General features: G+C 44.5%; 2 protein-coding genes across 2 annotated transcripts; both read left to right on the plus strand.

Annotated features, from left to right (window-relative positions):
• Positions 1 to 1,396: 1,396 nt before the first annotated feature.
• On the plus strand, positions 1,397 to 72,725 carry RASGEF1C (RasGEF domain family member 1C). Its single transcript, XM_052689970.1, has 14 exons — positions 1,397 to 1,577; positions 40,974 to 41,156; positions 42,654 to 42,776; positions 45,320 to 45,457; positions 50,492 to 50,704; positions 53,593 to 53,667; positions 56,736 to 56,828; positions 57,508 to 57,610; positions 57,717 to 57,796; positions 58,253 to 58,348; positions 61,384 to 61,479; positions 62,756 to 62,879; positions 64,927 to 64,999; positions 65,414 to 72,725. Exons 2-14 carry the CDS (start codon positions 40,980 to 40,982, stop codon positions 65,436 to 65,438), a joined length of 1,416 nt encoding a protein of 471 aa, XP_052545930.1. The 5' UTR covers positions 1,397 to 1,577; positions 40,974 to 40,979; the 3' UTR covers positions 65,439 to 72,725.
• A 4,221-nt stretch (positions 72,726 to 76,946) lies between these two features.
• CLK4 (CDC like kinase 4) lies at positions 76,947 to 85,776 on the plus strand. Its single transcript, XM_052689962.1, has 14 exons — positions 76,947 to 77,054; positions 78,583 to 78,642; positions 79,290 to 79,447; positions 80,481 to 80,706; positions 81,901 to 81,991; positions 82,402 to 82,468; positions 83,480 to 83,596; positions 83,685 to 83,851; positions 83,956 to 84,050; positions 84,224 to 84,353; positions 84,670 to 84,752; positions 84,946 to 85,025; positions 85,214 to 85,301; positions 85,420 to 85,776. The coding sequence occupies exons 2-14, from the start codon at positions 78,589 to 78,591 to the stop codon at positions 85,555 to 85,557; spliced, it is 1,494 nt and encodes a 497-aa protein (XP_052545922.1). The 5' UTR covers positions 76,947 to 77,054; positions 78,583 to 78,588; the 3' UTR covers positions 85,558 to 85,776.
• Positions 85,777 to 142,774: the final 56,998 nt, after the last annotated feature.

Consider the following 142,774-nt stretch of genomic DNA (forward strand, 5'->3'; position numbering starts at 1 on the left):
CATCTGGAAAGATGTTAGAAAATGAGTCAGTGGGAGACAGATGAAAAATACTGATGTGTAGAACTGCAGGGAGAAGGTCTTCATGCTTCTGCTGGAAGGTCCATGAAGTGTAAGAAAAACAAGGACATTGTCAGTAAGGTAAGCATGCTAATCTATTCATACGATTCTGTGAAAGTCATTTGCGGTCCACAGTTGTCATGCTGGTGCTGCCGGTGAATATAACATGGGAGAGTGACTTACTGAAGGCCTGGGCTGGGAAGCTGGCCTTTGCTCACAGGACTGTAGCCACCCTGGGCTAAGAGAGTTCCCTAATCCCGCTTATCTGTAGTATTTACACTCCTCACAGCACCCAAGTGTCAGCAGGTATAAGGGCAGCCACGTTTCAGCTTTGAGTCATCAGGGGAAGCAGTCAGGTCCAGGGCCTGTAGGGACTGGAAATCGTAACCTGGGGTTGGCTGCGTGTGCTCTGCAGGATGATTTGGTGGGCTTGATCCATTTTCCTCACACACACACATAAAACACCCACACATCTGGCTTGTATTAGCGTGCCCTCATTGGCAATTGCTCTAAAGACAAACTCATCTGGGAAGAACTGGAGTGTCTGAACCAGCTGCAGCTTACCCAGCCTGTGTAGAGCACAGGTAGAGCAAAGGAGCAGCAGAGGACCTGTGCTGTCATGCTCAGCCAGCTCTGGGCATCCTAGCGGCCAACCTGACAAGGTGCCATGCTTCCAGAGAATAGCATTTCCTGAGCATCTGCAATAACCTTTTGTTTGTAAATCTGAAATGCCATGCCCTCTTTTCCTACGCCTAAGCCCAGTCATTTTGCTTTTCCGAGGACGTATACTTTCAGAAATAAATAAATTAACACCATCCTTTATTTTCACTATTTGGGAGCCAAAGGCATCCATCAAAGTCACAGCTCTCTAATCGTGGGGTTCGGGGAGCTGGAAACACAGGGCCTTTCCCATACACCGTGGGTCTGCAGGGAGGCGAGGACAGGGTTTGGCTGCAGTCTCTGCCTCGAGCAAGGAGGGACTGCGCGAGACGTTTCTTTCGGAGGAGAGGATTCTGATCAGCACAACTGCCAAAGCCAATTACCAAGAGGAGGACGCTATAATTATATCAGGGAACAGCTGTACTTCATTAGGAGCCCTCGCGGGGCGGCTCGATGCTCGGCCACGTACGCACGGCCGCTTTACGCCTTTCCTCGCCTTCCTTCTCTGCCCGAGCTCTGGCACGGCCCCGGGGCGCTGCAGCTGCCGGCTCTGTGCCGTGTCCCTGCAGCTGCACCTGCCCCGCGCGCCGCGCTCGCTGTCTCGCTGCCGGTCCCGTGCCGGACGCGGCGGGCAGGCGGCGCTCTGCGGCCCGGCTGCGCTGGGGCTCGGGGCGGTGCGGCGCGGGCTGCTCTTCCTCCTCCTCCTCCTTCTCCTCCTCCTCCTCCTCTTCTACCGCCGCCGCCGCCTCCTCCTCCGCGGATGCGGCGGATCGCGGGGCGGCTCTCGCCCGCAGCGGGCTCCCGTCGCCCCACCGCCCCCATGGACAGCAGCGGGGGCAGCAGCGGCCGCGCGTAGCTCGGTGAGTAGCCCCGCTCCCCGCCCCCCAGTACTGCGCTGCCGCAGCTCCGCGTCCCCCTCCCGCGCTCCTCTCGCCTTTCCTTCCCACCTAAAAACCCGGCGGTTCTCCGTGGGTGCTGGCGTGGGGACCCGCCCGCTTCTGCCACCTGCTCCCGGCTCCCTCCGGGCACTGCGGAAGCGATTCCCCGCTGGCTGCTCCCGTACGGCTCTGGCGGCTCGCACCGTCCTGCCTCCCTCTGCTCAGAGTCCTGGGTTGGGCTCCCCGGCAGCTGTTCCAGGCTGGGACTTCAGCGCTGTCGGTCCGAGAGTTATTTGCTTTCGGCTAAATTTAATTTAAACTGACTCCGCGGTCGTAAGGGAAGCTCAGGGAAAAATGTCAGTTTGTGAATTGTTTTGCTTAGCTCGGATTTAAAGATCTCTTCCCGTATATCTGGTAAGGATTTATTTTCATAAAATGATTTTGCGGTGTTTTATTTGCTCTTGGAATTTAACAGTCTTCCTAGGCAAGCCAGGTTTGGTGGAAGCTGAATTCATCAGCTCCGAGGCACCAGCAGTGCCCTTGGCCGTAACAGGTGCAGTGTGCATATTCTTATGAACAATGAAATGGTTTCAGCATTCAGGTTTATTTGTATGCAGTGCATTTCTGTGGCTCTGAAGAAATTGTCATGCTATGTTATGTCAAAGATGTGCTTACAGCAGGAGCGCGTCCGTAGCACCTAATTACCAGGGCATGAGGGCAGCTGCACTGCCCATCAGCACGGGCTTTGATAGCCAGGGTATTCCTGGGTGACACAGCGTAGCTTGGGGGATTTGGTGCTCTGTGTTGGTGCTGGCTCTCTGGGATGACCTGGTACAATGTGAAACACTAAGAGGTTAGGGGGAACAGAGAAGGGTGGAGGAGGAGCTGTGCCCAGGTTGTATTCTCTGGACCTGATGGTCCTCTAAGGCATTTTCCTGCCCCTGAGATTTCCAGGCAGGAGGGTTGGTACACCTTGTGTTGTTGCTAAAACCTAAAATACTGATGTGTGTATTGCACAGAAGACATTTCCTGGACAGGTATTTCCTAGTTCAAAAGAATGTATTAGAGTAGATGTAACAGAGCCTGTATTTCAGAAGCTCTATTTGAGACCACAATCCAGAGTGACACCATGTCAGTAATTGATTTAATGGGAGTCATTCTGGACTTAGATCAGAAGGAAATTAGACTGGAAGTTTAATTGCTTTTTCTAAGCCAACAGGTCTATTCCAGCAAGCCTTGCCAGGCTCAGCCCCTGCTTTAACTGCTCTGTGGTGCAGCATCTCCTCTTTTGCAGAGAGCGATGCTCCTTGCCACTGCTTTTCAGGAGTGCATTGTCCTTGCTTAGTTTATTATGGATGAGAGGAGTGGACTGCTTGGGATAAAGAAGGGTTGGGTAAAGGGGTGATATGGGGAGTGATTCACTTTTTTATCCTCAAGTTCTTTCTAAATTCCATGGAAGACATGATAGAGCGAAGTATGAGTCAAAATCCTAGCCGGAGAAACATTGCTAGCAATGAAGGATCTGTTAGAGGAGTCCTCCTGGGTGATGCTACAGAACAAAGAGAAGGCACTGGAGATGTCAGAGTGGTTTTAGCTTGTTGTCAGAGATGTTCTGACACTGCACAAGCTTGAAGCTGTGCCTTGCTACTTACCATCCATCATGAGAAGTGATGCTGCTGCTTTTGGGAGTCACGGTGGTGTCTTCTGGGTCCCTCTCCCAGGGATTTCCCCCCTGCTGGGCAATAAGTGTATTTTGTGGTGTTCTGTAGTACCTACAAGCCTTGGGATGGCGAAGTGTCTTGCAATGGGAGACAAAACCAGCATTTCTACTGCTGTGCTGACTTCGCCTGGACATCTTGCAGCCTCACCCAGCAATGTAATTTCATCCCCTGTCAGTTTTGGGTTATGGGAGGTGAGGGTAGGAGTAAACTTCTGTCTGCTCTGAGGCACAGCATTTTGTATAGTTCTAATTTGGTCAGCCAAGGAAGATAATTACCTTGTTAACCCTTTGGAAATGACTGCTATAGCTCCCCCTGGTTTATTAAGTTAAAAGTGGTGAGTGCTGTTGCAACACAGTGCACCTTGCAAGAAGTCATTAGTTGAGAAAACATTTCTACTATACCATAAATCACTTCACCTAGGATGCTCAGTTGAAAGAACTTAGTGTTATTTAATAAATTTGGGGGTAATAATCTTAAAACACTTTTCAAAAATCCCTTGAGATAGTCAAGAGCCTTATTTAGTGAGCATGTTGTGTGATTTTGGGCTGGGCACAGAGTGGTTTGTCCTTCTCACATTGCTGGCGAAGCATGATGCTGCTGTGAGTAAGCTGGGTAATGTTTACAGATCTGCTGGAGCAATCAAGCACTGGATAGTCGTCCTTTAATTGCCTGAGGCTTTTCTTGCTATGTGTGCTTGTTGAACAGAGTTTTGAAAATCATCTCTGGAAGTCAGTTATTTGTTTATGCTGCTGACACTGATCTGGAGAGGGATACATCTGTGCTGTAGTTAGGAACGCAGCTTGAAGCGCTTTTTGTTCTCCAGCAGTGCGTCTGTGACCACGTGCAGCTCAGCTCAGCTCACCTGATGCTGTGAGAACCTTCAGTTGTGCTGGGTTCAGCTGTGCCAAAGTGCTGCCGTGTCCTTGCTGGAGTGATTGAGGCACCTGCAGGGAACCAGGAGACCCTTCTGCACCTCCTGACCAGCCAGTGTAGGAGGTTGCATAGCCCCAGGCCGTTATCTTGGCCAGGAGTTCAGCACGATTTAAGAATGAGTCAGATATTTCACAGAAACAAGGCAAGAGAGATGAGTGTGTGCTTTAAACAAACAAGGCTTTAAGGGGAAAGAGAGTCAAAAGCTTTTTGCTTAGCGTTTATGTCCTCTCTGATGTAGAAGGCTGAGGAAATGATGCTGCCCATGCCTGCTGCAAGGCTTTTGCAGCGCTTGTGAGCTCCTGCTGGCAGTGCCTGTCTGCTGGGAGAACCTATTCTCTCACTGCATGCAGTAATTAATAGGCTTAGGAAATTGATTCATAATCATAAGTTTAAATGTACGTGAAGGGTTTCCTAGAAAATCTCGTTTGTTTATTGTTCCACTTTTCCTTGCTCAAGGATGTTTTCTGCTTGAGCATACTGCTTGCATGCTCTAGGGTGCTTCTTTCCAACAGCATTGTGTTGGTTATGTTAGAAAGGGTTTGTCTCAACTAACTCACCCAGATGCTTTTCCCACCTGTGTGTTTCTTCAGTGATGCAGACATCCAGCAGGTGCATAGCAGAGGCCTTTCCCCTGCTGGTTGAATGTTTACTTGGGTCCTAAGTATATCTTTGGGCAATTTGTTTTGGAGCTGGGGAGCACTTCTCTCTTTTACTCTCTATAAATCCAGAGAATTTGAGCATATGATTAACATTAACCATGCAAATATTCTCCCTGGACTCATTTTTTGGATCGAAGGCAGTGCTCAGTATGTTGAGAGGATGAAGCCCACAACCACTAAATACAGGGAACTGATCTGCTGCTGTGCTTGTCTGCAAGCATATATGACGTGAGTGCCTGGGTTTATGTCTGTCTGCCTGCCCAAAATCCTTCTGCCAACTGCAGTCTTGATGTTCGTTATCTACAAAGTGCTTGCAAGCATTAGGAAGCCTTTGTGATGCCGCTGGGATGTGTTGTTATTCCCATTTCTCAGACAGATGCTGAGAGAACTTGGTGATCTGCTGAGGCTGCTGTGTATCACTCAGAGCTGGGCATGGAATCTGCAGCTTTGCATACCTGCCCTGTAGGACAGGGAAAGCAGCAGAGTTCTGTGGCAGCACTTGGTTGAACACTGCCAGCTTTTAGCTGTAAGCACGCTCCCCAAATTTCCATCCCACAGCCTCCGAAGTTAACACAAGGGTTTGTCATATCATCTACTGGACCAGATTCCAATCCAAAATACAGTCCGTATGCAGGAGCTCACAATGGCCTGTTGAGGAAAAGAATGTCAAATATAATTTTTCTTTTATCTGCTCTGTCTTGCTATAAGGAGAGCTGCAGACTGGAGGTTCCTTTAACCTGAATGGTCACATCTTAGACTGGGGGGATCGTTTCCATCTTCTCTCCTGTAGGTGCAGTGATGGTTGAGTTCTTGCTGATTTAAAAAAATATTCAGAATACCTCTATGGAGTGGAGAGCCTGAGTTCTAGTATGTAAGTATAGGTACACTAGGTGTGTATGCCTGTGAGCTGGCAAATGAATCCATTTCCAAATCTCAAGTTTGCTTAGTGTTATGATGTGGAATATTGAAAACCAAAAAACATAAAACCATGACACGCTTCTGGCTTCTTCTTTTTCTCCACGGCGTTGTTTTGCTTCGTTTCCTGAAGTTCAAGGGATTTCTCAGAAGCAAATGGGTGAATGTCAGCTGCAGAGGGCTGTGCTTTGTGCTGATGCTGTGTGGCGGTGCAGAGATGAGGGGCTGGGGCCTCTATGCTGCTCTGCCCTTGGTCAACAGATCCCTCCTGTGATGGGGAATGTCAGAGTCCTGGGGAGCTGTGGTGGCTGGGCACGCTCACACTGCATTCAATAACCATGATGAAGGCGAAGCTCTCTGTTTTGAAGCTTTCCTTTGGGAAATGTGATTCATGAAAACATAATATTTTGTGACTGGATTGACTAGAAGTGCCGTATAAGCCAGGTGATGCATCTGAAACAATTCTTCAGTCTCCTGCAGGACAGACATCTTGTATACCTGTGCATGCACAGAGGTGGGAAGGAGAGACGAGCACTGATGGGGAGTTTTCTGCTGTTCCATGCTTTGTGAGAGACCCACGGTCATCCTGGGCTTCCTGTGTCTGTAATGGCATCTTTTCCTTTATCCTTCATAGGGAACCTGTGTTCTTCTCAACTAACACTATGGAATCATAAATGACCCAATCAGCCTTCATCACTGCTCATTAGGTTGGAAACTTGATTAGTTAATAGCAGACCTGTTCTTCCTTTCTGTCCCTACTGCCGCTAAGCTCATGGCATTTACGGGCAGACTTCTTAGTCATTAATATTCTTTGTATTCTTCATCTTTGGCTTCAGAAAAGAGAGCCTTTCATCTTTTGCCTTGCTTTGTTTTTCAGAAGGAGCCAATTTTGACTGGAGGAAAAAAGAAACCAAAAAAACATTTATCTGTAGCTTTCTTAGAAGCTTCCAAGCAGTCTCCCCTGCTGACTTTGTACTTTCACAGTAGACAAACATTGACTTTGTTTCCTCAGTTTGACACAAAATATAGCTGATTTTTTTTTTTTTTTTTTTCCTCTTGGTTTAGCTTTTTGGTTACATCTCAGCAGCTTGGCAGGACAGTATTAATTAGCAGCTATGGTGTATTTCCCTGGAATTCTCAGTCTTTCCACAATGTTTCCATTAGGTTTATAGTCCATACAAGCCCGATTGGTGTAAAGAGAGCATAGGCATCTGAACTTAGAGGTACTGCCCTGATTTGGAACCTAAATGATTATTCTGATTGCTCTGCGGGTTCTTGTTTGGTTCATTAAAAATTGCTGATGTATGCCAGGGTGAAATGTGTGAGGACAAGTCCAATAATAAAGCGTGTTCCTTGGGTAGGGAGTGCTTTCTCTTCATCACTACGTGCTCTCCAGTTATAAGGGGTCAAACCTGGAGTCTGCTAATCTGCAGAGCTGGCAAAAAGGAAGCGGCAGAGGCACAGCAGTTAACTTCTGATCATGTGGAGTCTTGCAGCCCAGTTCTGACATGCAGGACCAAAAGGAAAAAGCTTCTGGCCTGGGCTGTGTTTGGTTTTGGTACAAAAATCGCTTGAGGTTTGCTACATGCTTTTTTTGGCTGTGCCAGCATTCGTATCCATTCTGCTCAGGTTTCCCCACTCCTAGTTCTGATGCAGTGCATGTGAATGCGATCATTAAGTGTGATTATCACATTTTTTGACCTATTTAAAAGTCTCTGGCTGTGAAATTCCAAAAATTCTAATTTAAGCTATAAAAAAAAAAATAAATTAATGTGCCATCACTTACACATTTCATGGCTCATTTCCTGATTACAGCAACTTTGAATATGTACATACAGTCTGTTCCAGTGCATGTGCATAAACATCATACTGCATGTAGGGTCTGGTCATTGAGGCTTGGATCTCTCGTTCCAGAGAATTTATTGTCTACAAATCAGAGCAGACAGAAGAGAAAGCCACAGGTGCAGGAAGCTGCAACTTTCCGTGCTGGTGCAGGCAAAAGGCAAGTTGTTCTGTGGGTCTGTGCTCAGCAAGTCTGGGAAGAGCAAAGACAACTACAGAGGTCTTCTGATATTTCCCATCACTTCATTCAATTCTGTCATCTTATTCAGACAGAAACTCTGCAGACCTTTATCTGCATGCAGAGAAGAGTTTGAGATAGCAGCTACGTGGGTCACTTGATTTTGCTGTTAGGGTGGTACAGTATAAAATAATTCACCAAGGTTAGGGATGCAGCTGCAAACAGTGGATCCAGCAGAACTTACTGGGTTGGAAGTACGAAGCTTTAAGATGGGTTGGTTGGGTGCCTTTTACTTGGGTAATATTTTTCCTATTTTCCATCCAGCTGTCTAACAGCAGGAGCTGCCACAAGTGGCTTTGATTTTTGGAGATGTTTGGGCATTTCTGACTTGACCCTTCCCCTCCACGCTGTCACCTGGGTCACAGACACAGTGGGATTGTGTGTGTTTTTTTCTCAAAGGTCAAGGGTAAGCAACAATACCTATTAGCAGGAAAAAAGCACAGTGAAAGACAGATGAAGTAGTTAATTTCTCTTATTGACACTTTTGGGTCATGGCAAGTGACCACAAAGACCTGATCTGACAGAGTCAAGTAGTTCTATGCTGGAATGTTTTTAGTGATTGCTTCAGTTTTGTGTGGGGCTTTTGTGTGTGTTTTGTTTTGGAACTCAGTTTGTTCCCTCAATAATGCTTGCTGCATCAAAAGTGCCCAATGCAACCAAGGCAGGAAGCCAAGCAAGGTTTGGAAGATCACAGCTTAGAATGCTCTTTATTTTCTCCTCTTCAAAATACATCATTATGATAGTGTTAAGTATGCTAAACCTGTGGCCTTGCAGATACTTCAAAACTGGCTGAAGAATTTGGGGCATGTGAGCGGTTCTTCAGAAGTCAGGGGCAGTCTCTGAGCCTGGGTATTTGCAAATTAAGCATGAGGGCTGCTGGCTACTAGGGGAAAAGACTTTTTTTTTCTTACCACCCTGTGTACCTGGCTCTTTAGCCCTGTGTGAGCTGTCAGATATGAATGTTTGCTTCTGTGAGGTGAACAGACTTTGTACGAATTTAGGATGGGTGCTGAAAGCAAGGTCTGGAGTATAGCAAGGAGGGATGTGAGCCTGGGGAGAGCTTTCTGATCCTTACTGCCTCCATGGAGGCTGCCAGCAGCACAAGCCTCCTGTGCACGTCAGGGATGGGATTTGTGCTTTCGTTCAGTGTGTGCATATGTTATACGTGTAACAACCATTTAAAATGCTAATTTCAATTGCTTTAAAACACCCTTGATAAAACTTTATAAAAGGCAGAGTAGCTGCAGTTTATTACTCGGGTGCTAGATGTGGCTTGGTTCCTTTGGATCCTTCTGTTTGTCTCCAATGAGAAGCTGTTCAGGAGGTGATAGCAAAGCCCTGGTAACACATATTACGTAGTGTACACAGTTGGAAGAGCATCAGCTTGTCATTTGCAGTCTTATTTCTTAATGTGGTGTAGTAAATAATAAATGTACACAAACTCCTATGGAGCATTTCATTCATAAGCTGCCAGGCTGTGGTATGTGTTTTGAAATGCTGTTTTGGGAGCTGTGTTTTCTGGGGTAATTTCATTAACTGATACTAAATGTTTCTCAAATCCGTACAGATCTGATGAGGAGCAGCTATTAGTGATCCTGCTAATAAAAAGCATTTGTGGTTTGTTTTTTTTTTTTTTGTCATTTTGTAGAAGATCTTTTGTGCAAAACCCTTTTGTTTTTTTATTGCATAGCGATTAGCTGTTATTAATTCATGTCAGGAAGATCATTATTGACAAATTGGTGTGCTGAGTGGCTTGGAAGCAGATGCCACCACATCATCTAGGCTAACAAACATTCGAGGAGAATGTGCAAGAGGTCCTTATGAACAGGGGCGGTGACAATAACGCCCTTCTCTTGGCCTTTCTTGTGCCATTCTCTTCTGGGCTACAGCAGTGTTAACAGCTGTGCAGTTTGTGTGTTAGAGCAAGTATCTTGCAAAGGGGAACCACAAATGACAGCAGTATTATGATTAAAGGGCAGTCAGTACTGATGGTGAGCCCAGCATAAAATACAAATCTGGCTGCGTTTAAGAGAGAATGTGCCCAACTAATAAGCAGCTTAACTTGGTGTATTATTGTGAAATAGAAAGAAGCATGAAATATGTGATGTGAATAGTAGGCTGGCTTTCCTTGTCACTTCATATTTATGTTCCTGGAGCTCTCCTGGCTTCACCAGGGTTACAGCTCAATGACACCCGACTGAGTGAGAGCTGGAGTTCCACTTCTCAACACTTTTTTTTTAATAGCACAGCAGTATAGCTGGCGTTCTCTGTTACAGCTTAGATTTGGAGATTTCTTAACAGACAAAATGCAGTCAGTAAGAACTAGTTGGTTCACAAAATGTTTTTTCCAGATCAGATGCTAACGCTGCCACTTGATGCAGCTCTGCTAAAGTGACCTAATGTTCTCTTGGTAATGGGAGATGGATTGGACCATTAAAGTCTGCTTTCAGCCAGATATATTAGCAAATACTAAGACTTGATCCACAGCTCTTTGCTGTCAATAAATGAGCAATTGCTGTCTACATAACATAAGATCTGGTAGAGTTTTGAGCTTTCAAGAGATGGAGAGTGCTTGTCAGTTAAACTGAGATAAACCCAGAGTCTAGTTCTGATCCATTGGAATTGTTCAAAGTTTGTTCTTCGTGGAAAACAGACTCCTGCCTTCTGTGTTTGGCAGGATGAAACGAGCTTTTCCACATCAGCATTGATTGCCTGACAAATGTTTGTGTTTGATAGATAGATTTGCACAACCACTGAACAAATACTACTGAACTACTTTAAGTCACTTCCTTGTTGTTTCTGTTACAGGTAGACAGGTTTTCCTCCTGTGCATGGAGTTGTCATAAGGTTGTTGTCTCTCCTCCCCACCTGGCATGCTTCTTTTTGAGCCACATCCCGGGGTCTCAAAAAGAAAAGCCCATTGTACAAGGCTGTGTGTCTTACGGCTGTTTCTGTAAGCAGCACGAGAAATCTGAGGGTCTGTCTTGAACACCTTCTATTTCGATGTTTTGACAAGGACCGTTTAAAGCTCTTATGGCAAATGATTTTTATGAGCATGTGTGGAGTGGAATGTGTAGTGCTTGAAGTGGTGGGGACTGGGAAGACGTGTGACAACTGCTTTGTGTAAGATGATCGGTGTTTGGAGGAACAAATGGTGCATTGAGATGACAAATGGAGCAGCGGAGGTGCAGCTGGGCTGGCCGGGCTGCTGCTGTGGAAGCGCTGCTGAGCAGTTTCATGGCAGTTTCTGCTGTGCTAAGAATAATAAAAATGCGTTTGCTCTCAGTGTATGGAAGGATTTTGAATGCTGGTCAGTATAAACTGTTTCCTGTTAGATCTGAGTTTTGTTGTAAATTAGTGCTGTAAATCCAATTGATTTAATTAAACCAAGTTCCAGGTCCCTGATGTGCGGGCTTCTCAAGTAGTAATTTTATAATTGCAAGATTTTTAGGCAAATAGATGGCCTCTCTTTTCTTGCCTGCTGGGTGGGGTGTCTGGTGATAATTAGTACATTTATCAAGGCGTCCTCCCCTGCTAGAGACGGGCTGTTATCCACTTTTGATGGCCGGAAACAGTGGGGCAGTGAGATTATGGGACTTATCTAAGGGTGCTGTGTGATGTAGCAAAGAACAAGAGTGTAGCGGTGGCTCCCTGGAGCCATCCTGCTCCCCTGAGTCTTGCATCACTCTTCCTTTGGCCTGTCTTGAGCCTTTGCTGTCCCTCAGGAGGGTGGACAAACACCACACACGCCTGGCACTGTGCCCTGCACCAGGCTCCTGAATGCAGCCGGAGGAGGGGTGTGCTGCCCCGTCCCATCAGTAACTTGGTCTGCTCCCCATGTTTCACTGAGGTTGCTGTGGAAAGTTGTTTTTATTGGAGAGCCTCCTCTGTAGCTTGAAGATGGATCATGATTTTCCATTGGAAAAGAATGAGACTCAGCAAACATGGGTGTGCAAATGGTCTTCCAGCATCTGAGTGACGATGGGAACTTGGTGCTTATTCTCCTCCAGGTGCAGTTGTGCAGTTCGCAGACAGCCTGGGGGACCTGCTGTCTTGCACTGATGTCACTGAGAAAAATGCATCTGGTCCAAAGGGAGGAGAAGCCAGCAGCTTCCCACAGGGGTGGTGGGGAGGGGAGCTGAACAACTGTAGGGAAAGTAGTGAATACTGCTGTTTCAGTAAACAAGTCTTGTTCTTATGCTGCCTCCAAGGGATAAGGTGTTTGGGAGAGCATCACTTGGGCCTTTCATTTGGTTTTGGCCAGAGTCCCCAAGGTGACTAGAACCTAGAGCAGAGAAGGGGAATGAGTTTCCCCACTTTCTTTCCCATTTACTTCAGATAATTCCTAGTTTAAAATATTGAAAAGTTGTTTTTTTTTCTGGCAGAACAGAAAGGGGTTGGTTTCAGTATTAACAGTAGAAGAGATGTTTTTGCAAGGATGTGAGCTAATGTGAAATATCTGAATAAATGCCAATGGAATTTTTTTCTAAAATACTATTTAAAAAAAAAAAAAAGTAAGAAAACAAGGGGAAAAAAAAGTAACCTGATAAAGAGTTGCCTTAGTCTGGCCCTGAATGGGTATTATTGCTGTCAGTGAGCAATGTGCAAGCATGAAGAATTGAGGTTTTGGTATCTCACCTGCTTGGGCTGGGAGCCTTGCAGCGATCTCCTGCTGTTGGCACGCTGGGGAACGGGTGCTGGTTTCTTGGCTTCCTCCTCATGAGATGTTGCACACTGGTATCACACTGCTCTGCTTGGGCTTGGGTTCTTTCACTTGATTTTGAACATGTTGGCCTCCCTCAGTAGTTAGGTTGAACGCAGCATTAATTCCTTCTCTAATTGTTCATCAACAGCTAACATCACGACAAAACCACTCTACGTCAATTAGCTACACACCAATTAAGAACATTTAATTGGACAGGCATCTGAAAGGTTACTGCTTCCTCAGTCTGGGAGTGTGTTAGCAGATCAGCCCGTGCAGCTAACCTTGCTTAGTCCCAGCCTTGCACTAATAAGCAAAATCACTCATTTCCTCACTTACAAATATTTGACCTTTAGCCACAAAAGTATATTGAGGAGGTGACTTAGATCATGGCAGGTTGTGTTTAAAGGCTCACTTAGTCAATATATAGATCTTATTTATATGCATCTTTAACTCATTCATATTACTACTAATTATTGTGCTTGAAAGATGAATGACAGTAAAATCTTTGGAAGAAGAGAAGTTTGTTTGCTGTTATTCTGACGAGACCAGAGAAATCTGTACCCCTGAATCAACTTCAAAAGCTACCTCAATTGGTATTTTTTTCCTAAAAACAAAGATGCTGTCAGCACAAGTCACCGTTTCACCAAAAGGGTCATTTAGCTTTCATAGAAAATAATAAAGAGCTGCATAAATATTCTTCATAAGTTGCTTCTGGATTGTATTAGTGAAATATGTCAGTGTTTGTGGTGTGTGCAGCCCCATGTTTTATGACACCGCTTGAAAAATGCAAGACATTCATATGAGTTATTTGGAGCATGGTGACAAGGCTGACATAGCTGGGTATGGAAGAGCTTTTCCAGGCTTACAGAGAAGAGAGGAAACACAAGTCATCAAACATTGCCAGTGCTGGGAGAAAGCAGACATCAGCCCTGGTGTTGTTAGGAAGATGTCTGCAGAGTACTGCAGGTCTGAGGGTTTGTTTTCCAGCATGACCTGTGCCTCTGGTGGGACTGTTTGCTCACAGGGATGGATGGTTATGAAAATCTCTTCTGTGTGATGACTTCTAGAGGCTTGGCAGTAGGTTTTTTTGATTGCTGTGTGATACTGGGGCTCCACTATAACTATCTCCCATCTGTGGCTTGGCTGAGCTCCCTGGGCAACTGGGTGTGTTACCAAGACGCCATGCTGAGCAGAGCACTAGAAAGGTAGACAGAGACACATCTAAGAAAGGTTGTCTTTGTGTCTTTGACCTCTTGAGAAATCTAAGCTTCCACCTGACGATGCTTACTAGTGAATCTCTGTGCATCCGATGCCTTGCACGCCAGAATGCAACTCCGAGAAGAATGAAGGAATCAGTGGGCAAGCTGAGCTTGACTTTGGGTCGTGAGAAGCAGCATGCCTTGGGCAGCTGAGGAGGTACCCCAGCATCCCTGTCATCTGAAGCAATCGTGCTGTGCCTTTCCTATCTGCCGTAACAATGGGGAGAGTAAAGAGCAAGGAAGGAGTGGCTCCTGCCTGCATCTCTGTGTGATTACATCAAATCCCTGTGCCTTCGCAGTATTATCTCCTTAAAATATGTGTGCCTGACGCTTTTGCTTTAGCACAGTTGAATGCATTACCATCCTGAGTTGCAAAAGAAAAAGCAGGCACTCGCCAGCCTGCTGCAGAGCTATCTGGGAGGATCCAGAGCCAATCTCCCAACGGACAACTGCCGGTTTCAGTCCTCTCCTTTCATGTAGCTCACCTGAAAAAGAGCAAACTGTTGTGCAAAGGAGTTGCTGTATGTGAATTTGAGATACGACCTTTTGTCTTTCCAGCATTTTCTGTCTGCATCACTCCAAAAAGCGGTTGCGGTTTCCCAGCTTTGGACTCTGCCTCTGAAAACGCCCCAGCTGAGGGCTGGCAGTATTGATGCAGTGCGTGGTGTCTTTAGGTGCAGCGCTCACAGAACAGCGGGTGACGGGATTGACAAAACCCACAGGCGGATGATTTGTACTGCAGACAGCAGCACAAAGTGGGGGCTCTTTTGGTTAATGAATATTGAACTTCTCCTGTCTAGCAGCAAGTTGTATCCTGCTCTGCCAATGTGCCTCGTTGTGAGAGGCTGGGCTGCAGACGTGTTGCTTGTGAACCCATTAATTCCTGTCTGGTGGACGAGCGTTCTCCCAACAGGGCTCTGCTGGTCACCTAACGGTTGGTATCATGCAATCTGCTTATTTCTTTTAGTTTCACAGTCTTATTTGTTTTTCTCCTGAAAGCTAAGAGTCTTTACTAGATGCTGGATGCTTTTTTGTAGCTGCCCGCATGGCATTTTATACACAACAATATTCTGCTTTGGAAAGAATTGATGTCATAAATTTGTGCACACAGCAGTCCTTAAATTCAGTTCTATTTGTGGCATGGCTTCCAAAGGGCACATATGTCTCAGAAACATTGTGACTATTGCATGAAATGGTAATTTTAGTGCATGGAAGATCAGCTTCTGATTTATTTTTATTAGTGCAGATGAAAATTACTGTGATATTTCAAGTAGAGCGTAAAATAAATATCTCTAATCTCATTCCATGAGGAATGTTAACTTCCAATTTTATATTCCTTTCCTTTCCCAAGCCACTGTAAAATGCTTGGTATGTGACTTCAGTGTCTATTCTCTCGTGTTTATGTAGGAAGGTTTCTGTCTTTTCATTCTCATGTAGGAAATTTATTTTCATTTCTGTAGTGGTTTATGTATGCAACATGAAATTTCCAGTTCCTTTGATAGTGGAAAATGTCTCATTTTTGACCGAAGCACAGAAACATGCATTTATCCCAATGAACAAAGGCGTGTTAGGAAATGCTGGACACTGCAGGTGAATTAAAAGAATGCTGAAAGTGAGAAAGCAAAGATTTGCTATTAGCAAAAATAGGGGAGCAGCCAGGACTTATGCAAAGGACTGCTTTTCATCTTCCTTGTATCACCCACAAGTGATGGGCGGCGTGGTCCTGATCAGCATCCAGGTAGCCTCCCAGAAGGCTGACTGTAAACTGGGGTGTGGGAATCATCTGGGGGCTCTAGCCTCTGCTTTGGCTCCCTGGTTATTTTGGTGTGAGCTGAGGGGAGGAAAAGCCCTTTGCAGACTTTGGGCTGTGTCCTGTCTGCAGCAGTTTCATCTGCTGCCCTTGTCCATGCCGTGGGGTGGCTGACAGCACGAAGCCTGGTCTGCAAGTGGTGCTTCCATCTGCTGCCATCTCAGGGGTGGCATGCTGTGGGAGATCAGAGTAAGGTATATCCCAGCTGCTACAACAGTGCTTATCTGCTCTCCTGGGGCTGTTCCATTTTCCTTAATGTGCCAAATCTGTGTTACCTGGCATTGCTGATCAGATCACTGAAGATACAGTGATGATTCTCAGGGCGTGGCTCAGTGATGCTGCTCTGAACCAAAGAAATAAGTGTGGATAAGAGGATAAGTTGTATATAAGTCATAGTGTACATTGTCATAGTGTTTCCATCCCTAAGTTAGCAAAAAAGCACAGTTATAGCCCAGCCAGGGCTCTGTATCTGCATATGGGGAGATCAACGCATGGTTCTGTGATGTAGTCCTGTCTGACTGTTGTGTAGAGAGAAAAGCTTCTACGAATGTTGGACAAAGTGATGTTGCAGAAGGGTTAATTGGTAATCTAACAGCATTGTGGGAATATAATAAAAGGTTTTGGAAAGAATCTTAAAGGATTCAAGTGTCTCTTAGAATATTAATGGAGATGTACACACGGGTATCTGCTTGCATGTGTGTAATTGTCAATGCAAAGCCTTTAAATTGGAAATCATTGGTACAGAAGCGAAGTTAAGGTTTAGAATGGATTTAGTTCAAACAGCCATAGGGAAAAGTCAGAGTATTAAAGCACTGAAAAGATGTCCTGCAGGGCATTCGCTTCTGTATCAATATATTGATTATTCTGAAGATGGAGTGGGCACATACTTGGGCCTTCTGATAAGAGGAGACAATTTGGAGGAATAGGAAAAAGAACTGTTCAGTAGGAAATCGATATTAATGTTTCTGCTGAAGATTTTGAGAGAGCTCTTTTTTTCTGTGTCTTCCTGTAGGGTAGGGACCAAGCGAAGCCTAAAGGTGAGGAGACCAGTGTGGTCTAAGACACCACAAGTATAAGGAAAGCAAAGTCATGATTTGAAAATATTTATAATGGTAGGGAATCTACGCTGCTGAAATGACACTTCTGCTGTGAATAATTTAGTGGAATGAAAGTCAAGAGTCTGGTGTCCTGGTGAGTTGACATTGGCTGTTCATGGTGAGAGAGCACAGAGATGTTCTTGAAGATGTAGGGTTGTTGCTTATTGTTCCAGGGCATAGCCTGAATGGTATTTCTGTGTTGGTAGCACATAGGCCAGCAACCGATACCCCTTGGCAGACTAAGGAAGGTGTGAGGACACTGTCAGTCCCAAAGTCTTTTCTCACCTGGGAGCCCACCACGTGGACTGCCCCCTCAGGCTGTGACCTGTGCTAGTGTAAAGGGTTTGGCTGATCTTGCTTCTTCTGTGTCAGTGTTCTTAGTGGTGCCTATGCCATGAGGGTTAAGGGTGTCAGGCACTGGGGACCACCAAGAAAACTGCTGTCAGTGTTGGAGGGGGAGCCAGTGCATGTTTGTGCTCCCCACTGCTGTATCGTCCACATTCTTGGGATGATAATGCCCAAATCAATGGACTTCCTTGCAGTGCTGGGGATGCTTGTCCCCTCCTGCCTGTACACTGCAGTGCAGCACAGTGCCCAAATGCTTGAGCTAACTCAGACAGCACATAGTGCAGTTTGCTGTTTACTGAGTGCGCTGTGGTTTTGAGGAGCTGAGAGGGATAGAGAGACGTGCTGTCTGCATGGACTGGTGCAGAGTACAGAGCCAGTCCATGCCTCTGTGCTGCAGAGCATGCATGTGCCCTGAGGCTCCTATGTTCACAGCAGGCAACTCATCCCTGTCTCTCGAGATTTTGTGTAAAACTTCAGGCACAGCTACAGTGTTTTCTTTGGCTGCTTGGGCTTCATCTTTGACTGTATGGATTCCTCTAGGAGAAATCATTGTATTTAAGGATTGCGTGGTGTCTGCTCACAAATAAACTGCTTGTATTCCAGGATGAAAGTATTCTTGGAATACTTATTTTAGTGCACTCTCCAGTGGGCAGTCTTTTATTCCAGAATAATGGGCTGTTCTCCAATTTAACATAATGTACTTTGTAAGGGTAAGTCTGTAGTTAGTACTGCAGGAAATACACTCATTTACCAAATCTCATTAGTTAAATAGAAACTGGCTTCTCTCTTGCAGTGCATAAAACATCATCCATCATGAAAAGTAGCTCCTTAGTTTTAGGATTGATCTTTGATTTTTATGAGTGATTCCTTCTGGATATTAAAAGTGATTTTTTTTTTTTTTTTTTTTCTGCTACTTTTTTTTTTTTTTTAGCAGAAAAAGGGACCTCAGCTTTAGGAATTATGGCTTAAGATGCTAAGAATTGTCTGGCAACTCTGTGCTTGCTGCCAGGAAGCTGTTACTGTGTTCAGGACAGTGCGTCTCTTCCATTTGATGTAATATTCTACGTGATGAAAAAATAAAGTAGCTTTTTTTTCCTTCCATGTGTAGCCTCCCCCCCTTCCACTTCTGGGCAGCGTGAGATTAATCTTCTGGCTGCCAATCTACAGAGCTTTTGCCCAAGCCAGAGACACTTAGCAATGCCTGCATTGCACCAGCTGTATCAGACAAAACCCATCACCTTTGCTTGGCGGTCTTTATCAATATAACCGTGCAGATGCTTTTCCTCTGCTGCTTCGTCTTTGCTCCTAGCCTCGCTTCACTTTGTCATTTCCAGGTCACTTCCCTTGCCTTTGTCAGCATGTTTAGCATTGCTTCACTTACACGCTGCCCTCCAGAGCACTGTCATGCATATTAAACACATGTCTGGGACCATGGCTTGAAGTGGCCCATCCACTTGGGAGCATTGAGAAGAACAGATGAGCTGCAGACCTTTGGGAGGTTGGTTCTCTGCAGCCCCACAAGCACGTCCTGCTGAAGCCAGGCTGCTCGTGTGGCCCTCATGCAGGTGGGCACGCTGCTTCTGCCATCCCACGCTGCTCTGACTTGTCTTTGGTACTGTCTGCGCCAGCTTATTTTTGTAATGTAATTATTCACGTTGAGCATAATCAATGAGCCACAGAGCAATCAACTGGCGACTCCAATCAGCGGAATTACTTGGGTGGATCAGAGCGAGTTCCTTTTTCTGAAAATGATGTTGTCATTCACACAGAAGTGAGTTCAGGGAAACCTGGTTCTTTATGCAGCATGTGCTGTGATTCTTGGTACTTGTCACATCAGTCTTGTACTGGGAAGATGTAGATCACGAAGGTCTTTAAGTGCAGAAGTGCCACGGTAAAAACCATATGCAGGAAATACTGTAGCTTTTCCTTGCTTCTGGAGTCACTAGTGGGAAGAATATGAAAGTGTTGCAGTTAGTTTTAGCTGGATGTCTGTAGGACCATGTGGACGCAGCTCAGGCCACACCAGAAAGATGGAAGTTCATGCAGTTGTCCAGCAGTGAGTAGCTGAGGCTGATAGCTGCCAGCCCACGTGGTACCACCAGTGTAAATGGGCCATGTACCTTTGGCACCTATGACCTGGGTAGGTGAGTCTTTCTGCCTCTTTCATGTGTGTCCTTTCTTCCAAATCACAGAAATAGTGTGTTTCAGGGAGGGAGGAGAGGTTTGGTATGAAAAATGGCACTCCTTGCTTGGCAGGACTTGGGCCAAGCTTACAGCTGTATGGAGCAGAGGACAAATGTGTGCCCTCCCTTTGCATTTGCCTCAGCACAGCTGTGAGAGTATAATGCAGATTGCCAGCCACGTGCTGTGGGTTTTTTTTTTACGTGCTCATCTCTGCATGTACTGGTTATGTATTATTCTGCAAACCTGCCTCTGTCTCTTGGCTAGCTCCAAAAAGCCATGCACTTGTTTTCTCTCCCACATGTGCTGGACACCACTTGTTTACTGAGAGCAGGGTTTGAAGATTTTACCCTAACTGGGAACTGATGCCAAAATGGATGGTCCCTCTCCTTTTTTGCAGTTGTGCATCTCCTCCCTTGCCTCAGGTTTGCAGGTTGTGTGGCCAACAGCAGCTGACTCATCGGGCTCGTTTTGTGAGTCATTTGATTTTGATAAGGGGCAAAAGAATCGTTGGAGGGTTCCTTCCCCCTCTTGGTGTGTTAATTTTCTGCTAGCTCAGCAGACAGCAGACTTGCCTCGCTTGTCTGCCAGTTGCTCCCTTGCTGGGGAAGCAACAGGCAGCGTGGGAGAGTGGGATGGCTCCTTCATGTTGCGCATGGTCACACCACATTATGTTTAACATCAAACTGCTGTCTTACCTACTTATTGCTTACCTTGGATGCATCTGCAAATGGAAACTGCTGAGCTTTTACGTGGCTGGTGTCGAGTTCTGAGTTTTAAAATAAAGCCACAAATAACTATTTGGCTTTAAAAAGCTAAAATGTTGTGTGCGTGGACTCATTAATTTATTGTCAGACTCATGTTGATTGGGGTAAACAAGAATCTGATGATGACATCTAAATACTTCTACGTTTGTGGGGAACTCTGTTCCCAAGTCTGAGATTGTGTCCACATGGTGGTGGTGATGTTTCCCAAAATGCCTGATCCTCAAGGGGGTGACTCCCCGCCTGTCCTTGGGCACTGAGCGCAAATCCCAGAGTTCCACTCATCATGTCCTGGGCTGTCTTGCAGGACTAAGGGAAGCCAAGGTTGAAGGTATTTTGAATTGCCAAAGCCTTTTCCATTTTGTGTATTTGAAATCCAGCTGAGGAGCTGGATTTGTTTTACACCACTTTACTGTTATTTTAAGAGTTTTGTGTTTCGAATTGGAAGGTTTTCTTGCTTTGTTTCTTAATCTTCATAATAGCTGTTAAAGCAATATGGAAAACCTAAACTAGACTCTTGCTGCCCAGAAAAAAACAAGGATGTTTGAAAACTGTTCAGTTGGGCCTGATTCTTCAACTCAATTCTAATCCGTGGTTTGGAAGCCTAAAATATATAGGAGAAAGCCAAGGTGCACAAGCAACTGTTGCCTCAAAGATACGAGTGTGTCTTGAAGTTTGTCTCCAAGATTGCCTTTGTCTATAAGAACAGGCATGGCATTTGTTGGCAAAGTACTAACTTTCTTATGGCAGCCTTTCTGCAGATTTTAGGCACTAGTTCAGCAAAGCAGAACCATGTGAACAGCTCTTCTGGATGGGATGTTTGTATATTTACTTAATACTGAGCACATGAATAGCCTGTTGGCTGATGCATGTTCAAGCACACATTTAAATGATTTGCTGACCTCAGGCCAACATGCAGATGTGAATATTAAAATGAAAATGTAGGCATCCAACCCAGACTGTGAAGTTGAAATACTTACTTTTCAAAGCAGTCTTGGGGATTTCAACAAACATTTTCCATTAAGATTAATGGAAGATACATGTCTTAATTCCTGGAGTCTGCTTTGAAAACATCAATCAAGCGTTACACTATGAAGCCTTTAAATGCTTGATGTTTTGGCACTGCAGTCTGCATTCTCAGCTCTGTGGCCTTATAACATCTTCTGGTCACTGTTCTGTATTGGGATATAACTGTCCTCACTGCACAGTATTTCCAGTCCCTATGATTTTATCTTTTGCCTCATTATACTTCAAGATTTATCTTAAAATAGCAGTTTCTGCTCCTTGATCATAATGGTACTGTTGATTTCCATTATTCTTTTTATTTAGTATGTGTTATGGGAGGAGATGAACGTTTACAACCTTTCTGTTCATGAAAGAAGGACTTGCAGCACTTGACAGCCTTAACCACAAGTGCTCATGATCCCAGAGGGAATATAAAATTGAGAGGCTTGTGTGTTTTTTGGTGTGTGTGTTTTTTTTGATTTTTTTTTTTGTTTTTTTTGTTGTTGTTGTTTAAGTCTGAAGGTTTTGAAAACAGCTTCCTGGTGGGTGGGAAGCCGTTGTGCTGCTGAGGAACATTCAGAGGCAATGTGGCACTGCAGCCTTACGACCTCCTGTGCACACAGGAACTGGGCACGAGTGTTGGGAGATGGGTTGGCCCTGTTGTGTGCCAGATGTACCTCAGTCAAACCAATCTTTTCCCTGCTTTTCTGGAAAGTACTTAAATTTTTGCCTCCTTGCTGTATCCTCTCCTTAGTGGTGCTCCAGGCATCCCAGCAGGGCATAGCAAGTGTAATTTCCACGTGCTATCCACAGAAATGCTTTTGCTTTTGGAGGCAAAACCTTGTTTTCCTTCAACTCTGCCTTTTGTGTGTAGGCATCGGTGCTTGAGGCAGAGCATTTCATTAAAGATTTATGTAAAACAGGGGCTGGTCTCTGAGGCAGGAGAATAAAGTTGTGCTCCAGAATGCTAATGTGGAGCCGGAGCAGTTTCAGTTTTGCATAACGCAGCACCGGCTGGCACAGCACAAGGATCCATCCAGGGGAGGAACCTTGTGCCATCCTTACCTTTGCCACCCTGCAACTTCATTCATGTTTTGGGGTATGTGAGGGCGATGTGAGCTGTGGGCAGGCTGTGTTGAGCGTGTGCAAGGAACTGCTGATGGCAGCCCAGCATGGAGCAGGGCAGTATGCTGAGGGAACCTTGGTTGGTAGGAGAGAACTGGAACCGTGTGGCTTTGTTCCCTCTTTGCCCTGTCATTCTTCTGCAGCTGGCATGTGCAGGTGAAGCTCAGCTGGTTTCCTCTGCAGAAAACCCTGATGTGTTTAAGTTTTCCAGTGCTTTCTTGTAGGATATTTGGTAACCCTAAGAGTCTGCTGGTTGTGGAAACCCACAAGTGACTCCGTGAGCGTGAGTGAAGCATTGCTACAGAACTGGCAGTCCTTGCAGTTGCAGTGCTCTGGAAATCTGATATACAGAAGAGTGCCAGGCTTCCTGCAGAGCCATGAACAGGGCCAGGCCCAGCCCCAGCTCCATGCAGAGCAACTCATGCAGAGCCCAGGGAGCCCCTGTCTGATAGCAGTAAGGAGAAACCTAGCAGCATATGGAGCTCCCCTTGGGCTTTGCAGCTGCACACTGGCACCCATGGTGTTTTTTCAAGACTGTGTTGTTTACTTTTTGGTGACAGGTGTAGCTCCTGTTCTCTGCTTCACAGGCAAAGATTCTTCTGTAAAGATGTCCCCAGAGCTCCCTGGGATTGCCATCCTTCAGATGTGCATTTGAGTATTGCTGAGCTGCTGATTTGAATGTAAAGGCATGACAGGAAATGGGTTTTGTATTAATGGAAATGTAATTATGTGTGTTTAGTAAACTAGTAGAAGTAATTCTAGAACACAAAACAAAGCAAGATTTGAATACTTATTAACCAAAAACAATGGTGGTTGCTGCACACCTTGCAGTAAACACCTGTCTCCTATGGGATGGGCTGTAGGTGTTGTCACACTTGCTCAGAAGCAGCAGATGACCACCATGTAGGCACAGCGTTGGAGGTTTTGGCCGACGTGGCCTTGAATTCTCTGCTATATGAAGATCCTCTAAGATGCAGGATGAAGGACTGGACCAAGTCTGCGCAGGTAGTGCTGTCCCAGCTATCCTGGAGATAGGATCTCTGCGTTCCTTTGAAGTTGTTTGTGGAAGGCCATGATAATGTGGAGATTTCTTGGGCTCTTTCCCTCTGTGCAGCAGCTCCTGCTGGAGTCAGAGGCCAAAGAGCCACGCTGTGTGTATATGAGAGGGAAATGCTGCTATAGAACTCTATGGACGTGCAGAGGATGGTGGGTGGCAAATGGTCTTGTGCAGGGACACACGGGGTTGGGACTGAGATATCAGCTGCTGCACTGTAACTGAGAGTGGGAAACAGCTTTGAGTGGGAAAACCCAAAGGTAGGTGTGCACTGTTCTGGTGGTGTGAGCTACCAGCTTCCATCAGCTGGAGAAAAGGAAGGTGTAGAATCCCAGAACAGAAATGGTTTTGCTGCTTTCACTGTTCAGCTGAGCTAACTGCAACCTCTGACCATCTTGTCTGCAGTGTGCATCAAGTTAAGGCTGTGTGAGTTGGGAAGTGCATGTTCCAGTGCTTTTAACATCAGTCATCTGTGTGGAGGAGGCCTACAGTATGTATGCTTTAACAAGCATACACCTGGAGGAACACCTTCAGCTAGATTTTGTTGTGTTTGCCAGAGGCATGTAATGTTAAGCCGATGATTTTTGCAAGACGGAGTTCTGAATGACTTTGAATTCTTTTGGCTAAGTCAACTGGGTTGCTGGGGGAGTAGAGCTGTAAGAGAGGATGGGCTAATGTTCTTATCCTAAGCAAGGAATATTTCTCTAGTTCTCCTAAACTGTGGAGTATGAATTGAAAAAATCCAAATCTGTTTCCTCATTTTGATGCAGGCTCCATTTTTGGCAATGCAAGAGACACAGGACACCAAAACGCCACTCAGTCTGTCTGCTGCCTCCCCAGCCACCAGAGCCAGCAGCTGTCAGCTCCCAGTTGCTTTTAGCAACTCTGCATGTGAGCTCTGGAAATGGCTTTGCAGACATTACAATGTAGGGTCCAAAACCATCAGGCTGGCAGTGACAAGTTGTTGTTTCCCAGCAGCTTTGGAGGACAGGGTATACTTGAAATAAATCCATCAAGTAGGGTTTCACATTGGTCAGGGCTTTAAGCAGCAGTTTACTGAGCTTATTTATGATGTCGCACCCAGGAAATGAAATGGAGAAATGTCAAATGCTTTCAACAAACACCAGCACAATTTAATGCCCCCTCTGCCTTGCTTGGATTTGTGCCTAATGCTTATTATTGCAATAAACCGCATTCGCATTCTAGGTGGTAAATGGAATTCACCCAATAATTAAAGCTACGAATAAAATACATTTATTCATCATCTTCATTCCCAGCATAGTTTGCATTCTTAGCGCTAGATATGGTACAAAAATGTGCACCTGCACATTTTAGCTGTTTGTAAGGCGTAAGGACCAAACCTGTCTGTGAGAGCCTTGGGAATCTTAAGCTGAAGGAAAACCACACAAAAGCTCGAGCCAAGCAGTTCTCTTACAGGATGTTTCCAGTCTCTTCCTCTGCGTTTGGGCCCTGGCCTGGTCTGAAGCACATCTTTTCAGACTGCCTATTGTTTCCATTATATGGAGACAGCCTCGAGTTCCTCTGTTGAGTAACCATCAGTCTGCCCTCCCACGCAGACACCTGAAGATGAGTTAATGTTGAAAAGAAAACATTTAATTGATTCTCAAGCCTCCAATGTGTCTTTCTGCAGTCCTGAAAGTTTCCATGATTTTTTTGTTATTGTTGTTAATAGGATGGATACATTCTTAGGAATGAAACTTGCTTGTAATGTTAAAATGACAGCGTTCACTTTGGTAGGGTTGTTTTGTATTTGTGCAAAGGGTGTTATTGCAGAACCAGAGGGATTGGAAGGGATCATTGAGTCCAACCCCCTGAATTCTCAGTGCCTCTGCTGTGACACATGCACTGAACGTGAGTCACTTTGACGCACGTGGATGAATGGTTGTTGGATCCGGTCCTGAGGGCCGGGGACCCTTCTGCCAACCTGGGGCACAGACAAGTGACATGGGAGCTGTGGTCTGGTTTGCAAATCACGTCTCTGTGCAGTCCTGCTGAATAAAGCCTTTGTAAGCAGTCCCGTAATGAAGTGCAAGTGGCACAATTGAGCACAGCAGTTTCTTTTCAGAGAAGTGCTTCCCAATATTAGGATAAACTTGCGCAAAATAGAAAAATTGAAGACAATTCTGAAATAAATCCTGAAATGCAGCTAGAGGGATCTTGGATTAAAAACCTCTTGCGTGCTGTTTTATGAACAAACAACTTCATCCATGATAGATTGTATGCCCCAAGCGTACAAAACAAGGCAATTAAGAGAAAGCACAGTCAATGAAATAATATTGTTATCTTTTTGTTTCACGTAAGTACTGTATCTCCTTTCCACTGTCAGTTTGCTGTAAATTGCACCTTGTCATTAATAGGATTATCGATAACTCTGCCAAGCAGAGCTTCTGCACAGTTTACTGTTTACTGAAATGCCTCTCTCATCATTAAAAAGTGTTACTAATATGCTTTAAATGTAAATCTTTTACAGCACTAATGCTCGAGGTCGCAGCCAGCAGCAAGTAAAGCTCTATAGACTGCTGAAGCTGGAAAGCAGGGATGCTCACCTGCTGATGCTCACCTGTAAACTCTTAGAAGTGAATTTGTTCTTCCTTCTAGGCAGATTGAGGGATGAATTCCCCACTAGATAAATCAGCATGAGCATCTGATTGTGGCTAATCAGCAAACTCTTATTTCCACAGTGAAGGTAGGCAACCAAAAGCTGTTTGTAGCCTACCAGCAAGGTGGTCAGCAGTGTGGGGCTGACATGTCACGTGCTGACCCTCACCTTGGATCCAGGAGGGACAACTGCAGCGTATGGGCATGTTTGGGGCTAAAAGAGACTGAACTGGGGCTAGAACTTTGTTCAATACTGCTTTTTCTGAAGTTTGGGTTCAGTTTCTGCCAGCTGCTTCCCAGCCTTTTGCTGTTCCCCCCCATGCCACGTGTTATCCTAGTATCTACAGCATGGTTGTGCAGAGTGAGGGACGAGTAGTGCTCTATGTCTTCCTTTCCCTTTGATGGCTTCTCAAATCCTCCCGTGCATCCCTTCACATTGTGGTCCTGGAGGAGCTGAGTCAGATCCCAGGATTGAGAGTGGAGGTGCCATTCGGACATCATTCCTGTTTAATTTGGTGGAACCATGCTGCGGTGTTTATCTGGGACTGTTCTGCTTGTGCCAAGTGTGTGATTGTTGATGGGGCTGAAAGCTGCGGGGCGGCCTGAAGGAATGAAAACAGGTGTTTCTTTCATCTCTGCCAAGATCACCCATCACTGCTTTTTCAATCTTGCATCCAGCCTGAATCCAGATCAGTGCCTAGAGCATCAGCTCTGCTCCTTGGGTGCCCAATCTCTGCATAATATCCCCTAGCGCTCAGTCCAGCTCAGACTTCAGTAACACAATGGGATTTAATTGTATCTGGGAGACATGATTTATTTGTGTTTGATGGAGCCCTGCGGTAGCAGTCTGGAGTTGGATCAAGGCATGAGCAGCCTCACACCGGTGCCATCCTGACGTTTCAGCACAGCGGCTGAATTCAGGCCAACTAAGGACAGTGCAATTTTGCAGGATTTCCCTTAGCACTGTGGTGACGTGCAGGTGGCTTTGAAGCCTGGGACCCACATGGGCTCAGAGCAGTGACCGCTTCATGTTCTTGCAGCCCTTTCTCTGCTCATGTAAAGCAGCGATTTGGAACAGCCTGCCCAGTCATTTAAGATGATCGCTCTCTCTAAGCAGCAGTTTGTCAGGCTGCAATTTTAAAATTACATTGTGCTCTGCTAGGACTTGGCAGAACTTTCCCTAAGCCCAAACTTTTAAAATAGTAGCCCAAAAAGGCACAGTTAAAAACACCAGGAAGAAGGAGGAGCGATTTGAAGCAGTTGGAGCGTTTTGAAGAGAATGCCCTGTGCTTCTGAGGCTGTATTCCCATGCTGAGTCACATCCAAGGTTCATCCGGAGGATCTGGGCTGCTGTTTAGGAGGTCGATGTTTGTTGACTGCTTTAGAGGCTTTTAAAGACATCGCCAGTGCACAGCAGCAGCGTCTTGCAGAGCAGGTTAGAGGCATGCCTTAGGAGAAATCGATTTGGAAGGTAGGCGCTGCCTCTCTCCTGCTTTAATTTTCCTCCCCGTGGTTTCACTGTGCTGCTGTGATTACAGCACGCTGGGCTGGGGTTACCACCTTCTGCTGGGTGACAAGGACAAATATTTTTTGCCTTCAGAGCAACTGAAGGTTTCTCTATTGTATGCCGCTGCTGTCTGGGGAGTGTGTAACTTCATGTCACCTGTGACAAATACGGCATTAGAAATAAGCCTGCTATGGGTTAAGAGCCTCTATCTTGAGGTTATGTGGCTGTTATGCTACTAAATGTCATTTTAACTTACAGAGTCTGTCTCCAGCCTTATTGCTCAATGCTTCACTTTGTGAGTGCCCAGTTTTGTTCCTGCTACTCTCGGAGCGCATAACTCAGCGTGAGTAAAGACGCCCATTTGAAATCATAATGTACAACTGCATCAAGCCCCATTAGTTAAGGATTGGCTTGGTTACAAATGAGGGCAAAATGCATGCTCTATTACTGCATCTGTCTCTTCTCTGTGTGTGTTTAATTTTCTGAACAAAGGGTGGGGAATTCAGAGACACCTCTTTGATACATTTGCAGCTGTTTTGAGCCAGTACAGATCTGAGAGAGCAATTGTATTTTAATCAGCTCTGTGAGTCATCACAAAAAACGCCAGCTCAGGTTTGATTGCCGAGTTCACATTGTTGCTGATGTGCAAGACATGAAGTAGAAGGAGCACAACTTGGTATTCAGCTGCAAGACTGAACTCAAGATGCTGACAATTTGAAAAAGCTTGGTTTTGACTTGTGTGCCAACCAGATTTTACTGTCGGAAGAACAAGTTTGTCACACCATGACGTCATTTTCATAGAGGCACTTTACAGACAGTGCCCACAGCTCAGCAGAAGGTTTGGGTTGAGTACAAAGACCTCTTCAGGGTTCTTCTATGTCTCCTGGCTGGAAGAAAGCCAGTACAAATGTGAGAGTGAGATGTGTGCAGAGATAGCAAAACTGCTCATCGGATAAAATACTTGCAAATCAAAAGTGTCATTGGACTGCCTAGAAAAGGAGAAAATTCTCAAAACTTTGCAAATGCAATGGCAAGAAATATTCTAGAGAGGATGGAGACGTGGTGCTGGGACGAGCCCTTTTCTTGTGGGAGGGTCATTTGGGAATTGCTGTAGGAGTGGGCATTGAATAACAAATGAGTTCCAGAGTAACTTTCCAACTCCAGCTTCTGCTGGCTTGTGTGTGTCAATGGAGTGGAGTGAAGAACAGTTGTAACGTAAAAAGGGATGTTTTAAAAGTGGCGAATTTGGGAACTTCTGAATTGAGTTCCTGCTGAGAAGTGACTCAGATGGTAAAACGGGCTACAGTCCTGTAACATGGTGGTGAATTGGCACCATGGCTATGAGGAAGATTTTTCCCCCCCTGAATAATTGTGTGGTAGCCATCTAAATATTCAGTATGTTAATGAAAATTATAAACAAGAAAGCAATCATGTATTTGTGCGTGATGGGCACATGTTAAAAATGCCCTGGCAGTAATGAAGGGCGTTGGTCATTTGCGCAGTAAAAGAGCCATAATGGGATAAATAACTTAATTTCCCACACATTTCTGGATTTGGCCAACACGAAAGATTTCACTGAAATGATCACAAAACAGATTGAGATAATCTTGGCCAATATCCTGCTTTTTGACAAAACGTTCTAATAATAAAATCCTGTGTTTGAGCACTTAGCCCAGTGAAAGGCTTTCAGTAATCCTTCCTTCTCATACGTTTAATAGTGTATCGTGACACTGCCAGCCAGTCGGAGCAGGAAGAGGAGGGGAGTTTTGTGCTGGACTTGGCAGGGAGGTCAGGGCACAGAGCTGGCCGACACGTGGTGGCACTCATGTAAACCAGCTGGGAATGGAGGGGGATTAGAGCCATGGCATGAAGATGGGATCTTCAGATAGCTTCACTTAGAAAACAATCTTTAATCTGTTATAAAACTCATTGGAGAACTGAAACAGCTGAAGCTCTGTCTAAAGCTGAATCCAGTCCTGACGTAGTATAGCTTGATGCTTGTGAGCAATCTCCAAATTCTAGGTTGTTTTAAAGCCCAAGTATTTCATTTTCATGGATATTTCAAGCATGGATCCTTGAAATCCATTAAAAAAATTATTTAAAAAGTAGAGAAAATCACCCAGCTTATTTCCCTGAGTCCCAGGCGTATCTGCAGAAAGCAGTATAAATTTCATAAGTGATTTCACTGTGCAGGCTGCCCCAAACAGGCATATTGATGTTACTTAGCCTCAGTTGCCAAGCTGAATGCTAGGACTGTGTTTTCATGTGCAAAGAAACTATCAGCTTTACAGATAGCCATATTTTCATAAGCTGCATTTGGCTGTCACACCTTTTCCTGTAGTCTCTTGATATGCAAACAAGTCTCGGGTTGTATATGTGCTCCTGGCCTGTAAGCTAATATCCCTGAAGAGTTCCTGATTATCTTTCCATTAACTCTTACCCTCCCCCACATCCCTCAGGATGGTAACAAGCAAGCTTTCCTTCATTATGGGTTTCCAGCTGGTTACTTCCCTAGTTCCATCCTAAATGGATTCCCTTGGTGTTGCGTGTTACCAAAGAAATACCAACTGCAATTTCTGTGCTGTCTGAAAGTACTTCAGGGAAAGGTGAAATGGACTTCAAGAATTTGAAGTGTGGGGAAAGCACCCTGGATCTTAAGGCACCACATCAAGGAACTCAATAACCACATGCTATGTCCAAAGCCTAATCATAGCATCACCAAGGTTGGGAGAGGCCTCAAGATCATCCAGTCCAACCATTAACAGTGTCACAGTACACCACGAGAAGGTGCACTGCTGCTTGTATATGGCATTTCATCTCCTTCATTGTACTGACAAAAGCTTGCTGAACTTATCTGACTGCCATTCTTACATTTTCTCATCTAGTTCATGTTGTTTACAAACCAACACTCAAACCCAAGGCTTCGTGGCCTTGAATGCAGCACTTCATTACATCTGTCACTTCCAGTCTCTTTTCCTTATGGAGTTCAGATGACTTCTTAATCAGCCTGTCATATGCTGTGTCCATCCTGTCTGCACTCAGCAATGAAATCACCTGTCCCGTGTCCATCCTTCTGCAAACTCCTGCCACAGCTGATGTTTGTGTGAGTGCAACCGGTGCTGTATTCCAACTTTTGGATCCATGTGGTGTATTTGGCAGGGAAGCAGAGAAGATCCAGCCATGGAAGTTGTGGACATGCTGCTACCATCTTGATCACTGGTCTGTAATTATTGTTTAAATTCTAAGTAGTACAGAATAGCTTTTGAGACCTGTCTTTCTACCACGTGCGCTTGTTTGTTTTACGTCCACTTAACAACATGCTGTATGTTTCTTCTGGTTACTGCCTTAAACTGATCGTAAACCTGTGCTTGCAAATTCCTATCAATATTCATTGTTTGAAACAGGCTGCTGGCTCAGCTCCTTTAGAATTATTCAAATTGAAGTGATTGTATAGCTGGATAAACATTTCAAGACAAGAAGCACGCTCCTGGTTTTGGTATTAGCACTCCTGGAAAATTTGCAAATACCAGAAGCTGAATTTTTAAAGGCAAAAGCCCATGTTGGTACTGTCAACATTTACATGAGCAATTGGCTTTATTTGGGGAGCGGGGGCTGACTGTCCTTATCCACAGGCAGCAGAAGCATACTTTTTGAGTGGTCAAACTGATTTGAAGTTCTTGATGCCTTTTGTGACCACTGAACAGAAATCAGGTGGCTTGAATTTGGCTCCTGCTGTGTGTCAGTGCCTGACCTAATCTGAGCCTGTGATTCATGCAATTTCTCATGCAGGTGTGGGAAGACAAGGGTTTTTTCAATTGTGTGTATAAATCTCTGTGCTCAAGAGATTACAGGTGACATTAGACTCTTCCTTTTGCAAATCTGACATATATTTGCATATCTGTGTATGCATGATTTTTTACCAGAAATTCCCCTGCAGTGTTTAAAGTCCTGTTGTGAATGTCTCTGTCTGTGCAGGTCTGGAGTCTTAGAAGATTAAGTAAGGGTGAGACATTTAGCCAAAGGGTAACAACTCTGGTGTTCTTTCAAATGTTATATCAAGTGGTTTGTCATATTATTAAAATAGCACGATTTCGTAACAATTGTGGTTGCTGCTTTAAAAAACATCCTGTTGCTCAAGAGAGATGCTGAGTGAACAAATGAGTACAGGTTTTTATGTCAGACCCTGTCCATAGATGAATGCAGGGGCTTTCCCCATGTCTGTACAGCACGTTTTGGCTCTGGTCTGGAGGGGCGTTTGCCTACCATGCATGTGGTCTATAAGCTAAGCAAGCTGTTCCCACAGCCTTGGAAAGTGAGGGGGGAGAAAAAGCGTGGCGTTTGGGGCTCCTCAAAGTGCTGGAGTAATGAGTTAAATCAGCTGTGTCCTTTTTTGTGGGTCATATATCTTAGTGATCTACAGGATTTGCACCCTTGACACAGTCTTTAGAGGAGAACTTCCAAAAAGTATGGAATGAATGTAGATTATGTGGGAAATTACCAGCTGGTTTGCTCACACAGCTCGAGTCAGCACAGTCTCCCACTGTTAACTGAACGTGTCCTTTATAGAAATTGGCTTTGTAACCCACATTTCAACTGCTAAGGAGTTATGAGGTCAGTAAGTGCAGTTCAGATTTTAGCTCATTTTGTGTATGTCTTGGACTGTACTCACCCCTGGGCTTCATACCACCAAAATCGATGAAAGGATGCCAAGAAAAAATCCATCCCCTTATAAGTAGTCTCCTGTGCACACGTGTATTTCACCAAGCTGCCCAGCCCAGCTCTACCAGGGCTTCTGCTTGCTGGCTCCTGCAGGCTGTAATTTTTAGGTGGGCACTGAGAATAATGAACTGTGGCAAATCTTGGATGGACTTTAAATCCTGTGCTGTAGGGGAAGACCTTGTTCTACCTACAAAAGAGCAAACCGTTGTATTTCAGCCCCCTGCAGCACTATTACTCCTTTCATGCAATGCATCTGCTGCTGGCCCATGGAAGAGGTGAGCTGGGATGGGGCAGCTCAGTGCAGGCAGTTCCCTGCTTCCTCCAAAGAGGCAGATCGCCAATCCAAAGCTGGCGTCACGTAACTGGGGCTCTGATGGAGACAAAGAACTGATGTCTGCAGTCCCTTTTAATGACAGACTTTTAGCAGCGACCACAGAAGTGTCTTGCAGAGTTAATTTCTGCTAATGAGCAATTAGCCAGCTCAGCGGCTGACTGCTCCTGTCCCTTTGCTTGGGTGGTCGGGGCTGAGCACAGCACTTCCCAAGGCATGGGAGCACCCTCACCTGAGGTGTGTGGGTTAAAGCTAAAATGCCCTTTCTCTGAAGCTGAGGGGTTTATTTTCCGGCTACAGTCTTGCTGTGTTATCCTAAATATCAGTGCAGCCTTTGGTTTGTTTTTTTTTTTAATACTTAATCCAACCTGAGAAGATCTGTGGGTAGAAGGCTTTTTGGCTGCCGAAATGGAGGCTGAATTTGCGTGGGCTGAGCGTATCCAGTGTGAAGATGCTTAGATCTGGGGACAGCTGCAGAGCGTGTTGCTGCTTCCTCGGGCGCTGGCGGGTGCCAGAACTGGCATGTGCCTGGCTGCCCTGGTCGTGCCATGGCAGCGGGTGCAGATGGTGCTCCAGAAGGGGATATCTAGAAGCTCACAAGCTCGTTTCTTTTAGGGAGACGCGTCCATATGCTGCTCGTACAGTACGAGAGCCAGCTGATCAGTCTGCAGTTCTCTGGGGCTACTGGAATGATAAAAGCAAATTCTATAGCTGGTGCTGGCTGTGCTGTGCAGCCTTTGCACTCAGTGTCTCTTCCCAGGCGGTAGGTGAAATCCTGTATTCATGTGTCATCAGAGCTGCTGGCAGGCCTTACATGGCTTTTCATGAAGCACCAGCATTGTGAAGAAGTTTGGACCCTCTTCCATGTTTTAGCAGATCTGGGAGGAAATAAAAAGTCACAGCCCTACCCAAACTAGAGCTGTGATGGGGAAGGTCTGGAATTGCTGTAGTTATGTACTGTGGTGGAGTGTGCTTATATAAAAGTGTATATGCTTTTATATGTGTGGTGTGTATATATATTTTTATATGTATATATACTTGTGCATATGTAATGCCCAAAGTGCATCATTATGCATTCATGTATGCATGCGGAGTCTGTCTGAGGAGGTACGTGTATAGAAAAAAAAAAAAACTGATTTATAGGTTTTTAAGCCTTCCTGACAGGCTCCAGGAGACCAATTTCTAAATGTATGCAAAGATTTTTGACTGGGAGACAGGTAGCAGTAGGTGCTAATAAATGAAAGAACTGCGAGTGAGATGTTGTGACATGCACCTCTCTGAACAACCTGCGGAGCGCTGGCAGAATCATCAAACCGAGCCGAGAGCAATCAGCAGGGACTGATAAAGCTGCTCTTGTAATTATTTGTTTGATATACAGCTTTCCTTCTTCCTTCTGCATAAAGAACAGAATCGCTTTGCTTAGTGTGGGAGGGTTTTTATTCCTGTCAAGGCTTGTTCTCACCAAGATGTCATGAGAGGAGGACTTAAGTCTGCATATTTGTTTTATTTACGGGCTTTCTATTGTAATTCTGACAGTGTGCCATGGAGACGGTGTTCATTTAGATGGGGAGAGGCATCCTTGCTCATGCAAAGCTATCAGTGCTGCAGGAGCTGGACTCACCACGCTGCTTTTTTAAGCCTTTGATTCTTCCAGGTTTGGAGTGGTAGTAGCTGTCCTTAAGAGGAGATCTGAAGTCCTCCCAATGGTACACCTGCATGTTTATGTCTTACAACTCACACAGCTGCCTTCTCTTTTCTAAGTGTGAATTTTGATGATGTCACAGCCCGGGCTGCCCTACAAGACCATAGGTTGCCCTCAGGTTAACAACTCTGGTTATCCCTAGATAACCCCCTCACCTCTCCTACTGTTTGAGCAAGGAGATCCATGTGCGGGCTGATCTGCAGGCACTCACAGCGGTGGCCCATCAGCAAGGACTGAAGTGAGCCAGAAGGCTCCTGTTGATGTCAGTGGTTTCTGGGAACTGCTGCCTGCATGGTTTTGTTCCGGGATTCCCCTCTCTGTCCGTGCCTGATTGAGCTCAGGCTTCACTCTGGGCAAATTTTCCAATTCTCCTTATAACAAAAAGTAGAGTGACTCAGTCCCGCTCTGAGCGCTCGCATTTTCCTTGCTCCATTTAAGTTCATTATCCTTTTCTTAGTCTTTGTATCTAAGGGTTTTGCCTGGAACTCAGGAGGCACGAGGGGAGAGACAGCAGGTTGGAGCAGAGAATGGATTGCCTTGCCTAAAGGGAGAGAAATCCAGACTGTCGCCTTCAACATGCATTTGAATACTGTCAAGGGCATCTGGAATACATTGATGGGGTTCTCCTTTGCTGAGAATCTGATAGTAATGAGGCACAGATATGCCACAGGCCCTGCACTTCAGTCATAATATTGGGAAAGTGTCTGAGCCGCGTGGGCGTCCTGAGAGATCAGAGCCGGTGTTCCGTCTCGTGCCAGGGTTGGTGCCAAGTCGCTCTTACTCAGGAGAAATACTTCAGATTTGAACCAATTTAATGAAAAGAGAAATTGTTCCGAGACTAAGAAAAAAGCTTTACATCAGTGGTTTTATGGGGGGTTGTTCCTGAGTGATTACAGTGCGTGCTTTCAGTGCTTTCTGATTCCAGGCAATGATGGCATTTTAAGATAAATAACGCGTTTGCTGCTCGGCTTGTTATTGAAGGGCTTTTATTATTGCTGATGTTACATGAAAAAGAAAGGTATTAAAAAAAAATGTGGCACTAACAAATTGAAGCCCCCAGGGAACTGTTGCCTGAATGAGATTTTGATTGGAGTTCAATTTAATTGGCCATAAATCTTCTCGTTTCTGATTTACATTCTGTTTCAGTCCAGTCTACCAAATTCATGATAATCAGGTTTTCATTTTTCTCTATTGAACAAAGTACTTGGACATGAGCATAAACAGAAACATTCCTTTAGCAAGGTGACCTTGTTCTTCCTTGCGGTGTACTGGTAATTGATTTAATGTCTCCTCCTTACCTGTAAACTGGGTCTCTTTCTGAGCCACGTCTGTCAGATTTTCAGGTAATGGGTTACAGTTGTTGTTTTCCTGCTGTAGTATTTTGACTGCAAGATATTGCTTTTAAGCCTCTATTGCAGGAGTCACTATGATTGTTTTCAGTGACACGATGGAAAAAATGGAGCTGGAAGATGTGTGTGCGCCTCTCCTGTTGGCTGCTCTGAAAGCAGTGGTGTGCCTATTTCAGAAAATAAAAGCTCTTGTTCCAGCTTAGAGCAAATAAGGAAGATGCAGTGATTTCTGTGGGTTTTTGTATCTTTTTTTCTGTCGCATTGCGATGTCCTTCAGGGAATGAAATTAGGCCCAGCTCTAGCGGTGCTGGCAGTGTTTCTGTTTTGGAGCATTGCTGCAGAGGATGGAGCCGGGCTGCTTCCTGTGCCTGCCCCGGGGCCTTTGCTCCCTGACTTGTCCAGGTGCCAGCAGGGAGAGGATGGAGCCCCAAAAGCTTTGTCTGTGTGCCCTGATCACTGCTGGGCCACGTCTGCTGGGCTGAATTGTGGAATCTTTGCGTCTTTCTGCTTAGAGCACTTTGCTATGGGGAAACTGGAAAGTTTGTGTCTGCATGTTACAGCAGAGGTCATTTTGGTGCGAGTCTTCCCTTGAAAGTAGGATTAGGAGGATTTGTGCTTTATGTGCTTCCTTAGTGCCCTATGGAAGCTGCGGCTCGGTTGGAGCTGCCCCACACACCTCTGTGTGTTGCGTCTCATTAGATGCCCAGAAACCAAAGCTCGTAAGTTCACTTGCTGCTCTTGCAATCTCATTGATGTGAATCTCAGTGAAGTGCTTCAGTGATGCAAGGAATAAATAGGAAAGGAGAGGGAGCCAGCCTGTGCCTAAATGTAATCATTGTTATTGAGTTTGGAGAATATTGCAGTTAAGTGTTTTTTTCCCCACCTTTCCCATCCCACGGTTCTTTCCTTTGCTGATTCTTTTGTGTTTGTAAGTTGCGTGGCTTCAATTTATTGCTCGTTTAACCATTTCCAATGGTATTGGGATTGACAGGTTGAGTTTTCTGCAATCTAACAAATTCATGGGCTGTAAATTGAATGTTTTATGAACTGTTGAGAAGGTAAAGTTACATCTCCTATCAGTTTTTTAATTACATCAGCACCAAGTACATTATGAGTTTGTTAATGCCAGGTACTCTAGCTGAAAAAAACGTTTATAACCACAGTCTTGACAACTGGAAGCAATTACTGTGCAATGGTTTTCTTTTTGTAACATCAGAGTTCTCTCTCTCCTCTTTCTTCTACTTCCCTCTCCATGCCTTCCCTTACCATCCTTTCCAACTCCTGTATAATTCTGGTGATCTTCAGAAGCTTGTGCCTTTCATCCCTGTATTGGGAACAGCTTTATGTATTTTAGGTAATAAATTATTAAATGATGATTTTTTAAATAATAAAATCCCTAACTTAGGGATATTCAAGTCTGTGCCTTGCCAGGTTATTCATGGGTCCCCCGCACTCTGGGTGAGCTCCTTGCCTGTGCTCACAGAGCAGTGAATTGTGTCCAGAGCTTCTGCTCCGTTATGGTCTGAAGCTTCCATGATGGCACAGGTGGGCACCCCAACTCCACACCTTCCCTTACCAACCTCTCCAACTCCTGTAATTCTGGTGAGGGATCTTCAGAAGCTCGTGCCTTTCATCCTTGGAGTGGGAAGAGTTTTATTTATTTTGTTAATCTGGAAGTTAAGCGGGTGGGAAGATGCATCCGCAGCCCCACTCTGTTTGTCACATGGCACCAGCTCTTGTTTCCCTTGAGAGAAGCAGAGCAGATGGAAGGCAGAGATGAAATGTAGATCAAAAGTAAACACTGTGATTAAGTTTTTGATAAAAGGATGAAACACTTATCACATCAAAGCCACTAAAAAACACATTAAATATTTCCGGGACGTTTTGTGTCCACGTAAGCATTAACTGTACTTGCTGCAGGGGTGGTGTAACAGCAGGCAGGGCAGTGCTGGTGGGATGCTTTCATCTCAGCTCCTTTAGCACGTTGGACCACTTGCTGCAGCCTACGTTTGAGCCTGGAGAAACATCAGTGGGAGAGGAGACAGGCTGCCAGCAGGCTGGTGGGCCCCGCTGCCGTGTGGTTAGCAGCCCTTTCTCTGAGCCATGTCCTCTTCAGTTTCCCAGGTTTGGGCACTGGCTTTCCAGAGATTTAAGGCACTTGCAGATGTAGATGAGTGCAGGGTTTGTGGGTGGCTTCTGTCCCAAATATTGGTGATTGTTTGGTTCTGTGTTCTGGCTCAGTGAATCAAGTCCATAAAGGTTTTGTAAGATTTGCAGTGAGAAGTGTCTATTAATTACTTGTTTTCATCACTGAGCTGTCCTGGACAGTGAAGGAAAGACTATAAAGCATTGTATTATCATTATTTCTTAATTTTTTTTTTCAATCTTAAGAAAGTGTGGAATATATTAATAAGAACGTATAGAAAAAGCACTCTGTAATAGCCAGTAAAAGCTAAGGATAATGAAAGGCGAGAAAGAAGAACAGCAGAAAGAGCAGAGGGCAAGAAAAATGCAAAGGAAGATTCCCCATTTCAGTTATTATCGTGACACCACAGCCGTGCATTTCCTTTGCAGCGGGTAGGATCGCTGCCAACAAACCCAACTTCTGTTATCCAAATCAGCCACAGCTGAACAAGTTATGCCTGAGCTGCAGCATTTCCTGACCAGAGTCTCCTGGCCAAACAAAGCCCCAGCATCAGGGACAGTGACCAGGGCGCTTTGTTGCAAAGTGACCCAGCAGGCAACCAGGGTATTTGTGTGCTGGTTCTTGCTCAGCACTGCCTGCATGGAGCTGGGGTTACGCTGTGCCACTGCAGGTGGCCATTGCCTTTTTGGTAAAATAAATGCAAAATCAGTTCTGCCTATTTTGTTGCCTCTTTGTAGGGTCCAGCCTGCTTTTTTCCATGTTACAGTCTTGCTTTTCTGTAGGCGAGGAAAGAGCTACACATCCTGCCTCCTCCCAGCTGGGGGCACCTGTAGAATGGAGACTCATCCCAGAAGCAGGTTCCATTCCTTTTTTAGGAGGTATTGCTTGGGTTGGTTTGTTTTTTTTTACCTGTTCTTTAAAGCAGTTTGGAGGTGGTTTTCACAGCTCCAGGTGTCAGTCTTGTAGAGCACAGGGTTGGTTTGAATGCTGTGAGTGTGCAACCACCTGGGCCATCCGTCATTTTGCAAGGCAGGGCATGGAGCTCTGCCCTTCTCTAAGACCCCTCCAACAGTGCTCCCTGCAAAGCACCATTTATCAGACTGGTCCTCCAAGGTACACATGGTGTTTCACTGCCATTGTCACTGCCAGTGGAGCCTGTGTGCTGTTGGCAGAGCATCTCTGCTCCTTCCAAACCCCCCAGTGAGCAAAATGACGTGACATTAAAACCTTCAGGTCTGCAACAAATGCACATCATTGATGGCAGAAGCATTATTCCCTGCAGTGGCAAGTGAGGTGGCAGCCAGGCAACAGCTCAGATCAAAACAGATCTGATGCTGGCCTGCTGGCCTTGCCTGAAAACTGTACATCAGATCAGGAACTTGATGGTAAAAAGTCGAACTTAATTTCTTGACAGTACCCAAGGAGGATGTCTCAGCACTGTGTGTACAGCTGGTTTTATTCAGTTTGTTTAAAAACAAACAAACAAACAAACTTTTAAGAAGTATTACCATGTATTTCAGCAAGATTTCTCGTGTAATGAGATGTAAAAGTTCAGGCAATATCCTGTTTAGACACGTTTTGATTTGATAATACAAAATGGTGCTGACAGTGAGGGATTGCACAGAATAAATCACTGAGTTCTGTTTTACACCAAAGCCTGCATGTGTCCTGTAAGTTCACAGCTGTTCTAACTTTTGCTTTCCCTCATCTAGACAGCAATATGTCTGTGAGATTTATTTCTTGATCTATATGGACTAGTAATCTTTGTTGGGATTATTGCCATAGAAACAAGATGCATATAGTGCATGTTAGAAGTAACAAATGGGATTTGGCAGTCTTTGCCATTTACTACACAAAGTCTGAGATGTGTACAAAAAGCAGCAATTGCTTATTCTTAAAGCCTTATTTACTGGCACATCTGCATGTTTATTAAAACTAAACACTTTGACTTCCGGTCTAGCTGGAACGCCATTTAGATATTCTGATCTTTCAACTAAAATCCCTGAGATCTATTTTGCCTTTCAGTCGAGGCAGGAATTGGTTGGGTTTGACTCTTTTGGCTCCTGTTTGCACAGTTGCAAAGCCTGGAGGCAGCCCGTGCTCCCAGCCTGCAGAGGATGCTCCCTGGGAGGATGAAGTCGTGAGTTTTGCCCATACAGCCCAGCTTCCCACAGCACTGTGAAGCTCCCAGTATCTCCCAGAGTTTCTCACCCTGCCTGGCTTGCAGCCCATTCTCCTCAAGGCTCAAGCAAATTGTCAGGCTTCAGAGGCCGTGTGTGTTAAAGACCCTTGTTTGAGATGATGCATTTGCTGACCTGGGAGTGTGTATCCTTTTCCCAGTCCCTATCCTGTCCCATACCCAGCCTCTAGTTGAGAGCAGAGCTGTTTCTTAGGGGGCATTTTGGAGACAACTGGAGATGCTTTCAAACCCTCAGGGTAAGATCTGCCTGCTTCACCATCTCAAAAAAAAAAAAAAGCAAACCAAAACCCAGCTTTGCTCAACGGAGGAAACACCTGAAGCTGATTGTAAGCTACAGAACTGAAATACAGCCTAGAATACAAGCTGAGGAACTGAAATATAGCAAGCTTGAAGTGGGCTGCATGCTCAGAGCTTGCTCAGCCTCCTTTCCAAAGGTACTGAGGACTCTGCAGCTCTTGTGAAGTCGGTGAGTGCTCAGGATCTTTCTGAAGTATATTTAGTACCTAAGTGTAGATCTAGGGCTGACTAAATTCAGGCTCCAAAAACAGTGTAGGTGTCTGCCTTCTCCCTTTTCCTCATTTCTCTTTCCTTTGCTCTTTAAACTCTTGATCAGATCGCGCGTTCTCTGCGCCCTCCAACTCTTCCCATTTTTCCATCCTCCTCCATTTGACATCTGCTCCTGCTGCTGCCCTTCACCCACTCTGATGGCTCTCCTGGGGTGGCAACCCTCTTCCCTCCCTCTCTCACCCTAAGTCCTCCCTGCCTCATTCTCAGAAGGGTGGAGGATAGAAGCAGCAGCTCAGCTCTGTTCTCCTTGAGAACTCCCAAGTCCAAGTCTCAAGTGCCCCATCTCTCTTGTGTGGGGCTGGTGGCAGAAAGAGGAGTTGGCATAGAGCCCTTGACTGGAGTGGGAGCCCAGAGCAGCCACCATCATCATCAAAGATACAAACCAAAATGGCCCATTTTCCTCTGTATTTCCCACCGCAGGTGTAATCCACTAATGACAAGTCTAAAAGAAGATGCAATGAAGGGATAGCGTTAACTTTGCAAACTCTCATTAGTGGCTTCTGATTTTCCAAACAACCAGACTACAGATGTGGCTATGAATCTGATGGATCTTTGCCTGACGTGAGCTTCTCTGTGTTGCAGGAAGGTATGCCCCAAACGCTGAGTTCTACCAGTATGTTTACCCCATGTAGCTTCAGCCCTCATCTACATACTTCTAAAGAAGATGAACAAGGAGGGCTTATCTTCCAGGATGGAAACCTTACCTCAGCATCTCTGGATGCTCTAATCCAGCATCTCATACCTACAACTGATTACTACCCTGAGGTAAGCAATTCAAAGTATAATAAACAGTTAAATTTTGATGAATTGAGATAGTGCTTTATGCAAAAGTGCCGATGTGTTTGATTTTGAATTAAGAGGTGTAATTTAAAAGCTGGGTAAATTAATGCACTGCTTTGAATGCTGTTTCACCATTCTGGGTTTGTTTCCTTGAAAAAGTAGATCCCAGATTTTGATGCTACCTTTAAATAAGAAAACAAAGTAGAGAAAAAAAATGCACGGTGACGATGAAATAGCGATTTGTCAAGAGAGCTTCAAAAGTGCATCCCAGGGAGGGTTAGATGAAGCAAAAAAAGAAATCAAGTCTGAATGGGCATTCAGTTGAATTTCAGTAGCTGTTCAAGTTGTCCAGGTGTCACTGCAGATACAAAGCATTTCCTCAGTAACAACAGAAACGCTGCTTCTGATGGCCTCACAACAAACGAAGGGTTACGCTCATGCTCACAGTGACTTTGCAGTCGCTGGACAACAGGACGCAGATCCTGATCCTCACTCCGTCAGTGAATACTCAGTGTTTCTTCACCACTAATGTGAGGATCTGTAGTGGAAGCAGGTTTATGGTCCTGAAAGCCATTGACTTCTCCGGATTCTGCACGTACTCAGTGGAATAGAACAGAGTTTCACTGCAAGACTTTCAAGTGCTAATATGTCTCCGTGGAAAGGCTTGTATCTCAAAGCAGCAGAGTAGCATTGACTTCTAGGCAGTTTAGAGGTCTACTAAAGTTATCAATGCAGAGCAGACAGCATGTTTTAAATTACCCACAGCTCAATTTCTGATCAGCTAAAAATAAGTAATAAAGGAGCATGTTAATTATAAGAGAACAGAAAGGCAATAAAATAGGTAATGGGCAGATTAGGCTGTGAGATTTTCATTAAGCAGTGTGTGATATGAAATATTACACCCGCTGCTCAGGAGCATGGCTGGGTCTGGGGGAAAGAAGATAATCCAGGCACCAGGAGGGGATGGGAAGCAGATTTCTGAAGATTCATGCATGTATTTTAATTTCACTGCAGGAATACTTTAAATAGTCCAAGGATTTATCCAACAGGCTTGCTCCCCTCAGCTTTCAGATGGAAGGCTGCATATGGCATAGTTAGACTGGTAGAAATGTGGAGTAGCAGCCGAATAAATTCAGTGTTCCCTTATGGAGGCAGGGTGAGACTCCAGGGCAGAAACGAGATGTGACTGACCCCAGGGTTTCTGAGCTCACATTCCAGTACAGCAAAGGGATGCCTGAGTCTACACACTGAGTATTCACTGCTCTCTGTGCATTCCTGGTGGTGCTGTCTCCAGTACCTGGGCCATCTTTGCCATGGAGGTAGGAGATGCTGCTGCTTCCTGCACTCGTTGTAACCAGTTCCATTTTAAGGGCCAGGAATCCTCCTGCCTTTTGGACATTCAGCTGTGTCCTATCAGTTCCAGTGGAAATACAACCACAGAACGTATGGTTTATAGTAGGTCTTCTTGTTTCTCTCCCACAGAAAGCCTATATCTTTACATTCCTGCTGAGTTCCAGACTCTTCATTGAACCCCACGAGCTTTTGTCCCGAGTTTGTCACAAGTGCATTGAGCAGCAGCGGCTGGACGACCCTGTGCTGGACAAGGTTAGTTCATCATTTTCAACAGGCAGAGTCTGGTGATCCGGTGTGTGGCTTTGCCTTCTTTTGAATTGAATGAGACTTTCTTATAATGATGGTTGTTGCTGAGATCTTGACATTGAGGCATCTTAGTATCCATGTCCAAGAGCAGTGCTCCAGGCACCAGTCACTTCAGATCTTCTTCTGATTTCCCTTTTCCCCATTTCAGTCTTCCCAGGTGACTTTCCTTCTTAACTTCTTTAAGGCTTTGATGAAGCCTGCGGGTTGCAAGGAGGTAGGATGTAAACCTCACACGCTGTCAATTGCAGATGTCAGCACACTGCTGTCTCCCCCATTTTACTTACTGCATCTGCCCTTTCTCTTTCTTACTTCTGGTACAGAACGTAGCAGTTCCCCTTGGCCTTACCTGTCACAGTGAACACCACGTAACAGCATGCAGCTTCCCACTAATCCCTCACTGCCAGCACTGACAGATTGTCTGCACAGCCGTGCTGCAGAGCGGCACTCTCTGGCACACCAGGAACGAGTTGAAGCAGTGGTGAGGCTATGACGAGCTAACAGAATGAGCAAATCCAAGCTGTTAGTGTGTCACAGTCCTCCTGTTTTGCCCAAGTGACTGTGCAGACTGGTACTGTGTACGACAGCAGACGTGTATCCTCTGGCAGTCCTGCAGGCGCTGCGGTGCACATGGATGCCACTGGATCCCATTCAGCAGCAGATTCCATCTGAGCTCTCCTCAGTGCATTGATGGAGACCTCTCCAGTACAATACCTGGAACGGGAGCTGCATCTTGAGTGCACTGGAAGGGAGAAGAATGTGCATTGGTTGCAATTTTCCAAAAAAGAACCTAGAATTCTGGAATGATTTTCAGGATCAGCCTTCCCAGTACTGAAACACAATGACATCAGAATGCCCCTTTACTGATATCTGAATGTGTGCTTGTTTCACCCAGGGAACTGTTGGCATGAGTAACAGGATCTCTGCCTTCACTACATGGTACAACCAGCCAGACGACATGGAAGTCTAGCATGTAGGCTGCACATACAGTGCAAGTTAGAACTATCTGTGTGACAAGACAATTTTTTTTTGAGGCGTGATTGATTCTGTTCTGTGATGACACTCTGAGATACAAATTTAGGAGGATGAAAATGTGAGTATTCCAGAGTTTTGCTGCTCATTTCAAGAAATCAGAAGTATTACGAAGAACTCCCAGTCTGCCTGAAGTGAATCTGCATTTTGGAATCCCTGCAGTAATGTGCAGGTGGTGGGACACAGCTGATTTTATGTCACTGGGAGTGGGCCTGACCTCGAAACTTTGCACACTAGTGACCTCCCATCCCCTGAGCCATGTCCTGTGACTTGCACAACGTCCTCTCCTTCAGTTCAGAATAGCAGTTTGTACAGCTGGAGCAAATGTCTCCCCAGATCTTTGCAGTTTCCAATAAAGCTTTCCCTTTAGCAGCCACCTGCTGGTCTGTGAGAGTGAGCTTAATGCTAGCTGACAGCAGTTATATTTAGAGATGTGGTTCATTGAAACCTGTTGTTGGTGGAAAGCTGAAATACGCATTTCAACCACCTTGGTTGAAAAGCAGAGACTCAAGAGTATAATTTTCACTGATTATAGGGTATACTTTAGCTACAGTACGTAGGATGCAGAAGAAGGCTGTTTGTTTTGCTCTGTGTTTTCTGTAAATAAAAGTGCAGTTTCTTGTTTAATGCAGTTTCCTTTTCCCTTCTTCTGGGATAACAGAGGATGAAAGCTTTGGAAGCAGCTGCACTGGCTGTCTGTTGAGATAATATTAAGGCACCAGTTGTGCTGTGCCCCACATTTCCCTCCTTGCCCTGTATCATCCTAACTATTCTTGCTGCTGCATCCTCAGATAAAACACACCAAAAGCAAAGTGGGCACCAGCTGTGTGTTATGTGAGTGAGTGTCCTTGTCTTATCACGACCTTAAGCTTGTGTTGGAGAAGAGCAGTGTTATCACCAGTTCAGGTAAAGCTGATGAAATGCTGGTGTGTCCATCAGTTCTTCCTCATGTTTTGTCTGCCACCCCTGGTCACTGAGGTGTTTTTTTTTCATCCAGACAGAAAAGAAACAAGATTCACCACTTTGTTGGTCAAGAGATAAACTACGGTCAGGGTTTTTGTTTTGTTTTGTTTTGTTTTACAAGTGGATGAAAGCACAGGAGGGTTGTGATCAAGGAAGAACACATGGTTCAAACCATCAGAAGAGCCTGTTGTTTTTAAAAAAGGTACAAAGGTTGCACCAACAAAATGTCCAGCCAGGCACCAACAGACCAATTGCATGTGCAGAATACTTCAATCTGCATATAAAACAGACAGCTGTGTATGCATCTACGTGCTGGTATTTTTGCATGCCAAAATGTGTCATTTGTGCACTACACTATTTGTTTGCATGTGTGCAGATTTTGTAGGTGCAACTGTAAGTGCCTTCTTTGAAAATCTGGCCCCACATTCAGAAAAATGCTGGACTTCAATGAGTAAACACGTTTCAATCCCTGTGCTTTATTCTGGGTTTCACTTCAGGCACGGATCAGAAAATTTGGACCCAAAATCTTGCAGTTGCTGACGGAGTGGACAGAAACATTCCCGTATGACTTTCAGGAAGAGCGGATGATCGGCCATCTGAAAGACATGATTCACAGGATAGCCCCGTGTGATGAGGTGAGGATGTCTGACGGGGGGCATTGTGTGAAAGTGTTAACTGCAATTTCCCACTTGGTTCTTTCTTTTCCTCCTGATGTTTTCCACTTTCTCTGGAAAATCCGTTTTGTTCTCCCCTAATGGTTAAAACCTCTAGTAGCTTTGCTGAAAACCACGTCTCTCTTGTGGCAGTGACTTGGGGATACATCACAGTGATCAGCAGAACCCATCTTCTGCACCTTTGTTTCTAAAAGAAAACTATTCCCATCTCAATGATAGAAGATCTGAGACATAGCATGCACCGAAAGTGTGGTTAGAGTTCAAACAGCAAGAGTGGTGTGATCTCCCAAGTTACAATCTATAAGAAGAATGAAGTATCATGACTCGAGAGCAACCACCCTGCACAAGCAATGGCTTAGGGAGCACTTCAGGGTGTTTGAGGTAGTGTGTGAGAGAGGAAGAAACAGGCAGTCATCAAGTGATGTTGTGGGGCTAAAAAAATACTATTATTGGCTTGAAGGAACCTGATAAAGGCTTTCTATCTCTAAGAAAATGAGTGGTTGTAAAAGTGGAATCACCACGGGGTGTTTTTGTCCTTTTTGTTACCTTTCGTGTCTTCAGTCTGGTAACTTGTAAAACAATCTTTGCATTTTGCCATCTTTTTCATTAGTGAATCAAACGGGTTTGGTTTACACATTCCTGCCTTTTGTGAGAGAGTTCACAGATGCTGTTGCTTGAGCTGGTTGATGCTGTAGAGCTGGCACCCAGACAAAAGGCAGGTAGACACAGAATGGCAGTCTGGTGCCACTGGGATCCCCATCAAAGTCCATGTGATCTATGGGCCAAGACAGCTTCTGTTGAATCCAGTCTGTTTTGCTGATATTGTGAGATAGTGAGGGAGCGCTCTTACCTTTAAAAAAAAAAAGCATATTTATGGACATGTAACTTCTCTGGGAGCATAGAAGTGGCAGAAGACAGCAGTGTGTGGCCCTATGGGCAGAAACTCAGTTTAGATGGTAGGTCCTGTTAGTCAAATGAACGAGCTGTGTGTGTGGCAGAGCAGGACACGTGGAACAGAACATCTGGGAGACCTGCTTGTAAACTCAGGTGGGTGAAACCCATAGGTTAATTCAGAAACATTAAAAGTACCACAAAGTCTGTGAAAATAACAAGGATAAGAGCAAATAGCATATAGAGCTCTAATTACGTCTGGGTTAACCATGGGAACTCAGTTCCATGGGCTGCCCCAAGGCCTGGTTTCAGGACACAGATGTATGCACTTCAGTATGACAAAAAGCACAGCACCCGTAGAGTCAAAAAAAAGGAATTAGCAGAGTTGCAGTGTAAGGAAAAGGAAGTTGGAGCCTCCTACCCACATGAAACATGAGAGCAATGGAAACAGCTGCTTTTGGGCTGGGCTGGCAGCTCTGGGTGGCTGTAGGCTGGCACGGCTCTGCTGACTGGCTGCAAGGATGGAGGATGGGAAGGGGAAGTTGTGTGGTGCTTCACTGGAGGTGGAGGAAACAAAAAAGGCTGCCAGAAGAGGCAATGGTGACCTCGGCTTCATTGATTAGAGCAGTTGAAACTCTCCCTGGCAATGAACTTGTTTCAGCCAGCCACCACAAAAAAGGGCATCAGCATCTGAAGTGAGAGAAACCTGTACAGACCTGCCCAAGTTCTGTATGCTGAAAAGAGGGAAGCAGCCCATAGGGCAGTCAGCAGGGCCTTTAAGGGAACAGAGAAAACCCTTTTAAAGGCAACTGCTTCATGTTAAGTTGCTGCTCTGGAAAAGAGCCGCCTTTTCCAGGGTAAGATCAGCCTTCTGTGTACAAAGCAGGCTTTTATTTGCCTAACTTGGACCAACGCTGCACACCTTTGCTCTGGAAGGTGCGTAGCTACACGCTGATGTTCGTGGGTGCTTTGGTGGACCTCTGACTGGACTGGCTTCAGATCACTGTTTTACAAATACTACTAGACCCATAATTACAAGTGATTATGCCTGAGCAAAATCAATAATTAATTTAAGGAACAGCTCATATCCTGCAGATAGAAATTTCTTTTCTTTTTTTTAAGGAGCAGCATGAAAGAGTGCTTGTGCCCATCAGATGTTTGCAAAAAGTTGTTCCCATTGTGGACCACAGAAATTAAAGCTTGAAAGATTTGTGAGGTCATCTAGTCCATGTAGGTTAATGCAGGATTTTCCCCTGCAGTGTATGCTTCTGTCCTTTGTAGAGTCCACTTTCCAAAGGCTCTGTGATGTGCTTATAAAGGTGTCCATGCTGAGAAGCATTTCTTGGTAAGTGCTGTGATTTGCATTTAGAGTTAGAAATTTTAATTAAAATTTGAGCTCCTAAGCCACCTGCTGATGCCTGCCTTCTTCAGAGAAACTTTCCCAGTTAAGAATGAAACATTTGCTTTTAATATTAAACAGAAGTATGCTTCTTTTGACTGTTAATGTGGCAACGCAGTGAAATAGATGATAAGAGTCCAGCATGCAGCTCCTGTACAATGGGGGGTCACTTTGTGGCAAGGTAATTATCAGCACACTGAAGGTAATGAACAATATTGTTTTCAATTAGTGAACATAATTTAAAGAAAGCAGGAAATGCTTTTAAAGCAACAAAAACAGGCTTAATTTTTCTCTCCTCCAACCTACAGTAAGGTTTCTAGGTGAGTCTCCTCAAGAACTTTATTCTATGAATTATTTTTATCTGTCTCTCATTTCATTCTGCTATCTGTTTGTGTTTCTCAGTCCTTTGGTTACTGTTGTCTGTCTGTATCTATCTTTTTGTGCCATATTCCCTATGAAATTAGATGGAAATAGATCTTTTGATGACTGTTTGTTGAGAGATCCACTAAACATCAATGCATTTCAAACTATTCTGCTTTTTAGCTTTTCACCCAACAGTGAAGAATTCAGTGGGCAAAGATTCCTTATCCGGTCTCATTTCTGAAAGAGAACTGGGTTTTCTGCTGAAAGTTCTGTAGCCAAATGCTTTATATGTCACAGAAAACTTCTACTTTAGTAAAAGTAATTTCCACGTTTACAAAATGTGTTCACAGAATGCTGAAATATTCCCTTATTTAAGTTTCCACTAATAATAGCATTCTAATCATAGAACTTGATAAGCTGTGCTGAGTTTTGCAAACACACCTGGACGTAAACTGGAGAAGTATTTAGATGGTACTCAGCAGTTTGGGTTCAGGATGACCTTTGTAAATCAAAAGTCTGATCATCTGCTTGGGTGAGGAATTGCATGAAGACCAGCAGTCTGTTCTCCTTGCAGCTAGTACACATCAGGAACGGAAAGAACAGTTTTTATTTTCTAAAAACCTGTTTTCAGTGATTTGTTCCTCACTTGATTTTTCACTCGTGCTCCATGATTTTGAGACCTGTGTGGATGTTCTCCCAAGACAAGTCCCTCCTGCCTCCTGGGTCATTGCTTCATTTACTCTGTTTTGTCTCTGTTTTGCAAGATAGCCTGACTGTATACTGCTTCTCTGGCCCGTGCTCCAGCCTGGCTCAAAAGAATGTCGTCTTTGGGTGAACTGAAAGGTACCTCAGTGATGTGAAAACTTCTGTTGGAAGAGCTGTACGAATATGGCCAAACACTGCAGCAAATGCTGAAGCGCTTGTAATTTTTTGAGGGTTCCCAGCCTCAGACGTGTGATGGAAACAGGGTTCAGGGAAGCATGTTATTCTTCACTACTTCCAGAATGCAGGAGGTATGCTATGTGTACAAGAATATTGACCTCAGCAGCTAAAACTGAAGACTGCCTACCACCTAGAAAAGTCTGGAGAAGACACAAGCTGTTTCTAAACCATTCCCAAGTGTGTACTGGGCTGTGACTCAGGTGTGTGTTGGCCTTCATGAGATGTCAAACTCCAGCCAGGTCCCTGATGCGATGATAAAATCTGCATGGAGAGTACAGGGTGTACCTCTGCTGTACAGTACAGATGTAAGAGAAGAGGGCTCCGTGCTGGCTCTGGTTTCACACTGGCCTGTTACAAACAGATGTTACTGACAACGTGATGTTACTGAAATCTGCCCAGATAGAGAGCGAGGAGATATCCCACTTGTGAGCAGCTGGATACCTTTGTGCTGGGATTGGAGCTGGTAGTAGGCCAGCCTGGAAGCTGTTTTCCCAAGCGACTGCTCTGTGAAATTGAGCTGCCGTACCCATGCCTGATGCTTCTTTGGCTGGAAGAGCCTACAAAGCCTGGCTGTCGAGGAACACCTCAGTATGGTGTGAAGTTTTAGCCCAAGGACTTCTCCAATTAATCCTTGTTTTTAGAGCCCATCCACCAGTACTCTCAGTTTTATGATGTCTGCATCTGTCAGTCACGAGGAGTTGAAAGCATTTTTATCTACCCGTCCTCCATGGCCAGCAGCTCTGCTCTTTTCCTGCAAAGAGCTGCTCCATCTTTGAGAGGAACCTGCACAACTGAGTAATGATCATCCTGCTGAGCGTATGGCTGTGCCTGGAATATCTTCTGAGCATCTTTCACTGGCAATTAACATTTTGGATATTAAATACTCAAAGCTACTCCAACTGGGTAAAAAGTAACAGTGTGCTTAGCTGCTCTCAGCAAAGAAGGACGGAGAGAAATGCTTTAAAAGCACCTCTTATTCTCAATAAATAAGAGTTGACTAGCAACTGTTAACAGGTAGAGCTCTCAGGCAACATGTCGCTGACATAAAGGATGAGTACCAAATGCTGCTGTGCTCCAGAAAGCTGCAGTAACTCATGTTGTAGCATTCCATCTCCTCTGCTCCCTGCAGCATGGGTGTTGGCAGCAATAAGCGAGTATTAGTGCCAGCCCAGCCCACCAGTCCTGCTTGCCTCTTCTCTAGACTGCAGTCTGTTTCTGTGGTCTGGAGCACAGTACTGTAATTAAGCCAACTGATTGTTCTGAAATAGGCATGTTGAAAATAAAATGATAACCTGTTGCTGGCTTAGGAATACTTTGCAGAAGGTAAAATGCAGCACAAAAACATACCTTCATCAAGTTCTGTGGGTGGTTTACGTTTCTTTCTCTCCCTGTCTCTCCAGGCCTACTGGAAAAAGATGAATCAGCTTTTGCAGACCCTGAATCAGAAGCTTGCCACCCTCAGCCATGGGCAAGAAGGGATTGTCAAGATCAATGCTGCTGTCTCTGATAAGCTGGTTGCCTTTAAAAGTAAACCTCCATCAATTCAGAGAGAAATCCTGAGCGTCTGCAGTGACCCTTACACTCTGGCTCAGCAGCTGACACATGTGGAGCTGGTAAGTGGGCATGGTTTCCAACTTTCACAGTCAGAGATATTATTTTAAGCCATCAGCTGCTAAGTATTCCAGGCACAACCAAAAAGCGTCTGCGCTGCTGCAGCACATCACACTGCTGTATCAGCACTGCAGTATGAGGCAGGGTCTGAAAGGTTAAGAGATGCATGGGAAGTGAGAAATTACCAGAGTGTTTCTGTGCATTTTGGGGCATGTCACTTTACCTTTTGAGCTTGCTTTGTCATTAAATATGAGTCTTTGTTCCAGGAAGGTGAATAAGGCTTCTGTAAGGTACTTGCTTTGAGCTATAAAAACTGAAGGTGCCATTGAAATGGCTGATCGTCAGCCCGTTTGTTAATCGGGAAGAAGTTTTATACTCAAATCCATTCCCACAGATACATAAAGCATCTGAGCTGCCTTTTTCTTTCTTCCCCTTTTTACTTTGAGCGTGGACATACAAGGGTGTGCAAATATCAGAAAAGCTTCCCACCCCCAAACAAAGCCCCGCTGTTTCCTTCCTTGGAAGTGCAGTCCACTCTCCATCAGTCTCTGGATGATAAATGCACCAATTGCAGTACCAAAATCTTTGCCAGAGCGTTGTGTTGCACACCTTTCTGCCAGGTTCAGGTCCTCCATGGATGTTTGCAGAACACAAAATGTTATTGCTGCCATCTGCAGATCTTTTGATATTGTAATGGCTTTCTACTGCCTGTCCTCCTGTGGACAGTGTTCATTCCAGAGAGGAAGGCTGGGAAAATTAACCATAAAATGGACTGTGGTTTGGAGAGAATATTGTGGAGTTAAATGTAGGGATTCTGAAAGTAGCTCCTATTGTATTTGTGAAGAAGTGGGATAGCTCGGAAATGCCCTAATTTTGGATCATCTTCTCACCTTGATTAGTTTTCAGAACATGCAGCTTTGGCTCTCTTAGCTGTACGTAGTTTAAGCCAGGAAGTACAAGTCCTTCTGCCCGGAGTTTTTTTCTTGCTTTTCCTTTCCTCTACAATACAAGTGTTCTCCAAGGATTCCCTCTATTCAGATTACACTTTTAAAACTGATACACCCAAAGATTTTCATGCCACTTTAATCATTGCTCCCTACCTTCTCTTTCACTTACTGCATCTGGTGCACCAAATGCATTGCACTGAAACTGTCAGATACTTAATTGTTAGCAAGAAGTATTTCTGTATTTAATAACAGTTATTTCTGTTTAAGAGCTCTGTACAGGCACCAGTGGCATGGTGAGAAGACAAGAGGAATACCTCAAGAACAGCCATAACATTTTCACTTACACAAAACTACCACTGATTTTAATGCTACTCGAGTGTCCTATGACTCGGCTGTACAAATTCCACAGTATTTCTACTGAAATACTTCGTGTGACCTACAACCTACTGCAAATATTTTTCTAATAAGCGTGTTAAAGGGCACGGCAAATAAGAAGGAACGTATTTCCTGTGTCATTGAAAATACTGCCTTTGAGATCTTGTAACCTGGGGATCATTTTAATGACTTAGTTTTCATACCAAAGCGTTTTGGAGACTGTACAGTAATGGTTTCCTTGGATATCGAGGAAACCAGCCCCCATCTGCTGACTCCTAGGCTGTTCTGTTGTGGGCTGTGCCCATCTCTAGCTCAGTCACTGCTGCTAGATTCTTCCTTTTATAGACAATGTAAATGATCTTCTGTCTTATTCCAATAGAATTGTGCTAATGGGCAAAAGTAGAAGTCAAAGGGAGTTAAAGAGCATATTTGAAAACATAGCTCTGAGGGTGTAGTTCATTAAGATAGGCTGAATAGGCTGGATGGCAGCTATTATAATTAATTGTGACTGCTGTAAAACACCAAATCTTACTTCACATATTTTTCTAGGTAGCTTTTAGGTTAATCAATATGATAGATACCAAATCTCAGAGAAATAGCTGAGTTCCCACTGGTGGCGGTGAAGCTGTGTTAGCAGTCAGCACACACTGCTGTAACACCCAAACACACCTGCCCTGACAGTACATTTCAGAAGCACTGACAGCTGCTTGGCTCCTTCAAGGCTGTCATTGCCAGTGCTGAATAAACCTTCCACAAAACAAAGTATCAGCAAGGTGGGCCCACTGGGGAACCAAAGGGAGCTCCCATAGAGGCTGGATCATGAGCGACAGCATATTTTTTTTAGTCCACAGTGCTTACTGTGGTCTTTTAGTCCTGATGCAGAGGAATAGACCGCTCTTCTTTCCAAACAGTGGCTGCTGGTCTGACTGAAATTGCCACATTTGTTCAGGATCTGGTGGACTGTCCTTTATCAAGAGAGATCCGGGTGCTTTATTCGCTCTTGTTTTGGGTAATGCCTGGGATGCTCTCCAGAGTGAGCAATGACTGTAATCTAAGCACACACATCTCTCTTGCTTTCCCCAGTGGCACACAGCCAGCCCCCCAGGGCATCACCTGAGCTTGGCTGGTAGGGAGGCAGGGTCAGAGCACTGCGCAGCTGCCAACGAATTGCTATGGTTACCAGAGCTCAGTATTTCTGCCATTTGAACAACTGGGAAACACAGCCATTGAGAAATGCTGGGCAGCAGTAGGTCTGTGGCAGCTCCAGGCATGCAACTGAGGTCTTGCAGCTCCCAGATGAGGCCTCGAGCATCAGCACCTTTCTGTCTGAGCACTGAAGAGAGCTCTTGCTGTGATTTCTCACTTACAAGATGTACACTTTATATTTTCTGCTGGAATAACTCTAATTGTTCTTATCAGTGTTAGCATCTCATGCTAGTTGGCTGTCTACAAGTTCAACAACACCATTCAGAACTTAAAGATAATGGCAGTGTTTTATGAAGAGAAACAACAGGCATTGTGGACAACAGGCTTTCTCATTTCTTCCTGTCTTTGTGTCTCTCTAATAGGAGAGGTTAAGTCACATCGGACCTGAGGAGTTTGTGCAGGCATTTGTACACAAGGATCCTCTGGATGGCACCAAGGTATGTTCTGTCTACATAAGAAATATTTCCAACGGAAACTGATGTAAGCCAGAAGAGCAAGCCTGGGACATCACCAGGGCAAAGGCAGCCAGCAGGGCTGTATTCTCACAGCAAGGATGGACCTGTTGGTGGAGCTCTAGCTGGTGGGTTCATTGCCATTCCTTCATGGTGAGAATGTGTCCCAGCCAGAGACTGGCCTACACAATGAATTTCTGGCCTTTGGCTCTTCCTCTTCACCTGTTTTGGCCAGGGCAAGCAACTTGTAGCTGCGTGGAACCTGGAAATGTCTGTTCCTAATGTTAAAGGCATAAGGACTCTGGCCGTGATGTAATGGCCACAGTGTGTGCCCAGACAACGCAGTTCTGAGTCAGTGCGTCATGAATCAACGTTCTCTCCTCTCTATATACAATAGCTTTTAACCCGGAGCGCTGCAGGGAACGAAGTGCCTGATCAGGGTTTCCTCCAGAGTTCTTGGAAGCCAGTTGGAGTCTTTCCATGAGTTCCAGTGGGGTTTGAAGCAACATTTCGATGAGTGCTTCAGTAAGGAAAGAGAATTCCAGCTGGAGAGCAAAAGTTTGGTATTTCATATGCTGACGAGAAAAGAAAGAGGATGGAAAATTCTTACCCAGAACCACAAAAGGGCTCCCACTGAGATCATCTATCAATGGCAAAATTGCATCATTAGACAGAGGAAGACTTCTTGCTAAAATGTTTTCCAAAAAGCACCAAAATAACTTCTAAAGGTGAAGGGAGGGAGGTATGAACAGACCAGATGTGCAGTCGTGAGCTTTCTCCTTCTTGTATTGGAGTTACAGAGATTCTGCAGTTTGTTTCAGGGAGAGAGGAATGGGCAGAGGTGTCTCAGGTGTTGTGAATATTGATCACATCCTTTAGGAAAGAACCCGTGTGTGACAAAGATGTGTCAGAAACGTGAAATATCAGGGCAGCCGGAGCTGAGATTTCAGTAACCCACTGTGAGCATGAGGGACGAGATTGCAAATGAAGTGTCTCAGGAAGTCATCATCTCTGTTACGAAGTAAAATGAAAGAGATCAAGTGGAGGCTCTGAATCTGAGTAAATTTTGGAAGGATAGGAGGGAGGCAGCAGTGAATGAAGTCAAACTACATAAAGCCACGCAGGGGAAAGGATGTTAAGAGGGAAAAGTTCAGTAATAAGCTGAAGCAGGAACAGTGGCTGTAGCTCTGCGTAGAATTTGTCTGGAATTTCAAATGTAGTGGCAGAACAGACGAATACCAAGATATGAAGAGGAATATGAAGAAACATCTGCTATAGTGGATAGGAAGGATTTGAGTGGGAGGTGGAGAGCAAATATCAAAGCAAGGATGCACCACTGCATTGACTTCTAAGTTCAAAGCATGTCTTCCTTCAGATAGGCTCTACTGAGTACAGAAAAAAAGGCCTTAATGTTTTCACACAAGATACGACACTAAAGAATTAGTGGGCTTCAGGTCAGCAAGCTGGTGAAAGCAGGGGTAGTCTGCAACTTGTCAGCATCCTCTTCCTGGGTTGAGAAAAGGTCCCAGCGATGACTTGGAAGATCCTCCATGCCCTGGTGTGTTACAGCTGAGAGATTGTGTGGGACCTGGCAGAGCATTGTGCACAGCAGCACGTGCCTCACGTGGAGTGACACCACTGGGCTTTGGCTCTGGTTCACATTGCCTCCAGGTGGAGATCATTTTAAATATCATTCTTGCATGAAGGCTTCCAAAAGTTTCAATTATGAATGTTTATCAAGCACTTTGAGAGCTGCTGATGGAAGATGCTAGGGAGGTGCTAAATGTTGTTGCCATTTATAAAGCTTAACCTTTAAAAGGCAATCTGTTTCGACATTAAATGTGCACGTTTTAACCAAGTTAGATGGCATTAGATGTGGTTCTTATGCTGTGGCATGGAACAGCAGTGCTGTGATGGAAATACCATGTTCAGAACAAAACCAAGGTTTTGTGTATTTTTTCTGCGGTAGCAGGGGGCAAAAAAATACCACAGAGTGCAAGAAAAGGAACTGCTATGAGTGGAGTGGGGCTGTGTTGGGATTTCTTTTAGTTTGACATTCACGTGTTGCTTGCCAACGTTTACTTTTGAGATGCTTTGATTTATTTCTTCATTTATTGTATAGATAGTCCTTCCATAAAATGGCTAGGAGCATCAGGCTTCAGATTGGTGGCCTAACACCATCATACTGTGATTTCTTTTTCTAAATGTGCTTGCATACAGAATCGCAGGGATGTTTCCTTTGAATTACCTTAATTAGAAGAATCTTAATGTAAGGTAACTTGCTGTAACATTAAGACCCAGGTTTTAGGCACCTAACTGACATAATATGGGTAATTTCATCGACATCCGTGGATCTGTGTTTATGCATTGTGGTTTTTTTTCTTAGCAGAGTGTATTTCTGGCAGCTCTGGGAGATGATCATCAGAACAGTACAAAAATTTGGTATTCTCTGATACCCTCTAGTGGATGCTACTGAATGTTCGCATAAATCATGTGAACCGTGAGGGAGCAGGGTGTCCTCGATGGAGGGTCTTAGAGTTTAGGGCTGGAGAAAGGAGTCGAGTTCTTATGATGCCCACCAGCGTCTTCAGGCTGTGTGAACTGCCCTGTGTCTCTGCTGAAGTCAGAGTGTCTGGATATCAAGTAATTCAAAGAGTTCAGCCAAGTATCTGCACCTGTATCAGCAGAGGGAATTTACGTGAAGTTTCATGTAAGAAGTAAAAAATGTGTTTCTTTGCAGTGACTCTTACTGGTTAAGTCTCCCTTGTGTGTAAGCATTCTGTTCCAGTGCAGCCAGCAAGAGAGATCTGGGGCACTCAACAGCCTATTATCCTGAACACTCAGGAGACTAAAGGGAAATATATATTTTTTTCCCATAGAGAAGCGACTAGAACTATTTTTTCTTTTGCTTTTTTCTTGTGCTAAGGCACAGTCTTCTCTGTATGTGAGAGAGATGTGGCCAAATGATTACCTTCGTGTAATGGGTATTTTGCAATCAGGCAGCTGACTGAACTGCAGTTACATGTCTTTGTGTGGTTTTTTTTCCTCTCCAGCCTTGTTTCAGTGACCAGAAGACCAGTAACCTTGAGGCCTATGTGAAATGGTTCAATAGGCTCTGCTACCTCGTAGCAACAGAAATTTGCATGGTAAGTGGGAAGCACGCAGCTCGTTTTACACAAACTTGCAGTACCAGTTTCAGATGGTACACTAATAAGCAAACCTGGGGATTTATTTCTTGTGACCTAGCTAAGCATCTGACAGTAAGTTTCAGTAATGCTGCATTCACACGAGCAAGCTGATAAATGACAAACAGATTACAAAACAGAGCTGGCAACACATGGAGGTACACTGCTCTATTGATGTAGTAGGAGCACAGTGTGGAATAATGAACCCTGCAGGGAGAAAAAGAGGAAAAATTGAATTATCCTGTGAGATTTCTGCTGGAAAAGATTCTGGTGGAGCAGTATTTGTTATCTGTCATCCTGAAGCTCTGCTGTGCATGTGAATTCCCATTGCATAGCTCATTGTCCTGCTGCCCATTACTGGAGCTGTGTTTGTTGTGATTTTAAACTTGGCAGACTTGGGTTTAGTTCAGTTGGCCCCATCAAAATGAAGTGAATGTTTTCTCCTTTGAAGGGAGGAATTGTAGTGGGATATCCTACATAACTTGTGATTGGAAAGCATTGCCATCTGAAGATCTTCTTTGGGAAGGTGGGGTGATTCCAGTCCAGTCAAAATGTGGATTTAGAACACAAGCTATCATTCAGCCTGCTCTGCCCTCCAGTTCTGTGTATGCTCATTACAAACGCTTGTTTTAATTTACAGCCTGCAAAAAAGAAACAGCGAGCACAAGTCATTGAATTCTTCATTGATGTCGCCCGAGAGTGCTTTAACATAGGGAACTTTAATTCACTGATGGCAATCATTTGTGAGTACAGCTCCTAAACAGATGTCTCCACTGGCTGTAGCAAAAGGAAAAGGGGAAGTCTGAGTCTCATCCATGGCTTTTTTTTTTTCTTCTTTTTCCCTCGTAGCTGGAATGAACATGAGTCCTGTTTCCCGGTTAAAGAAGACTTGGTCAAAAGTAAAAACAGCCAAATTTTTCATTCTTGAAGTAAGTACATCAGTAAAGACATGCTGCTTGAATTGTTTATTTATCTATTTATTTTTGTATGTTTGTGAATTTCCACGTTGTCATCCAGGCATGAGATGTTTGTAGACACATTTCACTGGCAGAGGTTTGGATTCCGGCCGAAGTTGCTAAAGGATGGTGAAGAAAGTGTGAAGCTGCTGGTGTGCAGAGGGGTAGCAGAGCACTTGAATGTTACATGCAAAAAGATATTCAAAATCTAAAAGGAAGCGACGAGTGGCTTGGGGAGGATGGGCTGATACACAAGCAACATTTCTCAAGCTGATGCCAGTGTTGTTTGCTTGTGGTTCATGGGCTTCTATGTGTATTTTTGAAGATGGAGGCTTGGCTCTGTTCAAGTTTTGGTACAACTAAGGGCAAAACTGTCTTCAGAGGACTCAGGCTGCTTTCTAACCAATCTGTTGTCTTTTGTATATCTAGCACCAGATGGACCCCACTGGTAACTTCTATAACTACAGGACGGCATTGCGGGGGGCTGCTCACAGGTCCCTCACTGCACACAGCAATAGGGAGAAGGTAGGTGTGACCACATCTCGTGTACCTGCAAATCAGTGGTGTGCATCTCTACTGAAAATGTCACTGAAGCTCTGCTGTCCCCTTTTCCAGGGGGCACCGGTGCAAGGTTTGTGCACTGCTAAATGCAATGGAAATGTAAATCTGCAGCTGAAAGGGGTTTGAAATGGATCAGAGGGCTTTTGTGAACTTGCTGTCAGGAAGCCAGGGCAGGCAGAGCACATAGAATGGATGACTTTGTGGCAAGCATCTCTGTGCCTCTTGAAAGGTCACACTGTTTAGATTGATAAACCAGAGGAAAAGGTATTCCAGAGTAAAATGACTTTTATTTTGGCATGGAGCATCAGCCTGGCAGGCCCAGGTGGAGCTGTGCTTTGTTGCAGCCATGCCAGGCAGCTTCTCTGTGCAGACAAGCCTTTATTGTACGGCCTGTGATTTGAGATACAGAGCAAAGGGCACAGCACTCAGAGGTGATGAGGTGGTTCTCCACTTACATTAGAGAAAGATGATTTACTACAAGTCATGCAAAAGAGTGTGATCTGAACCCATTGCAGCAAATTTGGAGTGAAAGTCTGTCCTGTTATGTTTTCATTTCATTTGTTGCCATCCTGCTGAGCAAGAATTGAATCACCACTGTCTGTGGCAGATACATAGCGTTCTGATCAGATTCATGAGATGTTAGTGCAGCATCCTACTGTTTTGTGCCTGCATACTTCTTGTTTATCTTCTTATTTCTCCATTCTGTTCCCTTGTTTTGTTTTGTGAAAGAGAGTTTCTTTTTAGCATTGCACATAGTCATAAATGGGTGATCACTACACAGCGTGGCTAAGGTACATACTGCATGAACGAGCATAATACAGAATTAAATGTTCTCTCACTAGAGGAGCGAGAGCAAATGCTGATCTCACATCCCTGTGAATTTGATGTAAATCTGCTGAAGCTAATGGAATCTCACAGCAGTTACAGTGAAATGAGATCAGCAGCTGGTCGCAGGCTGACTCAGCTGCGAAGGGAGTGCTGAGTTGTTCTGAAGAGCACATCTCAAGAAGAGACAATGGCTTTGGATGTTCTTTAGCAGTGGAGAAACCCTTTTAACTCTCACACAATGCAGCAAGGACCTATCAGTCTGAGATCCTTCTGCAGTTTAATTCTTCTGCAGCCATCATATATATTGAAGTCAGCAGCTCTGTTGTTTAATTTCCTGCAGTTGTTTGCAATCTCTGACATATCTCTAGCCCTAGCTGGTTAAGGGAGAGCAGAGAGGTTATTAAATTGAAAGGAATCTATTTTACATAGGAAAAAAACATATTCTGTTTACCTTGTGAACATAACATTATGTTCAAGAAAATGCTGAAGCATTTGACTTGGTAGTTGGTCATGCTGGGCATCTTATGGAGACAGCAGATCTTGTAATTCATGCTGTAGGAATTAAGGAATTTTGTTGCTTACTGTAAGCCATATTATTCATTATTTATTTTATTGACTTTGAATAAAATTAAAGACACACGATCATTTTTTTAATAGAAAATGTTTGCAGCAAAGCTCTCTCATTGAAGAAAATATTTTGCTTCAGATTGACTTGTGCTTGTAACAGTTTGAGATCCCAGTCCCCTCTGCCCCTCTTCCCAACAAATGGCCACCACAGAAGCACATGCGAAGATGCAGGCTTCACCCATCTCCCTGGGACACAAGGTGCTCTGCTGGGAGTGCAGAAAGAAACCTGCCCAAGTGCAGGGTGAGAGAACAGGCGATGAAGGAGGGAGGACATTTCATGCAGAATTTGGTGTGCTTGTTAGGAACCATCTGGTTTTATCTATGCAGTCAGCTGACCTCTGCCACATCCAAAATTAAGTCGTTCCGCTGGGACACCCTGCACAGTGTTAATGGCGTGGCTCTGATTGGCTTTGGAACGCTGGGAGGATGTGCAGGGCAGCGCTGTGTGTCGTTGCCATGTGATGCTTTGGAGGAAGAACAGGTCTGAGCTCATTAGCTTTCTTCTTTCTGCAGGAGGCAATTGTCCTTCAGCAAGTGGGTGGGTTGGATGGTTTGGGGAGAATCAAAAGGGAGTGAAATTTGAGTTTCTGGCGCTAACCCAGACTTTATGCCAGCAAAGACTCTGGATTGAAGCCAACGCTGAAATGTAACTATATCCACTTTTGTTGCTTTTACTACAGAAACTTGGAAAACAAAGCATGCAGTGCAGCATATTTTTATTAGGGAAATAAATACTGACCCAAAGACAGAAATCCCTTGGAAATGTGTGGAGAATTTGTATTCTAGGGAATGTCTTTGCTTCCTTTTGGATGCAGATGAGAACAAGCTCTGCCCACGCTCCGAGCTGGCTGGTGGCTTTGTAGCTGTATTAGCATGGCACATAGCCCACATTCATATACCTTCCTTCCCAGCAAGGCTCTTAGTTTATGTGACCCGGCCCCCAGTAGTGCAGAGCAGGGCAGAAAAGCTTGTATCTGCCTGCAAAAAAAATACTCAGAACCTGGCAGTAATTTCTAGCTGGGGATCAGGGCCTGGCTCCAGCTCTCCATGAGTATCTTTTGACTTCATGATATCGTTTTCCTTGTTCAGAGACAGCAGTGGTTCTTTGGTTCTCAGCTGCCTTTACGTTGCTCAATTTCTGTATGCAACAGCTTTGCTTGTAAAGACCCAGCAGAGAAAGGAAGGGTTGTGTAGCTTTTTTTGTTTGTTTGTTTGTTCTTTGCTGTCTGATCTTGTCATCAGACAGTGATGCTGTGGATGTACAGAAAGTTAATAAACTGAGTTATCAGTATTTTCATAGTCATGGCTGTCTGCTCAGTGATTCTTGCTTTCAGTTCATGCTCCTTTCAGTGTTCTCCTGATGGCTGAGGATGTCCCTTTATCCTGCTGCCCTTTTGCTTGCTTCTCACTCTGCTGCTTTTTAAGTTCCCAAAACAGTGAAAAGTAAATACTTATTTTTTCTCTTCTCTCCTGACTGATTTCTTCTTTCATGCAGAGAAAATACTGAACTGGAAAGATAATAGTTATGCCATCTCTCTTCACAGATTGTGATCCCTTTCTTCAGCCTATTGATCAAAGACATTTATTTTTTGAATGAAGGATGTGCTAATCGCCTTCCAAATGGACACGTCAACTTTGAAGTAAGATCTGAAAAATGTTTTTATCTCATTCTGATAGCACTAAGATTGTGTGCCTGCAATTTCAGTGCAGCCCAACAAAGGCTGAATATGCCAAAAGGGACAATCTCAAGTGACTGCTTGAAGGTTAAACCAATCTCAGAATGTTTTCTGAAAGAAATAATGTATACGTTTTGTATAGACATTGCAAACAGACCGTTCTGACTTGTTTCACGCGGGTTGGCTGCTGGAAATACAATGTCAGCAATATGCATGATTATATTTATGGCTTGGAGGGGAGGACGACTTTCAGAAAACAAGGGAAAAGGTGCACATGTAGATAAATCAGTGTAAAATGTTTTATAATTCATTGTATCTGTTTTGTAATAACTTTTTTAATAAAAAGACTTGGCAAAGTAAGACAGAAATTGGTTGCGGTCAATAGACAAAAATGAGAATACAGAAGCAGAATGACAGTGCAGTCTGCCATGCTGTTGATGTAAGGATTTGATTGTATAATCTGTTGCTCTAAATTTTTACACAGAAGAATTTCTATCAGCGAAAGCAGAATACCCTCCCACAGCCTGGCACTGGGTGGCTACGTATCCTGAGTGGTTGCAGTTCTGTGCTGGGGAGGGTGGTTTACATTCGTGCAGTTTGTTGCTGGTGGCTGTGTGTAGGCACTCACATTCTTATGTTGTGCTGTGGGCTGCAGTTGCTGTGTTCTTGCATTCTGATGGGGATAGAGATGAAGTGCTTTCGAAAGAGCTGCCCCATGTCAATGAGAAAACAGTTCTTTGGCTCTCAGATTCTTTGTAAATCAGCTCTTCAGCATCTCTTTGGTCAGTTGCATTACATTTGTCCTTCTGCTGGGGCCATTGTGAGATAGTGAGCAATGCATAAGATAGAGCCTAGCATCCCCTCGAGTTATATCAGAACTTTTTTGCCATGTGTATTTACTGTTAGAAGGCCTAAAGAGTTGTGAGGAATTGGAGTCCCTCCACCTTAGGTAACTTGTCTAATTCTGGTCCCTCGAAGTTTATGCCCATAGCTTTGTTCATGGATACATTTTCACTTAAATACAAACTGAGACTACTTGCAAGGAGGAGTGGAGCACACCCTTTCTTCCTTCTTTCCCCAGCAAACGAGCAGAGAAAATCTACCAATCTAAAAGATCCGAGACTCCTTTTTCTCAATGTCCTTGTGGTCAGGGACCCTACATCCTGATCTGCTGCTTGGATGTGGTTGTTTAAGTGAGAAAGTGGAACTGTATCTGAATGGAATGGGTTTATGTTTACAGAAATTCCTGGAACTGGCTAAGCAAGTAGGAGAATTTATAACATGGAAGCAAGTGGAATGTCCCTTTGAACAAGATGCTAACATAATCCACTACCTGCACACTGCTCCCATTTTTACTGAAGATGGTAAGACTGTACAACCTCTAATCACTGAAAAAATGTCTCTTTATCACTACCAGTTAACATCTTGACCCATCTCGGGTGATCTCTCTCACTGACCAGTCCCATTTCCTTCCTAGCCTTCCTGTCATGCAGTTTGTTTATTATCCCCAGACTACCAACATGCTTTTGCAGATAAAGCCTTCTACCTCATGAAGCTGCTGTCTGATTACTTTTCTCTACTCCATAGCTTGTCCAAAAGGCACTGCTATCTAGGAAGCTGTTGTGGTAGCCCTGTTTTTGAAGTCAAGAAAAGAGGCCATAGAACCATGTTGTGGATTGCTCTGAATGTCAGCTGTCCCTTAGCCAAATTCATGCAGTGATTGATGGAGCCGGGACTGACTCATCTCTTCTGCAGACCAACACTGTCATCTATTCAGTGAACACAGCTTCAGGCTATGGTCATTCAGCTGACCTCCTTCACTGCAGCAGAAAAATATTTACAGAAACGATTTTTTAAGAAGAATATTTTCTAGTGACTAACTTAAGCTGCAGCTATAAAAAAAAGCTGTTCTGAAATTGTTTTTCTGGTTTAACTTTTAGTTCTATGTGTCTTCTCTTTTCTTCTTTCAATCTGCTGCCCAGCACAACGGGCTGTGTCATTTCATACTGTTTCATGTTGGTTGCTTCTTGGTGTGTTGTCATGCACAGAAACTGTCCACAGCTATGTTCCCATAGGCCATACTGGGTTGGGTTTCTTTTTCCTTGATTCTTTAGTCAGTTTTCTATACTGATCCAAGTTAATCACACCAGACAGCTTTTCAAAGACTACTACAGAACACTAAATGCTGCCTCAAAAATCCTACCTAAATACTAAGAGAAACAGCTGCCAAAATAGAATAATGAATGTGATTAAAGTAATATGTATTGAAAGGAGACAGCATGGAGGCATTTGTTCTGTATTTAGGCTCTGAAGGGACATGAAGTGAAAGTCAAGTCACAAGTGGTGTTTAAAAGTGCAGATTTCAGGCTGGTGAACCAACAAAGGGTGACCTCAACCCACTAATTGTTTTCATATTTTCTTTCTCATATCCTCTGCCACATTCATACTGTTTTTGGTAGATGTCCTTTGTAGAAGCCAGAGCAGGCCTCCCCTGCTGCCCATGGGGATAGTGGTGAGCAGAATCACCCTGAGTAAAAGACAGGAGAATGTATTAGACAGATGCTGCACTGGTATGTGACATACTGCTATACATCTGTAGGCCCATCACAGCATGTAGGAGCAGAGGCCCAACAGTTTAATGTTAAAATGGGCTTGACTTCATTACTTCATTACAATTCATTACAAAAATACATTACAATTCATTGACTTCATGTTAAAATGGGCACAGACTTCAATACTGAGATGGTTCCAGTATTAAAGAATTAAGCATCACCAAGCAGTCAGATGACGAAATACATATGCATGCAAGTTATAGCTCACTTAATTTTATTATTTTTTTTTAAACAGTGAGACATCAGTGCACCACCAGGAAGCTGTGCAGTCTGGGTGCATGTTGGTATCATAAAATTCACCCTCATGGCAAAGTTTTGCAGAAAAAGAGACCTGTTTATTTTCTTCTACTGTGTTCCGTCTCTGGTTTCTGTAACTCATTCTTATCTTGAGGCTGTTCTGTATTCATTTAAGATACCATGTCCTGTCAGGCCTTAAAAAGATTGAGGAAGATTAAGTTGTGTTAAATGATGGGAATAGTCTTGAATGTAAATAGTTTATTTGCTACAATATCAAATCTCTCATTTTTTATGGAGATCATTTAACTGTTTGGTATTATTATAAGCAGGTCATGCCAGCATATATTAACTCTGGGCTCCTCTTCCATCAAAGCTAACCTAACAGATTTCCAAAGATAGAAATGTGAACTAAGCAGCAGCGTCCTGCTGGTTGCCAGCAGTGTGGTGAGCCACAAACTTATAACAAGCTGTCCTTACTTTGTTACAGGATAGGACATACATGAACGCAGAGACAAAGGGATTTACTGTTTCTGTTGAAACAACGTATTTTTAACTTTTCCAGGTTTATATCTGGCTTCTTATGAAAGTGAAAGTCCGGAAAACCAGACAGAAAAAGACAGATGGAAATCCTTAAGGTAACCTCTCATTTTATCAGCTCAATTCTAAAGTACCTTCAAATGCTGTGTGGATAGGCAGAGCCTGTAAAGTGCTGGCATTGCAAGCGTGACCTCTGATGGAGGTTTTTTCCATTTGTGACTAATTGACAGAGCTGGAGCTGCCCTGATAAAAGCTAATCTTAATCTCAAATTATCCACCATCTGAAGGACATTGTTCTCCACTTGTGCATTTCTGCAGTGCTTGTAGCCCTGCAGTAGAGGTCTCCGAGTTTAATGGAATCCTCCTACAGTCTGTGTCTCTTATAAGAGATGTAACATGGTTTGGGGTAAATGAGAATCTGAAGACAGTGATGTAAAAACAAAAGGAAACAAAATTACCAACACCCTTTATAATTACTACTTATTCACTGTTCTTATGTTTTAAATTTACAGATCCACTATTTTAGGAAAGACTTGAAGATAAAGAGATCACTGCAGTAGGTCAAAGAAAAGAAATCCGCAAACATTTTGCACTACTGATTCCAAAGATGCCTGTTTGGGATTTAGACAAATTCTTTTTTTGGGTTTTTTGTTAGCCTTTTTTTTTTTCTTTTTTTTTTTTTCTTTTTTTTTTTTTTTGACTGCCTAACGTGATGGATGAACTGGATTCATCCACTGAAATCAACAGAACTGTGCACAAGGACGCTTTTCTAACTCTGAGACAGAGAGGAAGGACAAACAGATTATTTGTGGCTGTGCCCAAACTGCGTCAGGATCACTGTAACTTTTGCCTCTGAAGGAAAATAGAAGAAAATCAGGAGCATGGAGAACCATGGTACTGCAAAGGGAAAAAAATATATATATAGACATAAATATTTCAGAAGCAGGTGCTTCAGACAGCAGCTCTTTAAACCCTCTGAGGATTATAAAATCAAATCAGACACTGCAGCAATCTGGTTAATTGCTGAATGAAGAAAGAACTACTTAATCTAACATTAGCAGTCCCCCAGCCTTGTTGAACAAAGCACTGACTGCAACAGGTAAAAGCTTCCAGCGGATGAAAATGACATCAGTCGCTCATAGATACCCATGTATGTCACACACAGATCACATCAGCATGGGAGAGCTGTGCAAATCCCATGCATTTTTACAGAGAACAATCTGAAGTATGACTATTGCTTAGTTACTATTCCTGCCTCTGCTGTTGTTTTTCTTACTGTGAATGTTGGCAGATCTGAGGAGGTTGTATGTGATAGTCCTTAAGGACCCCCTACAGCCAACATCTAAAGCTGAACTGAAGAAGATGGACTCAGTTTACCTCTATTTAATGTGTGTAGCCTATTCCATAATTTCGTTCCTGCTGAGGTGCATCCTTTAGAGGGCTTTATCACGCTTAAAGAAAAAGGATACGGCATTATTGTACAGTATTATACAGTACTGTTTATTTTGCAATTTGATACTAAGAGGATAGGAAGGAAGAAATAATTGCTCTGTAAGAGAGAGGGTAATTTCTTTAAAAAGACAAAGGGTTTCAGGCTAGAATGAATGCACTCAAGTGCAAAATCTGTCATTCGTTAGCAGATAACCATTTTCTTCCTCTTTAGTTTTTAGGTTCTAAACAGTATCTACCACTTCCTTACAGGTAATAGCAAGCAGGGACTACATCCTCTTTTTACATTTGTATAGTGATCATGGTGCTACTTTAACATATATAATATGTGATAATGAACTATGTGGATGTTAGAGTCAAAAGCCAGAAGAGTTTGTGTGTGGAAGGACTGTATGTATGTGGAAGGGCTGTTCCCACTTGCCCCCCAGAAAACCTCAAAAAGCTTAACTGAAACCTAATGCCCTGTGATACTTTGCTTTATTACTGACTTGATGCTGACCTTTCAGATGTTCCTCTCTGTCTACAATAGCAGGACATAAAGCTTTCTTTGAAATCATTAACTGCTTTATTTCAATTTAGAGTGATTCCAAATGGCCATAGGATTTGGAAAACTGAAGCTAATCATAAAAGCTTGCCTGCGCTTTTAGACAGAAAGCTGAAACTGCTCCTGCCTACTGCCAGACCTCACAAAGGCTGTCCATGCCTGAGTGAGGTGTTGAAATACGAGGCGTTGGTGAGGCAGTAGTTGAGAGCAGCCCAGGCAGCTGAGCTGACCTCGAGAACAGTGGCCTGAGACATGTTCTGTGTCACATGCTAACGCTTGGTATCTCCAGTGCAGTTCTTAGGTTGGGTTTTGATCTGTGGAAACCTGTGCAATCTGCATCATGGCCACGTGGCATCCACTCTTGCAGCTGGCTGAGCTGTCCAGGACAGCTTCTTCTAGATGTGCATTCACAGGGATGTGATGGAGAGCACTGATTCTCCTCTTCATTTATCTACCAGCACACAAGTTCAAGCAGGGGGAACATAAAAATGTCATGTCTGTACTCGGGCTCTGTATGGAAGAACTAAGTGTGAGGATGGGATGGCATCCTTCCAGCCAGGGAGCAATTCTTCCGGTGATACTGTTGATATACTGTTTGTTAATTTTTGTCCGTGAGCTGAGAGCTATACAGGGAAACATACACACACAGCCATTGCTTCCAGCAGAACCATTTCCAAAATGATGCCATTAAAAAATTGTTTAATTCCAACCAAATCCAGAGCAATAACCATAAACATATCCATAAACAATGGCAATGCTTACATGTGTTTGCTAAATGGGTTTTTGTTGTTGTTGTTGTTTTTTGTAATGTCTGCATTGCACGTGCACAGCATGACTTCATGGCAGAACGGGTTTTTTAGTTGTCTGAAACCCACTGGGGGTGGATGGGCCCTTCCCTAAAACTGCTTTTTAAAGTGCACATGATCATTTTCCAATGATCAATAGAGGCCGGTACAGCTGAGATGATAGCACCCAAAGATGAATCGAATTTCCATTTCTCGTGATATTTTACAGCCTCGGGTACCTTCCGTGAATTCAGGCAATTTTGTGAGTTAAAATTTGGACTCATAGCATTTATCACTGCTGCAAACTAAATTACATTCACGGTCCAAAATTTTCAATCCCCAATACTTAAAATGGAAGCATTGAAGTTAGATTTAGGAAGGTATTAAGGGCTTAGTGGGACTTTCAGAAGCACCAGATCATCCTTAAGCCTTTATATAATCCCACATTTAAAAGGGGTTTTTTTTTGAAGGTGCTGAACATCCTCATCTCTTGGTGGATACTAAAGCAATTAATGCTTCACAGAGGTGCATGGCATATTGATGCCAGTACACAGAACAGTGTATGATCTCCAGAAATGCTGCTTGCACCTTGCAAAATAACTGTAAGGCATGTAGTCATTGGACTAACATGAAGACAAGTTACAGTTAGTTATGCCATGGCTTTCCACCACTATTTTTTGGTGAATTTGCCTCCCTGATAACTGCATGAGCTAATGCAGCAGAGAACAGAGCAAAACTAGAGCTGGGACTTTCAGAAGCCCCAGATCATCCTAGGGTGTTAACGCAGTAAGCCAGTGAGATGATACAGTCTTTCAGAAGCATTAACTTAGCTTCTGCCTATACAGCAATATTTGAAAAGACCTAAATATATTAAATCATTTCTGCACCTCCTCTTGTGTAATCAGAGTGCAGCACAAGTCCTGTATTTCATTTTTTGAGAGTGCCATTCTGCAACATAGGGCTAGATCCAAAGCTCATCAAAATACGAGTTGTGTGCCTTCAGCTTGTGTTGAAGTCAGCGGAGGAACTTGCTCAGTGCCTTCCAAAAGACAGTTAATCGTTCAGACTCGCTCTCAATTTCACGTCAGCATCAATCACATCACCTCATTAAAGGTGGACAGATAATTAAACATAGATCTCCTGGCCATGACTGAATTTGGAAGGTAGAGAACTCGTGGAGTCTCACCCAGAAGAACCCCACGCAGCAGGGTGCACTTGCACAGTACATCCTTATCCCTCTGCTAGGCAGGTGGCAGTCCTGCTGTACGACTGCTGGGAGCTCCCCACACGGATAGAGGACATGCAGATCTGGAATCAAACTGTGATCTCAGCTGTGCTGGGATCAACACAGTGCAGACACGGCTGCTAAGGCATTTCGAATTAGTTCAAGCGTAGAGATGTTTTCTTTAGCTTGGGAATATGTTATGATGGGGTCAGTATTGATAAGATAATCACCTGCTTACAATTAAGCCAGCCCATTACTGATACCTTGGTCAGTTTGTCATGTTTTATTGCAATAGTTTATGCACCTTTTGTTAAAGCACACAAGCACTGGTTTGCAAGATGGTAAATCCAGCTTAGAACACCATTCAGATTACTGAATATATAATTGAAGTTATCAAAAAGTAAAGATACTGGAGTTATCAGTAGAAAAGATACTGTTTTGCTTACAGTATCTGGCCTAATAATGACAGTGTTTTATAGAGACCTAACTCAAGCTCAGTGTTGTGCCAGGGGAAAAACTGCAATTGATTTTGATGGGTTTTGGAGCAGTACTGTAACTGTAGCACTGCTCCAGGGTTATTCATAGGAATTAAATTACATTGGCAACTTGAATAGTCCTTAGCCTTTTGTTAGGGCCAGTTCCGACTCTCAGATGGGCAGGTGCACTTAATAGGGTGAAAATCCAGCCTTGGCAAACGTCTTCTCTGACGTTGCTGACGTTTCAGAAGCAAAGTCAAGGAATTTGATCCAGAGAATTAATTCACATCTGAGAGCAGAATTTGGCCTTCTGGTTTTGAATCCTTTTTTCTTTTTAAAGCAGTAGAAATCAGCCTTACTGTCTCAGGAGTGTCTTTGATCAGAAATTAAAACCCCTTTGATTGTAAACTGAGTATTTCCATTGTTGCGCCTGCAGAATAGGGTTAGGAAGAGGTGAGGAAGCATGGCAACGCTCCTTGCTCCCTTCTCAAAGGCTCAACTGTGGGCCAGAAACATTCCTTTCTTTTTTGTTAATGTTATCTGTTAAATGAGATTACCTCAGTATTTGGTGCAGGGAATTACTGAATTGTGTCTGGGGAACAGCATTGACATACCTGGTATCCATACAGCAGTGCATACACTGATGGGGTGCAGCAGTGATAGATGGTCCAGTACAAACTGTCATGCAAATTCCTGTCCAAGCCCTGAGGTTTGTGAAGCTGGGATACAATGCTTTGAAAAGGTAGGACATGACTGGAAATTCACCCGAGGCAAAACGTATTTCATCCTCCATCCAACAGAATAATTACAAGAAAATTCTTGGAACTAAAAGTTCCTCTAGAGGGCCGGAAAACAGTGGAGAATTTGTTACTTCATTGACAGAGATTGTAAGATCCAAGCAGCATGATAAAATAAGTACTAAAAAATTGTAACACCTTGATGGTTGTTAACTTTTGTATTTCACAGCATGGCAGCAGAGTGGAAAAAGATAACTGTGCATGTGCTATTCCTATTAACATCAATGGCAGCTGGGCAGGCCAAGGCAGGAGAGAATACAGTGACATGCAGTGATGCGTGCACCAAGCTGTACCAGTACTTTAACACTGGGCATGTTGGAAAGGAAGCACGCTGCCTTGGGGAGTCCCTTTCTTTATAATCAACATTAGCTGCACTGCAGTCCCTGAGCTGAGCAGGGATGGCAACAAACAAGTTGCTTTGGTTTTTTTTCAGTGGAACAGATCTGGAGGCAGACCTGTTTTGTATTTATTTCTTCTACAGTTCTTTTTGCATATTTTCAGATATGCAAAAAATATCAGCTACATTGTCAGTGCGCACAGAAGGCATCACATTCTGCATCTGTATACTATGCAAGATATATATTAGAAGTTAATAGCTTGTACGGGTGGCATTTCATACCCTCTGCAGAGGTGCAAGACACTGAAACTCAGGCTATAACCTCGGTTACAGAATAAAGCTAGCTATGGATAACTTGTCTAGATCCCTTGCCTTGCACTGTGGCCAAACTCAGACTGTAATGCTGTACATTCGGAGTGGCTTGGACTGCCATCTCTCCCCTTGATGCCTTTCCCTCCACAGAATTGGCATTTTGCTCTATAAACAGCTCTTGCAAAATGCCACGGGAGTATTTTTCAGGTTCTCTGCCATACACGGGCTCTGCACTCATATACCAGAGCTGTCACTTTAGCAGTCCCTTCTCCCTTCCTTCCTGGCACCAGAAGTACCAGCCCAGACTAAAACTGCAGTGCAGCATTGCTCCCAGGCCTTCCTGAATGCAGAAGACTTCAAGTTCAGGACTCGCTTGTTCTGTAAGTTAAATACCTGTACAGTAAACTTCATTCTGAAATGTGCACAGCCTATTTAATGGACCTGTGACCAGAAAATCCCAGAACCCAGCTACCTTTTAGAGAAATGCAACTTCCTCAGTGAGCTGTGACTGGTCAGTATTGCATCATTGCTTTCATTATTTAATTAAGCTTCTACAATCCCCATATTTGGGGGACAGCTAAGTGTGTGATCGTTTCCTGATGTTTGGCATATGAGTACACAGAATCGAGAAAATGGGGGCTATAATCTAGACAGCTGACACGAGATGTATTTTCATAACAGCCCAAGCTGGGTTACTGCTTATAGTATGTCCTCACCTTGAAGAAGAAGGAATTGTTCCAGTAAAATCCTCCTAACTCTTAAAGCTTTGTGAAAGATACAAGCACACAGCTATTAGACATGTTTCAAGATATGATTCTTACCAACAGGCAAGTACTTCCCTTAGGAGCCAGCCTGTAAAATGAAATAAAACTGCCAGTACTCAACACAGATGAAAAATAAATTGGCTTCTGTGTTCCAGAACTCTTCACTTTTAGCAAGTATTCATCAGTATACGAAGGTGAGAAATCAGAATCACAGAATCACAAATCAGATTTTAGTTTGGGATTTTTTAGCAAGCTCTGTGAAATGTGACAATACCAGTGATCTTAAGCCTATACCCTAAGAGCATATTACTCCAAAACATTTATTCACAGTCTTAAAAATGAGTAAACAGAACTGTCCTTATGTTCAGAGTGAGAAATTAAAAGATGTGTGTCTGGTCACCTGGAAAACATGTGCATTCAAAAATGTACCCCAAATTGTTTGCAACTTCTATGTTTCATCTATTATTGTAATTCCTTTTTACAACTGTGCTTGGAAAAAAATGGAAATAAATTAGTTTTTAAGGAAGAGTAAGCTAGGATAAAAGGAAATATGGATTAAAAGACTGGTAGGTACTGACTGTGGGAACAGTAGCAATGAGGGGCTGTGTTTTTCCCATAGCTTTTTCTTTAAACTAAGCTATTTCATTTTCAGGCTGAACTGAAATCCCTTTCCCCTCCACAATACTCAAACCGTGTAGATTTGTTGGAAGTCCTCAAAGCAATTACCAACACTTTATCAACTGCGCAGGCAGAAAACAGTAAGGTTACTTGAAAGTGGCTGTTATGATTTTGTGACTGTACATAGATATTGCAAAATGTTAATGGTAAAATGCATACTGTACCCCCATAAACACTGCAAGAATAGCATGGTCATTGTTATGCTTTATAGCTGTTGTGGTAACCCGCATTCATGATTATAGTGCCAGTCCTACTCCCATGCCTTTTTATACAGTTGTGGTAAGATTGTTATGAAATCCTTTTGTCAGTCATGTTCAAGCTAACATACCTGTGTATAGAATTTATATATTAAAAACCCCTAATTTATACTGTGTTTTAACAGTTTGCCTGAACTGTCTATGGTTTCTAAATTTTGTAATGTGAGTGTCAAATAAGATGAATAAAAAAAAAATTGGCCCAGCTGTGTGCATTTGGTTTCCCAATTTTATTTCAAGTAGGTATTTCAACACCTCTGAATGACAGAACGGGCTGAAAAGAAAATGATTGCTCTGAAACACCAAAAAATACAAAGATACTTCTGACTCAACAGTCATGAATACGCATATAGATGTGAAAGAAGCTGTGGCGTCTGCTTTTCCTTGCTGCCACTGCACTGCTTCTCTCTTCATACTCAGATACTTGGGAGACTGTGCTTTATACTGCAAGGAAAAGAGACAAATTCTATTGTTTCTCACTATAATGTGTTTCCCCAAAAAGGAGCCATAGGCTCAAAATACCACAATGAGAGCTGCAAATTGGCCTGAATGTTCTCAGTCTGTTCCTATAAAACTTTGTGGTACAGCTGGTGTTTAAATGTGTGCTTTTTATTATTGGTATTGCAGTAGTTGGAGAGCTTCTATTTGGTGACCCATTTCAGTAAGTATGTCCAGTAAGACACATCCATGCTTCAAGTAGCTTAAAATTGTTTTAAAGAAAGAGGCTTAGCAGTGGAGTTTCCTTGATAAAGCATTACATTGCTTCTGTGGGTTGCTTTCTGCCTGGCTGTGTAAGCAGCACCACTTACTGCAAAGCCTGCAGAAGTGAACACTTCTGTGAACAAGCCCAGTTCTCTCACAGTGGCACAGCTCTTGCCAAGAGGAACTATGGCTGAATTTCCTCTGAACTAGAGCTTATTCAGGCTTCCCAGCGTCAACCCCTGAACTTTTATCAGGTTAAAGCCTCTCAGTCCTCGGAAGACTCAATTATGCCACAAGCAGACTGAGAGAAGCTGAAGTTTCAGCAGAGCCTATGAGCCTTGCAGTAAAAGGGAACAGATCAGGTCAGCTCAGCCCAGGGTGACCCCAGCACTGTGTTATAGAACTTAAAACCAGTGTACACACTGGCAAGCAAACATCTTGCCCTAGCAGCAGTCTGCCAGTCACTGAGGGCACAGCATTCTGATTGCCCTTAGCAGATTCACATGCTGTATGGATGTGCCATAGGCTGCAGAGGCAGTTCCTGTCGGCCAGCTGTCACAGCTCGAAGGAAGCGATCTCATGGCTGGGCCACAACTTCACCAATGCAAATAAACACAAGTGCACATATGCTAGGTTCTGGACCCCTGCTTTCCTAAGGAAAATTCCAGTGACTTATTAATGAGGGAAATGTGTCTCCAAGCCCAGATTTGAACTTGCTTTTTTTGCTGTTGCTGTTTGCATTTTTGTGTTCTACTGTATAAACTGCAAACCTTCTAAAAGTATCCCTTTAAAAAATGAAGTGTCAAGGAATGGAAGTACCACTGTCATAGGATTCTCACAGCTTATTCACACTACAGCTCCCCTTATCTCTTGAATTTATACATGCCACAACAATCTGGGACAGCCCCTCACCTGCCCATTACTTACAGTGATTTGTGAAATGAATAACGTTTTTCCCTGATACATCTTAGCAAGGTTCCTGGTGTTCTTTTTCCATCCCCATCGCTCAGCCTCTTCTAAATAGGCCGTGTTGTTATTACTCTGTCCTTGAGCTCCCAAACAAGGCACAGCTATGATAGGCTCTCCAGCACTGTAAAACTCAAACCCTGAAAGTGCAGAAATCCACAAACTACAGGCAGAACCAATAATCAACCATACTCAGGCACTGACCAGAGAGAAGAAAAAACAAAACCAATACATTTTAATTAAAAGAAGCAAGCACAGTTCTGAAAGTACTGAAATCCAGGAGATTTTGGCTCTGTCACTGAGCCTCCTGAGGCTCAGGGCAAAGTAATCAACCTTTGCTTTAAATTTTGTAACCGAACAATGAGAAAAGTAAATGAGATTTACATCTCCTGAATGGCATCTGTGAGGATGGATCATCTATTGCTGTAAAGTTCTTGAAAAAAGAACCAACACAAGTTTGCATTTTGAGGGCAGTGTTTTGAATGTAGCTGCTCATGCATGCACAAATGGGTCTCACTGGGGTAATAACACTGCAGAGTAATGTCTTCTGTTGTACAGAACAAAGTAAAGCGTGGTTCCACTGTGAGTTACTCTCTCACGTTGTACACACATTTGGTGTTGTATAAGCTAATTAAGGATATATCTCATATAAACAAAAGGAAATGCCACACGAATTGGCAACAGAAGGAGCTTTAAATGCACTCAAAAGAGTTTCCCTCCCATTTTCGTTGTGATTTAATTCCTCTAATTTGGCTTTTCATTGTTAGATCGCTGCCATTTTAAAAACGGCCATTTCTAGAGGGGCTCTCACTCTCTGTGCACTACATCACTGGTCCTGGCCAGTGAACTTCTGATTTTATCCTTCTCAGGCAATACCACCTGAATTCCAGCAGCCTGATGTCTCTCTTCTGCCGGGTCTCCACTGCCACCTCCCGAACAGGAAGGAAAACGAACTGTTCTCAATACGGCTTTTCTTTGGAATGTCTACAGAGGTATCTCTGAACACACTGTCCTCTGTTCAGCACAAAGGCAGCAATATTTGGAAGTCTGCTTTGTAGCATACAGCGTACAGGCTGCTCTCTGTAAAGCCTATTGTAAGGCTTTTACTTCAGGGTGAAATTTCCTTAATTTACATTATGTGTGTCTGATAAGAAGAACGTACGACATTTACATATACCACTTCTCCAAAACTATTCAAAACGAAAAGCTAATTATTCTTAACTTCTGACAGATTTATTCCTCCTTCAGTTGTCAGCCAAAAACCTCTTGTGGAAAACAGTAAATTTTACTAGCTTTCATGTGTTGCATTTTCATACTGAATAACAGTTATTTCTGTCCCTTTTTCAGTCTGAAGATCCTTTTTGCTAACAGATGAGAACCAAGATATCTTAGAAGGAAATTTCTCCTGCTTCATGGTACAGTTGTTTTTTATATTCTCTTTATCTTTTCTTTCTGTTGCTTGCAGTCTGCCTATTCCTCAGGCTGGGGCTGAGGGAAATTGGCTGTTGGGAAAGCAAAACACTGCAGACCTTACTGCTTTGTTTTTATGTGCTAAAATAACAAACCACCAAAGCTATCCTTGGCATTGAGAGATTAGGTGCATGACATAACTGCAAGGTAACATGGCTTTTCTAAAGACAAATGGCAATAAACAGAGCTCCATAACTCAGTTTCTATCCTCAAAAAATAAATAAATGAAGAGAAACAGGCCTTTCAATCTCGTGAAAACCAGATTTAAATGTCTTCCATTTTAGTACTGTTCGCTGATAGTTTGGGGACTGTGAAAAAGACCCCAGCACTTGTTCAACTAAAGGAGCACTCACATTAGGCATTGCGCTCAGTGCTCCAGTTACAAAAGTTCTGTGTGTCAGAGGGAAAATGTGTTCAAGCCGTACTGGGAAAGAGCTCCTGAGCTTGGGATGTTTCAGTGCACCCACTAATAGGCAGAGATCCGTAGTGCTTCCACCGAGCGAATTCATGAGTTAATGAATCGGAAGGTTGCCTATCAGATGCAGCTTCCCCGAGTTTGTACCTTCTTTCTTCGGGTGATACAAATCTCTTCTGTGCTAGAGGAGTTTGCGATCACATTTGTCCACTGTATACTGCATTAATTCAGGGTTTGCTCTCCTTGAAGCCTCTGACTGTCCTGGAAGCACAGTTCCTGAGGGCAACACTCTGTGGGCACCCCATGGCAGCAGCACAGCAGCCCGGCCCCACCTCCGCCATGCCCGCTCCTCTTGGCTGGGAATGTCCTCGTGATCCCTCTCAGGAGCACCTGTGTTGCGGGGTCAGACCAATTCTGCACCACCGAGGGGAGGCTGCAGCCTGCTGACTTGGGCAGAAAGTTTGATCACCGCAAGACCTGCACTCAGGGAAGGCTCTTATGGTCCCTACTTGAGCTGCTTTAAACCTTAGGAGCCAGAGTGAAGCCAGATGTAACGGTGGGAACCACCAGGCGCCAAATCGCTCTGCTGCAACGTCTGCCGGGGTACAGTAGCTCTCTGGTGGGGAAGGGGGGCACCGCTGTGTGAGGTGATGCTAGGGGCTGAGAGCGGTCTTTGAACCTCAACACGAATTTGAGACCTCAGCTCCTCAGAGCTGCCCTGCAATGGCAGCGGGAGCGCAACGCCGCACAGCCCCACACCCGCCCTCACCGAACCCGCCATTACTGAGGCGCTCAGGGGGGCGGGGCCTCCTCCCCCTCCCCCAAGGCCCCTCCCGCCGCTGTGCGTGTGACGTCAGTGCGCAGCGCTTCCGGGAGCGGGGCGGGCGGTGTAGAAGCAGCGTTCTGCCTTTGGCCGCCGCCGCCATTTTGTTGGTGCGCGCAGGGCGGACGCAGGTCTCGCTTGCCTTTTTTCTCAGCTGTAAGTAACGTTGTCGGCCCAATTCTTCAGTTCTTTTTTTTTTTTTCCTTTCTTTTTTCGTTTTTTTTTTTTCTCTCTCTCTCTACTGTTTCTAGGGAGGCTGGAGCGGAGGGGTTTGATGGGGGCCGTAGGGCCGGGGGAGCAGTGTGAGGAAGGGCGGTGCGGTGGGAGGCGGCCCGCGGGTCCAGCAGCGCTCCTGTGGGGCTTTGCGTACTGCGCAGCGGGGGAATCGGGGCTCGGAGCACGGAGGGAGGCGGACTTCAGCCGTGCCGGCGGAGCGGAGCTGTGACCTCCCGATACGTGCCGGGTTGGCGGGGGGGGGAGGGGGGGGCACTGAGAAAACGCTGCGTGCGCAGGGCCGGCGGGCCGCGGCTGCACGGCCCCATGTGGAGGAATGGGGCTGAGGGCGGCCCGTGGGGCGCGTTGGGACCGCGAGCTGTGTAGGAAGGCGTTATTTCGTGTCAGCTGTCAGTGTTACGTAAGGGCTTCGGTGCATAAATTTAGAGAGAGTCCGTAAGAGCGCAAAAAAAAAATAAAATCTTAAGGTGGATCCTGCTGTGAAATGGATTGGGCCTTTCGCGGGTCGATTCTCCAACAGTCTGTAGCAATTACTTGCTCGTTATGTGCTCGTTAGTATTTACTCGGGTCCCTTCAGGACAGAACACGCAGCTTCTGTCTTTATTAACTCGGGACTGAAGTGCAGTTAATCAGCCGTTTGTCCTCAGCAAAACCTTTTCTCGAAGGTTCTGTGGGAAATTCCCGCCCTCCCTCTGCAGGGTTGTTTCTTGGGGATTTTATTTAATATTTGCCACTTTTGTAGAGCCTCATTGCAGGCTGCCAAATGGGAGGGAGCAAAATCTTCAGTTCACCTGTGAGAGAGTTGGCTGGGGGAGCAGAATGCTTTCCACCTCAAAAATAGAATAGCTGCAACCTGAGAGTGCCTCACAGTTCGAGTTATATAGGTTGGAAATAGAGGTGGGTAAGAAAACAAAAAACGAGGCACTGACAAATCTTACTTCTGTCTTGACCCTTCAGGCATGTTTATTGATGGATTCATATTTTTATTTCTTACGTGAATAAGATTTTCAGGAGAGCTGCATCTGATTCAGATGGTCCAGTCACTTAGTTTTGCAGTATTTAAAACATTTCCATAAGATTAGCAAGTGATTTTTTTTTTTAACTACCCACCTGTCAGAAATGTTAAGTGTCTTAGCAGGCTTCTTTTTCAGAAGCAGGTTGCCATGTATGCATTCTAAAAATTCCCTTCTTCATTCCTCCAGTTGGTGTAGAGGCAACCAGTTTTGTTAGTGACAATTTGCACAGTGAAATGCCCTTATTTTTTAATCTTGCAGTTGTTTCTAAACTTCTGTTCTTGCTGTCACTAAGTATTGTGAAGATACTTGGTTTGCTCTTCAGAAAGAACGCTGAAAGAAATATGTGAGCTTATTTTTGCTAAAGGAGGTGAAATGCGTGCAATTGATCCTGATGGACTCTTAGTTCTATAGCTGTGCTTTGCTTTCTTTTTCAGCTGTGCATGTACCTGTTTGAACACCGAATTCCTGCATATAACGTCCAGCAACAGAAGTTGGTGGGTTTTGTCTTTGGCAAGTCAGCTGTATTGTGGAGCACCTGTGTGCTGGCAGAGTTCAAAAACTGTGGCTTGGCTCGTGGTACCTCAGTTAGGTTAATTTATCCACATGTGCTGTATGATTACTTAAAAAAACAAAAAAAAACCAACAGTGTAAAGAGGTTTGTGGGATGTGTTTGAGGCCAACAAACACATCCCACGTATGTGTCTTTCATGTAGTAACTTAAGCGCCCGTGGTATGAAGAGCTAAACCTGCAGTTTGTCAGAATATTTGAAGGTTAAGGCCCCTCCAGGAGAAGTCTCTTCAAGGAAATGATTCTCTTCAGTCACTTGAGAGTTTATTTAAAACACGCTCTAATAACATGTTTGAAGCTATTAAGCAAAGATGAGTTGGCCCATTTAGCCTTGATTTGTGTTTCGTAACAGCGTTAGGATGGGAAAACGATGCCTGCTCACCTCAGTAATGTGAGGGAGAAGCTGAGGAAGAAGAATTGAGGAAATGGTTTTCTAGCTCTGTCATTTGATCAAACTGCAGTAATGGACTCACAGCTACAAATACCAGTGTAACACTTCTGTCTTCTGTGTGTTTTTTTTGTGTGTTGTTTGTTTGGTTTGTGTTTTTTGTTTGTTTTTGTTGTGTTTTTCAGGAGCAGATGCGTCATTCAAAACAAAGCCACTGCCCTGAGTGGGATGACAGGAGGAGCTGGGATCAGAGAAAGCACAGCAGCAGCCGTAAGCGCAGGAAACGGTCCCACAGCAGTGGACAGGAAAGCAAGCACTATAAACCAAATCATGTTTCAGAAAGGTATAAGACTCTGAATTGAGTAGTGCTAATACTTGTTACTGTATCTAAAATACATGTTCAGGATGAGAGTTTCTAGATGTACAGTGCTGGTGATTCCTTAAGGTTCGACTCAAGGCAAGCTTAAGAGGTAGTTTGTATGCAGTATTTAAATCATTAAATAGGAATTCTTTAATAAAAGCAGTAAGTGGTACTAGTTTGGTTCACTATTAGCAGTTAAGCATTCAGTATTAAATTTCAAGTGAAAAGTGTGTCTATTTGCTTACTTTTAATGTGAACAAAAGGAGGGGAAGAGAAGGCTTGTTTAATAAATGGTAAGTATGAGTTAGATTTCAATAACGTGGAGGTGGTTTGCTTTTTCTTCCATCATGCTTTCCCTGGAAGGATGTGTTTTTCTGTTTTTCCTTTGAGAAGAAGATCCTGTGGAATTCTTTTAAGAGCTCATAGTCATGCTTGTAAAATGCTGGCAGGGGTATGTATGTGTTCAGCAGCTGGGGCTCCTTGCCTCTGCGGCTTTAAGGCTGTTTGGCTTTTGTTTTTTCTGGGCAGAAGATTCTTGATCCAGATACTTCCCTAAGTATTCAGGTTGAAGTAAAGCACTAAGGAACAATACTGCTAATCTTAGAATCTCCAGGTTCTGTCTTTCCTTTTCAATACTTGGAGCTTTGGGAGAACAGAAGGGGGTTATTGTTGTAGCAGGAGCATTTTATCCTTCGGCTTTGGAGATTGTAACTTGATTTGTTTGATGTATTTTAGTAAGTGCCTCTCCTTTTTGGGGCCAGACTTCTTTCTTACTATGCAAACTGAACTGATGATGTGTTTATTGTTCCTGTGGATGGCTGCTATGTATTTGAGACTGACAATGTCTTAGTTCCTAATAAAGTAACCTGAAAAGCTCCACTTCTTTTGAGGAGGGAGTAAATTAGAAAAGTTCTTTGGTGTAAAGACGGATGCTGTGTAACTCAGTTCAATCACTTATCTTGTTGGAACCGCAAGTTTTTGAAGTGGAGAACATTCACTTAAAATATATTTTCAGTCATTATTTGGACGATAGAGCCATAAATGAAAGAGACCATCATGACCGGAGATATGTTGAGGAGTACAGAAATGACTTCTGTGAAGTATATGACCACAGGCATTATCAGAGAGACTATGAAAAGAGTCACCATCATCACTATAGCAAATCCTCTGGTCGGAGCAGGAAAAGTAGTCATAAAAGGAAGCATAAGAGACATCATTGCTCCAGTCACCAATCACATTCGGTATGAGTAATTTTTAACTTTATTATTAATGAATTAGTGGCAATAGACTTCTTAAGTGACTGCTAGAACTTCAATTCCTGATCACAGTACTTTGGGGAACTATTTTATTACTGAAGGATTTGTAGTTGAATCCATTTGTGAGGGTATGAGTATGTTCTTAGTAGCAAGTTTTGGATGGGGCTGTTGGGGGGGCAGCAGTAGCTGCACACTGGGTTTGCAGGTAGCAAGCAGCCACAGCACTGGGATTATTTTGAGAAATGTTGCATTGAAAACAAAGGCACATAACTATGCTGTAGTAGAGTGCAGCCATCCCTTCAGTCTTGCAGCATAGAAAACTGTCTGGTTTTCAGGTAGACTGTGAGATGCCATCCATTTTATTATTAAAAGCAATTTAAATAAAACGCCTTTTAAAAGTAAACCCAATTGGGTGTATGGAACATGCATGTCTGGTAAATTGATGAGGAGAAGCTGCACAATTCTACGCCTGATTTCAGGAAACTGTACTGAGCCATATGCCTGGCCAGTGGCAGCTAATGTCTCACTGAAGATATCTGATAACCTTGCTGCTTGCCTTCATAGAAGGCACACTGAATTTCTCATGATGGGCACAATGCTTGCTGGTAAATCTTAGCTCTGAGTATTTTATGCCATGTTCCTGTTATAGAAACAGCAGGTTGTAGTAGATTATGCCATGCAAACCAGTAGCTTGAAAGTAATTTTTCTTCACTCTTTATCTACAAGGGAAGTAAGATTACTTGATAGTCTTTAATATTTAGATGAGAAGAATTGTCTTTATTTTTAAAATGTACATTTCATCTGATTGTAAGCTTAGCTATGTAATCAAATATTGCTTTTTGCTATATGATAGCAAAGTATTAGAAGTAGTGACGTTGCATACTTAATCTGCTTTCAAATAAGCCACTGTTTGAGAGTCAAAATTGTGTTGTTTTTTTCTGTTGCCTTATCGCTTTAAGTATTTATCTGAAAATCTGTTCCTTGCCATGTTTTTCTTCTGTAACATAAACTGTGCCCTGTGAATTTCTGGGGACTGAATTTGAAATTGCTCCTGCCAACTGTTCGTGGCCTGGTGCGTTACTGAATGCCTGAATATCTCCCCGCTGAATGAATTGCGTATTCTGCCCTGAATTCACTCTGATATATTGATTGGCTGGACGATCTTGGTGCCGTTTCCAGAAGAGTCACCGAAGGAAAAGATCCAGGAGTGTAGAGGATGATGAGGAGGGTCACCTGATCTGTGAAAGTGGAGACGTTCTAAGAGCAAGATGTATAGAACATTTTTCAACACTTTTTTTAAAAAAACCTTTCAGCAAAAAAGTCTGTTTAGAATAGTATGTCAGAGGAGGGGGGCTGAGGAAATCTTCATTGCTCTTTTTGTTCTGTTTGTTTTTTTTCGTGCTTTTGTTTTTTTGCATATCTTCTTTTCTGTAGAGTTTTAAGTACTGTATTCAAAAAGTTGCAAGTAGTAAATGAACTTGAGTTTTGAGATTAGAGCAAGAGATAGGGTTTTTTTTGGCTAACTGTTTTCATGACGCCTGTCCAATAAAATAACACGTTCTGTCGCTGAGATTTAAAGTAATTATGCTTTTTGTAATGGCACATTTTAAAATCTGCATTAGTAATATTCATTCTTACCTAAGTAGTTGCATAATTCTGACTTCGGTTTGTTCTTTTTAGATGAAATTGTTGCGACTTTAGGAGAAGGCGCTTTTGGAAAAGTGGTGGAGTGCATAGATCATGATATGTAAGTGTCAGCAAGTGCCCCTCGTGCACAAGGTGCTGCTCAGCTCGGAAATTAAAGTTTTTCTGTTTCTCCTTTTGCTCTGTGGCAGCCCTCGCATGGTATTGCCTTTGTATGAGATGGCATATAAAGAAATAGTTTTGGCTGCTTTTTCTCTGAGATTTTGAGAATCTGTCCTTAATAGTAAATTTCCTTTGCCACATTCTTCTTGGGAAACATCTGCCTGGAAGGATTTATTTCAAAAATAACCCTTTCTGTGTGTGTGTGTGTGTGTGTGTGTGTGTGTGTGTGTGTGTGTGTGTGTGTGTGTGTGTGTGTATGTATTCCTTTACAAACTGTCTAAGTGCATAGTACAAATCACTAATTACTGGAGCCTGAGATCATGTTGAGAAGGCAGGAAGTATTCCTGTACAGAGACACTTTAAAATTGTCAGTGAGAGAATAGGATAGAGTGGACTTAGTGTAGCTGTGTTCTTTACAGTAATATCCTTAGCATTTCAGTGTGCTACTGAGTGCAGATCTGCTTGTAGGAGCACAAAACATTAAGGATACAAACAATAAAATGAATTACTGCAATAAAATAAATGCACTGATGCCATTAGGAGCACTGAGAGCTGGAACAAGTTATGTAGGCTGCCAAAAAATGGACAAATTCTTGCAGTTGTTTTCTCAGAAGAGAGATTTGCAGGTTTTTGTGTCATCTTTTGGGTAGGTTCCTGATGTTTATTCAAAGTAAATCAGCTGTGTAAGACTGAGAAATAGTTGCATATGCATATGAGAAATGTAGCATGTGCTGTGGCTGTATAAGATTAACAGAAACTGTTTCTGCTTTAAAAAAAAGTAATACCTAGCTTTCCTTTGGAATTTGCTTCAGTCACATTTCCCCTAATCCAGCTTGTAATCAGCTGTGACCTTTGATTTTTTGTGTTCATTTTATTGTAACTAGACTGCTGTGGCCATGTAGATGTTTAATGATAACCGGTTTTGTCTGTGATATTTCTCTGTGCTCTGAAGGAGAGGAATGCACGTAGCTGTTAAAATAGTGAAAAATGTTGGTAGATACCGAGAGGCAGCCCGCTCAGAAATACAGGTGTTGGAACACTTGAACACCATGGATCCCAGCAGCACTTTGTAAGTATGGATGGAGAGGAGCATACCAAGAACTCGCCAAAGGAATGAGTCTGTGTGTTTATATTCTTTTTTCTTTTCTTTTTTTAAGCCGCTGTGTCCAAATGCTGGAATGGTTTGATCATCATGGCCACGTTTGCATTGTTTTTGAGCTGCTTGGACTTAGCACCTATGATTTCATTAAGGAAAACAGCTTTCTGCCATTTCATATTAATGACATTAGAAATATGGCTTATCAAATCTGCCAATCTATAAACTGTAAGTAAGCCTGACTACTGTTATCAAACGTGTTTATGTGCTCTCTTCACTTTGGTAAATTGTAATCTGTTAACCGTGGGATATTTTTCCTTTGTTTCTTACAGTTTTACATCATAATAAATTAACTCATACAGATTTAAAGCCTGAAAATATTCTGTTTGTGGAGTCTGATTACATAGTGAAGTACAACGCAAAAATGGTAAGCGTGTGCTTTTTGTCTCAGTGTTGCAACTCTGCCTTCATCTGAAGTTTCCTTTTTAGCACAATTATGCTAACTGGAATTCTGAAAATAGTTTAAGTGGATAGTGTGGTATCTTCTGCATGAGTATGCTTTTAAAAATAGTAACCAACAGCACTTGGATTCTCTTACAGAAGCGAGATGAACGCACCTTAAAGAACACAGACATAAAAGTGGTTGATTTTGGAAGCGCGACTTTTGATGATGAACATCACAGCACTCTGGTGTCCACGAGACATTACAGGGCTCCTGAGGTCATCTTAGGTCAGTGGCAGCCTTCAAACGTCCTGGCAGATAACTGCAGTTCATCCTCATGTCGTTATTTAGTATGGAGGGGGGCCCCGTGGTTCTCACAGTTGAGCCATCTCTTACAGGTGGTGACTTTTTGAAAGTCTGAAGTAGAAGGAAACATTTCTTGAACTTGAGACACATCCCACCTTCTCCCTACCAACCAGGGTGGGGAGGGGTGTGAATGGGGAAGGCAGGCATCAGACGATGCATGAAAACTGGATGTATTCTTCATGGATTGCAGATTTTAAGCATATATTAAAAAGTGAAAGAAACTTTGCATGTTTTGCAGCACTGGGATGGTCGCAACCCTGTGATGTTTGGAGTATTGGCTGCATTCTAATCGAGTATTACCTGGGATTTACAGTGTTTCAGGTATGCGTGTAAAGTTAAGTGGAACGTTTTTGTTACAGATTCCTGACTTTGATCTTGTAATGCCACATACTCAACATCTAGTTTAATGAGTATTACAGAGATAAGATCATGCAAAACAATTGGAATCTGAAGATGCTGCAGTGATACTTTGGCAAATGTTGCTTTTTTTTTTTTTTTTTTTTTTTAAACACAGACACATGATAGTAAAGAACACTTGGCAATGATGGAAAGAATACTGGGGCCTCTGCCAGCTCACATGATCAAGAAATCCAGGTAAGTATGTGACAGAAGAAGTAAGTTGCCTTGTAGATTCCTATTGTAAAAGAAATTTTAGATGTTCCAGTTAAGACTTGCAGGGTTGTTAGCTGCTAGTCTGTTGTGAGAGATTGTGCCAGCTTTAGCTGAGTGTAAGCAGTTGGGAGCAGTCCTAATAGTGACAGCATCTTTTCCTCGTCACACAGAAAGCACTATTTTCACCATAACCAGTTGGACTGGGATGAGCACAGTTCTGCAGGCCGGTACGTCAGGCGGCGCTGTAAGCCTTTAAAGGTAGGAGAGCAGGTTTTGATTATCCTGTGTCACGGAGTGACGAGAAGCATAAAACCATGACATTCTGTTGCGTTCCCAAATGTGAAAGAGCTTTTAAATACTTTGTTTGTTTTTCTAGGAGTTCATGCATTGCCAAGACACAGATCATCAAAGTCTGTTTGACCTCGTTCGCAGGATGCTGGAGTATGATCCAGCCAAAAGAATTACTCTCGATGAAGCCTTGCAGCATCCTTTTTTTGACCCATTAAAAAAATAAATGAATTCAAACGTCTTTTATGCTTCTCCAAGGAGATTTCCTAGACTGTGTCAGTCAACAAAGGTTGCATGAAACTTTTGTAAACTTTTAAGTTATTTTGTACAGTTAAGTCTGTAAATACTTTTGTTTTGTAAACTGTCATGTTTATCTTGTTGAGCAGTTGTAGTCTTGATTATGGATATCGAAGTGAAAAATAAAAGTAATTTTCATTTTTGAAAACTGTTTTCTCTTTGAAACTTCACCCACTTCTAGGAAGGTGCAGCAGTCTCATTTTTTGGCTGAGATGGTCATAGGCCCTGAATTCATTGTGGCATCTTTAGGCCCTTCTCTTGCAGTGGTTGCCAGATGGTCCTGAAGTCTTCAAATACGTATTTCTTGGAGCTCGATCTGTAATGATGAACAAATAACTTTGGCAACTGGGAAACACTGATCAGCCTGTCATAGAGGAAGGACAAGGATGGGTCCTTGTTTGTAACTCCTGAGCACAGGGCCTGAGTGATGCTGCTTTTTATTTTCTTGGGTAGCTTTTGCCCTTCCACGTGCGAGTAGCTGTTTTCCTGGTCCAGCCTTCGGTGCAGTGTGGAGGGCTTACTGGGCAGGTGGGTAGGGCTCATCCTGGCTGTCTACCACTCCAGATGCAGTATGCACGTTTTGGCCACTTATTGCAGGCTTTAGCATGCAAGTCTTGTCTTGAGAGAAACTGCAAACTGTGTCAGCGCCACAGGAGACCGAGTTCAGGTTTTGTGTTTGCATGTGTATATCCTGAAGCTCAGAAGGATTTGAAACTGATGTCTGTTCCACATATATCTGGGGCAGTCTTAATTTGCAAGAGGCTCCAGTCGTGCCTATCAGTTACTGTGTCGCTGGGAGGATGCTTTGAAAGCTTATCTTCTGTAAGCAGTGCCACCTGCTGAGCTTGGAGCTGTGCCCTCATCCAGACCCCCTTCCTGGGCTGTTAGTATTGTTGTTTCTCCTCTGCAGGATGAAACTGAATGGTTTGGACCTGGTCAGCAGTGAGCATGGTGGGATTGAGGAGGACAGTGTGAATCCTCCCACGCTGCTTTCTGTCCCACACATTCCTCAGGTGCAAAGCAGGCACTTGGCTGAGCGTATCAGCATAAGTAATGCAAATCAAAGGCAGATGAGAAAGAAAAATATATATGCTGCCCTATCTGTAAAAATAACTACAAAACGGCACTATCAGAATTAGAAAGTGAAAGGTTGCATACTCTCGCTTATGCGGTACGTGTAGCTTTTGCTAATTTGTGTTTGCAGCATATGAGCTGAGGGTATCTGATGATGTTTTATAGATGAGTCAAGAGTTGGAGTGCTGCAATCTGTAACAGAGAAAGCCGACGTCTGGCCAAGTCTGGAGGTGTTCAGTGTTTATATAGGAGCGGAACTTAAGACTTCCCGCTAAACAGAATAAAATCAGAAGTGCAAGAAGCAGCGGCTCCCCGCGCTCGGCGCTCTCACGGCTCGCGCTCAGTCGCAGTGCCGCCGCGGGCAGCTCCGCTGGAGGGCGCCATCCCCGCGCGGAGCGGCCGGGATCGGAGCGGGGCGGCCCGGCCGTGAGGAGCTCCCAGCGCCCCGCACCGCCCGGCCCGGGCTGGGAGCGCTCCCCGCGGGGGGCCGGCGGCGGGCAGGGCAGGGCAGAGCGGGGCGGCGGGGGTGGGATCTGCACCGCGTAATCCCCCCGGGGGGCGGCGGGCCGCTCTCGGAGCATCCCCCCGTCCCCGGCGCGGGGAGGGGAGAGCCGCCACCCCCCGCTTCCTCCGTTTAAGACTCGGGCCGGCGAGGCGAGAGCGGAGGAGAGCGGCCGCTCCGCAGCTGCCGGCCCCATTTCGGCGGCGGGGCGGGCGCTGGATGAGCCGCCGGCGGGAGGCGGCCGGCAGCCGAGCGGGTCCGATCGCGGCGCGATGAGCGCGGGCGGCAGCGGCTCGGCGGGCACCGCCACCTCCGCGCTGTGCCTGCTCCTCTCGCTCACCGCCGTGGCCGTGTGCCTGCTGCTGGGCGCTAAGACCGCCGAGCTGCAGGGCCGCCTGGCCGCCCTGGAGGAGCGCGGCGCCGCCGGCCACGGGCCGCTGCTGGACGCGCTGCAGCCCCGCGTGGAGCAGCTCCTGCGCGAGGTGAGTGCGGCGGGGCTCGGCTCGGGGCTCCCCGGCGGCCGCCTCCTTTCCCGGCTGCTTTTTCCCTCTCGCCGAACTTTTTTCCCCCCTCGTTTTCATTGCACTTTGGAAAGGTTTAACGCGCGAGTCCCCGCCGCTTTCCCCCTCGTTGTATTCACCGGCAAAGGTAATCCGAGTACCGAAGTGCCGTTTATCCGGGCGCAATGGGCTGGAGTTCCTTCGTCAGAAATTCTCGGACGGGATCCGCGCCTCCGCGCTCCGCGTGCTGCGGCGGTGCTGAACTGCGCGGCGGAGCAGCGCCCGTCTGCGTCCCCACCTCCCGGTTCCGAGAGCTCTGAAATCGACCGCTAAAGTTTTCTATGCTGACACGTTCCTCCCATAGACGAGCTGTTCTCCGCCCGGGGTTCCTCTCTGTAGGCGAACCTCCTGGCGAAGCTGGGCTGGGACACCGCCACTCCCCGGTTCTCTGTGATGGGTCTCGATCACGGGGAATGCAAAAAAACTGTGTGTGTGTGTGTAAGCCCTGAATGCCAGAACAGAGGGGTGCTTGTGGAGCGTAATCACAAAATCTAGTTAACGTTTTTTCTGCAGGCAGGAACCAGCCTGCCGGCCGTGGCCATGGTTCTGTTCCAGTTACGCCAATAAATGTGCTTAGCAATGGGAACGGTTTCTGTGGCACTGCCTAAGATCATGTGCAGCCTCTTGCTGAGATTTAGTTAAGTGTGGAAAGCTTGTTTTGTACTGGGAGTGCTCGAGTGGAGATTGTGCAGGGGAAAATAAAGCAAAACCACATAATTGGGCTTCTAATGCAAGAGCGAGCTTGTTGAAACGTTCAGTATGACCAAACTTTTGTCAATGCCGAAATCATGGGTAACAGATTCAAGGAATGCATGGGAGCCATCGCTCTAGCTATTAATCACCACTGTAAACGAGCTTATTCATTTATGATAAAGGTCGAGAACACATCTGTATCGTGGTCACATTCCTCTTCGTTACATAAGGCTCTCACTGGGCAGCATCTGTCCTTCTGTGCTTGGGATTTCTTGGGAGAGAGGGAATATTTCCATGGCCACAAACATCAGCCGATGCCTGGGGTCAGTTTTTTTGTTAAACTCCGTTCTGGTCCTTCTTTGAAGTTTACCACAGCATTTCAGAAGTGAAACCAAAGCTCCATATGCTCTCTGTGCACGACCCCTCGTACTTTGTTCTCCGTCACTGTGCGCACAGTTACTGCCTGTGCTGCTCCTGGGGTCTGCGGGTGCAATGTATGGAAGAGCTGCAGGCGCAACGCAAACATGCTGGTTTGCATTGCTTTGAGTGTTGTTTAAGTATCTGCTGAGTAAGAGAGGATAGGAAGTAATAAAGAAGGGGTAAGTGTGTAGTTAAGGGTATGAAAGCCAATTTGGACAACTGCAGTCAAACTTCTAGCCTCGTGATGGGCATCCATCTGACGGCACAGAGACGACGGCTTTGGGGTTACAGGACCTTTGCTTTCCCTCGTGTGTTCCTTTAGCCCTGCAGGGTCCTGGGCTGATGCCTCCAAAGCCTTCCCAGCAGTGCTGTCCAAAGTGTGGTGGCATCTCCACTGCGTCCACAGCAAAAGCCCGAATTCGGAGCGCGTCACATTTGTGCTGGAGTGAAAAAGTTAACGTGGGGATGAGAGGAGTGTCCAGTTGTTGTAAACAAAGCCAGACCGTTTTGTTCACAAAGGATTCATTGTCTGCAGTAGGCAGAGAGTGTCCGGATTAATCAGCTTCATGACGAGAACAATTCAATGGGAGAACAGAGGACTCCTTCCAGCATCCAGGACAGGGCAGGCTCTCCCCTGGTGTTCCCAGCAGTGCCTACAGAATGAAAGAATGGCAGAGCTGCTTCTCTTTTCCTCGAGCACCTTCGCCATCCAAGTAATTTAAAACATACAAAATTCCAGTGATACTTTGTTAGATTCTAAGTGGATGTCATAAAAGTCTCTTTAGATCACTTTTTTGCTGCTTTCTCTCAAGCAAAGCGTGTGTGCTGCTCTCACGCTTCCCTTAGGACAGCTTCTTTGTCCGGTGCTGTGAAACCACGTGGACGCTTTCAGGATCTATGTGCATCACATTCAAGCAGCTCGAAAAGGATGCACAGCATTAAAGCAACAGAGAAAACAATCTCCAGAATAAAGGACCAGAATCTAGCTCTCAGGTAGCTGAATTCCTGAATAGTCTGCAGTCATCAGATATTTGAACACGGTCTTGATCATCAGCTGTATAAAGGTCAAGCCTGAGCACCCAAAACTCAATAAGAACATGAGTTTTATCTCTTGTAAATGTTGGAGTACAGACTCCAGTTATCGGATTGCTGTTGCTCTCCTGGTAGATGCTTTGGGTGAGTCAGAGGATTCAAAAGGACTCAGAAAGTAATGACTGTGAGTGAAGAGGAATTGCCCCTACTCTTGCAGGGCTACCCCAGCCATGAGTGCTGTGCCTCAGCTCACATAACTTGCCTGTCATCAGGACTCAGTAACTCCAACTTGGCACTGCCCTAAATGCAGGCACGAACATTTTGGTTGGCTTAGAGAACAGGCAGAATGTGCTCACATCTGTCTGCAATATGCCACGTGGGCAGATTTGGGGAATTTATACTTGTTATAGTAATCCCGCCGATCACTTCTTCGCCTTACGATGGCACTGTGTTGGTCTTGAGGTGGATCTGGGGGTGTGTGAGCACCACAGTGTCTGCCCATCACCCCCTCACCCCGCTCCTAAAGAGAACCGTAGTGCTTCACGTAGCGTGAGTACAGATACAAAATCAGCAGCATCAGGTGTTGTGTGAGCATCCCCTGCTAGGTGACCTGCATTGCTGTGCTTGGTGGCAGAGCAGTATTTGCATCACTTTGCCTTTGGCCAATGGAGTAGCACAGGGTTCTCTGCAGCACTGCTTCTGCCGATAAATGCACTGAGAAAGCTCAACACGGAACTTAATAATATCTAACTTGGGACTGATAACTGTCCCATGCATGTGCACAAATCCAGTCCGTGGGGCTCGGCCCAGGTGACTTTGGGGTGTGCAGAATGGGCATCATTGCTTGAAACATTCAATATATTGTGTGCTGCTCTACGCTTTGTCTTGCAAAGCTAAACACAGCAGGGTGAAACCATCTTCCTCAAAGGAAGCGCACTGGACGCTTGGGCTGTTGGTGTGCACACACAGTATGCTCTGAGACAGAACGTGTTCCCTAAATGGCTGTTCTTATTCCTTCTCCAAACAGAAGCTGGGCGAAGGACTCGCGAAGCTGCGGACGGCAAGAGAGGCTCCGTCCGACTGCATGTGCCCACCAGGTAAGTGCAGAGGGATCAGCACAGCCACACCGCACTGCCTGGGAGCTGCCTGCTCTGTATTCACCTACACCACATAAAAAATGTTTCTCCAAGCTGAATCCCTGCCTCGTGTTGGGGGGCTGTTGATTTCTTCCACCGCCTCGCTATGGCCTGCATATAGATCAAGGAGTTGGAGGTTTGGATCCTCAGCTGTATGAACAGCGGAGTGAACAGCTTTGCTCAGTTGTGAGCACCGGCTGTTGGGCCAAACAGTTTAGAAGCAGTAACAAAATCACTGTGGCTTATTGCAAGTGTGATAATTAAAAGCTGCAGCCTCTCTGCTGTTAGGAGGGAGCGACATCTCCGGCACTGCTTTGCCGTATGAAAGCTGTCGCTGATTGTTTAGATTTCCTCCCAGAGTTTAATGAACTTCTTAAACTGTCAAAACTTCCTGTTCTGCTGTGGAAGTGCATGCTCCTTGGAAACAATAAACAGCTTAGATTCGTTTGTAAAGGAATCTCATTTATAGCAAGACTCAGCAAGTGCTGTGCTGTCACACTGATGGCTTGAATGACTCTGGGCTGAGGCACTTCCAACCTTCTCTGTTGTTTTTTTTCCCTACAGAAGTAGTGAAAGATGTGTGAAAGATATGCAGTGCTTTGGTGGTTGGGAATGCAGTGGTCTGCTACAAAGCCCCGTGAGCAGCTGATCGTTCAGTTGTGCTTTTAAAGAGAAAACCCACCCTGAGTGTTGCATGCAGGAGCACTGCAGGCAAATGTCTGACGTTTTCCTGACATCCTGGATAAGAATCACAGCAGGATGCTCAGTTATTTGTCCATACTTACAGCACAAAAAAAGATGTGTGTCTGTTGGTTGGTTTGTTTTTTTCCCCCGTAAGATGACATGTAATGGCCTCAGAAATGTATCAGCAATGCTTCTCTGCAGTGTCCTGCTGCCGTGGCACCAGCAGGCTGTCAGGAGGAAAGCTGTGGGTGTCCCGTGTGCCTTGGAACCCAACCACATTGGCCACACCAGGGCTGCTTTCAGCTCCTTGGAGTCTGATGGACAAATTTATTTCCTGCCCTCTGAAGCACAGCCCCTTGGCTCTGTGGGCTCTTGCTGGGCCCATGCAGAGGGCACTGCTGATGTGATTAAGTGGTCAAGGAGCTTTTCCTTTGCTCTGCAGAAAGCAATTGAGATTTAAGAGTTCCTTTGTTGCCAGGTCCCAATTCTTTTCTGGGTCACTGGGTTTGCTGGTCAAGAGATAGGGAAGAGAGAGGGGGGAAGGCTTTCCCACGTGCTGTTGAATTGCTTGTTACAGTCATTAGCAACAAATGCCCAGGTAATTTGTGAGCCGAGTGCTTGTCTGTTGGCAGGGAGCTTTGGGGTGGCCATGGCTACTCCTGGGCCCCTCTCCTGTGTTTAGGTGGGGATGTGCTGTGGAGCAGTCATGAAATCTAACAGCTATTTTGGACCAAATCAAAGGAACTTTTACACACGATGCTTTTTTCGGTGCCAAATTGCAAACTATCAGTGTGGCCCCAGCTCGCTTGCCCCACAGAAGGATCCAGCAACCCCAAAACTTGAAGCTGGCACTTCAGCCGTGGCAGCCGCTGCCTCTTCCAGCATGAGCAGCGCTCACAGACCCACACAGCTCCCCTGTGCTCTGGGTTTGTTTTGTAAAAGACCCGTTTTGCTTTAAATGCAGTCTGTTTTGGGGTTTTGTTGCTTCTTTCTGGTCTGGATGGGTGCTGAGGTGCTGGGGCTGGCGGCCAGCAGAGGGGGCCCGGCCGTTTCATCAGGGCCACAGAGAAATGCCGATCATAAAACATTACAGCAACAGGGAAAGAGCTTAAATGAAGCTGCTGCCACGTCTCTGATGTTCGGGATGCTCAGAAAGGTCTCTGTGTTTTCTCTCAGCACCTGCATTTGCGGGATTCACAGGGAGGCGTGGAGATTTGTTCTGCTTTATTTATTCACCAAAAGCATTGCGGGAGGGGGTGTAGGGGAGAGGAACACTTTGTGTCAGTTTTGCTTCTTCATCATTATGGAATTTATGTGAGGAGTGGGAGGAATGCATTCATGGGTGTCCTGAGGGGGCAGCAGTGGGTGCAGAGCGGGCCCTGGTGCAGTGAGGAGAGGGGAGATGATGTTGATCCCACTGTGATGAGCAGTGAGGTGGTGGTGGAGGTTGCCCAGCAATGGTGAGGGTTGGGGTGGTGGAGGTGGCTCAGTAGTGGTGAGGTTGGGGTGGTGGAGATGATGGCCCTGCTGTGCTGAGGAGCAGAGCCTTTCAATTTTCAGTGCTTGCAGCTATTTTGGGGTCTGCAGCCGTTGCGTGCTGCTGGTGCTGGCCAGGCTGAGGACAGGCTGTCCCCACATGTTGGCTCACAGCACAGCAGCAGCTCAGTCTTTTTATTGTTGTCATGCACTGAGCCAGGCCTGGTGAGCTGTGCAGAGACGCCCTGTTGCATTACGCTCAGCCTGTCCCCCTGGATGGGGTCCTCACATCACCTTCCCCATAAGCTACATCTCAGCAGGTGCAGGAGCATTTGTTTACATGGCATTTAGGGCAGTCTTCAGCTCAGGAGCAAGTGGAGGTGGGCTAAAAGCAAAACTAAACCTTGGTGCTTGCAGACTCCTTGCTCACAGCTGTGTGCCTGCTGCAGCCGCGTGCCTTTTTGTTTAGCTGTACCTCCTGAGGCTTTGTGCTCAGCATTGCTGAGGAGCCCAAACTGATTTCCTGGCTGCCGGGAGACGCGTATCCCCGTCTTCATCTTGAATCCATGATGAGAGGCTATCGTAGGCTTTTGTACGTATGTCTATATTACAAAGCAGTGTTAAATACTCAGTGTGGTATTCTGATGTTCCAGTTAATATGTGACAAATATTTCCCAATAACGGACGCAACGCAAAGGTCGAGTGGTGCTTCAGCCTGTGGGACGGCGCGGTGCTCCATTTTGGGCAATCCAAACCACGTGTTCTGAGGGAACTGACGGCTTAAAATCCTCCATACCTCTGCATTCTCAGCAATGCCAGAGGCTGTCTTGCTGCACTTTTTTTAATGATAAGTTTTACATTTTAAAGCACGTGGATGGGCTTTTCCATCTTGCTGGGAACATCTGCTCCGTGGTTCCCAGCAACTTGAAATATCTGCCACATTTTTACTGGTGTAAATGTTGTCTCCAAGTGTCACTTTGCTATCTGTCTTCTCGCTGCTTTGTCTCTCCAGGTAATTAGCACAACAGAATTTCCCTAATTGCTGGAGATCAAGGAGGAGAGGACTCTGTTTGCTCTGTAGCCTTGACAAATGGCAGATGTTTTCCAGCAGGCCAAATGCAATACACTGAGCTCCAACGCGGGTTCTTTGTTTTGCACTTGTGCGTGATAGAAGCTCTCTGCTATTTCTGTTCCTATGTCTGGGTCTGCAATTCTGCATTTGTAAGTCATCATGATTCTTTCACAGTGGTTAAATAGATGTAGAAAATTATCAAATGAAAGTGTTTCTTTTTGAAATTAGCAGTGATCTTGTCTTTCCGAGTTGCATTGCATCTACTGAGCTCAAGTGTATGAAGTACTCATTACTGTAACCTCAGGACACGGTTCCCTACCTTCTGAAGCCATTCAGATGAAGTACTTTTCTATAGTTTCTTTAATTTAGAATGAGAAAAGGTCTTCTGAATGTCTTCAAGGTTTTAAATGTTTCTGAATCCTCCTAATCTCAGTTTTCATGAGAAGTTCTTTACATTCCATGCTGTGCCAGTCACTTTCTTTCATCAGGGTTTGGTTCCTCGGTCTGACTTTACCCACAGGAGGCCAGGATGCTATAATCACAGTAGTAATATAAACAGGATTTTCTTGCACTAAACAACAATCAGAATTTTTTCCTGTGTAGAAAAACCTGTGCCAGGATTTTTTAAAATTACCCAGAAACCACGCATGAAAGCATCCGCGTGATGATGAACAAATGTCTGCAAAGGGCTTTTGACAAAACGGGCCATAGAAATGCAGGCACTCCCTTTTTAATGGATACGTTTGCACATCTTAGCCTTTCAAAATAGGATCCCATCACAGATCTCTGCAGCTCATGGAAAAATGTCACTCTGCTCTGCGTCTCTTTGAGCATAAAAGCTGCTGCCAGCTATGTTCCATTGGCTCCTTCCTGGCGACCGTTCCCTGCCCCTTTTGGGTGTTGGTGGAAGGTCCCAAGGACATCTGGAGCTGTGTCTGCACACCACGTGTGCAAAGGTTCCGTGCTGCCTGGGGCTGCCTGGGCTGGGCACTGCTGCCCTGAGGCTTTGCAAGGCGTTGGAGCACTGAGGCCCAGAGCAGTGCACCAGGAACTGGTCCTTTTGCAGCAACATTTGTCTTGAGACCGCTTCAGCAAAAGTTAATTAAAAATGGTGACATCGATGGGAGAAAGCTCTGAAAATTTATTTTTTCTAAGTCTGCCAAAGTTATTTGGACTGTAATGAAAACTACAAAAATAAACCTGACCACCGTATCCTCAAGGAGAAGCTCTGTGTAACCGTATCTTTGTCTTGACATATGAAGTCATTTATCTAGACGTGGTATTTTTGCTGCCAGCCCCGTCATTGCTGCCAGTCCGGAGGGGAGGCACTGAGGCTTCCTGGGTCAGTGCTCATGGACCGACTCACCTGGGAGCTGCACATCAGCTGTTTCCTTCTCTTCCTTGGTCAAATAATGGATGGCTGTCACCCATGTGAGCAGTGATCTCTGCAGAACTGATTCCTGACAGCCTGGCTTGGCTGGTACCTGCTGTCTTCACACTGTCTCATTGAGACAGTAGTGCCACCATTTTCTAACCATCCCCTCTGCAATAGGATGGGAACGTGTTCCAAACCCAGTGTGGTTTGTGTTGGCATTATCTTTCTGGGTTGATTCCCCAAAAGTATAAATCTATCAGTAGATTTTGGGCTATTTTACAGATTTCTGGTCAAGAGAGTCCCTTTCAGTTCTTGGAAGAGTTTCCTTAAAATAGAGTGAACTGAACTCTGGCACCCAAATAGCATGCTGTCATGTCACCAGATCTGCTCATACCTCATCATGCTTTTATGGGAGGGAGAACTGTAGATTGTAAGTGAGACCCAAAGCTGGCTATAGCTGAATCCTAAGAGGATTTGAAGAAAGTAATTATGTGGCAACAGTTGTTCACAAAGAAGTGCCACTTGCCCGGCTTATGCGGACGTGGGTGTGAATCCAGACAACATCCACACATGGATCACTGCACTTTTCTCTCGTTGCTCTGCTACCAACACAAGCCAAACACTTCTCATGCCAGCTGGGATCATAAAGCTCCAGGTGTTATGTGAGATGCAGAAGTGGAGAGAGATCAGGGAACTTTTGTCTTTTGGAAGATGCAAAGAGGCTGAGTGGGAAAACCAGTAAAGATGATGAATACGTTCATTTGTTTGGAGTTGTTGGAGACAACTCCAAGAATGAGGGTGGATTTGGGGGGAAAACTGTTCAGATCATGAAACATTTGTATAAAAGAGATTTAAACAGCTGTTCCTGTTGGGCTTCTGCTTTGTGATGATCGGTTCAATGGTTGTGCTCCCCTCCAGTTACATTTTTTATTCTGCAGAACAACCATCTTCCATCCCCATATCAACAATGGCAGGTTTCTGTCCAAACACTCTTCCCCCAGCACCTCCTGGCACAAGAAACAGATCTCGGGGTTGCTTGTTTGCATGGCATCTGGTCAAACCCATTGGAGAGTTCGCTCGTTTCATGACTGTCCCATCCTTCTGCTTTCGTTCATGAGACTCTTGGGAAGTCAACTTGCATTATGCCAGCAGAATGGAGCAACAAGGCAGGATTTTCTTTTGCTGAAGAGTTTCTTTGCTGAATCTGCATTAATTAAAATGTGTGGGAATTTTATATCATGAAAATTGTCAGTTTTGAGTAGCTGCTGAGCTCAGTGCATCTGAGCCTTAATCCTAAATGGCAGAGACATGGTGGCTGTGGATGGCCAGGGTTGGTGCTGTGCCATGTAGGAACCCACTGCTGCAATAATCACATGGGAGTCTCTAAGTGATGGGTCCTCATGATAACGCTGCACGAGGGGACAGTCAGGTGCTGGTCTTTTTTTAATTGCACCTGTCTTGCTGTGATAACATAGACAGTAAAAAGGATGGATTTCTCTCTGCTTTTCTAAATCTGACCCAAGAGACAACAATTCTCATCATTTCCCAGCTGTGACCCCATAGTAATCCCAGAATTTGTACATCCAGCCCTGGGGGAGGTGAGTGTCTCTTTGGGCCGCGGTGGGTGCAAGCATTTGTATTAATATAGCTCTGCAGGTCACAATCACATGGGTTAGTGATCTGATTAAACCTCCACCTGTTCTGTGTTTATCACCGTCAGTCTTTGTTTTATCGCATGACAGAAGATGGGCTGGTGCTGAGGTACTGCTGAGCACCAGGACTTGGCAGCCTGTGCAAACAGTGTGCTTCTTTGGTTTCATCCCTGAGGCAGATGGATTGAGCTCACAGCCTTTTGTACGAGCAAGCCAGGGAGCTACTGAAAATTGAGGGGGTGGCACTGTCAGGCCCTGCATCTCCCCCTGCCCGCTCAGTATGTGCTGCTGTGCTTCTTTTACAGTGACGTGGGACAAGAAGGATTAGAAAACACACGTGTGAGATGAATTGCGGGCAGACAGGGGATTTGTGGAGGGCAGTCAGGGGATCCTGTTGCAATATTAAATGTTAACTTGATGCCAGAAGCCCACCTTTTTCTACAAGTTGAAAGGGGTATTAATGAAAGACCTCACATTCATCTTTTTGGAATTTCTGTGGCCATACTGAATCTTGGTTAGGGTAGAGATTCAGTGCTGTGTTGGTTGTATTTATTTCAAGTTTCTGGCACAGTTTAAATCTGGACTATTTATTTATTTAAGACATTAAGAGAGCTTGGCTTCTGCTGAACTGCATCTGACTTTATGGTTCAGTTTTGAAAAGCGACTTCAATCATGACCAGGCTTGGATGCCAAGAGAAGCTCATCTTTGTCTCAGAAAGGCTGTGTAATACAAATTAACTTTTTGCTCCCTATGAGAGCCACCCAAGGGCAAAGGGTGGGCATCAGACACAAACCAGTTGCTGCTCCATTGGTCTGTGGTGTGGGAAGCCACCCACACGCTTTGCCTTCGGGGAGAATCATTGCTGCAATGAGCCCTGCTGTGGGGAAGCTCAGGTTCACAGCTCCTTTCCTTTAACACCTCCCCAAATCCTCAGCTCACCAGGAGGGTCCCATTGGTGTGAGTTGGTTGGGACCATTCATATCAAGCCAGCTCCTGCTGAGGACTTGGCTCCAGATCCACATGGGATGTTTCCTACACACTGGAGAGAAATCCCACATTTCTCCCTTTGCTTCTGGCCTCTTCATAGCATGACTGTGGTCCTCAGCCATGTAAGCAGTGCACGGTGCCCAGCAGCCCTGGGTGGACCTCCTAAGCCCAGGCTCTGCACACCACATACATTGTACCCCTGGTGCCCCAGGCTCTTAGGCTGTTTCCCAGCAAGCATGACATGGAGAGGGAGGTATTTACCAAGAAAAATTAAATAGGTTCAGTGGAGTTCCCAACCATCTGTACACTTGTGGTCAGACCTCTAAAAAAATAGTAGTGCAGACAAGGTCTATCAGTACAGTACATCTGGAAATGTTTCTTTCTGGCTTGAATTTGTCTGGGTTTTCTCCCTGTTTGGTGCTGTCTGAGCAGTCCCTGTTTGTACTACTTCAGCACGAGGCATGCAGTGCAGAATTGAGTTTGTACTGCTTCAGTGCTAAGAGAAATTGAAGTGATTGGGCGAGATGTTGAACAGGTTTCTCTTTTTCTTTCTTTTTTTTTCTATCTTTTCCCCAGCAGATCAGTCTGGAAGACAATTGGGATTGATATGAACCACCTCATGTTTTGGAAGCTTTGGCAGTAACCACTACCAAATAATGATGCTTCTGGGTCCCTACTATGCAAACATTTAAATATGTTCAACCATGTTGTGCAGGGTCCTGTCCAGAGGCTGAAGAACAGCACCAATGGGACCTGAGGGTGTGACTGATTGCAATAGCCAGTCTTGGTAAGGAGTTGTAAGGAAAGTATGTCCAATTTTTTAAGAGAAGGCCTGGCTCTTGGCTACTGACAATTGGTGTTCACTTATCTGAAAATAACTGTTGGGTTTGTTTTGTTTTGGTTCTTATTGGAGGACCATAGATGTGAAACATGCTATTGGAAGCGGGCTACGTACTGCTGGCTGCTGTGCCATGAGTGCAGGGACTTCTTGCATTCATTTACTTCTTTCAGGTTTTCTTTCTGAACTTTGCACCCTAAGACACAGCGTTTTCAGCTCAGTCCTGCACGGTTTCCATCAATATTTGTCCTCAAGATTGGGGTAACCGCAGCCTGGGGTCTGCCCCTCTCCTCATCTCAGGTTTGGTTCCCTTTAGTTATAGTGACAGAAGGACACATTCAGGCCTTTGATAAAAGCCAGGCTTCTCTCTTCTCTGCTTGTATGAAAATAGTAGAGGGAAGGCTGTGTTTTGTTAAAGTAGGCCCCTGGGATCTAGCAAGAAGAAAAAAAAAATTTTTTTTTTGAGTTCATGGGAGAATCTGAAGATAGAAAGACCTCTTCTCCATCTTCCCTTCCCCATCACATCAAGGGACATTTCCATCCCCTACCTCCTGGCAATGGAGCCCCACATTTCTCTTCAGCCACATGGTGGTGTTCATGAGGAAGAAGGCCCTTCCCATGTGCACCATCCCTTCTGTAATTCTGTATATGTGTATGCACACGCTCATTGGTGCTTGTTAATGTTAAGTGTGTGAAACAAAACTCAGTGAATGCAGAAGCGCAGGGAAGGATAAGCACATTCTTTCTCCTTGGTGAATAAATACCTATCTTCTCTTACAGGGTTTTATTCTGTTTTTATTTTTCATTTGTTTGTTTTTTCATTTTTGTTGTTGTTATTTAGTTTGTTTTGTAGGTCTTATCTCCTCTTTGTTCCCGGTTGGCCCTGATGGACGACTTTGTGACAGGAGCCCATCCATCCCTGGGCAATTTTTGGGAATGGGTGCCACTGGGTGGCTCTATCCTGACTTGGTTTGAGCTTGGTAATTATGTGTGACTTTAACAGTTTTGTTGTTCTGTGTTACTGTAAAATTGATTTGATATCTTATATTGGAATCCTCAACTGCTTGCCTGGGATTCCCTGTGGCTGTGCCATGCCCTTGCTGCTGAATTTCAGCCACTTCATACAGTGAGCTCAGTGCCTCTGGCAGAAATCCCATACAGAGCAACCATACTGAGCTGGCAGTGCCAAGCCTGGCACAGGTTCCCCGAGGACTTTGACTTTTGCCACCAAACGAAGATGTTTTTTCTCTGGTGTAAAACTGCATGCAGTCACGGAGGGAAGCACACATTGAAGCTCTGTCATTTGGGATCCCAAATCCCATTTCCTAGCATAGTCACATGAAGGAGCACTTTATCCTTCAGCTGCTGCCCCTTGCCTGATGTGCTAGCAGCCCCAGCGGGGAGCACTGGACCTCTCAATGCCTCACAGCATCCTTCTCAGGACTAAATAATAAGAAACACTTGGTAGACTTAAAAACTTGCTTACATCGAAGCTTTAAATCTTTGTAAGTCCAAAAGAACATTTAAAGTTGATGAAATCACAACATTTTTGCTCTCAGCTGTACAGCTCACAATCCCCTTCTAAAGAAAAAATGCAGTGCTGACCCCAACGAGGGAAGCAGGGGGGGCTGCAGTGGCCCCAGAGAGGCTAGGACTCATGGCTTATAGTGTTGATCCTGCACTACTAGATTGTTCCCTTGCACCCCCCATTTGCACCCTCTCTGCCCCAGGAACAAACTCCAAACTGCTGCTTTCTTTCCTAAAAAGCCTAGAAAGACATTAAGCATATTCTCTTTCCTCTGAGTATCTCAGGGATAGACGGAGCAGTACAGCTGCACTCTGTTTTCTTATAATGAGGAGCGAGCTGCTTACCCCTTCTCTGCACACAGGTGGCCACTATGCAGCATTAACAAGTAGCTCTCACCTGCTTTTGCAAGCAATTGTGCACAGCTGGTGAGCTGCCTTCATCCCAGGCACCTCTGGGGGCTGCCACTGCCCTTCTAGCAGTCTGCACTTGTGGTCATCCTGAAAGGACCCATATTCATCTTTTCCTTGCCTGTGAGGCAAGGATTGGCAGAGCTCAAGGTTTCCAGGAGTTGGGACATGGTTCTTTGGTGAGTCTCATGGTGCTTCCTATTTATCAGCTCTCGGGAAGGGGTAGCAAAGTGAGAATTTACGTGCATGTGTGTTCATGTTATTGGAGGCTGCCGTTCTGCCTGAGGGTGAGAGTTAAATATTTGAAAATACCTGGATTCCTTCTTCTCCTTTTGGAATATGGAGTAGGGGGTGAGGGTGTATAGGAGTAAAAATCATCATGAACAGGAGGGCAAATGAAAACATGTATTTGTTCAGGTGTATGTATAGTTGAGCATGTGTAAGGTCTGGTCTATGGGTGGCTGTGGTGGTTGCCTGGGTTCTGCCCTTTGTGTTGCTGATGTTGAAGGCTGGAGAGAGGTGCTGTGTGCCCTGTTTGCGGTATTGTGGTGCCCTGTCCCACAGGGGCTTCTGGCCTGGCTGATCACACAAATGTGCTGATTTTAATTGAATCCTTTCTCTGTGAAGCTTGAGGTTTGCTTGCTGCAGACCATGCTGCAGTTAATGAACAAATACATACCTCCAGGAGCAGCCCTTTGGGGAAGGGTGAAGTGGCCCAAAACAGGATGCTTCTGAGAGGTCTCTGCTTTTGCAGATAGGTTTGTTAATGCTCTGCTTTCATTACGTATTGCCTTCAGTCTGAACAAACTGCAGAGCTGGCTATGTTCCCTCAGCCTTCTGAGCAAGTGTGTTTGTTGGGACCCCTGCAAGCTGGGGCCCATCACCCAACTGCTTCATGTGTGGAGAAGTGATTGGAGCATTTGGGAAACCTTGCTGAGCTGGCTGCTCCCTGCAGATGTCCTGGGGAACCCTCCATCCATTCCTTCTGCTTGGACTTCCACCTCATGGCTGAGAGGAGCAATGGAGCTGAGCTCGGCTATTGGCTGTGGTGAAGCAACAAAATGGCGTTTACGGGAAAAAAATGGCGTATGGAGCAGTTGGGCCTTACTGCAGAAAGGTGACTTCAGGAAGCGGTTTTCTGTGCGGAGGACATCATAGCAATAATGCTGGTTGGTTTCTGTCTGTAGCAGCTCTTCCAGCTGAGCTGTGTATGTGTGCTACCGTCTCTGTGCTGTTTTGGTTTCTTTGTGTTCACTTGCTTTTTTTTGTTGTTGTTGTTTGTGCATGGAGCCTTTATGTGCGGCAGAGCAAACCCTTCTAGATGAAGGAAGCATTGCCTGGGATGGGTGCTGCAGAATGCAGTGGGGAAGGGGAGCAAACCCTGGATCTGGAAGCACCTGTGAAGTACAGTGGCTGTTGATTACCATTTGCTGCTTCTTGGTGTTAATGAAGCTTGAGCTGGTGGCCATTTGTGGGGCTGGAGGCAGGTACGGAGATGGTGCTGAGCCTGTATGCTGTTAGTGCCAGGCTGCTTTCGGACCTTTATGCTTGGAAGAAATCTGCAAAGCCTGTCTTGGTGTAAAACTGGGCTCTGGATTTAGGCCATTAATTTCTTCTGCTTCAGTTGTATGCTTGCCAAGGGAAAACGAATGGAGCCAGCTGAAGTATGGTTCTCAGCTGATCAAGACCATTTAATGAAACTGTTCCTATGCAAATTAGGATAAAGTGAGGGCCTGCAGTTGATGCAGCCCTTAACACCTGAGACATGAACTAATATCACATGCTGAAGGCAATCGGTGTTTTCCCCATAGCTTTAAGTGCAAAAGCTGGAAGCAGCAAGAGAAGGGGATGGAGTGGTTGGGCCCAGCCGAGGGGCAGAGGGTTTGAGTCCTCCTGGCTGCCAGCGTGCTGAAGGGGAGCCAGGAGAGCTGAGGGCTGTGAAATGTTTTTGTTTCGCTTCATCAGGTTTGTGCAGCCAAGTCCTAATCGAGGCTGTCATTTCCAGGGAGGGAAAATGTGAAGGTCGTGTTCTGAACACCTCTGTGGGACTATTGCAAGGACGGGGTCCTTCCCCGTGGTTTTAAGGGAGCTGCATGTTTGTTTGTGTTTTCTTTTGAAGTCAGAGAGGGTTTTTGTATATACACACATGTGTATTTAAGGAGCACAAATTGATTTGCTGGCTGGAACCATAAATGGTTCCGCTGAACTGAAGATTTCTACTGCCAGGCATTGCACACAGCTCCAATCAACTGGAGAGCTGCAGCCAAAATCTTTTTTTTTTTTTTTTTTTTTTTTAAGCTCATCTAGGTAAAAAATACACTGAAGATGTGCGTGTCCTGCTGCCTGGATCTTTATTTAGGGTTTGGTCTACATGTATAAACATCGCTAATGTGTTACCACTTAAGCCTCTACTTTGTGTTCACATGTGACTCTTCAGCTCTCATCTATAAATCACAGTGACTAGCAAGCTGAAGTTCTTTGTTTGCAGGGTTGGAGAAGCTCTTTTGGTTTGCTTATCTTCCTTAGCAGTCTGTGCATCTTGACATGCCATTTCCTTCATGGTCTTCCCACCCTCTCAAAATGGGTTTGCATATGAATATTCAAAACAAAAGATGACAAATCTTCACCATCAATGTTTTTCACCTTGGGTAAGGTGTGACTCTGGGGGGAAAACTGATGTAGTTTGTAGTCAAACGCTGCTGACAAACTGATCACAAGAGTGAATTTGCTTTGCAGCTCACTACTCTGCATCTCATTGTCTGCTGAACACTGCTGTACTGCTGGCTCATTCTTGAATTCTTTGCTGATTTTTCTGCTACGAAGTCAAACACCTTTTCTCCTCTCAGAGAAGCAGGAAGAAACCGCAGTGAATAAACCTTACAGAACAGAAGTATGCATCTTTGCAGCAAACTGTTTGAAGACGGGTTTGGTCAGAAGCCCTTCTTCCTCCAAAAGCCTTCAGAGTAGCTCCTTCTCTTGCCTTACCACTCTGCTATCGAGTTAAGCTCCTGGAGGGAATGGCTCCTTGGGTTGTAGTCAGTGCTGGTTCTAGCTTTTGCTGATCAGCATTGGTTCTGGTTATTGTTCACAGATTTACTTATTCTTTATGAGGGTTGAAAGACTTTTATTAGGACTTAGAGATGTTTATTAGGTTGGTGCATGCTTTGGTTTGTCCAATTTTTGTGATATCCTTTGCTGAACAGATCACCCAGAAGAATATCATATTTCCTGCAAGCAGTTTAACTGTATATTCTGTAATGTTGTGGTACCACTCTTTAAATAGATTGACCTTTCAGTTCCAGTTCTGCTCTCTTCTGCCAAAATAATTTCCTCTTTGCTCTGGCTCATGTTATCAGATGGTAAAGCTGTTCGTTGTAGCTCTTTGAGGGTGCTGCTGTCCAAAGCTGTGCTCTGCTTGCTCTTAGCACAGCTGAGGTTTGCTTTGCAGCCTGTAGGTCCAGGAGAGATCAGATGCAGGACTAATAGCCTTGTCAGGGAGAAATTGTTTTCTGAGTTGGGTCATGGCGGCGTGCTGCACCTCTTCACGTTAGAACCTGCGGGGACCCTTTCGGCTGCGCTGTGTTCTTTGGCTGAGCGCGTTATTGTGATGCCACCAGTTTGCTGTAAACATCCTTCTGCAAGCTACAACCTCCATTGCAAATCTGCGGCAGGTGGATGGGGAAGTACTGTGCTAAACTACTGTGTTGCTTGCCTGGCCATACCTTGGATCTGAAATAGTTAATCTGATTTCAAGAAACGCTCTTACTGGTTGAAATGTGTGGCTGAATAACACAGATGTGAACTGCCATCTCTGTCAGGCCTTAATAAACCAGATTTTTTGCAGCTATTCAAATTGTAGTTAATACAGGAGATCAAATTGTGTGTGCTTGTGGCAGAATCTGTGATGGGATGCTTGAGGCATTGCAGGGTGCCTGGGGAAGGAGAGAGGAATGTGGGGTGAGAAGGGGTCAAAGCAGCAGAGTTGCAAACTGGCTAGATCCTGGTGATATTCAGTATATGAAATACTGGCTTATATAGAATGAGGAGATGGTCTTGGCATAATTCAGCAAAGAACGGCTCTTAAAAATGTGTGTCCTTTCTTTAGATTTCTTCTTATTACACTAAATAATCTCTGGCCTTGACATTTTAATTGTAAAGCCCAGATGTGAAAACTTTCCACCAGATCCTGGCAGAAATTCCAGCAAACTGCTTCAAATGGAGAAGTTTAAGAGGGGAAAAAAGTGTTTTGTTTTGGTTTTTTTTGCACTTGTAAATCGAACTGTTTCAAAACTTGTCAGCTAACATCAAACTTTCCGGGGTTTAAGAGAAGGTTAAGTGTTGCATGTCTTAGTGATAGTGTGGAGGAGATGTGGAACTGCTGCTTGAACGTGCAGAAGTGTATTTGAAGGTTGAGGAGTGGGAAGCTTTTGACATGTTTGGCTGTCATGTGGTCAGACATCCAGTTGTTGGTGTTCAAGACTGAGCTAGAAGTAATTATTATAGCACTGCTGCTTTGAGTCTTATTCACTGGTACCTGCCTGTAGGGGACAGTCGTCTGTCACCTGCCAGTTTAGTGAGAAGTAGATTAATTCCTTTTGTATCTGCTTTTCTGCCACGAGAGATAGGAACTATGCATACTATCTATGAAGGCACACAAAACCACTTCTGTAGGTTTTTTTTTTTAATTTGAGTCTAATGATGCCTATTGCTCTAATAGATAAGTTCCTTGAAAGGCAGCAGCCCAGCACTAGAGCATCTTCTGCAGGTCTGGAGCATGCCTAAGGGAGCTGGAGGGAACCCTTGTGGCTGTTTATTCCTAAAACGAAGCATCCTGGCTCAGTGCACATATGACAGGCTCTTTGGTACAAGATAGTGCTCTGGGAGATGAAAATGGAGTTTGAATGGAATTCATGAATTGTTTTGACCAACTGCTGTGTTTCATGGCAAAAAGCATGCAGGCTTTATTGCCATTGGTTCCCTGAGCCCCTTGGGTCGGGGTGGAGGGTGAGTCCCTGCCTTCACAACCCTTGGTGGCCCAGTGTTTGCTTGGTTTTCACAGCTTTAAGGTTGGTTGTCAATGATTTGGTCATGCTGCTTTGCAACTCTTGTGTGCAGTAATAGCTCCCGGGTGGCAGGGTGGAAAGAATTCCCCACTTCGGAGTCTGCTGCAATTTCCAAATTGCACACCATTAATAAAGGCTCAATTATGATTAAGGAGTGTGGCAGTGGCCATCTTTATTTCTCTGTGGGATGCTAATGTTGGGCCAACTAAAGCAAGACTTTTACACTCAGATTGCCTGTAGCTGAATGTGTTGAATGTGGTGTCAGATCAGTTCAGCAGCTCTTGGGGGAACTGTAGGCATTATCAGGCAGCCTTTGTTGTCTGAGCAGCTCCCTTGTCCCACTGGAGACTGGAAAATCAGCAAGGGAAGATGGAGAACATAGCAAGTCCTTGTAATCAGTCTGGTAAATCCAAAATGTTTGAACCACGTGTCTTCCCATTATCCCACAGAATTTGAATTCTTCACTGCTTTGAATCCAGAGAAGACATATGGGTGGCAATAGAGGGCTGTAAATGAAATTCCCATGTGAGAACAGGGGTGATGGAATGAAGCAGGAGGGAGGACTGCTCTGCAGGCATGGCCACTTCCGTAGGTGAGAGCATCTGAAGCTTGCGAGGGCAGGAGCAAAGAAGCATTGCTGGGAGTTTAGTGGTGCTGTAGCAGTGGGGAGAGTGAGGACTGAGGCTGGTTTGCCGACCTGCGTGCAGTGACTGCACTGTGATTCTGGCATATGGGAGTTCATTGTGCAGGCATGTGGACCAGCACTGTTATTTAGTAAGATGGAAGCTTCTAGCAGTGCTACTTGGCTTGTCTGCTCCATATCATGCATTTTTTTTTTTTCTTTGGTGCCCATTAAATGCTTACCAAGAGAACTGCTGGGGTTTTTGCTTGCTGTTGAGTTCCTTAAAGACTGTTGCACTGAGCTCTGGCATCACAACGAGGCATTTCTGGTGCTTCTGCTGACATCATAGGTTCCCATTAACTTGGAGTTGCAGTTAACGTATTGGTTGTGTTTCCCCCACACCCTGTTTTTCTTTTTTGCCTGCAGGAAAACGTATGGTCTTTTGCAAACCCTGTTTCTTATTTAGCTCTGGCTTCACAGAATGCCTGTAAAGATTGGTCTCCACGAGAATCGCTTGCAGATAATTTTTGTTGCAAACAGAATCCTGTAGTACATACATGTGCAGCCGGGCTGGCTTCTCAGAGCATATGTAATGTTTTCTAGATGGAAAGTCTGAGATGAAATAGATCATGACATTTTCAAAGTTTATGAAACAATAAAACAATAATCATGGTTAAAATTCAATAAATATGTGGTGGTGTTTTTCTAGCACAGAATACATTTCTGCAATAAACCGTAATTAATACAGTCTGTGTTAAACGGATTAATTCCTTTTAAAATCAGAAACTTTCCATGCCCTCAACTCAGACAAACATGCATTTTAGCAGCCAGTGTCTAACCCGAGAAGTACAAATCTTCTTGCTCCTTTGTTATTTTTTAATGTATGCCTTGAGCAAGGACCAAGTACAGCTCAGAAGCTGCTCCGGGTGGCATCTGGCTCTGCCCATGTGCACAACCTCCTCTTGCTGGGAAACTCATACAGCCTAATATCTGTCTATATGGGATTGAGTGTGTTTCTTGTAAGAAGTGATTTCCTCACCAGCTGTGATGCCTTTCTCCAGTTGGCACAATTTCATGCCCTTTTGCCTGGGGTGAAGCATGTGGCTGTCAGAGTCACAAACTTCCATGGGAAGCAATGTCTTGAATGAGGAGAGCTGCTGGTGATGGTTTGAGCTGAGCTTCACGTTGCCTTCAGCTGGAAAGGTGCATGCTATTTTCTTGCTGCTCAGGAATGTAGTTAGGATCAGTAGGCAGACTCGTTTCTTTGGTTAATCAGAATGTCAGACTACAAAAGGTGTTGGATAGTGCAGTGGAGGGGAATGCCAGAGGAGCCCTCGTTCCAGCAGCAGGGCTGAAAGAAGCACATCTGAGTGCCCAGATCTGCACGTCCAAGGCTGTGCATCAACACAAAGTGCTTCACGGGTGACATCTAAAGCTTCTGTTGTATCAAGCATTTAATTTTTTCAAAGCTGTAAGAGTGCCTTAGTTTTTACATTGCTGAGATGAACTTTGTACTTGCTACATACACCAAATAGAATCTGCTCTGAAAATGCACCTTTTCACCTCTATCCAGCTGTGGTTTTCCTAATAAGTGTATTTGAAACAGACCTAACTGCCAAGGAAAACATTACCTCTTCCTCTTGCTGGGAAGAGAGGATTAAATTCTGCTTCCTGATGTGATGGCTGGATTTCACACAGGTAGTTTGGACCTCATAAAAGTCCATTTTGAGGTTTCAAAAGGAGATTTTTATATTGGCACTGACTTGTGGCTTCGAAGAGCGTGTACTTTGGCTGCAGATCTTGTTCCAATGGAGCAGAGATGCCAACCTCATATCAGCAGTGTAAAAAGCCCCTCTCACAGCTTTTGCTTTGCTGTAAAATTCAACACCGACGTAAGTTGCAAATATAGTCCACTGAGATGAATAAAGCTGCACAGAAGTAGGTGGAGGATATGTTTATCAAAGCTCTGTGTTGGTACGGTTTGCATTGCGGTTGCTGGAAGGAGTCGTGTTGGTTGTATCCCATCTTCCACTCGGCAGCAGCGCCTGGGTGCAACTTCTGGGAAAAGCTGGAGCTGTGTGGCTGGGCACAGTGGGGCCTCCCCAGTGCAGCAGGTCTGCTGGAGCCTGAGGATGCCTGGGTTAAGAGGGGCTGCGTGCCCAGCAGCAGGCACCTGCATCCCGAGGTCCCAGCGGGCTGACAGCACCTGATTCTTGCTGCAGAAAGCCAAAGGCAGGCTTCCCACTGAGAGCAGTGACTGGAAATAACAACGTAAGCAAATGTTTCTGTAAAACTCAGTTTAATCGTGTGTGAACCCATGCTCAGAGCTGGCTGTGGTCTGTGCTTTGCTCCATGGACGCGATTCAGACCTGTTGTCCCAAGAGTATGGCATTTGCTGCAGCAGAGCTCCAGGTAGATGTAAGCTTAAAGTATGGATCCTTAAGTGCAAAAAATGTGTCTCAATTTAGGACTTATGGCTCAAAACCTGATAACATGCTGCTGAACACTTGCTGAATGAACATATCAATGACTTTTTTTTTTTTTTTTTTACAGAACTAATTGAGTTTGTCATATTCACAGTGTTTATGGCTGTCCCTGGAATTCTTCAGGCAGGCACCTTGTGTTTTCACACACCTAAAAGTTCAGAACCTAATTGTTGATTGAGCTTTTAACCACAAGGAATCATGCCCTTGTGAGTTCTCATGCTGATGCTTGTACACATGATAAGCATTTCTTCTGTAAATGCCTTCTGTGCTGTGGCACTGCTTAGTCTGGGCTGATCTCCCTCTCCAAACTGACTTTTCACCACCCCTTACACAGGAGATATGTAGCATTATAAAACAATGTCCTTTTCCTTCTAGAGAGTGATGCTTGAATAATGGGAAAAGAACTGTTTCTGGATGGATAAAAAAACCCATGTATTTTAACTGTGGCAAAAGCTCTGCAAGATCTCACTTCCCTGTTGTTCTTTTCCTTCAAAGCATGTGCAGTACCAAGGAGAGATGTAATAACTTGTAAATGTGTTGGGCAGACATCCAAGGCTTTTACATGTTAGGGTAAAATAGTCCTGAATGTTTCTGCCTCACCATGCAGGCTTCAGTCTAGGTGGGTATAAAATGGCTTGCTGGTAAAGGACCATCCTATGTCTGTTTTTGCAAATGACATGAAGGGCAGCGCAGCTTCACAGCTAGCTGTGACTGTAGGACTCAGAGTATCACATGTTTTTCAGATGTGGATGGTATTCTGTGTCCTTCTCTGCATTTGTATTTGCAGTCAGGGGGAAAAGACTGAGTGTGCTGGAATATCTACGCAGTCAAGTCAGCAGGCTGTCCTCCTGATGGGCTTTGGGAGGGCACAGCAAGACAGACGGCCAGGAGGAGTCTTTGTGTTGGCATCTGTGAGCGTGATGTCCAGAAGTGCTGAGGCTGAAGGCAGAGGCAGAAGTCTGCCTTGGTACGTGGACTGCAGCAGAAACGCACTGAAGCATTCAAGTTTTAAATTAAAGTAAGGCAATTATCCCCAGGAAGCAATAGGTTGTGAGAAATCCAGTGAGTCAAATAATTTTCCCTGCTTAGGATGGTTTCCAGTTTTCTTCCTCTGAGTACCAAAAGCCTTTCTGCTAATTCTGACCTCAGAGTTGAACGAACACTTTAATTAATGTGTGTCTACTGCTTAGCCACGAGGAAAAATAGCTTGGAAAAAAAGTTTGGCTTGGAAAAATAAATGGCATGGATGATTTTGACCTGAAAAATGCCCATTTACGTTAATGCTTCTCTTGTTCCCTCAGCACTCTGTTTCTTTCATATGAGAAAGAATATGGCAACCTGTAAGAGAAGTGGTTCTCAGGTCCTTTGCTCCTCAGGGTAAAAACATAGTCCTGGGCTCCTGCACTTGTTGGGAGGTGCTGGGACTGCATGAGAGCAGCATGCCTGTCTGTCTGTCCCAGTATGCTCCTGCAACTAGTGGCAACGTATGATGCTGCTTTGCGCACGCAGGTGAGATTGAAAGCTGACAAACACAGCAGAACTGCAGTCGTGAAATTAACACCTCGCTCCTGAGACCACATCAGTGGTTTCACCTCTCCACCTGCTTTGCAGCTGAGTTCATTTGAGATGCACAGAAGTGCCTTTGGTTGCTGGGAAGGTTTTATTGCAGCAAATTTTCCTTCCTTTCTTCCTTCCATCAATGGCCAGTTGCTGCAAATCTGCAAAGCAAGTGACTTAGCTAGCCTTCAGCAGAACCCCTCGTAGTGCTGTGATGTACCTCTGAAGGTATCTCACACTAGGTCAAGCTTTCTTTTCCCTTACTTTATCTTTCCCTTCCTCTGAGAAAGTAACCATTATTATCCTGAGCGTGATGGAGTTGGTAGCTGCTGGTTTTCCTCTTCTTCTCTTTTGCTTTGCCTCTGGCTTTCACCTTTTCATGCTGATTCTGTCCAAGTTACTTCCTCACACAACAACATAGAAGGTTACTCGGGTATCTACTCGGCTTTCTGTTGCAGTGCTTTGGGCTCTGCTTGGTATGCAGGTGCTGGGGCTGCTGTGGGTACGGCGAGTTGGGGGCCTGCAGCTGCAGATCAGCCCTAGTTGGGAATGGGTTACTTTGGAGCACGAATGCTTGTGAAGCCTCATTTCTGCCTGGTCCATAACTGGCCAGCAGATGAGCATGCCTGGCTTCAATCCTAAGGGAGAATGTTGGGAGAAAGACAAAGAGTTGCGTTCTGCTATGAAGAGTGAGTTGAAAAAGATTGAGTGCATTGGTGAGGTGTTTTTTTCCCCTTTTATGTCCTGAGCTTTTCCCATCTGAGCTGAAGTCTTGCCAGCACTAATCAGTGGTCTAACTTGATGGACACTGCTGTGATTGTGTTGAGGAGAATGATTCCATTCTCTAACTGCAGACCTCCTTCTCCTGACATTCCTGTAATCAGCAACTGAATAATGATGTTGTTATGCATGAGAAGGGACTACTCCTCTTGAAGAATTTTTACTGGAGAGACATTTAACTGTGTATAGTGATTAGTTATGAGTTTGAGTTGAATCAGCAGCAGATGTTCCTTTTGTATGACCTGTACGAGAAGTGTACGTGTTTTAATGCTAGGCTGACCCCTCAGGGCACTGCTCAAGTAAATCAGATGTCTTTAAAAACTCCTAACCTGTGTTGTACCAGAATGGCATGGGCTCGTGAGATAAATGACAGACAGCTCTGCTGGCCTGGGGTCCACATCAGGGATGTTTTACTCTTCCAGGCAGCAAACATCAGGATGTGGTTCTCATACAGGTTTCATACTAATTGAGTTAGACATGGATAAACCAACACAAAGAGTGACTTCATTTTCACGGGCTGACTGGAGGAAGAAATTGACTAACAGTTATCTCTGTGGTTCATTTTATGACCTGTTGACTTAGAAAATGGAAAGACTCATTTGTAACATTACTTCATGTAGTTAATTGTCTGCTGGTTAAGTTTTATTGGTGTTTGTTTTTTTGGCACTTCAGTGAGCAGGCGTCTGTGAATGAGAAGATGAAATCTTTGTCATGATTAAAAGGTAAAAATCTGTCCAAATATTTGACTCTGATTTATGTGATTATTCTTTGTTGGTTTTTTTTGTTGTTGTTGTTCTGGATGAATGATGCCAATTTGGCAGCTCCAGAATCCGGTGTCATCATCATCCACAGCAGAAATACCAGAAGATAATACTCAAGTTAGGTTAAACCACCTTGCAAGTGCATGTTTGGGCATGGATAATCAGGGAGTACTTCTCAGACTTCTCCAGCTGCTTGCACTTGGTGTGTGAGTACCTCATGTTTTAGGGAATGAGACAAGACCAAGCACTCCAGGAGGCTGTTCTGGTTGCCAGAAACAGTTCTGGGGTTCTCGTTCATAAGTGGGATCTCTTGGTAACATTGCTCCTGAGCAGCAGGTAACGGGGTGCTGACAAGCTGCAGTGACTTCTGTCACCTGTGGGGTTCTGTCTCAAACTGCTGAGGAAGTAGAAGCTTCAGAGTTCACCATGGTTTCCCTGGACCAGTTCAGAGAAACCAGACTTCCTCACAAGATATACTTGCACTTTCAAGCAGCTCTTAGTAAGCTCTTTTGAATAGCACAAAGATTCCAATTTGTATGACTCTGTGATGATTTGACTTAAACCCTTGCCTAACTACTTCTTAGATCTGTGTGATGTTATTGAATAAAAATAACTTAGGAACTTTAGCAGGGGAGGTGTTTCCTGATCAGTGTTTCTTCCCAGTTGGGAAAATACCTGGATCAACTGTGAGCCATAGATAAAATCATGAAATGTCCGTTTCCTCTCAAGTGACCATCCTTGAATACTGAACGCAGACTCTGATCCCAACTGGATCCAATTTGCTGAAAGCATCTGTGCATGATGTGTTTTCAGAGAGAAACTTGCCAGATGCATTTTTTTCCCCTGATAGTTCAATATGGTAATGTGCTGGGACTGTTTCGTAGCACGTGGCTGTTGCCTCTGCAGAGTTTGGAATGTGTGGGTGATAGTCCAATATTGAGTGTGGCACTTACAGGGAATGGAATCATATCATAGAATCATGGAATGGGTTAGATTGGAGGAGACGTTAAATCTCATCCAGTTCCAACCCCCTGCTATGTGTTGGTTGCCCAGGGCTCCATCCAACCTGGCTGGTTGGATTGCCCCGTCCCTGGAGGTGTTCAAGGCCATGGATGGGGTCCTGGGCAGCCTGGTCTAACATTAAATTGGGAGGTTGGTGGCTCTGCGTGTGGCTGGGGGGTTAGAGATTCATGATCCTTGAGGTCCCTTGCAACCCTGGCCATTCTGTGGTTCTGGATGTGAATGCTTCCACGTATGGGGCATCTACAACTTCTCTGGGCAGCACTGCTTGTGAAGTCTTTATTGATAACCCTCTAGTGGAGGCAAACAAGCTGTGCCTCTACTTCAGTACGTTATTTTCTAAGTGATCTTCTAAACTGCTGATTGAAGAAGGTTTCAGAGCTGTCACTGTCCTTGCGCTGGGCATGCATGCCTTCACTTCTTGCCAAAATCAAGCAGATGATGCAGTTGCACAGGAATTGCTCCCTGCTGCTTGCTGCCAGGGCAGTGGGCTTTCTGATGTTTGTGGGTGACCTGTGTCCTGCAAGTCTGTGCAGGTTTAATTACATATAACCAGTAGAAGTGATTTTAACGCAGGTCCAAGGTGTTGACTTCTTGCCAGTCTTCCAGTTTGGGTCTTGGGGGCTCTTTGACTCAGGGATGCTGCTGCATGCTGCTGACCTGTGAGGGAGAGTGCCTGTGGGGCTGAGCCCCTTCCTCCCTGGGGGTGCTGCTGGGGTAAAAGCGGGGTGGTTTGCTCTGCCTGAGCACTTCCTGTGCTTGTTAAACATAGCATTTCCCTTCTGAGTTTCTGTCTAAACATATAATGTTACCCTAGCATTTGGTTAGCAAGTTTGAAAGGCTGCAAACATTTCATGAATATTAAAATTCAGGGCTGCACTGAAGTTCTACTGTGAGAATAGCACCTTCATCTTCACAAGCTATGTGTTTCAGATCCTCTGGGGAGGATCTTATTTCTCTTAATGCTGTGGTGTCACTTGGGTAAAGAGGGACGTAAATGGATTTTATTGATCTCTGGTTTTAGTTCACATATCATTAGCAGGGTTTTCTCTTCCTGTGGGAAGGGCCTGATTTGTCTTCAGACCTCCCCAGATTTGTGGGGACAAGAAGCTGGATTGCTTTTATTATTTTTCATTGGAAAATGTAACTACAAACCTGAGTCAGTATCCCTAGTTATGACTTTAGTTAGTTGCTTTTCATGCATGTCACTAAAACTGAGGATTGAGATGCTCTTAAAGCCTTGATGACAGGAACAGCTCGCTTGGTCCATCTCTAAGCAAGAGATACCAGGACAGAATGCAGCAGTGTCTGTACCTGTAAGATCAAAACGTAAAATAAGGTCTCCAAAGTGAGAGAGGCAATCACAGCTGATACCATAACAGTGGTACCATCTGGATTCTTCTGCTTGGGCAGAGCAGTGCTTTGGAGGTGTGAATTTACTGCACTGCCTACATCTCTATTGGAGTGGCAGAAAATGCTTCAGAAGTGAACAATCACTTCATGGCAATAAAATCTGAGCAGGCCTGTCCCTTGGCATGGCCACAGGCTGCATGCTTACCAAAGTGTGGGTGCCTTTGGGGCAGCTCCCCACCTGCAGCTGTGCCAGCTCTGGCAGAGGGGAATCGTGCTGCTCTCAATCCCCTGCCAGCACAGTGCTGAGGAGAAACATCTAACTGCATTGACAGACCCATCATCTGCCTATGGACATCCTCGTGTGCCAGCAGGAGAAAATGATGTTTGTGGTTGGGGTCATGCACGTGGCTGTGTGTTGCTCCCTCTTGGAAGGGGCTTCTTCCTCTCTGGAATATCACAGAATATCAGAGCTCTCTGGATACCCCCAGAGCTGCTGGTTTTTGGGGTTGTTGTTTTTTGGTGTTTTTTTTAGTGTTGTGATAAGCCACAGCATTTTAATTTCCTTGTGAAAAGCATTGTTTAAGTGTGCTTAGACTGAAGGAGCATTTATTGCTGTTTGATGTGGCCTGATTGCGAATGTCATCTGTTAAACACACGCCACGTGCCATGTGGAAGGTAGGAAGCTTTCTCCTTCAGTCCCACTCCAGCGTGCAGGGGAAAGACTTGGTCTGCCATTTGTTGTGGCTCTGGTGGTTCCCTTTAGATAGCTGCTGGGATGTTTCCTTCTCACCAGCTTATGATAAAGCCTTCAGGAGACAACTGGTGGTGTTTGAGGAGTTGCTTTGTGGAGCTGCACGCACAAACCATCACACAAAGCAAATGGGAATCTGAGCACTTGTTTTCCTAAGCTTGGTCTTGGAAGTGGAACTAAGTGCTGAATTCAAGTCTGTTTGTTAAACTAAATATTTTGCTGTGTCTGCCCATCTTTCTCATAGCACTGGTCTATGTGCTTGCCCCAAGGAGTAGCACCTTGTGTAACTTGTACTGGCAGTGTGTAATGATAATTGTTTCTGTGTACTGCAGAGCATAACATCCGAAAGTGTGTTTTTGCAAGAGGAAATATCAAAGACAGCTCTATGTTGGCTGGTGAGAAGGCAGTGTTGGGAGCTGGCAGAGCTGGGATGTGGTCTTGGGGAGAAGCTGGCTGTGGGCTGGTCACTTACAGGAAAAAATCAGGTGATTATTTAAGAACAAGAGATTCCTGCAAAGCATCAGTAGGTTCCATGGAGGGTCCATAGGTAACGCAGGGTGCTGGCAGTGCTCATGGCTGCTGGAGCAGTTGGAATTGTGTAGAAACAGTTTGTTTAACGTGATCTCTATCTACAGATAGTTCTGAAGGGGAATGGGCTTCTGTGGGTGTGAGCTCTGCTGTGCTACCACAGAAGGGCAGAAATGGTGGCTCTCAGGAAGAAGAGTTTTCAGATTGACTCAGACTCTGTAAACTGGTGTGCTCAGGGTTTATTTTGCTAAAATCCAGAGTGGTAACACCTGGTTTGAGTTTTTAGAGGAGCTTGTTGCCTGCACTACTCTATCAGTAGTGCGTGACATTTTCCATTACTTTAGGAAAGTTTTAGGAAGTTTGTTTAACAGATGTACTACTGTGAATTTTTTTTCCAGTTTCTATAAATACAAATGCTGTTTTCCAGTCTGAAAGAACATGTTTCCAGGCACAAACTGATTACACTTTACATCTTGCCTATAGTACAGTGCTGTGTGTATGTTGATTTTTCCAAGGAAAACCCAGGACTTAATGGTCAGGAATGAGTCAGAGCATACATTGCTTCCCCCCCACTGCACATCTCACCATGCACAGATCTATGTCCGCTTCTGTAGCAGTGATCTGGTCTCTAAAATCTGCCTTTGCTATCCATTACAGTTAATTGTAATGTAATTTTTGCCTGTGAACATCTGATAGACTCTGCACGTGATCTGAAGGAGCTCACCATGCACTGAGACTCGATGCTGACAGCTGGAATCAATTATGAAACCTAATATGAGATTAAAAGGTTCCTGAGTATATTTGTAATTGAATTGTAGCAAATGCCTGATTTGTGCACTGGACAGTGCACAAGAGACCGCAAACGCAAATGAAGCAAATTATAATTCAATTAGATAAATGCTTCCAGAGCACTTCACATCACAGCTCTGAGCCTGCTTAAAGCAGACAAAACGTTTTAGCCAATTTCTTTTAAGATAAGAAAATAATCTCTTATCCACAGGTTGTCCTTTGTATCACTTCTGGAAATAAAAGAGAAAAGGAGGAATTACGATCATTCATAGTGATTTAGAACAAAGGCCCCTGTAGATCCAGCTTGCAAGCTCTGCCCAAATTTTGCTGTTTCCGTGAGGTATTTGGTTCAGGCCTTCTCAGAGATGTCAACCAGGTCGTAGTTGGTGGCCTTACATACAATTCAGCCCAACTTGTGCTTAGCTTGGGATTTCTGTTTGTTTCCTTTTCCTGAGAACTTCCCTTGTTTTTAACTTTTTAAAAAGAAAATATCAGAGCGTCGTGAGGGTTTCTCTCAAGTGTTGTGATGCTTAATTCCCCTCCAGCTGTTTTGTTTAGCTGCACGAGAAATTGAGTCCTTATTAGAAACAAGTGTCAAAGCCTCAGAGCGCGAGGGGGTGGGAAAAATTCATTTTGAACCCAAAATGAGAACCAAAATGCCCAAAGTGTTTGTGAAAAGTGAAGACTTCAAACCACTTCTGGTTTCCCTTTCCAGAAGGCAATATTGTAGTCCAGAAGCCCAGGTGTGGTAAGCAAAGGTATGGCTGTGTCTGTGGAGCAGCAAATGGTGGTGGATAAGGTGTGCAATGACTTGGGCTGGTGATTTGCAGGAGCATGACAAGCTTAGTCAGAATAGGAGTTTTGAGTTTTGCCTGACATAGATCTGATGCTGATTCTTATTGCTTTCCAGCAGGCTACTTTAGCAGTAAATAAATCCCTCTTAAATAATTTCTGGTGGGAGAGGTTAATGTTAAATGGCATTATGCTACCGAGCAGCCAACAGCAAAAATGGCTCTGTCTGTTGAGCTGGGCTTTCTTGGACAAACTTCCCAGGTCCTTGAGTACAGCTCACCCCTAAATACCCATTTAAACAAAATAAATTAGGTGCCCCACAAATTTAATTGTTGAGAGAGGTCTAATTTGGGCAGGCTGCAGCCACATGGTGAATACCACAGGAAATTGCTTAATGAGAGCAGATATAAGAATATCTGCGCCTCTAAAAAAATGTTTGGCTTGTGTGCTCCCGGATAACGTGAATTAGTCTGTGTGCTTCATGAGGCCCTTAGGGCAAAATTGGCACCACTTTCCTGTCTGCATTAGGAAATAACTGCTGCATAGATAAGGAAGGGCAAGGTTGCCTATTAATTTTAACAACGTGGTGACTAGGCTTGCTGTTACTTCAGCGTATCCCATGGAAAAACCACTGTTCTTCCACCGCTGGTAACTTAGCAGCAGATCTGTGGGATGCTCTGCCACGTCTCCTGCCCAGAGCAGCTCAGCCTGGGGCTGCTCACAGCACCTCGTGCTGCATGGCAATCTCTCCCAGCAGCACTGGGCTGATATGGTGCAGGCCACTGATCTGAGCAGCTAAGCATCAGATTGCTGTGTAACAGCTGAGGCTCAGAAATAAGCGTCACTCTTCAATATTTAGCTCAAACCTTCAGTGTTCCTTACCAGAGTGATGATAAATACAATGCTCATGTTAACTCTTGTGCGTGTCTTGCATAGGTATGATTCACCCAACAGGTTTAAATGGCTGTCACCTGCAGTCTATAAATATTTTAATTAAAACACCTCTTCCATATAATTGTGGGATTCTTAGATGTGATGATATAAATATTATTTCATTGTGTTTATGACAGCAAGCCAGGCCTGCTCTCCCTGCAAGTTTCAGAGTCAGTGGAGCTGCACCAGAGATGGGCTGAATGTGGTCCGTGGAAGGCAAATATCCATGTGTCTGATGGCTCTGGTGTTTGTGGTAGGCACTTCCCAACACCAAACATCTTGCTCATTTCATTTTCTTCTTTGAAAAGTCTGAAGCCTGAAAGGCTGTGTGATGAATTGCCAAAGTTCACATTTTAAATTACATTCCTTCTGGGGTATATAAGGAATAAATGAGCATCATGCTGCTTGTGCATTTCTTGTTCACTTTATTATGTTCTGGTTTCAAAAGAAATGCGCTTTTTTTCCTTTAAAAAAAAAAAACTTGTGAAATTAAATGTGCTGTTTTACCAAGATAATGCACGTTCAGACTTCCTGGGGAGCGGATGCTCGCAGATGAATTTTGTATGCTGTGCATCTCTGGGTCCCCACTGTAACCCTTAGGATGGGCTGAGGGAAATGCTGAAACCAAGGGACTTGCTGTTCCCCAACTTGAGCTTAACATGCTGTGTGCACTGCTTGGAGAAGGAATCGATGTAAATGCATATGTTCCTATGATTACCTTTTCTCTTAAATCCTTTTTGGTTAGGTTTAAATCCTTCAGCATGAGCTGTCTGTTCAGCAGTGCCTGCAGCGCCCAGAGAAATAAGGAAACTATGAACGAGTTAATTTAGGAAATGGCCCTAAAATACCTTTTGGCAGACTTCTCCAGGAATGGGCTGTTTGCCATAATGCATCTTCAGAGTTGCAGGAAGTTTAGAGCTGATCAAATTTGCAAAGCTTTGAGCTTTTAGTGGCTTGGGTTTGTGGCATATGGCTGGGTTGAAGCAACCTGTGTCACCTCAGCTCTTTGGGGTTAAAGAGGGGGGAGAAAGGGCAAAATAAACAATCAAGCCAGTGCAGTTTTGAGGAGCTGAGGTTGTGCTTGTCCCTGATTCACTTCTGCATGCAGGAGTGGGGCTTTCCATTGGACATACTTCTGTATAAAAAATACTGAGGGCTTGAGCAAATGCACAGGCACATGGAAATAAAGTTGATCACCTATTCTGAGTGTGTTGGCTCTCAAACGTTTCTCACTGAGCTTCTGTCCTTGCAGGGCAGAAAAGACACCCAGTCCATTACTGTGCCTTTTCTTCAGAGCAAGTGAAAACTCAGAATTACCTGCATTTTTGGGTGGGAAAAGTCTTTTCCCTCTTTTCTTTTTCTAGTAATAAACAAGCTGGAAAAGGAGGTGCTGCTGAACACTGATTTCGCCATAGATATTTCTCCAAATTGATTATTTTAAATTAAAAAAAGCAATTTTTTGTAAAGCAGCGATCATTCTTCCCAAAGCCCTCTTTGCAGCAGGGTGAGAGGATGTGTAAGAAAATGAAGCAAACCAGACCCTGACCTGCTGCTTCTTATCTGGTTGCCGTCAACCCAACTGGTCTTGATTGGTGATTTCTGCGTTCCTGCCGTTTACTTGTTTGCATGAGCATGGGCCAAATCAAACAGCCGCAGAATCTGCCTTTAATCTGCAGTGATAAACAATACCTTAGAGAGGAAATGACATTGTAGTGCTAGGAGCAGAGGAGCAACTCAAGGGAAATGCATGTGAAAGCATTGCTCTGCTCTTCTTATGCTTTTGCTGTCGTGTTTTTCTCACGGTTGTGAAGGGGCTGTTGCAGAGGGAAGGGAGGCTGAGGGGCAGGCAGGTTCCTGCTTGTCACTTGGGAAAGGAAATTCCAAATTATTAAGATAATAGCTGCTCTTAATTCCGCTCAAATTTTTACCTTGGAACGTTCTTTTCTAAATGATGTGGTGTTGACTTTGCTGTGATGTACAGTCTGCTCTTTCCCCAAAGAATGTTTTTTTTTTTTTAAACTTTATTCATACTTGATGCAACACGTGTTCATTATCTCACTTTTTTTCTTCTCTCTTTCCTAATATTCCGAGATACGGACCAGTGATGAGTTATTTTGAATTATTCTTGATTTAGTGGAGCAATGCTGATGGTAGGTGGATGGTTGGAGTGGATGGTTTTAGAGGTCCTTTCCAACTGTGGTGATTCTACAATTCTTTACAGAATGGATAGGCCTTGGAATGGGCTGTCCAGGGAAGTGGTGGAACCCCCATCCTTGGTTGCACTGAAGAGATGTGTGGATGTGGCACTTGAAGATTTGATTAAGTGGTGAACTTGCTGATGTTGCATTGTGGTTGGACTTGTTCTTAAAGGTCATTTCCAACCTAAATTGTTCTGTGATTCTATGACTTTCACCTATTTGACTCTGGATCTCACTCAGATCTCTGAGGAGAGGATCATGTTTCGTTATGTGTGGGCTATTACAGTCCAGAAGGTTTTCCTTTTCCAGCTGGAAATGCTGATGCCCATGCATTCAGAAACATCCTGCTTCTTAACTAAAAATAATTGTGAATAAATTTTCCCATCCTTCATCCAGTGGGTTGCCCAAAACCTGGTTTGTGTCTTATTTTCTTCTGCTCATAACTCCAGCTCTACATTGCTTAAAAATTTACAAGAAAAACTGCCTTCAGGCTGCATAGAATACTTCAGTCCTATGCAAAATTTAACAAAGCTGTGTGCAACTGAAGAACAGGATTAAAGTGGAAATGCCATCCAGTCACAATGCTCCTTGCTGTAACCTATGCCCACATAAGCACAAGAGCTCCTATCTTTACTGCAACCTCTCGCCTTACCAAGCAGCTTATCTCGGCGTGGAATTCCTGCTTAAATATTTTCAGTGAGCCAGTTTAAATAAACTGATGGATAATTCCCTCCTATTGCTCCTTAAAGCATTTGGCACATGTAGACTTCACAGAGCTTTTGAGACACATTAGCCTCGTGCTTTAAACTGGTAACCTGAGAGGGAAGCTGGTATATGCTTTAATTAGAATCAGTTTTAATCAAGGCAGTTTTTTTTGTTTGGCTGTGATGGGGCAGAGGTACTGCAGAGGATGGATGCTGCATTTGAGGCATCCTTGAGATGTTGCTGAGCTGGCATCAGGGCTTGTGTTTCTGGGGAAGGTGGAAGAGCAGGAGGTGTCGTGTGGCACTCAGTCCTTGCTGCCCTCCAAGAAAGGATTTCTTAAGGCTGTGTGATATCACCTGAGCGTGCTTTGCCTTTCATTGGTCTTGCCTGATGCTAGTTTGGTGGCACAAGTCCTACTTTCAGCTCTTGCTCTCTCTAGTTGCCATTTTTAGTATCTTTGTATCTATCAGTGGTTTTCCTCTTGATCCTGTGAGTGTCAGTTGATGTGTTAGCGTGGTCTATCAAAAACAGCCTGGAAATCTGAGGAAAGACAGCCTTCCCTAAGGAGAATTTTCATATAGCATTACTACACGTGCTCTGAAGCAAAGCTTGCCTTGGAAATGTACTGTAAAGCCCAGCTCTGGTGACTTAGTATGAAGTGGAAACCAGTTTCCTGTACTAAACTGGGGAGCTTATTTTGATGCCAAAGAACAAAATGGAGTATTTTGAACCTGGCCTGCTGATTTTTGCCTCTGATATTCTGCTCTCCCTGGGAGTTTGAGACGTGGAGCCAGAGCTATGTATCACACAACCAATCTTCTGCAGGGGTCTGAGAGGAAAATGTTATCCTCTCTGTTGCCTTTAAATAACAAAATCCCAGACTGAGTTATGCATTTCATCTCTCCTGACTCTCCAAACAGAGTCTTTAGTGATATTTTGTAGCCAAGAAAGGGAAGGAAATACACAGGCTCCATAATTTGTAGTCATTGGTGTATTTTTGTTGAGGTTTTTGTAGATTTGGAAAAGAATATGCAATTGTCCTCTTTAATCTAGATCTCAAGAAACACAGTGGGTTAAGTACTGTTAATCAAAGCTTAATGTTGCCTGAACATGACAGATTGAGCCATAAGAAATCAATCATCTGGCAATAAAGCCTTGCAGCACGTAAAATGCCCAAGCAATTACATTCACATGCATCAGTTGGACTCATATACTTTAAAATATTGCTATTTGAGTGCTCTGTTGGAGATGGAGATGGCAGGAAGGAGAAACTTTGTGCCAAGTGCTTTGCTGTTAACGTGGAGAATGTACTAATATTTGAAAGAGTATCGAGTCCCCCTTGTCTAGTTTTGAGCTGTGCGTTTGGCTGTTAGGAAGGTGCCTGAAACTGGAAATGGCAGTAAGTAGCTAGAACTAGGAACAAGCACGGCTGAACTATTCTCAAATAAATATTTGACAGCACAAATGCCTTGCAAAACGACAATCTGATCAGTAAGGACATAAAACAAGGCACGTAAGGTGCTTGTGCTTCTGAGTGGATTGTTTATCTTGGACTCCTGTGTGTGACTAAGAGCTGACCAAAATGCACAGAAATAAAAACTGGGAAAATTTTGGTTCCCGCAGAATATTGGCTGAAGATTGAGGGCAAAGCCATAAGCAGTGTTTTCTGCCTTTTGACTTTCTTGGCATCAATAAGGCCACAACTACTTTGACTGCTCAGAGCGAACAAGGAAGAAGCAGGTGACACCATTCAGCTTTAATCTCTAGCCAGGTGCCATCAGGGAAGTTTCTACAGTGCCTTCCAGTATGGAGGATTACAATCAAAACCTATGAGTGCACAAAGTCCTGTACATAACCTGAGAAACAATGTTGGGAAACCTTATGGTGATGAAAAAGTTGATTTTCATCATAGCATTGCAGATTGAGAGATGAATCCAAATGCACTGTCAGGTGCTGTCTCTTTTTGCCCATTGGGAATTGCTGTCAAGGCTCCCTGCAGACCAGAGGAGTGATCTTCGTGCTGTTTCAATAGTGGCACTTCTATACCTGTAAGTGCTTGTAGTTCCAGAGTGTTCTGTCACCCACCTCAAGATAGGTGATCTGGAATAGGAATGTAATCCCTATGTCTGTAACTAGATTTTTCTTCTCATAAAACTATTTTTCCCTTGTTAAAGAAATTAAATTTTGACAGTTCAGGGAAGAGAGAGCATTGAACTCTTGGACAGTGGTGTGTTTTGTCCAATCTGATGTGATGCTCTTTAATTCAACGAGAACAAGTGCTCCTGAGTTAAAATCAATCTATCATTTTGACCCAGTGTTTTCTTCTATTTGGGGATTAGTCATTGCTTTCTTCTGCTTTTAATCAGCCTAATTTATTATGATAAAGGAGAGCTCACACTCGCACTTTTCAATTTGTTGGTTGTGACTTGCTATGTAATCAGTGCCATGAAGCTGTCTGCTCACCTGGATGCTTGCCTTACAAATACTTTGGGTTATGAATCAGCAGCAGTGCCCTTGGTGTTGTCAGCTCAGAGGCCCTGAGTTGCTTTGGAGTTGCAAGCAGGGAGAATGCCTGCATTTACCATGGTTCTTTGTTGAGACCAGAGGTGTAAAATCATTCTGAGTGATCAGAAGAGCTCAAAATCCCAGGAGAGTCTCTGAGAAGGCTCTACCTGGCCAGCTGAATCAGCCTGGATGCATTACTTCATGCTCTTTGTTAGTGAGGCAGCCTAATTACTGCATTCATGAAAGCTAAAGTTTACTGAAGAGAACATCAGATGCCAAACCCGTCCTGGGCTGAGAGCCTGGCCTGCCAAATAGCAAAGGAACTCTGCCAGAAAGGATTAAAAACATGTGGCCAAAACCCATTGGCCTGCATTTAGAGCCCATGATGCTGTGTCCACCCGGTGCCCTGGCACGATGCTTGTGTGTCCAGCACTCAGCTTTGCTGGTTGGGTATCTTGAATCCAGACCAGTTTTCTTCGCAACCTCAGTGTTTGTGGAGTTGAACCGTTGGCATTTTCTGACAATGTGGCTGTAAAGTGCCATTTCTTTTTGTCAGAGCAGCTTACCAACATATCCCACAAAGCTCCAAGTCAAAGGTGTGAAGCTTTTTGGAAATTCAGCCCTGCTTCCCTGCTTGCTGTGATAGAAGGGAAGAGCTAGGGTGTTTCTGGACTTAGCTAACAGCTGTCCAGCCAGAGAGCAGCTGTGTTGTTAGTGCTGGAAATACCCCTAACGTGTCACTGAGTTGCCAGAAAATGTATGAGGGATAAGCAGATTTTCCAGGTGATCACTGAAGAGATGATGGATGCTGGGGAGGGGTGATTATGCAATTGAGGGCTATTTCTTTGTTAGTCCTTTCCAGAAGGTGCAGCAAAAAAGATCATGGGTTTCAAAGTAGTGTTACTCTTTACCTCTGTGCAGTACCGTGCTTTGAGCAAGGGTTAAACTGCTGCAGTAGTGGATGTTTTTAAGTAAAGTATTTCTTGTACCATGGAAAACTGAGTATTTGGCTGTGGACTGGGAAGCTCATTTGAGCAACCTCATGAACAGCAAAGCAAATGGAGCTGAAATCCTTCAGGATGCCAAAGGAAAAACAGGTTAGCGTGCTTGAGAGACAGATGGAAACGGGTAAGGCTTCTGAGCTTCATAAGGCAGCATGAGATGGAGAGAGGAGAACAAATGGCTATGGGGGAAGAATAAATTGCAGTTGTTTACAACTCGCGTCTGAGTCAGCAGCGAGCTGAAAGGTCAGCTCTCCTTGGGGGAAGGCGATGCTGTTTTTCTTGCACCCCCTTTCAAGCCTACAAGAAGGCAGATGGCTGAAGAGATTGGTTTTTATTACTATTATTTTTAACTGAGTGTAGGTGGATAACATGAGGCAGTTGGTGGTCCTGGTACTGCTGCCCTCGTTCAGCGCTCGGCTTCCCCAGGGACTGGCTGCATGGCTCAGGACAGCTGCAGGCGGACTTTGTCATTTAGAATAAACCATCCAAGAAATAAAAGGATAAATTCAGTGGCACATGATGTTCCCAGAGGATGTAACTTGAGATCTTTCTGAAAAGGCTAACTTCTGCTCTGGACCTTGAACAACGTGCTCAGAGCATGGAGAATTCATAAACGTCACGGAAGTGTCTGTGTTTCCATGGCCTGGTGTGCACAATCCTGATGAAATTCGGTGTTGTGCTGCCTGGCTTCTGTGTGGGAGGCCTCAGTTTTGGTATTTCTAACAATATCACCATGCATGTTGGCTTTGTTATCTAAAATACGATAATTAGAACCATTAAAGGTAGTGAATTTGGAAGTAATGTTCTCTCAGTGTGTTAGGAAAAGCATGGGGCTCCCAGTCTTGCAGAGGAAGCTGTTTCAGTGTGTCTTTTCTCTCCTGTAGAAAGTGGAAGAGAGGTAGTGCTTAAATAACTTAAAATATTAAGGTATGTAAGTTAAATAATAATAATAATAATCACCATTTGCAGTGAAATCTTGGGTCATTCTAAGATGCTGTGAGTCCCTTTTCTCACGTGTGTTTCTCTTGAGTTTTTATGTCCTGTAGTGCTTGAAGCACCCAGGGAATCTGGGGCAAGAATTTGCTGTTCCTGTGTCTTGGAAGAGCAGAACTTTGTTGAAGTCCCTCTTGTGCACTAACACAGCAACTGACAAAATACCTCCAAGTAATTGGAGTCTTAGTTATTCATTCTTAGCCTTGAATATGTTTCCTAGTAAGTGTGGAGGAAGGATTAGCAGATGCAAAGCAGTTAAGCAAGGAGGACGAAGGTGTGCATGTGGGTGTTTACTATATATCTTTTCTTGACAGCTGTTGATTCTTTGGATGGATTTATAGCCATGTGAGAGACTTGGTTTACTAGTGCTTTTAGCTCAGATCCTTCTAAGCTGAGTTGCCTTGCTGAGTTTACAGTGGGATTTCAGCAGTCAGAGCAGTCATTTGTCAGCTTTACTTACATAAACTGGAAATGTCCTGCTCTGAAACTCAAGATTTCCTGGAAATTTACAGCATTCTGACTCTTCAATGGAAGTTTGAGGTGGGAAGGGCACAGCCTGTTAGTCTAAATGCTGGTTCAAGCTGGAGATGTACCAGAGCCATCACCGAATGCTGGGCTGAGCTGACTGTGTGTAGGCTGTGATATGGGGCATCTGTCCTCACGTTGTCAGCACCAAGATGCTGCAGTTCAAAAGAGCTCTCGTCTTAATGCCTAGCCAGAGGTTTTACCGATGCTCCAGGCCTTTTTGGAGAGGAAAGACTTTAAAGCAGGGCATCCTGCTCAGATGTTGGGGTGAAAGAACCTTCCAAGAAAACCACCTCCAAGCTGTCTGCCAGACTCGAGCTCTGTTTCCCTGCAGATGTTTGGACATGCAGATGCACACATACAGCTGTGTAGTGCTGTGTGTGAGGACGCCCCTCACCCAGGATCAGAGCTGGATTAAAGCCTCCTGCAATGGCAGCGATAGGTTAAAAAATATTTTGAAATATCCATGGGGAGGATCTGAAACTACTGCAAGGCCAGGCTCTTTTACCTGGCACTCAGCTCTGTTCCTGATGAGCTGTATGCGGTTTTTGTCCACATCGTTACAGCTGAAATTGTAAATATTTATAACCTATGACTTGGGGAAGAAATGTTTTCCAGCACAATGTGCAACTTAAGACTTGATTAATCTGATTGGGATAGTTTAATCCAAAGTGCTGTTACTCAGGGTTTTTCTTCTCCAGTTTGTGTACATTAGCCTAAAATTCTGGGAAACTGTCCTCTGTGCATGGCAAGCAGGAGGGGATGCTAGAAAATTACTGGCAAATCACATCTGCTTGTGACCTGGTTCCCTGCCTGTCGAGTTGGTGGAAGATCTCTCAATTACTTGTAAAGCTCATCTCCTTAAGTTGCTTTTCCTTTGCTCTTTAAATTGTTGGGTCTTTGCCAAATGCAGCTGGGGCAAGCACAGGACATGTCTTGCTTCCCACATATCCGCTACCACTGAAGGACGTTGTCTGTGTTGGGGCTCTGGGAGCTGCTGTGCAGAGCTGGGGGACCTCTGCCCTTTCTGGGGACCCAGTTCTAAGCTGCGTGTCCCCCTCTGTCCTATTAAGAAAGGTGCCTTCTCATGTTTGCATGAATTCCTCTGCAGAATAGGAGGTTGGGGTGGAATTTTTGGTGTTAGGCTATTGCCAATACTTGGGGAGGGGGAGCAGATGGTGAGGTGGGTGCTTCCCAACAGCTGGCCAAATGCAGGTGCCTGGCTGCCAGGGCTAGGCAGTGGCTCAGGGCTTCAGCCTTCCCTCTGGTGCTTGTGCTAGAGACAGTGGCTGTGCTCTGCACAGGGCAGAACGCTGCGAGGTGCTGGGTGCACATCTCCCCACAGCTATGGGCACTTCCCCAGCTCTTCATCTGCAATGACCTTTTCTACATGAATCCTACAGAAGGGAACGTGCTGATGGGTTGTGAGACTTCAGAATGGTGCAGGCAGTGCTGAGCACAAGCTGGGCTGTACCTTGCAGATGTGAAATGTGGTGCTGCTGTGCTAACACCCCTTGCTTCTGGCTGGAGAGGGCAGCTGTCACCTTGCAGCTCTGTTGTGGATCATCAGAGCTACTCAGGCTTTTCTGGTTTCTGATGTATCTTTTCATTGTTTCTTTCTTCACAGTTTTGCATAAAGATCTCTTTTCTTGTTCATATTCCCATGGAAAAAAAATTCCTACATGCCAAATACTCTTTCAGTTACCTCTGGTTCATCTAAGGAAGCCTGTGCTCAAAGTTTTGCAGAGGTGAACAACTGCTTTGTTTCATGCAATCTGCATTTAAAGAGTACAGGTGCCATTTGGCTACCAGCTGTCTAGCTTGAAAACCAAAGGCCCTCTTTGACTTCATTGGCCTTCAGCTTCTGTGGCACAGACAGAGACAATATAGCAAATTTTCCAGTAATAACAATTTCACTATAAGGATAAAAATAAGTGCCTGAGTCACATAGTAGAATTAAACACATGGGAAGAACGTCAGCTTTTTGACTGCATGGATTATTTGAAAACCGATGGGTGTCTTTTCAAAACATTTGTATTCTGCTGGCTATAGGAACAGAAAGCTGCTGCCCCACTGAATTAAAAAAAAACACAACATCTGCTGTTTTTGTTGAACTTGAAATGACAATTTTTGCTTGGCTGCACTTTAAAATGTCAGCGAGCAGTTCGAGTAAAACGTGTTCACAGAAGGTGGTGGGCTGTCATCAGTGCTCTGAAGGCAAAGATATGTCCAAAGATATGAGGACTTAAAGTAAATGTGTGTTGTGTCTGTTAGGCCTGAATCACCTGAATTCATATTTCTATTTGCCATTACTTGCACATATCAAATTCAACCTGCAATTGCTGCAGAGTAGTTCAGAAATTATGGAATGCTGAGACTGCACTAATGCTGTTGGATAATGTTTCCATCCTCCTGAAGAGCTGCTGACCCGACGCTGTTAATTACAAAGCACTGGGTTTTAGATCCTGAAATACTTCTCATCTGGAACCTGAACTGATGTGTTTTGATGCAGATAGCTGGGCCTGTTGTGACTTGTGCTTCGGTGATGAGAGAGCTGGCCATAAGTGCAGAGTTTAGTCCTGTTTTAGTGGGTCGGTGGTGTTACTGTTAGTTTATTTTCATTTCCAGGAGAAAATAAACACTTTCACGCTCGTTAGCTGTCCGCTTTGTCAACCTCTCAGGGCTCTGTCCCAGCATCACAGTCCTCCCTTCTCACATCCAGGCTGGAGGTGCCCGTGCCCATCAGTGTGCTGCACTGCCTGCCTGGGTGCTGTGTGGGCCCAGCGCCTGGGGCTCTGCTTTCTGTTTGCCAAACACCGATACCTGTTGTTCGTGTGAAGGAATCCCTGCCTTCCCGTTGATTATTTATTTCTTTAAATGCCAATTTCTTACGTGTTTTTGTCAACTGGGAGGCATCAAAGCTGCTTTGCCCAGGAAAAACAAGGGAGATAGTGAATAGCGATCATTTCAAATTAGATCCTAATGGGGTGCAGATGTTGAGCTGTGCTTGCTAGGAGTTCTTTGAAAGTGCAGATGGTCTGGTAGTTCAGGGGTAAGGAGAGGGCTGGGAGGTTTCTTGGTTTCATTTTCCCTCCTGTGCCATTTGCATGACATGTTAGATTAGGGTTGGATGTAAATGAAGGGGTAATAACCTGCCTGGGTCTCTCATCTTGCAGGAGCAGTGCTTGTGTGGTTCTGTTCCTGGAGCAGACTGTTAAGTAATTTGGATTTGCGTACAAAGCATCTGTGTTCTCCCTGTGCATTTAATATTGCATTGGGTTGGAAGTGAATTGCGAGTAGCAGAGGAGCTGTGAAGTGTCTGGAGAGATCACAACCACCCTGATACGCTATGGACTCCTCCTGCTCAGAAATGTATGGCTGTACTTTAATGGAGCCAGCACAAACTGTTGTATTTAAAATGCACATGAGTTTTCTCTGCTCTGTTAAACTTGGTAAAACGTACAATCTGCCTTCTCCCACTACTTCACGCGTTTTACTGCTCTCTGGGGTGAATCTCAATAAATAACTGGGAACAAGATCAAAGGCTCATCTTTAAAAGACTGACTGTTCTTAAATACTCGTGTTCTCTAGAAGAGATGATTATGCACATTGCATTCAGGCCAAACCCCTGTCCTCCAATGTGTGTGATGCATGTAGGGACTGCCTTTAAAATACATCATGTTTTGGTGGTTGCTTTTCCCATCCCGAAGATGCTGAGCCTCAGAGCACAGCTGAACTCAGCAGGGGTTTCAGACCTTTAGCACATCTGCTAAGTATGCTATCCACTCTTATCAGGAAGCCCTGAGGAGTGCTTTTAAGTTGCTTTGACACCTTGGTGAGTAAAGGGACAGAGCTGTGGGTGCCCATTCCCTGCCCCATTGGGTGTCCCACCAGATGTGACTCTGGTCACAGTGCTGAACCCCAGAGCTCCTGTTGCTTGCTGTGAAAGATGGGATCCCTCTGGGGAAAGGGGAGCAGCAGCACCACTTGGGCCACAACATCCCCTTGTAGCCCTCAGCTGCAGGGTCCATTTCCAGGATGCTATTTACACACTCTGCTTTAGCCCTTCCCGGTAATGAATGTGATGTGAAGCCCTTTCTGTCCCTTTGATGTGGTCTTCTGCCCATCTTCCTCCTTTGTGTAACGTTAAGTCGCTTTTAAATCTAAAGAGATAAATACTTTATCTAAGGCTGTAGATGCAATAGCATAATTAAACTGTAATGAGATTACACTTTATCAGCTCAAAGTTTAGGGCAATGCTGCGGTAAAGCCAACAGGTTCCAGCATCTCAAAGCCTTTCTCCTGCTCACTGGGGGTTGAGGGAGATGCAACTCTGTTCCTCTGCTGCCCAGTGCCTCCCTGCGAGGTGAGGAGGAACTGCAATGGCCGCATCTCTGATAATAGGTCAAAGATGTTGAACCTGCACTGAGCTTGGGCACACTGCTTGGGGAAAACGTGGGTTTTTGTGCTGGTATAGAGGTGCAGGTGCTGTACATGTGCTGAGTCCTGTAGGAAGCTGTTCTCAATCAGTGAAGGTAAAATACATAGAAGATGTGCAAAGAGTGGTAAATTATAGGGAGGAAAAAGTAATTTGGAAATGCACATAATGGAAAGCATTGGCTCTTTTAATTAATACTGAGCACTTCAAGATTTTTAATGAAACATTAATTAAAACTGAAGCTTTTATTTTGTGATGACATCAAGTTTACAATGCTGTTATGACAGTGGTTTGCATCAAAGTGTCAGTCTGTAGTTAAATGCTTCGTTTCAAATAAGCATTTGGATGAGCAGACTTAGCTCAGTAATTGGAAGAAGGCTTTTAACCAGTTGAGGGGGGAGTTTCTGCAATGGCCTCCTGGCTTTCAGCACTTGAAGGGGATTTGTCATCCAGGTGTCCACCTATTGGTGCAGCCCTGACTCTAGGGAAATAAAGGCTGAGGCAGGAAAACATATAGTTGGCTTTTAATGTCTTCATCTGGCACTGTTCTTCACTATATGAAGCTGGTGTGAGCTGAGATCTTGCACAGTTTATCCATTGAGGAAGAGGAATAGGGACTAATATCTGAAATCTGAAAACACGGCAGCACCTTCAACTAAAGGGCAATGTTTTCTTGGGATGTTAAGCAGTGTGTGTATTGCCCTGAGCTGTTGGATATAAGGACTCCCCGGGTCCACAGAGGGTGCTCAGGGCTGGAGTAGCTGCACTCTTTGGAGCCACCGAAGCCACCGTCTGTGTGCGCAGCATGATGCTGGATGTGGCAGTGTTGTCAGCTTCAAGTGGGAATTTGGATGAATTGAGGTATTTGGATTCATCTCGAGGAATAATTTTCATGTTTGTCCCAAACTGCAATTGGTCTCTTCAGAAGGGTTTCTTATGACTGTTCAGTGGAAGGCTGTCTGGGTTTTGGAATAAAAAAGTGAAAGCTTAAATGCACCTCAGTTTGTGGTGGCCATCTGTAGATCAGTTATTAAACTTTATCCTTTTTTCCTTTAGGTGAGATTTCACGTACGTTTGTGATTGTGTAGGAGTGGCAGTTGTAACCTTAGCTCTGGGTGGCAGTTGCCTGACACCTCCCAGATTACAGACTGGACATTTAAGGCCAGAAAGAATTATTAGGCTCATTAAGTCTGTATTTGATATCACGACTGTGGGATTTCTCCCAGAAACCAGATTAAAACTTCTCGTTTTAGAAGAGTATCTAATCTCCTCTGTAAGACTTGAAGCTGTGGCAAGTCATACATCACAGGCTGTGATGGGCAAGCTGCAGTGGTTTCAGATTTGGGTTTGGAGCAGCACCCAGACCTCGCATTCCTGCTCAGAGCTTATCTGGCAAGCCCAGACCACTGGAGCCTGGTGGATTCAGCATGGCAGCAACTCAAGCAGGCTTCTTCCTTATGGGGCTGTGCAGAAACTGCTTTGCTGTTTTTTTTCATGTGTGTGGTGGAATTGAGAGGAGCAATATACCTGGGCTTTGGGGTGTGCTGGGTTCAAGTGCTGTTATTTCACTCCAGGTGTCAAAGCTCTGCTTGTTTGATTCATCCCTTTTTCACGGACAAAAGTAACTACAAAAGTTCAGCCATGACTGAATGTGCCTGAAAGCATCTCTTCCTCCACTTCAGATTAATCTATGCTGGAGCTACACGAGTTTAAATGTGCTTGCTGTCTTTGATCTATTTGGTCCTTTGCCCTAACCAGCATTTCCTGGAAGAGCTGTGTTGGAGAAGCTGCTCGTGCTGGGCTGAAGCAGTGTGCATGACCCAGCTCTCCTCTGCAGCTGCTTTGGGATTCTGTGAGTGGAAAGTACAGAATAGCAGTGACAGCCTGCCACTGCCAGCAAATGTGGTGGTGCTTATGGGAGAATTATGTCAAGGGAAGATGACTTAAAATGGAGATGGGGGGGGGGGGGGGGAAGCATAAAATCAGAAAACTAGATTTTGCTTTCTTCAGTGGGAGCTTGATCCCTCCTTGGAGAAATGCAACATTCGAAAGGAAAGGCTGTGCTGCTTACTGAGAGATAAGCTGCACTCCTTGCTATTCTCTTAATATAACGTATTCTTTGGAGGTTTGAAATATATCTGATCATAAATTATAAACTTTGGCCTTCAGTCAAGCTTAAGTGACTGTTAATTGAGGACTGGAGGATGCTTAAATAGCCTTGAATTTTATTTGAAAGGTGGGAATATTGATATATAGAACATATAGGTAGTGCTGTGGGGGAGGTGGCTGTGTCCACTGACAAGGCCCAGCAAGTAAGCTTAAAAATCAGGTGGTGGTAAAATACAACCATTATGTAGACACGAACTGTTAATGAGGTGTTTTGTGACTGGTGAAAGGCTGAAGAGGTTTAGTGACGCAGGAATCTCTCTATTCTCTGCACCAAGAGCTGTCTTTCGAGGATTTCCTGTCAAGAGGAGCAGCATTTAGGTTGAGTTCTTCATTTGTGTGCAGTTCTCTGAACCTTTGTGACTGCTAGTGAATGGATTTATTGATTTAGTTGGCTGTGCACTGCAGCAGGCTTGGGAGCTCTTGCTGGCTGCCTTCAGGTTTCTCCTTGCTTTGATTCAAGCATGGGCAATGGTACAGGTTGGTTTGGTTATCTTTAGTTTAAGAATCAATATATTAGCAAAAGGAATCCTTGAGTGATAGTTCCAAAACTTTCCATTTCAGCTTTAGTGGGTGAACAGTTGTTTTCCTCAATAATTTTGCACTGGGGGAAAAATAGAATACTTCAATCTTTTGCACCCAATAGGTGCAAGGACATTGTGCCCAAAGGGACATTAGCATATGTTAATTGGTCCTTGAAAAAGAATGATTATGTGTCCCAGTATACCACGTGTACATGTCTTAACTGTTTAAATGTAGAACCTGAGCTCAGATGGTTCTTGTCCTGGGTATAAGCTCAGTGTCAGCGATGGCCAAACTGCTTTTCCTTTCATCTTCATCTTGGCTTCTTTCTAAACTGGGCTGAGTTGAGAAGGTTTGTGGCATTTCCTCTTCTATTTGGGGTTTGTGGTTAAAAGACAAATAGTCATAACTTTGATGCAGCCTCCATAAAAATAGTTTGATCTGCTCAGTGTACGCAAGTGCTCGATTGCTAGGGAAGCTCCTCACAGTGCTTTGTGGTGACGGGCCTTCTCCATCTGGAGGAGGTCGGTGCTTTCTGGCATGTGTGTGAAATCAGATGTTCAGGATCCCAAAGGGAGATGCTGAGTTGAACACCACTGCCCAGTCTGTTTTGCTCCGTTGTTCATCATCGTCACTGGTTGCCATGATGCATGGATGGCATCCTGCATTTTGTGGTGCTGCCATGCTGAGGATCAGGAAATGTGTGCTCTGTGTGCCCTTTCTTGAAGGAAAGGGCTTAAAGGGAGGGGAAAAAAAAAAAAAAAAAAGAAAAAAAATTGTTCGGCTTAAAAAATAGAGCAGGGACGTGTCAAAATGGGCAAGCTATTCTTACTGCCTTCTACTCTAACTGCAGAAACATGACTGGGATCTCATCTCTGCTCTCCTGGGATACATTCCTACTGTGTCCCAGCACCAAGCAGGTGACAACCAGTGCTGCTCACCTCCCCCACACTGCCAGCTGCCTTCAGCCCAGTGGTACAAGGAGGTGCCAGGTGGGATTTTGATGCAACATCCATCTTCTAGGAACTGCTGCTTGCTGGGAGGGAAATGCCCATTATAGCATAAGCTTTGGTGAAACAACTGTGATTGTTAGCAGTTTATAACGCTGCTCATGTTGATGCTTTTCCAGGGCTGCACAGGTCTCAGTGGAGTCACCCTGCTGGGTCCCCTCTTGCTGCTCACGCCAGGATGATGGCAGTGGTGTGACATTGCAAGGGATGAGCACGTGGGATGAGTTTTGCCATGTTTTGTGCTTGTGGAAATGATATTAGCATGCTTCTATGGTATTCCAAGAACAGCCTCTTTGGGGGCTGAGTCTGCTGGGATGCATTGAGGCAAAGCAGATACCAGTGATAATAGGGATGTGTGTTTTCTTGATCGTTGCGCGCTTGTGTCCTGCCCTGTCTGCAGGAGTCCTGCTTTGTGGAATTGGCTCTTGAGTTTATGAGACTTTTTCTTATGGTAGTGCACGTTAGCTGAAATGGAAGGTATTTCAGCAGTCTCCTAATGAACAGGAGGGGAAAAAATTGTGCAGCTATTCTACGCTCTTTCTTTTTTTTTTTTTTTTTTTTTATTTAAAGGAAGCAGGAGAGCGATAAGGCATTGTGTGGCACTACTACCCCTTCACTGGCCTCTCTTTGAGGGGGGGTAATTTTTTCCATGTCCCGTGAAGCTGCTTTGCAGGGAGCTGGAGTGCACACCAGGGCTTCTCAGCATGGACGTGGCTTTGGGAATCTCTCTTTATTTTTTCTCCCTCCTGCTGCTTTCTCAAGCCAGCTATCTCTGAAAGCGGGGCAGGAAACAGGGGCTGAGAGGTCAGCAGTGCCTGGGGAGTGCTGCAGATGAGCCCTCTGAAAGCACAGAGCAGTGTGCAGAACCAGATTTTGAGCATCCTTAGAAGGGTTTCTTGTTGGCTGGGAACAAAACCCAAGCCAAAAAGCCAGACTTGCAGTGCTTCCAAAAGAGTTTGAATTTAACTGTGTGCTGTGGGCCGGAGCTGCGTTTTATTTGAGGCTGGAGCATTACAGATGGTGCAGGAAAGAGAATGCACTGCTTGTTAGAAGCTTTGTAAGATTGCTCTGTGGCTGTATTGGTGTTGCTGGCTTGACTTGTTTGCCCACTAGCTGTGACCATAAGAAAACACAAGAGGCTGTACTGAGCTTCAAGCTAGAAGTGTCCACAAGTGTTGTCCTGCAGTTTCCTGGTGATGTTCTGTGTGTGAGATGTTTCTAAACACTTTCCCAGATTTCTGTGTAAGTTTTCTGGAGTTAGCAGTGTTGCTTTCAGCATCACTAGAATGGCTTCTGAGCGGCTTCGCACAAGGTTCTCACTTCTCTCTGGGTTGGCAATGAAGTGTGAACGCCTGTGCCTTCTCAGAGAACTGGCTGCTCTCTGTTCAGCTCTGGCCATGTGTGGTTTTAACAATGGCCCAGGAAAGCAGCCTGCCTCCTGCCATGGGGAAGGACCTCGCTGACATCAGCAACGCCAGCTTCACACTTGGAGCAATGATGCTTAAGGCTTTTTCTTCTTCATTATCAGCAGTTGCATATAGCGGCTGTTTTGTTGTGCTTTTAGTTTTGGGGTTTTTTTTACTATTTTTCTTTTGCACCCCTGTTCCTGAGTCACAGTGCACAGCAGGGGCTGATGGATGGAAGCCCTCAGTTCTGCCTTATGAGGATGTTTCCCTGAGTGATGATGCTTTGCCATCAGTGCTGTGTGAGTTCCTGAGCGCTGCCAGCTCTGTGATGGGGAGGGTTGGACAGCAGCGTTCAGAATGCAAGCTTTCTTTTCCTCTTTTAGGTGGTCTCGACATGAGTTTAAATAAAAGTAAAGGAAATTCTTGAGCTTTTTAATATATCTTTTTTTAGTACTCTTTTATGAATAATAGATGCGTTATTTATTGTGCTGGATTCTCTCCTGGCTTGAATTACTTCACTTAACTCTTTTTTTTCTCCTGAAACATTTCAAGCTCCTTTATTTTACAAGTAGCTTGTTCCTTTCTTCTGTTTCCTTCTGCTGTGATTTTTTTGTGTGCTCTTTAAAAAACAAAAAATTGAAGTGTGTTGCACGCGTGCTGTGCTGTTCTGGATATTGCTTGTAAGCGAGCATTTGTGAAACATTAGTTTAAGAATTAGTAACAGCTTTGGGTCATCCTATCAAATAGGATGTTCCTTGTGACTTGGAAAATCTCCTAAGAACAAGTAGACCTACTCCAGTTGGCTTTTTGGAAGCAGGAGGTGCATTTCTACACCATAACAGTACTCTTGCTAGGTTGCGACTTCTTGACTCTCTAAATTTATGTAGATGCATCTATAATTGTATGGGATTTTTATTTGATTAGGAAAGCCTGAAGGAGTGGTTACAGATTCCTGATATTCTTCCAGTATACGATGCCTGAGGAGAAATTGTTCTGTGGACTTGAAGGCTTTTTAAAACAGATTAAACGTGTAAACAGTTCTCTGGCCTTAAAAAGAGAAGGTGTCCTGTCCATATGGTGACAGCCATCGCTTACAAACAAACCAGATAGGTTGCTTTTGACAGTTTCATTTCGTCCGCTGTTTTCTTAGCTTGTTTCCCTCCCCCTACTGCTTCTTGCCCTCCAGCTGGTGTTGGGTTTGGCTCTTCTGAAGTTTTGTTGGCTGTCCCCTCACTCCTGCTGCAGTGTTACAGGAGTTGCCCCATGATAGTCATTCACACTGCGCACCCAACAGCAAATCTTTTGGGGAGGATGTGGGCTTGTGGTTCTTTTCCATTTAGTCATACAGCTTGCTTGTGTTTGGAGCTTGGCTGATGCCCATAGGCAGTGTCAGCAGCAGCTTGTCCCACTTGCTGTCACGATTGCATTTGCTGAGAGATGAGAGGTGCCCAGATCTCCTGTTAAGAGCTTCTTTCTTTGTCAGACTGGGCTATGGCCAGCTGTTGCTTGTTTTCTTGCCAAAGTTGTGGAGCCTTTTACTGCTGACATTGCTTTTCTTGTTTGCTTGTTTTCTGTGTTTTTTTTCCTTTTGTGTTCTGCAGGTCTCTCTATCCAGCCAGAACACAGATCCACACATTCAGTTGTAATTGATTTGCAAAAGCTTATTTCTGTTTGTATTTAGCAAGAAATATATACTCTATTCTCAGATGCAGGGCTGTAAAATCATCTCATGGAATAAACATGCGTTCCGCATTACCTCAGTTTGGTCAGTGTTGCAATTTTTGTAGGAAAACAAGTCATCCTCATCAAAACCCATACAGGGCTGGTGCCAACTCCTTTATTTCTCAATTCCCACCCTTTTCAAAGAAGCACCTTTGGGAGGAGCTAGAGGAGGGACCTGCAAAGCCATCTCTTCTTTCCTATCTTCATCCTCGCTCAGATCTCTCTAGTTAGCAAGATTTGGAGAAGGGAAAAAAAAAAAAAAAAGCTTTGTTGGGACATTGGGAATAGTACTGCACTGATCAACAGGTTGTGGGGTTTTTCTGTTTTTCTTTTTCTGTGGTCCTGCCTTTGTTTGGGTTGTTACCTTGAATTGTGTATGCTTTAGAGCAAGATATCACATGGGTGCTGGTCCTATGCAGTACTTGTCATGGTCCTTGGTTGTGGCATGACAGAAATGCCAAAAGCCATGAGCAGGTACTGATAAGGGTAAAACTTGATTGGCAGGGCTATAAGCTGCTTGGTTTCAAGAAGGAATTGAATGAATTTCCCTTACAGAGTGACAGTTATGTGCCCTTATGGAGGGTATTTCTGTGCTCTCTTCCCAAAGCAACTGAATTGCTTCTCTCGGGAAACACGGTTCTGCACTGAAAAATATACCAGCACTTAACCTGTCCTCTCCTCCTCCCACTTTGTTGCTGGGTGTTGCAGGTGGATGACACAAAGCTGAGCTGATGAGAGCACTGTGTGATGGCTTGGGCTGCTGCTGGGGATGTCAGGCAGGTCTGCGATGTCCCAGTGCTGGAAACATTTGTTGAAGAGGATGCTCGTAGCTGAGATTGAGTAGTCCTTCCTGCAGGGTCAGAAGAGAAACTGTTTTCTCAGCATCCAGTGATGCTTCCTTGTCACTAACTGACCTCCATGTGCTGCACATCAGAATGACTTCATAAGAAAGAAGCAGGTGGTTGGGATTGTGGTTTAGAAGTGTTTGTAATGCAACCTGTGTGATTGACAGTCTTGGTAGTAGTTTGTCAGATTACCCAAAAGTCAGTGGAGGGATGAGGTAGAAACAGAGGAGTATGGAGAATAAGCACGAGAAAAATATCTGAAGCTGTAATTAAGCAAAGCTGTTGTCATGAGCTCTGGACTGGGTTTGATGGGCAGCGCGAGGCTTGCAGCTGTCATATCAAGGGCCTGGAGAGTGACAGCTTTGTAACCTGGGAGGTCTTTAAATACAAGTAGCAGATCAAAAGCAAGTGAAGGAATTCAAACTGTTGGCTTCATGCTCGCCTGTTCTGTTGCTGTAATGTTTTTATTGGCTTTTTTTTTGTTTTTTTGAAGCATCTACAGAACTGGATGTGCTCTGCTGGCACTAAAACTTTGCAACATTTTTCTGCACTTTGCTATTGTACATGCAACTTTTGGTGCCATCAGTGCTAACTAAAAGGCTCTAGCTTTGATTTACAGCCTGGTACGCATGGCAGTGAAACCATATCCCCAGTGTGAGCGTGCTGGTATGAGTGCCATGTGAGAGATGTGTCTGCCTGAGGAACAGGTGGTCACGTATCTGGGGGCTCCAGATCTCCTGCTTTGTATGTTTTGTATAACATGAAACTTAGTGTTCAGCTGTTGACATTCTTTGATGTCTGTGCTTGTTTGCAGAGGAAAACTGACTGGCACTGCAAAGGCAGGATAGCTCTGCTCCTGCAGCTATTGGCATATTTCCTTTGTGGTCCTAACAAGTTTTACATCAGTACAAGTTGTCCTTGTAGCTATTTTTCCTCTGCAGACGACACGGAGAGGAGCCATCCACCTCTCTGCTCTTTGTCCTTTAGTTTTCTCTCAGCCTGCTTTCTCGAAAAGGGTTAATAAACTTTGTTACCAATGTGCAGCAGAAATCTTACTTGACTGGTGCCAGCGAACACCAAAACATTTCTATTCTGCTGCAAAAACTTCAAAGAGGGAGAAGCAGAAGAACAAGGCATGAAAGAAGATAAAAACAAACATACTGACTATCCAGGATGCTGTAAAGCCTTTATTGCTTTTGCTTGGGAAGACCTTCATAATTCTACCAGACCTGAACTCGAGGCAATAAAATCTTTAAAGGAATCTGTACCGTCATATGTTCTCTCTATAGCTGAATTTCATAAGCAGTGTAAACATGGAATTTTACCAGGCTCTAGTCCCAGAGGGAGGCTCTTACATACACAAATAAGGACGACATTCTTAGTGCTTTTCCCAATCGTTTTCTCGTGTTTGTGTTTACCACTTGGATTTCATAGACTTGTATATTTTCCTGATTATTATCCAAAGGGAAATCGCAGTAATTAGGGAGGTTTTGGTATATACTAACATCCTAGCACATCTCCATAAAAGAGAAAATGATGATGTGACGTGGGCATTTGGGTTCAATGGTGCTATAAATCTCTTCTTGACAGTTACCCCCTTGAAGCTGTGCTCTTCATGGCTTTACTGAAGTACCACACAGGGCTGTTAATGCACTGAAGCTCTCGGATTTGTCTCCCTAATGAATATCAGCAGGAGATCAAGGTGCTGTTAGGTATCTGACTGCTGGGCAGCAAATGGAATTTTTAAAGGCAAACACACTTCACTAAGTTTCTGCTTTTCTTTAGGATTCTGTTTCCAGATAGGAACATGATTCCGCTGGGAGTCTTAATCTTCTTCAAGTGTTTAGTTAATTTTTGTAGCTGGGGTATCTGAATTGATCTGAAGTACACATGCTTGTCTGCAGTGAGTTGAGGTCTGTGGACTTGCACAAAGCAAGTTTATTTTGGTTATTTGTTATAATGAAATATGAAAAAAGGAGGATCCAGAACAATGTTTGGTGTAAGCCACTGTTATTCTAGGCTGTTAAATGGGGAAATTCTGTAACGTGGGTGAAAGATGAATGTGTCTGTCTTGGAAATAAGAAGGGGGGAAAAAGCCTTAAACTTGATGTGGGCTGTAGTACTTGTGCTTGATCCAGTTGTGGACTAAGAAAGTCATGAGTACAATGAACTTGGTTTTGTTGTGTTGTAAAATCACTACTCGTTAGCTAATATTCTTCAGTTTGAATCATCTCAGTTTCCAATGTGTATAACTGGACGTCTTGATACATGCAAAAGTGATCTGGCTGTAGTAAGGTACAAATTCATAGGTTTATGCACCTAGGAGGTAACCTCATGTTGGTAGAGAGAACTTCAGAGCACTCTCAGATGATGATCTCTTCTTGGTATGGTTTTTAAAGTGTCCTCCTGAAATGTATAATTATGGACAATCTTTCTCTCCTTTTATCTCTTCCTCACAACCACGTTTTTGAATGCCTTAGGATGTAGCTGTAGGTAGCTGAAAGGTGTCTGGGATGTTGGGCAACGTGGTTTCTGTAAGAGCAGGACTGTGCTGGTGGGGGCCATCTGTCATTAGTCCTCCAGGGGGTGTTCCTTGAGGTCAAAGCTGAACATGTGCTGTGAAGAACTTGGGTGTGGTTGAGTTGGGGTTTTGGAGGTTGTTTTCTAATGACAAAATACATGTGTGTGCATCTGTCGTAATTGCTTAACAGCTGTTTGATCACCAGGCAATAAAATGACAGCCAATGAGGTACAGATGAGTAGTCATGCATGTGGGAGAGGAGTGAGTGGCTGTTAGGACAGATGACAAATTTGGGCCTCACCTACGTCTTGGAACTGTCTTCTTCCTGCTCAAGAAGCAGACAGGGTCTCTGAAGTATGCAGAGGGTGAAAAGGATGCTGAAAGATATGGGACAGCTTGGGTACAAAGAGCAGTCGTGTTGTCAGGATGAGCTGTTCTGAGCCACATACAGGAGAAGTGCAAAGGTCTAGGAAATCAGGAATGGCACAAAGAAGGTGAAGTTGTAAAGACTGATTACTGCTGAAGCAAAGGAGAGAGGATGTCGGGCGGTGTTGGTTAGGGTAGGTCCTCTGCATATGGAGGTGTTTTGTTGTGCTGTGCACAGCTGAGCTGTAGGTTTCTGGAAGGTAACCTCTGCTTAAGTGTCTGAATATCTGCAGGATATGTATGCTTTTCTTGCTCTTCCCAAAGAACCAGCTGCTTGCTTCCTTCTGTGGGCAGAGCCCAAATCCTCCTCATAGTTCATGGCCATGAGTGATGTGTTTTCCCTTGAAAGCCCTTTGCAGCACTTCCAGGTGAAAGCAGCAGCATTCACGTCAGTGATGGTGACTTCTTGCCTATGGCTTACTGTGAGTGTCTCCAAGGACCTACCAGAACTCTAGGGGAGAGGCTCCAGTTCTGGTTTTCCTTGGTTTGAGTGGTGTTGGTTAACAACAACAACAACAACAACAACAACAACAAAAAAAGCCTGCAGTCCTTTCAAGCACCACATTACGTTGGCTAGCTAATGCTAACTGGTTAAGTAGCCCAGGGATGGGCAGACACTGAGCTGAATTGGCATGTGCACTGTTGAATGGTGAAATGGCCCTTGCTGCCTGGGTCTGAATCCTCCGGACACCAGATGATCTAGTGAGGGGTCAGCAACCCTGTGCAGGTTGGTGTTGAGAGGCTGTGACCATTCCTCTCCTGTCACTATCGGGGACTGGACCACCAGATCCAAAGGAAACATCTCCCTAAGACGCAAAGCAGGTGAGAGAAATCCCACTTTAAATCTTTATCGAACATGCTGGAATCATTCTGCTTTGGTTCTAGGCTTTCTCTCATAATGTAGTGCCAAGAGTAGTGAGCTCGCTTCAACTTATTGAAGAATTTAGTTGTTAACTTCTTTCAGATAGAAACATGAACACATTTCATAATTTCCTTTACAATCGTGTGTATCCATCTATGCAAATATACAGGTTGTTTGAATTATTTAATGTTGGAGAGCTTTGAAAATGTAACGTGCTCTGTAAATGCAAAGTATCAACGATAGCCCTACGATTAATAAGGCCTTTTATTAAATAAATGCTGATCCTGGCCAAAATTCCAGAGAGACTTGTGGTGGAGCATGTGTACTTAACAGGTCAGAATGTGAAAGTAATAACACACATTCTCAAATAAAAAACACATGTATTTGTTTTTAAACTTGGATATATTATTTTAAATTCTTAATACC

The sequence above is a fragment of the Tympanuchus pallidicinctus genome, unplaced genomic scaffold, assembly GCF_026119805.1.
Source record: "Tympanuchus pallidicinctus isolate F22 unplaced genomic scaffold, pur_lepc_1.0 scaffold25, whole genome shotgun sequence".
Taxonomy (NCBI): Eukaryota; Metazoa; Chordata; class Aves; order Galliformes; family Phasianidae; genus Tympanuchus; species Tympanuchus pallidicinctus.

Bases quoted from the DNA above. Each gene is read 5' to 3' on its own strand.
- RASGEF1C (XM_052689970.1), top strand. From the start codon at position 40,980: ATGCCCCAAACGCTGAGTTCTACCAGTATGTTTACCCCATGTAGCTTC. The intron at 50,705-53,592 runs GTAAGTGGGCAT...TCTCTCTAATAG, and splicing joins AGCTGACACATGTGGAGCTG to GAGAGGTTAAGTCACATCGG. The intron at 62,880-64,926 runs GTAAGACTGTAC...TAACTTTTCCAG, and splicing joins TCCCATTTTTACTGAAGATG to GTTTATATCTGGCTTCTTAT.
- CLK4 (XM_052689962.1), top strand. From the start codon at position 78,589: ATGTACCTGTTTGAACACCGAATTCCTGCATATAACGTCCAGCAACAG. The intron at 82,469-83,479 runs GTAAGTGTCAGC...TGTGCTCTGAAG, and splicing joins GAGTGCATAGATCATGATAT to GAGAGGAATGCACGTAGCTG. The intron at 84,753-84,945 runs GTATGCGTGTAA...TTTTAAACACAG, and splicing joins TGGGATTTACAGTGTTTCAG to ACACATGATAGTAAAGAACA.